Genomic DNA, 144,179 nt, shown 5'->3' with positions numbered 1-144,179 from the left:
CACTTGCATTGTCACCTCCCCCCTTGGCACTCGAACATATATCATTGACTTACTGTGTCCACTGAGTATCATCCCTCTCCCACTACAAGAACATAAACCCCATGAAAGCAGGGATTTCTGTTTACATAATTCACAATTGTTGTTGTTAATTGCCATGGAGTCGATTCTGACTCATGGCGACCCCATGTGTGCAGAGCAGAACTACTCAATAGGGTTTTCAAGGCTGTGAACTTTCAGAAGCAGATTGCCAGGCCTTTCTTCCTAGCCACCAACTTTTCAGCTAGTAGTCAAACATTTAGCCATTTGTGAAAAACCAGACTTAATGGTCTGACTGAGACTGAAGGGACCTCGGAAAGCATGGTCCCCGGACTCTCTGTCAGCCCAGAACTAAAACAATTTTCGAGCCCAACTCTTCAGACAAAGATTGGACTGGACTGTGGGACATAAAATGATACTCGTGAAGAGTGTGCCTCTTAGCTCAAGTAGATACACGAGACTAAACCGGCAGCTTCTGTCCACAGGTGAGATGAGAAGTCAGAGAGGGTTAGGAGCTGGTTGAATGGACATGGGAAGGCAGGAGTGGAAAGCAGTGTGCTGTCACAGTACAGGGAAAGCAATTAGGGTGACACAACAATGTATATATAAATTTTTGTACAAGAACTTGAAATGTAAACTTTCACTTAAACTACAACAATAAACAAACAAAAACATTTAGCCATTTGTGCCACCCAGCTGACTTAATCATAATTGTTGTTGTTGTTCTTAGGTGTCGTCAAGTTGATTCCCATTCATAGTGACCCTGATCCTACAGGACAGAGCAGAACTGCCCCATAAGGTTTCCTAGGCTGTAATCTTTTAAGGAAGCAGAGACTGCCAGGTCTTTTCTCCCACGAAGCCGCTGGTGGTATTCACAACTAGTAATTATCAAGAACAGTCCCCAGCACATAATAGATGCTCAAAAGACATCTGTTGAATGAATGAAAGGAATCTCATTCACATGAGCAAGAAAGCTGCATAAGTTAATGGGATTTCCTAGGCATAAGAACAAGCGGTATGCCCTTCTGGCACCAGCACACCTCACTAGGTCTCATCAGGGACAGGAGCCATGTGTCAGGTAGTTACAGCAAGAAGCAGAAGCTACTAACACAAAGAGGGTGGCCATTGATGGAGACTGTGTGATGCACCCTGAGCAGTCACATCCTCCCACTGGGCAGTACCTTCCCTCTTCCACCACAGCCTCTCTACTAATTTTCAGCTACAGCCATTACCTCCCAAAGAGAAAACAAGAAAAAAACCTAATGATAGAGACACTGCAATGCCATAGGACAAGGGACTTGAAGAAAGAGAAGAATATTTTTCATCTTCCTGCAATGGTTTAAGTGTTTTTACCTTGAAACAGATGTAAATCATTTCTTACCGTCTCTCCAAGGCCTCTTGCTGCTTATGAGCTGAGAAATTTCTCAACTGAATTCTCTCTACTCACCAGAGCTCCATGCAAATACCACTTCAACAGCAAAGTGTTTCCTGGGCCTACTGATTCTTCCTTCACACGCCCATGATTGGTTTGCCTCTCCTTTATGGAGCTTTCCCTTAATCTCTCAGTCACAGGTTTCTCCCAAATTAGAATATTCCTTTCAGGAGCTTTGATTCCCCGATAGAGTCTAGCACAGGGGTGGCACATAAAACTAAAAAAGTGTTGCAATTGTGTCCCTCAAAAATGTGTGTTGTAAATCTTAACCCCTATACCTGTAGATAAGGAGCCCTGGTGCGACAACAGTAAACGCTCAGCTGCTAACCGAAAGGCTGGCAGTTCAAACCCACCCAGTGGCTCTGTGGGTGAAACCAGGCGATCTACTCCCATAAAGATTACAGCCAAGGAAACCCTACAGGGCAGTTCTACTCTGTCACATGGGGTCACCAGGAGTCCTAATTCAAGATGACATGCAACAACAGTGACAACATACCAGTAGATGTGATCTCATTTGGGAATGGGGTTCTTTGTTAGGTTAATGAGGCCATATCAGTGTCGGGTGTGTCTTAAGCCGATCACTTTAGAAATTTAAAAGAGCAGATTAGGCACAGAAGCAGACAGGCACGGAGGAAGACCAGAACTATCTACAGATGATGGAGGCCGACCAGTCTACAAGCCCAGGACCTCCAAGGACGGCCAGTTAGTGAAGCTGAGACAAGGACCTTCCCCCAGAGCTGACAGAGAGAGAGCCTTCCCCTAGAGCCGGTACCCTGTATTTGAACTTCTAGCCTCCTAAACCACGAGAAAATACATCTCTGTTCGGTAAAGCTGCGGACTTGCGGTATTTCTGTTTATAGCAGCTCTAGGAAACTAAGGCAAGTAAGTATCTTACTATGGGACAACTGGATCTCCACATGCAAAGAAATGAAGTTGACCCTTCCTCACACCATACACAAAAATTAACTCAAAATGTATCACAGACCTACACGTAGAGCTAAAACCATAAAACTTTGAGAAGAGAACACCGGAGTAAATTGCCATGACCTAGGGTTGGGCAAAGTCTTCTTAGCTATGAGAGACCAAGAGCACAAGCAACAACTACAACAAAAACAGAAAAACTGGGCTTCATCACAATTAAAAACTTCTGTGCTTCAAAGGACTCCATCAAGAAAGTGAAGAGTCAACCCACAGACTGCAAGAAAATATCTGCAAATGTTGTATCTGATAAGGGACTTGAATCTAGAAGAAATAAAGATAAAGATAATAAAGTTGCACTCTGACACGTGGGGCCACCATGATGAGTCAGAGTCGACTTGACAGCAGCTGGTTTACTGTGTTTATTTATTTATTTTTGGTACACCAGATGCTCATTTTTAGATCAGACAGCACTGTTGCCCAGAGTGAACTGTTCCAATGTGCTGGGCTCTCCATCCAGCGCCATGGCACTCTGTTCCAATCAGAACCATGCAACTGCCGAGTTACAATGATAATCACAAACAGATCTCACAAACAGATCGAGCAGTGTCCCTGAGGGCCTTAGTGAGCCCGTGACCCACACCCACTGCCCCCTCCCACAGGCACACACAAACAGAACCTTCTCAAACTGCTCCTTTCCAAAGGAGATGCAAGAAACCACAAAGGGGAAAAAAAAAATCACTGGTTTGCTTAAGACGTCACCAGACTGAAGCCAAGTGCTAAATGGACTCCCTTCTCAGCCGACTTCCTCTAAATCAAACCCCAGGGAGAAAAACAGCAAGGAGGTGATGGAAGTCCCACTTCTCCAGAATCTGCAGAGCCGCTTCTGAAAGGCCCTATTCAGGTTCCGCTTATTCCTCAAAAAAATCTCTTGCGTCTCTCTGTTTTGAAATGTCTATATTTGGGGAGGCCCAATGACTCTTTCCAGAATTGAAAAGGAATACTATTTTAGCAAATTTAGGAAATCTTGGAATCACTTACAAAGTAGGAGTTCAAAGTTCCAAATACAATAGTCATCTCTATTTAAATTCAATCCTTTTTTTTTTTCAACTGGCCTCCTGAAGAGTTGGAAGAGTTGGTTCAGTCTGAGTGTGACTCAAGTTTTCTAGGATCTGACATGAAAGTTAAAATCTTCCAAAACATCTGACAGGGCTAAGTCTGTCTCAGTCATAATAAAGACTAAAGGGAGAGTATACATTAGCAGCCAAAATGGTTCCTCGCAATAAAATTTCAGGAAGTTACCCTACAGTACAAGCCAAGTGAGATTCAATTAGATCCATTTAAGCAAACATTTATTTATCTGTGGCAGGAATCACAACAACTAAGACAAGGCCCCTGCCTTGCAGCCGCCTGAGGGCTAGACAAACAGGAGTGCAATTAATCAACTAGAAAAAGTAATGCCCGGGAAGCCCGCAGGAGCAAATTAGGAACAGTGAAAAATGTCACAGGAAGGAAAATATTTAGTCAGTTTTTCCCCACAGCTGAATGTGCAGGAATTTAGTCTCTATATAGCCACATTCTCCAAGATGGTTTATAACAACAACACATTGCCTTGGAGTCGATTCCGACTCATAGCGACCCTGTAGGACAGAGAAGAACTGCCCCACAGGGTTTCCGAGACTGTAATCTTTACAGAAGCAGATCAGCAGGTCTTTCTTCCCCCCTAGAGCCACTCTGTGAATTCAAATCGCCAACCTTTCGCTTAGCAGCTAAGCACTTAAACACTGAACCACCAGGGCTCCTTTTCTCTTAACCCATGTTGTTGTTGTTGTTGTTGTTGTTAGGTGCTGTCGAGTTGATTTAGACTCATGGTGAGCCCATGTGACAGAGCAGAACTGCCCAACAGGGTTTCCTAGGCTGTAGGAGAAAAAGACCTGGAGTTAGAAAACCAAAAGAGAAAAATACCCTCAGCATTTCTCAAGCTGAAAGAACTAAAGAAAAAATTTAAGCCTCAAGTTGCAATACTGAAGAATTCTATGGGCAAAAAATTGAATGACGGAGGAAGCATCAAAAGAAGATGGAAAGAATACACAGAGTTACTGTACCAAAAAGAATTGGTCAACATTCAACCATTTCAGGAGGTAGCATATGATTAAGAACTGATGGTACTGAAGGAAGAAGTCCAAGCTGCACTGAAGGCATTGGCAAAACACAAGGCTCCAGGAATGGACAGAATACCAACTGAGATGTTTCAACAAACTGATACAACGCCTGAAGTGCTCACTCATCCATGCCAAGAAATTTGGAAGACAGCTGCCTGGCCAACTGACTAGAAAAGATCCATATCTGTGCCCATTCCAAACAAATGTAAATTAACAGAATGCAGAAATTATCAAACAATATGGATTAATTAATTACACACAAGTAAAATTATGTTGAAGGTAATTCAAAAACAGTTGGAGCAGTACATTGACAGGGAACTGTAAAAATTCAAATCAGATTCAGAAGAGGATGTGGAACAAGGGATATCAGTGCTGATGTCACGTGGATCTTGACGGAAAGCAGAGAATACCAGAAAGATGTTTACTTGTGTTTTATTGACTATGCAAAGGCATTCAACTGTGTGGATCATACCAAATTATGGATTACTTTGCAAAGAATGAGAATTCCAGAACACTTAATTGTGCTCATGAGGAACCTGTACATAGATCAAAAGGCAGTCATTCGAACAGAACAAAGGGATACTTTGAGGTTTAAAGCCAGGAAAGGTGTGTGTCAGGGTTGTACCCTTTCACCATACTTATTCAATCTATATGTGGAGCAAATAATCTGAGATGATGGAGTAGATGAAAAAGAATGCAGCATCAGGACTGGACAAAGACTCATTAACAACCTGCGATATGCAGATGACATAACCTTTCTTGCTGAAAGCAAAGAGAACTTGAAGCGCTTACTGGTGAAGATCAAAGACCACAGCCTTCAGTATGGATTACACCTCAACATAAAGAAAACAAAAATCCTCACAATGGGACCAAAAAGCAACATCATGATAAACGGAGAAAAGACTGAAGTTGTCAAGGATCTCGTTTTACTTGGATCCACAATCAACACCCATGGCGCAGGACCAGGCAGTGTTTCATTCTGTTGTACACAGGGTCACTATGAGTCAGAATTGACTTGGTGGCACCTAACAACAACAATCTTTACAAAACCTGCAGAGCAGCTGGGTGGGTTTGAACTGCCGACCTTTCAGTTAGCAGCTGAGCACTTAACCACTGTGCCACCAGGTCTCCTTTAACTAGAAAGTGATTCTGTTATATTGTGACCCCTGACACAGATAAATATTTGCTGTCTGAATATCTGAGAGCCCTAGTGGCACAGTGGTTAAGAGCTACAGCTGCTAACCAAAAAGGTCGGCAGTTCAAATCCACCAGTCGCTCTTGGAAACCCTAAGGCGCAGTTCTACTCTGTCATATAGGGTCACTAAGAGTCAGAATTGACTCGACAGCAGTGGGTTTGGTTTGGTTTGGTCGGAAAATCTTAATTACTGGAGGGGAACTCAGTCCAGGATTCACAGAATTTTGGAAGCAAATTGTTTTGTAAGAGCTGGCAACCCAAGGAGATATGAAATTCAAACACAGACAATTCGATCCTCCAGCCAGGCCCCCAAATTGAACTAAATATTTTCAGTAGACGTGTTGTAGAGCTAAACCCAAACTCAGACACTGCAAGTCATCATTTCACCACAAAAACGCCCTTGGCATATACAACATACATTCTGAATCTGCACGCTCTTCAATGATGTGCTAATGAATGATTTTTAAATAAACTCCCTTTCTGAAACGAGAAGGAAGCTCTCTTGCAACGGTCTTAGGCAGTATTTATAACAGTCACATGCAGTGATCTCACTCCAAGAAAGACCATCTAAAGAGGAACATTTCTGTGTCTAGGAGTGGCTGGTTAAGATGATCATAAGCAAATCCTAAAGTGAGGTCAGGGGACAGCAATGCTTCAGTGGTAGAATTATTGCCTTCCGTGCAGGAGGCCCAAGTTCAATCCCAGGCCAATGCACCTCATGCGCAGCCACCACCCATCTGTCAGTGGAGGCTTGTGTGTTGCTGTGATGCTTAACAGGTTTCAGCAGAGCTTCCAGACTGAGATGGATTAGAAAGATGGATTAGGCAATTGACTTCTGAAAATCAGCCAATGAAAGCCTTATGGATCACATCAGTCCGATCCAGTTGTGCATGGGGATGCCATGCATTGAGAGCCAACTTGACAACAGCTAATAACAACAACAACAAAAGGAAGGTTCATAAGATACTGAATACAGAATGCGAGCCTAAGTCAACTGGAGCCAGAGGGTAACCTCCAGCCCTTAGTAACTGGAACCAGAAGACTGGGTTAGAATCCCAGCTCCACCACTTACAGGCTGTCTGGCCTTGGGCTATTCCCAAACCTCTGTGCGCTTCAGTTCCCTCCCCCGTAAGGTAGAGAGCACAGAGGACTGCTGTGAAGATTAAATTATTTTATACGTAAGGCACTGAACAGAGTGTCTGGCATACAGTAAGTGTTCTGGAAGGGTTCGTTTTCAGTACAAACAACCTACTACTACTCCTCTGCAGAGAACAAGTAAATATATCTCACCAAGGAGGGTTGTTGTTGTACTGTTGTTAGGTGCCATCGAGTCGATTTCGACTCATGGCAACACCATGTGACAGCAGAAGTGCCCCACGGGATTTTCTCGGCAGTCATCTCTACAGGAGCAGATCACCAGGTCTTTCTCCCACGGAGATGCTGGATGGGGAATGAACTGCCAACGTTTTGGTTAGCAGCTGACAACTTAACCATTGAGCCACAGGGTTCCTTCCTCCCAACTTAGGATGAAACACGCACACTTGGATATGACATAATTAAACTCTAAACTTCTGCAGAAACGTCCATGCAAGACTCCCTCCTGCACTATCTCCCCAGGAAGGAAGATTAGCAGTTCATGTGTCCTCCAAGGATAAAGAACTGCACAGAGAGACCTCACTTGGGCTCAAAAGAGCTGAAAATGCAACTTTAAATCTCCCTTTGGTACAAAACACCAACAGTAAGTGGCCAGTTCTTGGAAGACTGAACCACCCCCGCCTAGACCAGAATCCTGCATGGGTTGTGTTCTCGTTATCGAGTGCTGCTGTAACAGAAATACAAGTGGGTGGATTTAACAAACAGAAATTTATTTTCTCACAGTTTAGGAGGCTAGAAGTCCAAATTCAGGGTGCCGGCTCTAGGGGAAGGCTCTCTCTCTGCCGGCTCTGGGGCAAGGCCCTTGGTTCCTTGGTGATCTTCACATGGTGTGGCATCTGTCTTCCATGTCTACTTGCTCTCTTCCTTGCTTAACCTGCTCCTTTTATATCTCAAAAGAGATTGACTCAAGACACATCCTACACTAATACTGCCTCATTAACGTAACAAAGGCAACCCATTCCCAAATAGGGTTATAAGCACAGGTATACAAACCAAAACCTGTTGCCATCAAGTCGATTCCGACTCATAGTGACCCTACAGGACAGAGCAGAACTGCCCTATAGGGTTTCCAAGGAGCGGCTGGTGGATTCGAACTGCCAACCTTTCTGTTAGGAGTCGAGTTCTTAACCACTGCGCCACCAGGGCTCCATAGGTATAGGGGTTAGGATGTATGACACATATATTTTGGGGACACAATTCAATCCATAACAAGTTGGAAGGTGAAACCCTGGTTCTGAGTGTCACCCGACTCTCCTGCACATCCAACTGCCTTCACCAGATGAGATGCTTTTAACAGGAGGTTAGCCTCCTGGACACCCCTCCTCCCACAACACAGACGCCAGGGTCCCCCTTCCTGCTGTGGCTTCCCATAAGCCAAGGACCTAGCTGGACTCCACACAGCTCTCAGCCAGAGCCAAGGAAGCTCAGAGACATGCAAAACAGCTGAAGCTGGAGGGGAGGCTCTTGCTGATTAACTATAGGATTCTCCACTCAGAGCAGATGCTCACACAATAAAGCATACATTTCACTATAAAAGACCTCTCTTAGGTCACTGGGTGGTGTAAATGGTTTGCACTCTACTATGAACCTGAAGGTTGGCAGTTCGAAACACCCAGAGGTACCGCAAAAGAAAGGCCTGGTGATCTGCTTCCATTAAGATCGTTGTTGTTGGGTGCCACTGAGTCGATTCCACCTCATTGTGACCCTATGTGACAGAGCAGAACAGCCCCGTAGGGTTTTCTAGGCTGTAATCTTTACAGAAGCAGATCACCACACCTTTCTCCCATGGAGCCACCAGGTGGATTCGAACTGCCAACCTTTCAGTTAGCAGCCAAGTACTTAACCATTACACCACCAGGGCTCCTATCTGTTAAGATTACAGCCAAGAAAATTCCATGGAGCAGTTTTACTCTGTAACACATGGGGTCGCCATGATTTGGAATCAACTTGATGGCAAGCAGCAACATTTTTTATTGTGAAATATATAACTCGCATATAGAAAGCCTAGAAATCCCCAATTTTCTATGTGCAATTTAATAAAGTGATATATGATACACATGTGTAACCACCATCCAGGTCAAGAATTAAGACTGCCAACAACCCAGAAATCCCCTCTTTATACTGCATCCCTTGTAAGTCAGAACCCCCTTTCTCCTACCAAAGGAAGACCACTTGTCTAATTTTTATGGTATTTTCCTTGCTTTTCATTTATAGTTTTATCACCTGTGTGAGCATCCCTAAACAATACAGTCCATTTCTGCATGTTTTGGAAGTTTATATAAATTGGAGTCACACAGTATATATTTTCTCTGTCTGATTTTGTTCAACATCCTTGTTATGGACTGAATTGCGTCCCCCAAACATATGTATCGAAATCCTGGCCCCAATATCTGTAAATATGATCCTGTTTGGAAACGGGGTTTCTTTGTTGCGTTAATTAGGTCATACCTGAGTAGGGTGGGTTCTAAATCTAATCACTTCTGAGTTATAAAAAAAACGAAAACAGACACAGAAACACACACATGGGGGGAAGACAGACACCACGTAAGGACTGCCTGCACGCCAAGGAACCAAGGTACGCCCAGAGCTACTGACAGGGAAGGACAGCATGGAAGAGACTCTGATTTGGACTTTTAGCCTCCAGAACGGTGAGGGAATAAATTTATGTTCTGTAAAGCCACTCACTTATGGTATTTCTGTTACAGCAGCACTGGGTAACTAAGACAATCCTCATGGTGGAGTAAAGAAACTCAGTTCTTGAGTTTGTAAAAGGAAGTTACTGAACAGGACATCTTTAAGGTCATCAACGGATGTCTCTCTAGCTCTAAAGGCCTAATAATTCAGTTTACAAAACTCTGATTCAACACACAAAACGGATAACAGTGGTTGCTACAGAGTGGGGACTAGTTTGGTGGGAAGAGACGTTATCTTTTGTACCAAGCACAAGCACTACGGCGATTTTTAATAGTGATTCAATCTAAATAATTATTTTCTGTAAAGCGTGTAGCAAGAGTACCTCTAACTCAAAATGTATAACACTAGCACTCTAGAAGCACAAATATTGCATTTCTTGAAGTGTTATGATCCAGGCATTAAAAAGAAAAATTTCAAAACTATTTAGCAGTGTAGAAGAATGTTAAGTGAAAGAACAGATCATAAAAATGCAAATGCACTATGAAGATAACTATGTAAAGAAGCCTACGTACAGGAAAAACGAAATACACTAAAATGTAGTTGTGTTAAAGTGATGGAATTATGGATGATTTCTCTGTTTATAAAATTTTGTGCTTGTGGTTTTATTATTTGTATAATAAATAAATTTTTCTCAAAGCACCAATTCATATACAACAATAAAAATTTAGCTGGTTCTGATTACAATTCATCATGAGACCTCTAGCAGACAATATTTTAACAGCACAAATCAGGTTATGGGAGATTCGTGGAAAATAACATAATTGTACCTCTTCAGAGATATTACCCAAGCTCAACTTCTCCTGTCCAAATTGAGTCCCCCTAGAATTAATCAAATTCCATGTAATTTCACTTTAAATGTGCTTAGCACACAAACTTCAATAGATCCCCACCAAAACACTTACTACCTACTACATACAACACAAACAACAAAATGTGGGGTCCCTGGGTGGCGCAAACAGTTAAGGGATCAACTACTAGCCGAAAGGTTGGCAGTTCAAACCCACCCAGGAACACCCTGGAAGACAGGCCTGGCAATCTACTTCTGAAAGGTCACAGCCTTGAAAACTCTACGGAGCAGTTCTACTCTGCATACATGGGGTTGCCGTAAGTCGAAATTGACTCGACAGCAACCAGCAACAACAACAACATATACTCTCCTATAACCCAGTCAACAGAAAACAGCGCAAAGTTTGGCATCAGATTCTCCTGGACCTCGACTTAGTGGAACACGCATAACTCAGGCCCTCCTGATCCACCAAAAGAGGACCTACATATTTTAACACCGACATTTGCCCTAAAACACTTTTCCCAAAGACTGTCTATCCCTGAGGTCTAGTTACAATTTTTTAAAAAAATAATTCTCTAATAAAAACAAGGAGCCCTCGTGGCGTAACCGTTAAGCGCTTGGCTGCTAACCGAAAGGTTGGCAGTTCGAACCTACCAGCGGCTCCGTGGGAGAAAGACCTGGTCATCTGCTAACGTACAGATTACAGCCTAGGGAACCCCATGGGGCAGTTCTACTCTGTCACGTGAGGTTGCTAAGAGTTGAGAATCGACAAAACAACACCTAACAACAACAACAACATAATAAAAACGTGCACAGCATGAAAATACTGCAGCTCTCCAGAGGGTAAACTTCCTTCTCTGTAATTTGGTCAACAGTAGTGCTCTCCGCCCACCCTTGGAACAAAATGCTCCTACCTGCATGCCCTGGGGCTGTCAGTGACTTGTTTGTCTCCTCCAATAGGCACAGCAGGTAATGGAAGCTGAGCTCATTTAACCTGCAAGAAAATCACCACTCCAACCTCTCCCCACTACCCGCAGCTAACATGTTGGGCAAAACAGTTTTCTTAGGAAACAAAAAATAAGACCAAAACAGGATTCCCCTACACAGAACACATCACTTTCATGCTAACCACAAATTCTGGCAAAATCTGTTCTATGTAAGAGTAATTGGGTTAGTTCCTCTTTCTTCAGATGGACACATTTTACCTTGCAAATTGTGTGAGTCTGTCTGTGAGAGAGACAGAGAAAGTTTAAAGACCAATAACTCAAACTTAAAATTTACTCACATAGCCACGATTGTTACAAACTATAATATGATACTATCTTTAAAAAATAAACTTATGATAAAAATGTAATTATACCAAAACATTGGAGCTCCTTCTACATAGCAGGTATTATTCTAGATACTGGAGTATAAAGAAAAAATAATCATTTCTGCCCATAGAGAGTTTATAATCCAAATGTGTGTAATGAAGAGGACAGGGATAGGCAGTGAGGTTTTCTTCCCCCCTTAATGCTAGCAGCATTTTGAGGTATTATTTAATCACAGTAAAATGCGTACATCTTAAATGACAGCCCAGTGAATTCTAATAAATGTACACACAGAGAAGAAAGGGAACAGTATGGGCAAGGAACCAGGAGAAAAGGGTGGTGGTTACAGCAGAGGGCACATGACAAAAGCCCAGACAAGAAGAGAAAGTGGGTGATGAGTAGGGGCCTCAGACCTGACCCTACAGAGAGCAAGGAGCCACCCTGAGGTTCTGAGCATACAGATGGCTCAGAGATTCCTAGCTGAATGGAATGAATGGAATGTCATGAGCCACTCTGACAGAAACACAGCTCGATTCTCTCTTGTTTAAAAGACTAAGTTTAGGTCCATAGGACTGTATGAAGCAGAGGAATGATAAGACCAAACCAAACCTGTTGCCACTGAACTCATTCCGACCCACAGGCTCGACTACTAACCTAAAGGCTGGAGGTCTGAACCCATTCAGCAGTGCCTCGGAAGCAAGCTCTGGTGATCTGCTTCCATAAAGATTGTTGTTGTTAGCTGCCATCAGTTCTGACTCATGGTGACCCCACATGTATCAGAGTAGAACTGTGCTCCTAAGGGTTTTCAAGGCTATGATCTTTCAGAAGCAGATCACCGGGCCTTTCCTCCAAGGCACCTCTGGGCGGTTTGAACCACCAATCTTTCAGCTAGTAGTTGAGCGCCTAACGGTTTACACCACCCAGGGACTCCTTCCGTAAAGATTATAGCCAGGAAAACCCTACGGGGCACAGTTCTACTCTGTAACACACAGGGTCACCGTAAGAGGTATGATAAACCAAAAAAAGCAAGCCTATTGCCACTGAGCAGATCCTGAGTCATAGTGACCCTATAGGAGAGTAGAACTGACTCATAGGGTTTCCTAGGCCATAATCTTTATACAAGCAGATTGCCAATCTCACTCCCACAGAGCGGCTGGTAGTGACCCTACAGGACAGGGGAGAGCTACCCCACAGGGCTTTCAAGGTGTAAATCTTTACAGAAGCAGACTGCCACATCTTTCTCCCACGGAACCACTGGTGGGATTGAACTGCTGACCCTTCAGTTTGCAGTCGAGCACTTTAACCACTGCACCACCAGGGCTCCTCGAGAGATACAATACACGGTGGTAATTTGGATATATTTTCATCCGTGTATTATGTAATTCCAAAGAATCAATTACACTACATACCCTTCAGATTAAACCCCTCTGCCGTCGAGTTGATTCCAACTCATAGCGATACTATAGGACAGAGTAGAACTGTCCCATACGGTTTCCAAGAAGCAACTGGTAGATTCGAACTGCTGAGCTTCTGGTTAGCAGCAGATCTCTTAACCACTGCACCACCGCACTGCCACTGAGTTGATTCCAACTCGTGGCGACCCAACAGGACAGAGCAGAACTGCACCACAGAGTTTTCAAGAAGTGGCTGGTAGATTCCAACCACCCACCTTTTGGTTAGCAGCCAACACTTAACTACTTCACCACCAGGGCTCAGGTTAGACCATCATTTTTTATTCTTTTTTTCTTTTTTTTTTTCTGTTCTTAATCTACATCACAATCACTGAGCTCTATAACCTCCAAACTGGCACTGACATAAACTCTTCTGCAGTCAGGGAACAAACTGTTCCCATCGACCAAGTAGCTAGATGGTTATAATTTCAACCTGCAATCCACAAAGGGTCAGTATCCAAAATACAGAAAGAACTTCCACATGTCAATTTTTTTAAAAAAGACGACTCCATAAGAACATGGGCAGAAGATATGAACAGTCAACTCCATACAAGAGGCCACGCAGAGACAATAACGCAAGAAACTAAATCTTACTGATAATCAAGGAAATGCACGTTAAAACAAACATGAAATACTTTAATTTCTGCAAGTCTGGAGTTAAACAATTGAATTTCGGTTGATAAGGTTATGGGGAAAGGATCATTTCAACACACTGCTGTTGAAAGTAAGGAGGAGCCCTAGTGATGCAGTGTTGGCGGTTCAAACCCACCAGCCACTTCGAGGGAGAAAGATGTGGCAGTCGGCTTCCACAGAGATTCACCAAAACCCATTGCAGTCGAGTCAATTCCGAGTCATAGTGACCCTATATGACAGAGTAGAACTGCCCCATAGGGTTTCCTAGGCTGTCATCTTTATGGGCCTTGCCCTGGCGGTGCAGTGGCTAAGTGCCTCGCTGCTAACCGAAAGGTTAGTGGTTCAAACCCACCAGCTGCTCCACTGGAGAAAGATGTGACAGTCTGCCTCTATAAAGATTTACAGCCTTGGAAACCCTATGGGGCAGTTCTACTCTGTCCTATAGGTTCGCTGAGTCAGAATCAACTCAAAGGCAACCAGTATGTTTTTCAAAAAAAACTGCTTTTCAGTCAATTCCAACCCATGGCGACCCCATGTGTTTCAGAGTAGAACTGCACTCCATAAGATTTTCAACGGCTGTGATCTTTCAGAGGCAGATCACCAGGTCTTTCTTCCAAGGTGCTTCTGGGTGGGTTCGAATCTCAACTTTTTAGTTACTAGCTGAGTGTTTAACATTTTGCACCACCCAGGGACTCCATATTTATGCTCACTCTTAGCAAGAGGTCTAGATGCACGCCAAGGCCATCCTCCTTTCTCTGGGTAACAGGGGCAATGCCTCCACTTTGGCAAATCACTTACCTCTGGGTTGTGATTTCTCAATGTAAAAAAGGTCTGTTAACAATGCATCTGTGAACCATCTCATAACATGGATAAAACTGGAGGACATTATGCTGAGTGAAATAAGTCAATCACAAAAGGACAAATATTGTATGAGATCTCTACTGTAAAAACCCATGAAAAAGTTCACACACAAAATGTAACAATCTTTGTTGGTTACCAGGGATGGGAGGGGTGGGGGGGGGAATATTAAATAGACAATAGATAAGTGGTATCTTGGGTGAAGGGTGAGACAGTACACAATACAGGAGAAACTAGCACAACTTGTACAAGGAAAGGTCATGGAAGCCCCACAGACACATCCAAACTCCCTGAGGGACTGAATTGCTGGGCGGAGGGCTCTGGGGACCACGGTCTCGAGAACATCTAGCTCAATTGGCATGACACAGCTTATAAAGACAATGCTCTACATTCTAGCTTGGTGAGTAGTGTCTGGGGTCTTAAAAGCCTGTGAGCGGCCATCTAAGATACTCCACTGGTCTTATCCCTTCGGGAGCAAGGGAGAATGAAGAGAACAGGATACAAGGAAAAGATTAGTCCAAAGAACTAATTGTCCACAGCTACCAAGGCCTCCACCGGACTGAGTCCAGTACAGCTACATGGTGCCCGGCTACCACCACTGACTGCTCTGACCAGGATCACAACAGAGGGTTCTGGACAGAGCTGGAGAAGAATGTAGAGCATAATTCTAACTCACAAACAAAAAGACCAGATTTACTGGCCTAAAGGAGACTGGAGAAACCCCGAGAGTATGGCCCCCAGACACCCTTTTAGCTCAGTGGTGAAGTTACCTCTGAGGTTCACCGTTCAGCCTGGGAGTGGACAGCCCCGTAAAACCAAATGAGACTAACGAGGTACAGGAGTCCAGTGACAAGGGCCAGAAAGCAGAAGGGGACAAGGAAGCTGGTGATAGGGAACCCAAGGTTGAGTAAGGATATGGTTGATGTGTTGTGAGATTGTTAACCATTGTCATAGAGCAACATTTGTAGTAACTGTTAAATGAGAAACTATTTTGTTCTGTAAGCCTTCATCTTAAGTGAGAATAACAGCACAATTGGAAGAGCGTAGTCAATGTCACTGAACTGTGCATGTAGAAATTTTTGAAATGGTGTATCTTTGGCTATGTGTATTTTCACCAAAAAAAAAAAAGAGGTTGAGAAGTTAGACGGTTGATATGTTGTGGGGTTGTTAACCAATGTCGTAAAATAACATGTGTACTTCTGTTTCATGAGAAACTATTTGTTCTGTAAGCCTTCGCCTGAAGATAAAAAAAAAAAAAACACAAAAAAATGAGCTTCTTTGATACTTTTTATATATATTGTATCTATTGCATATATAATAGAGTGATTATATATTATTAGGTTACAAATATTGTTGTTACAGCTTATGAATATATATCATCATAATTTAAAGTCTTTTAATTTGTTTTTAACTAATGATATATCTGGCAATGTGCATTGTGTGATTCCATTTTTGCAAATAAACACATGTAGTAAGACTGTATGTGAATTAAAATTGTATGGAAGAATAAACAAGAATCTACTAACAATAAAAAAAAAAAAAGGTCTGTTATACCACTTCAATTCTCTGGCAGGATGGTCACAAGGTTTTAAATGGCATTAAATGACAGGCTAAACCCAAGAGCGTATGAACCATGCTTTGAGACTCACCGCCTACAGAAGACTGTAAATTGTACAGTGCTCAACTGTCAAGTGCCACGTGTCAGTAGGTATCATTAGCACTACTAATAAAATCACCATGGCCCCTGTGGAAATTCCAGGTGAAAAAAGGGAGAGTAGTGTCACACAGAGGCAGCACAATGAGGAGGACAGGGCTTGCACTATCGATAAATCACACCCATAAAGGCAGCCATTGGGCTAGTCTTACATGAGACGTTTGAGTGCAGTTCCTATGCCTACAAAGGGGAAACCCTTGAACCATCACCACTGCCAGCAACTCTGAATTCCTTCACAGCCTGGGCAGAAGCAGCAATCGCAGCCTCCCATTCTCAAGATGTCTGGCCAGGGGAAGGAGTCCAGTCTGGGGCCCTGGCAGAGGATGTGGCCAACTGACCCACCAAAACCCAAAAACCAAACCCACTGCCATCGAGTTAACTCCAACTCATAGCAACCCTACAGGACAGAGTAGAACTGGCCCATAGGATTTCCAAGGCTGTAATCTTTACCGAAGCCAGCTGCCACGTCTTTCTCCCTCCGAGTGGCTGGTGGGTTCAAACCACCGATCTTCTGGTTAGCAGCTGAGCACTTCACCACTACACCACCGGGGCTCTCAACTAACCCACACTAGCCTCAGATTTGTGATCTATGAACACAACATTCTAATCAACAGCAAGAGTCATCATATAGCTTCACTTCACATAGATAAAAGTGCAAAGAAAAAACAACTAAAGACCACTTCCGGGAAGCAAGTGCTGTCTGGACACAGGTACACCCAGGGTCTATCAATTAAGCCAATCAAGTGCAAAGCCCTGACTCCACCCCAGCAGTTTCATTCCCACCACCCCCCTTTCTCTCTAATGAATTAACTGTCCACTTACCTTCCTCAATGACAATTTGCCAGACCCTCCCAGGCCAAGAGTCCCCAGCGTGTGCCCCTCCCCATGAAAAATAATTAACTCACACCAAAAGTCACCTGTATCTATTCCCCTAGTAATGAGAACAACAGACTGAGACTTTAGAATTAGGATCGTTCTAGAAAAACCAATGCTAGTGCATTATTTTTTATATACATTTATACATCAACCCAGATTCATTCAAGAAACAATGCAAGCTATGCATCAATATTTTCCGTTAACAGATGAGAAAACAGAGATGCTGAGGGGTCAAATTACTGGTTCAAGGCCAAAGTCTCAAGAAGGGACCAAAGATTTGAAAACGGGAGATAGTCGAGGTAAGCTGCAAAGCGCGAGGAGAACGGAAAGCAGCCCCTAAGAAGGTCCCCTGGGATAGAGGCCGCCTCTGAAGTTGGGGCGGGCTCCCCAGGAAGTCTTGGGGGGAGAGTGAGGAGAGAGCTGCCTGTCCTTGAGGACATCCTGAGCTGGGCGCTGGAAAAGTCCCGGCGAGACGCCTGAGCAGAGACAGAATCAGAAGTACTGAACCTGAGCAGGTGATTCAAGTTAGAAATCTGTCCCTGGCGGCGGACCCGGGACACGAACCCACGCTCCCCGCGAATCACCGAAAGAACGCCAGCGCTGGGAGGGCATGGCCTCCCGCGGGAAAGCGGCCAGGCGGGGGTTGTGCGGGTCGTGCGAGGGTCTAACGGGCTGGGCGGGTGTTGTGCGAGACGCCCTCCGCCCCGGAGCCCAAGCCCCGGCCCTGGAGAGTTCCCCGCGGAAGACGCCGCCCGCCTGCTCGCCTCGCGAGCTGTACCTGCAGCCAGGGGACCCGCCTCCTCCTCGCCAGCCTCTAACTCAGCTGCAGCCGCGACTGCCGCGGGAGTCAGCGGGTCCATCGCGCGGCCAGTCATGTGAGCCCAAGAGCCCACGTGACTTCCTCCGCGCGCCTGGCTAGCCCGCCGCGAGGACTAGCCCCCGCCAGCCCTGGCCACGCCCGCCAGCCCAGGCCCGACCGCGAGGCCACGCCCCATCCTCAAGGCCTCGCTCCCGCAGCCCCAGTCAGCCCTATCGCGAGGCCACGCCTCACCAGCCCCAGCCCCACAGCAAGGCCACGCCCGGCCTCGAGGCCACGCCCCCGCCAGCCAGATCCAGTGGCCGCGCCCGGCCCCGCCGCGAGGCCACGCCCCTGCCAGCCCCGGCCACGCCCCAGCCACGCGGCCGCGCGGGAAGTGGGAAACCGAGAGCTCCCACTGACCTACCTACCAGCTCTTCCCCTTCCCCACTCTCACTCAGTTCCCATTCATTCATTCATGCCCTCGCTCACGCCCTCATTCGCTTACTCACTTCCTCATTTAGCTTCCCACTCCTCATTCACGCATTCGCTCACTTACCTCTCACCCACTCACGCCGTCCCGCGACCACAGACGCATTCACCCCTCACTCACTCACCCACGAATTCAATCATTCGTTCATTCACTTACCCACCCATTCATTCATTAGTTCACTCAACCACCCATTCATCTACCATTCACTCATTCACCCACCCACTCACTCCCTCACTTTCCCACCCACCCATTCATTCACTCCTTTACCACTCGTTCATTCATTCACTTACCACCCACTCATTCGTTCATTCAGTCACCCATCCACTCATCTATTCATTTGCTCCTGCACCCATTCATTCATTCACTCTCTTAACCACCCAGCCACCCATTCATTCGTTCACTCATCTACCCACTCATTTACGCATTCCCTCGCTTACCACCCACCCACTTGCTCCGTCCTGCGTTCACTGACTCATTCACCACCCATGCACTCATTTATGCGCTACTCACTCCAGTCTATGGGTGCCGCCTATTGGTCAGGCAAGCCTGCGCTGGGTGCTGAGGATAGATGTGTTAGGTTCCTCCCCTAACCTGGAGGAGGGCCAGGTGGCCGAAGTGGAATCTTTATCCTGATTAGTTGGAAATGGGGAAGCAAGTCTGTGGGAGCGCCCCAGAAGAGGGTCACTTGGGCCAGCTGGAGACAGAGGTAGGGACCCCTAGACTGGGTCACGCCTGAGCTGGATGCTTGGATGAGAAGAAGGAGGGAGGGCGTTCCAGCAGGCTCGAAGGCTCCGAGACATCAAACAGCTGGCACGCAAGGTGGCAAGGTGGTGGGGCCGGAGTTGAAGGGAACTAGGGGGTGGCAGGAGAGGAAGCTGGAGAGACTGGTAGGGCACCATCAGGGAGGCCCTGCTTCTAGATTAAGGATCTGGACATCCTAACACTCACGCCTACCGATGCCCTGGGAGACAACCACAGTGACCAAGAACACTGCCCCCCCCCATCTCCCCACGTAGTCAGCTCCTTTTGCTACGGCTGCTGGAACCTGTCTCCGTTACAGACCACCATACTTGGAACACTGTTCTCCCAGCACAGCAGGAGCAACTCTTGAATGCTCCCCCTTCCACAGGTGGAGCTAAAACAGCTTCCCCCAGTCACCAAAGGACACAGAAGGATCCTGTGACAAACCTCCCCCCACCCCATGCAGCTTCCTTCCGCCACCCTGGGCTTCCTTTCAGCTGCTGTTGCCATCAAATGACGAACTCAGCACTTTCCCTGGACACACACACACACACACAAAAAAAAAAAACACATACACACATTCTGTTAACTTCCTGTTATTATTTGGTACATATTTTTGTCCCCCCACTGGGTTATAGAGTCTTTATTAAAATTTTAAAAGCTCACAGCACTTTGAAAAATATAAAGAATTCTAAAGTGCAAAATTAGACATTATTCAAGAATAATATCTTACATTTATTATTTTTTTTAACAACCCTGACATGGCCACACAGCCTCTTGCCAAGTGGTTCTCTATGTTGGCTGAACTTTCTAATCACCTGGGGAGCTTTAAAATACACTGTATGCCAGCCCAGAAGAACTAGGTGGTGCCCGGCTACCACCACCAACCACTCTGACAGGGATCACAATAGAGGGTCCCGTGCAGAGCAGAAGAAAAATGTAGAACAAAATTCAAATTCACAAAAAAAGATCAGACTTACTGGTCTGACAGAGCCTGGAGAAACCCCTGAGACTATGGCCCCTGTACATCCTGCTAACTCAGAACTGAAGCCACTCCCAAAATCCATCTTTCAGTCAATGATTAGACAGGCCCATAAAACAAACAATAACACACGTGGGGAACATGCTTCTTAGTTCAATCAAGTATGTGAGATCAAATGGGCAACATCTGACGAGAAGGCAGGGCCAGAAAAACAACGAGACGAATGGAAACGGAAATGGGGTGGAAAAGGGGGAAATGCTGACACATTGTGGGGATTGCAACCAATGTCAGGAAACAATCTGTATATAAATTATTGAATGGGAAACTAATTTGCTCTGTAAACTTTCACTTAAAGCACAATAAAATGTTCAATAAATAAATAAAATACACTGTATGCCTGGAGCCCACCCCACCCTCTAGATTCTGATTTAACGGGCCTGCTGGAGGACTCATTCTTGAGATTTTTTTAAAAGCTACCCAAGTGATTCTAATGCGCAGCCCAGGTTGAAAACCACTGCTCTAGTTGAAAAGTTTAATTTCTGTAAACATTTCCTGAGCATTTACCAAAAAAAACCCAAACCACTGCTGTTGTGTCAATTCTGACTCATAGCGGCCAACTGTTCGTGGCTGATGGGGGCAGCGGGTGAAGGAGGCAAGGCAATACTGAGATGACCAGACAAGGTCCCTGCTGTTGAAAAGCTCCGGATGGAGTTGAACGGAGGAGCAGAACGCAGGAGGATTCTCACCCCACACAGAGTGAAGCAAGTGTTGGGGGTGAGAGCATGGGTGTCGTGGGAGGAAAGATGAAGGAGTAATTGGTTCTGACTAATTCTCAATGCCTCCAGGAGGAGGATTCAGCCTTTACTAGTTGTGGGTTCCATTATAAGATATCTCTAATGGTTAGAAAGGTCATCAGAAATGTGAACTGAAATATGTCGCTGCCTATAATTTCTTTAAGAAGCCCTGTTGGCACAATGGTTAAGTGCTTGGCTGCTAACTGAAAGGTAGGCTCCGCAGAAGAAAAAACCTAGTGATCTGCTCCCATAAAGCTTACAGCCTAGGAAACCCTATGCGGCAATTCTACTCTGTCCTGTAGAGTCCCTATAAGTTGGAATCAACTCGAGAGCACACAACAATAGCGACATAATTTCCTTAGATCCTCACCAAAGAAGCCTAAAATAATAAACTAAACCAGTTGTCATCAAGTCAATTCAGACTCATGGTGACCCATGTGTGTCATAGTAGAACTGTGCACCATAGGGTTTTCCATGGCTAATTTTTCAGAAGTAAATCACAAGGTCTTTCATCCGGGGCACCTCTGGGTGGATACAAACCACCAACCTTTCAGTTAGCAGCCAAATGCTTAACCATTCGCATCACCCAGGGACTCTAATACAGCCTAATCCCTATACTATTCCTGTTTCATTCAAGGAACAGTAAATCGAAAATAGAATTTCTAATTTTTAAAACATTTGACTAGTGGCAAGAATCCAATAATATTATGAGTATTACTCTTTTTTTTTTTTTTTTTTAAGTCATTTATTGCTTTCAATTTAGCAAAATAAGAACTAAATAGGCAAATGCAGAATACTCAAGTCAGGACTTAACATCACAGGTGGACATGCAGAAAAGGGCTGTTATCAATTCTACTAAAATGAAAGGATTTCCGAATCCTGCTAAGGACCTTTCAAAAAGAGTTACTTAAATGCTTTGAGGAGCATATCCTAGAAATACTAATAATAGGTAATGTACTAATCAGGATTAGGGCCCTCGTGGCACAATGGTTAAGTGCTCAGCTACTAACCAAAAGGTCAGTGGTCTGAACCCATCCAGCAGCTCTGTAGGAGAAAAGACCCAACAATTTGCTCCCGTAAAGATTACAGCCTAGGAAACCCTATAGGGCAGTTCTACTCTGTCCTGTAGGGTTTCTATGAGTCAAGATCAACTCGATAGCACACAACAACAACAACAACAACAACGTTAGTCAGGATAGGCTATATCATGTTGCTGTAACAGTCTCAAATCTCAGAAGCTTGAAATCACAAAGGTTTATTTCTCACCCAGATTGCATGTCCCTGATGGAAAATCAAAGGGGTTCTGCTCATTGTAGTCACTCAAGGGCCCAGGATAATGAAGAAGCCATCATCTTGAATTTCTGCCATTGTGACAAAGGGAACACAAGCTAGAGGGTCGTGAATGGTGTTCTAACCACCTCCTATTCACCCCGTTGGCGAAGGGATTCCCCCACACTAAATAGTACCAGATGGCCAAACACAGGACACCTGACACTGGACAGATGAGATCGACAGCAGTTTATTAGTCACATGTTCTCACAGTCGGGGAGGGACACTGCACATCAGGCAAGGCTATACAGGGGTTACACTTGGGAGGCAGGCTTTGTAGTAACAAGAGGGGTGGATTGCCCCTGCTTCCCGTGGGAAGATGTGATTGGCTTGTTTCAATAATCCTATGGACGGGCAGGGAACTAAAGCTCATTAGATTGAGGACTGGATAGGGTGCAGCTGGTCCGGCTGATGGGGGAACCAGCCAGGTGGGGTGCCTTTCCCACTGGGTGGGGCCATATCTGGTGAGAGCAGGGGAGCTCACAGTTAGGCCTTTGGTGCTCTGTGAGGCTCAAAGACGTCTAGGTATAAGCTTGAAATTTTACGTTTTATAATATACACAGGCAATGAAATGCTCTGGCCAGAAGGGACACACAACACACCTGCTCAGAACTTGTTGGCCAGAACTTGTGACATGGCCCTACCCAGGCACAAGGGGACAGGAAGTACAATCCTACCTTGTCCCTGGAAGACAGAAAGCCGGGAATATTTGGTGAATAGTGCCACATACTAACCACACTAACATTTACTGAATGCTTGCTGGGTACTAGTGCTCTTCTAAGAGCTCTCCACATAGAAACTCATCTAGTCCTCACCATAAATCTATGAAGTAGTAGCATGGTTTATCTCCATTGTGCAGACAAAGGGAACTAAGAAAAGTTAAACTCACTAGGATGGCACAGGTAGTCAACAGTTGGGATTCAAATCCAGACTGTCTGGTAGCAGAGACCATGTTCATAACCCCTGAGCTACACAAAACCAGGAATTTCTTCTTGACTCTTCGTCAGGAGATTCTGGTCTACCCATAACCTCTTGTTTCAGGAAGACTGGTACAAAAGCTGCATATAGCTCTGTAAATCATATTGAGTGGGGTCTCTAAAATCTGAGAAAATCATACTAATTTCATTAATAATATTAATAGCCCCATTTTTCAAACACGTGATATGTGCCAGGCACTGTGCTATTACTGTGCTGAACTAGTATCATTTCATATCCTCCGTGACACTAGGAACCATCTTTCCCTTTCAGAAACTATGCAGACCCAGTGGCATCACTGCAGGGGGAGAGATGCAGGGGTTGTGGACCGCACTGGGTGACACGGTCAGAGGGGGTGACATCAAAAGGACTGTTTATAAAATTTTTGTGCTACGTTTCAGCAGGAATTTATAATTTTTTTATAAAAATATCCCTGTAATTAGTTATAAGAACAAAAACATTTTTTGTAAACCCAGCTTACATGTACCAATATACTGACAAGGCTAAAACTGTATGCTAATTTATTTTATGAACTTTCTAACGCACTCCAGTTAGAGCTGTCATTATTCACCAATTACAATGACACTTTGAATCACGTGGTTTTGTCTGCACACACTATAAGCACACGATGTTGTTTTCCTTGCTGCCAGTGTTTTTACAGTTGCTGATATTGTCAAATTTTCTGGTGTTTTAACTACAATATTGTGACAATTAATATTTGTGAGTTTATATCAATAACTTTGTTGAGAATGAAGTAGTGATTAAAGGAAAACTCACTCCAAATCCACCGCTGTCGAGTAGATTCCGACTCATAGTGACCCCGTAGGGCTTCCAAGGCTATAAACATGTACAGAAGCAGACTGTCACATCTTCCTCCCGAGGAGCAGCCAGTGGTTTTACAGCACAGAACTTTCCGTTAGCAGTCGATTGTTTTAACCACTGCGCCACGAGGGATCCTTGATTAAAGGAAAGGAAGGAGAAAAATCAAAAAGGCTTCCACGGAGCAAAGGAAAATGAAGAAAACCAAAGACTGAAGGGAGAGATTAGTCTGAAGAACTAATGGCCCTCATGAACCACAGCAGGTCCATGGGGGGGTTGACACCATTAGTTACTGACTGGGTGACACCAGCCCTAGTGATGTCACTGTTCAAGCCAAAGGAAAGTGGAATGATGTTTTTTCAGTTCTGAAAGAAATAATCTACCTAGAAGTCTATGTCAAGTGCAAATTTTAAAGAAAACAGCTGCTGTTGAGTCAACTCTGACTCAGGATGACCCCATGTATATCGGAGCAGAGCTGCGCTCCATAGGGTTCTCAATGGCTGATTTTTTGGAAGTAGATCACTAGGCCTTTCTTCCAAGGCACTTTTGGGTAGACACAAACCTCCAACCTTTCTGTTAGCAGCCAAGTGTGTTAACCATTTGTACCACCCAGGGACTCAAATATTCTTCAAAAATGAAGTTCAGTCAAACAAAAGCTGAAATCATTTGTCATTGGGAACCTTCACCAAAAGCAATGTTAAAAGAGGTTAGTCATATAAAAGGGAAATAATAACAGGAACCTGGATCTACACAACGGAGTAAAGAGTGCCAGAAATGGTAAATATGTGGGTAAACATAAAAGATATTTTCTTATTTTAAAAAATTTCTATAAAATATAATTGGCTGTTTAATACAAAAATGGTAGCTAGTACTGTGGGTTTGTAATATATGTAGAAAGTAAAATACATGTCAAAAACAGCGCAAGATGAGAAGCAGGAAGCATATTGTAAGATTGCTGAAGTGATATAATATTATCCTCTAGGTAGACTATGATAAATTAAAATGCATATTCCTCATAAAAAGAGACTCGAAACTTCTTAACAAAATATAAGCAAATTCAATCCAACAATATGTAAAATGGATAAAACATTGTGACTAAGTGGAAGGCAGTTTTGGCTTGACATTTCAAAATAAATCAAAGTAATTCACCATATTAATAGAATAAAGGAGAAAATCCATATGATCATCTAACAAGATGCAGAAAAAGCATTTGACAAACCTCAGCATCCGTTCATAATAAAACTCTTGGCAATCTACCAACTTCCTGGCACATCTTAAGGGGCATGGTAAAAAAAAACTAGAGCTAGCCATCTGGACTGGGATGTTAAATACTGAACGCTTTCAATATTTGAATGGAAATATTGGACAGGCAAGGCAAGAATGCACACTCTAATAACTCATATTAGACAATGTACTAGAGGTTTAACCAGTACATAGTAAAGCAAAAAAATAGTAATAATAAAATAAAAAGGCATACAGATAGGAAAATCTATTCATAAACGATATGATAATGTACATAGAAAATTCTAAGGAATCTACAGAACAGCTACAGCTACTAGAACTGATGACTAAATTTAGCAAGATTGTAAGATGCAACAGCAAATATAAAAATCTATTCTATTTCTACACACCAGCAAGGAACAATTGAAAATAACTTTTAAAAAATACCAGTTATAATAGCAAAAAAAGAATGAAAACAGGAAGCATTTAGAGATAATTTTAACAAGAGATGGGCAAAACTTTTACAAAGAAAATTACAAAACATTGCTGAAAGAATTAAAGAAGACCTAAGTAAAAGGACAAGCATACCATGTCATATTGACATATTGTTAGGATGTTAATTCTCTCCAAATTGATCCACAGACACAATATGATTCCGACCATAATCTCAACATGCTTTTTTCAAAGACATTTATCATCTGATTATACAGTTGATATGGAAAAGCAAAGCACCTAGGATAACCAAAACAATCTTGAAAAAGATCAAAGTTGCAGCACTTTCACTACATGATTTAAGACTTACTATAAAGCTAGAGTAAGCAAAATAATGTGGTATTACCATAAGGAAAAACAAATAGAGCAATAGAATAGGATAGAGAGCGCAGAAATAAACCCATACTCTATGCTCAGTTCTGGAGCCCTGGTGGCACACTGGTTAAGAGCTTGGCTGCTAACCAAAAAGGTCAGCAGTTCAAATTCACCAGCTGTTCCTTGAAAACCCTATGGGGCAGTTCTACTCTATCCTATAGGGTCACTATGAGTCAGAATCGACTCAATGCCAACAGGTATATGCTCAGTTGATTTTCAACAAAGATGCCAAGGAAATTCATTGAGGGAAAGGATAATCTTTTCAGCAAATGATGTTTGAACTTGTGGTACAATGAATTAATATGGCCTTTCTAGCCATAGTCCCTGTGATTCCCACATAATGCTTGGGTGGGACTGTGCAAATAAGGTGCTTGTGGGCCACCTAGGGGATTGGACAGCTTGCTGCTAATGCAAATAAGGTGTATGGAATCTGTGATGATTAAGGTTATATGTCAACTTGGCTGAGCCATGATTTTCAGTGGTTTGGTAGTTATGCAGTACTGTAATTTGGCAGTGGTATAATGATGTAGTCATCCTCCATTTTGTTATCTGATGTAATTATCCTCCATTTTGTGATGTGTTGTAAATCCTAGCTTCTATGCCTGTGGTTATGGTCCCATTTAGGAGTGAATTGTCTGTTATGTTAATGAGGTAGGATTAGGGTGGGATGTATCTTGAGCCACTGCCTTACTAGAGGGTGTGACTCAAGTCACCACCCTTACCCCAGCTGCCACCCTTATTCAAGTCACATACTTACTTGAGTCACACCTTTTATCTTACAAGAGAGAAAAGGAAAGAGAAGCAAGCAGAGAGGAAAGGGACCTCACCACCACCAAGAAGAGATGGGAGTAGAGTACATCTTTTGGACCCAGGATCCCTGAGCTGAGAACCTCCTAGACCCAGGAGACAGAGAAAGAGAAAGCCGTAACACCAGCTATGGTGAGAGACAGCAAGAAGCAGCAGCAGAGAAACAGTGGCAGCAGAGGCAGCAGAACCAGGAGACCAGCAGGAGACAGTGTCATGGGCTTCCTGGACCACAGAGCGAAAAAGCTGAGTGCCTTCGCGCAGGAGGCTTGCTGGTGGTGTGGGGTGCCTGCAGGCACTTGGCAGAGCTAGGTGCCCAACCCAAGGAGCAAGAGACAGCTGACAGTCTTCGGGTAGAAGGCTTGCTAGCAGAGTGGGGTGACCTTGGGCGCTTATTGGTGGAACTAAAAGAGCTTTGCAACACTTGCCAGAGCAAGGCAGAGGCCAAGCCAAGGCACCAAGAGGCCAGAGAGAGGCCTGCCTGTGGGCATGGCTGAGAAGAGGCTGTCCTGACCAAAGAACTATATCTTTGTTTGTTCCGGATCCTGAATTGTAACCTGTTACTTCCCTAATTAACCTCAGAATTGTGAGTACTGTCTGAGTTCTGTGTGGTCATTGCAATGAATTACTGAGTCCAGCAGAGAAGAGAGTGCCATGGGAGCGACAGTTGGTGTCAGAATCGATAAAAAGGTTAGAGGATGGAGGTAGGTCTGACCTCCACTGAACAGCAATTAGCCTCGGGCTGTTCAGGCTGATAATGATTCTCCTCCCCTCTTGTGAAGTTAGACCAGGAGGTCAGATGCCTCTGCCATGCCATTTTTACAGAACTGAATGCCCGTTAGAAGAAAAAAAAACAACCCTCAACTCTTACCTCACACCATACACAAAAATTAACTCAAAATCAATTATAGATCTAAACATAAAAAGCTAAAATCATAAAGATTTTAGGAGAAAACCTTTGCCACCCTGCGATAGGCAGAGCTATCCTAAAGAAGACATAAAAAGCAATAGTCATAAAAAAGTTTTTGATAAATTGGACTTCATAGAAATTTGAAAACTTCTGCATTCCCAAAGACCCCATTAAGGAAATGAAAACACAGGCCACAGACTAGGAGAAAATATGCGGCACACATATATCTGACAAATGGTTCATATCCAGAAAATACAAAGAACTCTCAAACTCAAGATTAAGAAGACAAACAACCTAATAAAAATGGTCAAAACGCTTGAACAGAAACTTCAGAAAGAGATACACAAATCACCAACAAGCACATAAAAAAATATATTCAATACCACTAGCCATTAGGGAAATAACACATTTAAACTTCAGTGAGATACCAGTGTATAATGACCACAATTGTTAAAATTAAAAAGGCAAATGTAGGAAGGATGTGAAGCAAACAGAACAACTTTCATACATTGCTCATAGTGAGGGAAAATGATACAATCACCTTGGAAAATATTTGACAGTGCCTAATAAAGGTAAAGGGGCCCTGGTGGTACAGTGGTTAAAGCACTTGGCTGCTAACTGAAAGGTCAGCAGTTTGAACCCACCAGCTGCTCTGCGGGAGAAAGATGTGGCGATCTGCTCTCGTAAAGATTATGAGTTAGAATCAACTCCAGGGGAATCTTTTTTTTAAATAAAGGCAACATACACCTACCCTATGAACCAGTAATTCCACTTCTACGTATTTGATACCCAAGAGAAATGAAAGTATATTTGCAGAAAAACACTTGTAAAAGTAGGTGCATAGCAACTTCATTCACAATAACCATAGACTGGAAACAATTCAGATGTCGGTAAGAGCAAAATGGAGAAGCAAATGTCATATATTCATAGGATGTGATATTACTCAGCAACAAAAAAGATCGAACTATTGATACAACAGCAAGGATGAATCTCAAAAACATCATGATGAGCAAAAGAAGCCAGTCATAAAATAAGTATACGCTTCCATTTATATAAAATTCTAGAAGAGGCATAATTACATGAAGTTCCAGAAAAAGAAAAATTAATTTAGGGTGAAAGACATCAGAATGGTGGTTGCCTACAGGAAAGGGCATGACAAAATTTTGTGGGGTGACAGAAATGTCCATTTTCTGATGTAAATCATACTTCAATGAAAAATCAGTAGTAAAATGATAGTCAAAAATCTCCTATATATCCGGGAATTTAAAACAATTCGTAATGAACTGACAAATTATCTGGAACTGACAACAAACGTGTTATCAGAACTCAAGGGAAGTAGACAAAGCAATACTTAGAGGGAAATGTATACTCTTGAATGCTCAGGTTAGAAAACACACAAGAGTGAAAATTAATGAGCCAAGGGGTTACCTCTAGATGTTAGAAAAAGAACAACAGAGCAAACTTCTTTATGACTCAAAACAAGCAAAAACCTCGCTTAGCCGATTGGGAATACAAGAGAACTTCCTTAACCTAAAGGAGCCTTGGTGGTGCAGTGGTTAAGCACTCAGCTGCTAACCAAAAGGCTAGTGGTTTGAACTCACTAGCTGCTCCAAGGGAGAAAGATGTGGCAGTCTGCCTCAGTAAAGATCATAGCCTAGGAAACCCTGTGGGGCAGTTCTACTCTGTCCTATAGGGTCAGAATTGACTTGACAGCAACGGGTTTGGTATTTTGGTTCCTTAACCTAATAAAGGATATCTTGTAAAAACAAACAAACATTGTATTTAATGCTTAAATTTTAAAATTATTTCCTTTAAAGTCGGGAACAAGAAAAGGATGCCTGCTATGCTACCATTACCAGTTGCCGTAGAGTCAGCTCTGACTCATGGTGTGTACAGCAGAACGAATCATTGCCTGTCCTCTACCATCTTCATATCTGATATGCCTGCTATGACTAATATTATTCAACTCTGTATTGAAAGATCTAGCCAATGCAAGAAGACAAGTATAAAAAAGTAGAAGCCTAAAGGGTGAGAAGAAATGATACAACTATTGCTCAGCTCCAATGATATGACTGACCCTGCAAAATACAGACTAACTGTTAAATAAGAAAATTCAGCAGGATTTCTAGATTCAAGAGCAACATACAAAAATCAAAGTGTTTAAGGGGGGAAGGCAGGGTTCAATCAATCACGTTAATACTAGCCAATGGTTGATCTTCTGTATTTCTTCCTCCCCTTCTCTCTCTTTTTCTTTTCTTTTTTAATTTTATTGTGCTAGGTGAAATTTACAGCTCAAGTTAGTTTCTTTATTCAAAAATTCATACTCATAGTGTTTTGTGACATTGGTTACATCCCCGCAATGTGACAACACTCCCCTTTTCCACCACGGGGTCCCCATGCCCATTCGTCCAGTTTTCCTATTCCTTCCTGCCTTCTCATCTTTGCTTTTGGGCAGGTGTTGCCCATTTGGTCTCGTAGACTTAATTGAATAAGAAGCGCGTTCCCCATGTGTGTTATTGTTTGTTTCATAGGCCTGTGTAATTTTTGTCTGAAAAGTCGGCTTTGGGAATGGCTTCAGTTCTGAGTTAACAAGGTGTTCTCTTTTTCCGTTTATAAGCCTCATTGTACCTAGCTTCTTCAAGCCATTTGCTTTTTCTGGAATCAAAACGGCTTCCCTATATGCATGTAGAAAACTGCTCAGAATAAACTTTATGTTCAAAAAAAAAAAACAATCAGTAGTGTTCATGTAAACCAGCAGTATCATTTAATAAAAATCTCATTCACAGTAACAGTGAACTATCAAATACCTAGGAATCAATCCAAAATAAGATATATGTCCTTATGGAGAAAATTATAAAACTTCATTGAAAGACATAAAATAAGACCTAAGAAAAATGAAGACCTAGAACTTGTTTATAGATGAAAAGATGCAATATATTTAAAATGTCACTTGTCCCCCAAATTAATGTATACGATTAATGCAATTTCAACCAAAAATCTCAATGTGATTTTCCATGGAATTTGGTAAGCTAATTCTAAATTCATATGGAAAAGTACAGAACCAAGAATAGCCAAAGCAATTTTGAAAAAGAAAGATAAGAGGAACTTTTCTCTACCAGATATAAGGAATTATTAAGCTATAATATTTAAAATAAGTAAGAACGAATAGATTTTCTAAAAAAAGAAGCAGCACAGAATAGACAGTCCAGAAACAGACCATATTTTGAGCACTTGGTATATAACACGAATGACATTTCCAGTTAGTTGGGAAACACTATTCAATCAGTGGTACTTGTCTTATTTATCTAGTGCTACTATAACAGAAATACCACAAGTAGGTGGCTTTAATAAACAGAAATTTATTTTCTCACAGTTTAGGAGGCTAGAAATCTGAATTCAGGATGCCAGCTACAGGGGAAGTTTTTCTCTCTCTGTGGCTCTGGAGGACAGGCCTTGCCTCTTTTGAGCTTCTGCTCCTGGGTGATCTTCATGTGGCTTGGTATCTCTCTTCTGCTCTCTTATTTAATCTCTTTTATACTTCAAAGGAGAGTGCCTCAAGATACATCTTACACTAATCCTGCCTCATTAACGTAACAAAAAAAATCCATTCCCAAATGGGATTAAAACCACAAGCATAGAGGTTAGGATATACAACACATATTTTTCTGGGGACATAACTCAATCCATAACATTCCACCCTTTGGTCCCCCAAAATCCATGTCCTTGCCACATGTAAAACACATTCACCCCATCCCATCATCCGGAAGGTCTTCAATCCACTCCAAGTCCAAAATCGCATCTTCTGAATTATCTAAATCAAATATTGGAGAGACTTTAGGTGGATTCCATCCTGCGGCAAAATTCCTTTTCATCTGTGAACCGGTGATATCTAGACTACAAATTTCCAAAGTACAGTGGTAGAACAAGCATGAGGTAGACATTCCCACTACAAATGGGAAAAATTGGAGGGAAAGAAGGGATAACAGGCACCGAGCAAGTCCAAAACCCAGCAGAACAATTTACATTAGCTCTCAAGTCTTGAAAATAGTCCTCTGTTCTTTGGGACCATGTGGACAAGGGCCCAGTCCTCCGTATTCTGGGTGTTTGCCATGCTCTCTGGATTCTGGATGGAGGCCCCTGGGCCCTGGGCTTCAGCTCCACCTTCCAGACCCACTGAGATGGCAACACTGCTCCTTCGGCATTGGGAGGCCCCATTCTCCTAGTCCATCTGAGTGGCAACCCCATCCCCTGGGCCTAGGCAGGCCTCAATCTTTTGCCCCTTGGGCATGGCAGCCCTGCCCCCTCCACTCTGGGCAGTGGTTCCATCCTCCTCTCCTTCATAAATGGCAGCCCCACACTCTGGAACTGAGTTGGTGAAGATCTGTCTCTTTGAAACCTAGGCTGTGGCCCCATCCTTTGAAACTGAGGCAGCCCTGCTTCCCATGCTCCTTCCAACGGTTCTGCTGATCTCTGAATTGCTCCCGGCATGGTCCTTTTCTTTTCTTGGAGGACAGCAGATATACCTCCTTTGGTTTGTTTCCTGCCTGTAGAATCCCAAGAGGCAGACACCTTTCTTTCCGTTTGTCCTATCCCTTTCCCCTTCAGTCTAAGCTGATGGGTTTTCTGCTGTGGTAGTTGGTTAGATTCATCAGTCACAGGCTGTCCTAGTCATCTAGTGCTGCTATAACAGAAATACCACAAGTGTATGGCTTTAACAAAGAGAAATTTATCCTCTCACAGTCCAGTAGGCTATGAGTCCAAATTCAGGGCATTAGCTCCAGGAGATGGCTTTCTCTGTGTCGGCTCTGGAAGAAGGTCCTTGTGATGCATCAGTCTTCTCTTGGTCTGGGAGCATCTCAGCACAGGAACCTCAGGTCTGAAGGATGAGCTCTGCTCCCAGCACTGCTTTCTGGATGGTGTGAGGTTCTCATGTTTCTCTGCTCGCTTCTCTCTTTTATATCTCAAAAGAGATTGGCTTAAGATACTATTCAATCTTGTATAGCTCATCAGTATAAATGCAGCTAATCCTTCTTATTAGATCATAGTGATTGAATTTACAACACATAAGGAAACCACATCAGATTGCAAAATGGTACACAATTATACAATACTGGGAATCACGACACAGTCAAGTTGACAGATATTTTTGGAGGACACAATTCAATCCATGACACAGGCTTAGTATCTTTAACAAAAGACTGTGTAGACATGTCCTTAGCAAAAATTCTAGGACACATGTCCTTAGTTTGTGCAACAGAATTTTCTAAATCTTTAAGTTTTGTTTTCATTTTGCACAGTTCATTTTTAAGTCCATCTTTTTCTTCTTGCATTTTACTATAAGCAGCAAAGAAAAACCACACGGCCCCTTTGAGATCTTGCTTCAAAATCTCCTCAGCCAAATATCAAAGTTCATCACTTACAATTCTACTTTCCACTAAACATTTGAACATAATTCAGAAAAGTTCTTTGCCATTGCATAAAAATCATCACCTTTCCTCCATTGTCCAATCACATGTTCATCATTTTCTTTTAAAGCCTTACCAGAAGCACATTTATTGTCCACATTTCTAGCAACATTCTGTTGCTGGCGCCATGTATATTTTCTAAGACAATAGAGACTTTCTCTCTGGTTCTCCTCACTTCCTTCTGAGCCCTCACCAGAACTGCCTTTGATGTCCAATAAGTCCACCAACAGTCTCTTTAAGGCAATCTGGACTTCTACTATTAGGCACCTTAAAACTGTTCCAGCCTTTACCTGTTACCCAATTCCAAAACCACCTCTACATCTTAGGTATCCGTTACAGCAGCACCCCACTCTCGGTACCAAACTTCTGTCCTAGTTATCATTAAACAACTAATACACAAATTGTTTTGTGACATTGGTTGCTGTCATGGATTGAGTTGTGTCCCCACAAAATACCTGTCAGCTTGGCTGGGTTATGATTCCCAGTGTTGTATGATTGTGTAATCTGATGTGATTTCCTTATGTGTCATAAACTCTATCACTACGATGAGATTATATGTGATCTACTATGTGTTGTAAATTCTGTCACCGTGATGAGGTTATACTGATGATGTTGACAAGATTAGATAGCATCTTAATGCAATCTCTTGTGAGATATAAAAGAGAGAAGCAAGCAGAGACACGTAGGAACCTCATACCACCAAGAAAGCAGTACCGGGAGCAGAGAGCGTCCTTTGGACCCGAGGTTCCTGTGCAGAGAAGCTCCCAGACCAAGGAAAGACTGATGCATTACAAGGACCTTTCTCCAGAGCTGACAGAGAGAGAAAGCCTTCTCCTGGAGCTGATGCCTTGAATTTGGACTTGTAGCCTACTGGACTGTGAGAGAGTAAACTTCTCTTGTTAAAAAGCCATCCACTTGTGGTCCTTCTGTTAGAGCAGCACTAGATGACTAAGACAGGCTGCTATAACAGAAATACCACAAGTGGGTGGCTTTAACAAACAGAAATTTATTTTCTCACAGTTTAGGAGGCTAGAACTCCGAATTCAGGGTGCCGACTCGAGGGGAAGTCTTTCACTCTGTCAGCTCTAGAGAAAGTCCTTCTCTCTTTTGAGCTTCTGCTCCTGGGTGATCTTCATGTGGCTTGACATCTCTCTTCCCCCATCTCTCCTCTGCTCCCTTGTTTAATCTCTTTTATGTCTCAAAAGAGATTGACTCAAGACACACCCTACAATAATCCTGCCTGGTTAACATAACAAAGACAACCCATTCCGAAATGGGATTAAAACCACAGGCACAGAGGTTAGCATTTACAACACATCATTTTGGGGGACAAAATTCAATCCATGGCAGTACTCATACAATTGGTTATCCTGATGAAAAATAAAAATTAGAACCATATTGTACACCAAAAGTAAAAAATTCAGTTGGATTAAATATCTAATTATATAAAAAGCTAAACTATAAAGTTTTTAGAGGAAAATTTTTTTTGACAACAGAGTGTGCGATGGTTTCTTTTTCTCTTCTTTCTTGCCTTCTTTTGGATTGATTAATTTTTATTCTGGAGTCCCTGGGTGGTACACACAGTTAATGCACTTTGCTGCGAACCAAAAGGTTGGAGGTTTGAGTCCATCCAGAGGCATCTCAAAAGAAAGGTCTGGCAATCTTACTCCAAAAAATCAACCACTGAAACCTCCATGGAGCACAGTTCTACTGTGACACACACAGGGTCACCATGAGTTGGAATCAGTTCAACAGCAACTGATACTACTGGTTATTTTTATTCTATTTCCCCCCTCTATATCTATTCTTTTAGTGGCTACTCTAAAAACACTCTTTCTAGTCTTTTATAGGTTGCCCTAGGAATTACTACATGCATACTTTATTTATCAAAGTCTAAAATTAATCAATAGCTTTGCCGTTCTAGACTAGGGTTTGGTATAGGTATAGTGGACATTTGTCATTGTTTTCTGGCCATTCAGCATCTGCCTCTTTCTATGTTTAAGGAATTGTCCTTCTTACAGGGAAGAGTCTCTTCCCACTATGTTGTTGTTGTTCGCTGTTGTAGAGTCGAACCCCAACTCATGGTGATCCCATGAACAACAGAACAAAGTGCTGCCTGGTCCTGCGCCATCCTTGTGATCGGTTGTGGGTCAGACTGTTGTGCTCCACGGAGTTTTCACTGGCTGATTTTCAGAAGTAGATCACCAAGCCTTTCTTCCTAGTCCATCTTAGTCTGGAAGCTCCACTGAAACCTGTTCAACATTGCAGCAACGCCAAAGCCTCCACTGTCGGATGGTTGGTGGCTGCATATGACGTGTATTGGCTGGAAATTGAACGTGGGTCGCCTGCATGGAAGATGAGAATTCTACCACTGAATCACCACTGTCCCTCTTCCCACTATGTTGTTGCTGTTAGTCGCTGTTGAGTTGATTCCTATTCATGGTGACCCTACATGTGTCAGAGTAGAACTGTTTCATGGGGTTTTCAAGGCTGTGATCTTTTGGAAGTAGATCACCAGGCCTGTCTTCTGAGGTGCCTCTGGGTGGGTTTGAACCACCAACTTTTCTGCAAATAGTCGAGCACTTAAACGTTTGTATCATCCAAGGACTCCTCTTCCCACTATTTCCCAGATGCATCCAACCCCAGCTTTAAGTTGGAAGCTGGTGTTGGAAGGCAGAGTGGCCGCCATTACAGTGCTAATTCTCAGCACCTGGGCAGCCACATCCCAGGTCCAAGGGATGTAGAGTCTGCGGGCTTACATCAGCATCTAGGGCGTGCTGTCGGCGGGGTCAGGGCTGTGAGCTGTGAGATCTGGTACTCAGCCGTGGAAAAGAGTTGTCTTCACCGCCCAGCTCTGTGGCATGATTTGCACATTTCCAGCTGCACAGCTCAGAGCCTGGTTTTCAGCCCTCCTGAAGATTATAGGTGCTTCCAATAATTGCATTTTCTGCTTAAATCAGAAATCTACTTACACCAGGGAAATGCAAATGCAAACAACAACAAGATATCCTTTCATGCACAGGAGAGGAGGAGCAACAGGAACCTCCTCACACGGCAGGAAGAAGGGTGTGCAAATGAGTACAGACACTCTGAAGAACAATTTGTTAATGTCTAATGAACTAGAAGATGCAGATATCTATGACCCAGAAATTCCACTTCTAGCCATACACTCTGAAGGACAGTGCACAGAGACAAATACCAGACTCTTCACTGTACTGCTATTTATAATACCAAAAATGTAAAACAACCTACTTTTCTATCAATATGGAATTTATAATAAACTGTGCTATATTCTTCCAATGTATGAACTAGAAAGCATGCCCCAAGATGAAATGATCTTAAAAACATCATTTCAGGTGAAAAAGGAAGCTGCCCAAGGATATGTATAGTATACTATTTATGTACATCTAAAGACATAACAAAGAGCCCTGGTGGCACAACAGTTAAATGCTTGGCCGCTAACCAAAATGTTAGCGGTTCGAACCCACTCAGTGGCTCTATGGGAGAAAGATCTGCTAGCATAAAGATTACAGCCTAGGAAACTCTATGGGGGCAGTTCTGTTCTGTCATATGGGGTTGCTGAAAGTTAAAAATCAACCTGATGGCACCCAGCAACAGCAGCAAAGACATACACACAAATGAGTACAACTGGGGAAACTTGAATAAGATTGGTGGATTGTGTCAGTGTCAGTATGCTGGTTAGGATATACTATAGTTTTGCATCATTGGGGGAAACTGGGCAAAGCATATTATTTCTTACAACTGCCTGTGAATCTATAATTATAGCAATAAAAATTTCAATAAAGAACATAGCAAACTATATACATTATTTATAGGTAAATGGTGGTTTCCTCTGAGGAGAGAGGGAGTGTGAGGGTGAAGGTGCTGTGTCAAACTTGGCTGGGCCATGATTCTCAGTGGTTTGGCAGTTATGCAATGATGTAATCAACTCCATGATGAGACCTGGTATGAGCAGCCCATCAGCTGATAGGGAGCTTCCTTGGGGGTGTGGACTGCCTCCAGTATATAAATGGATGCTCCAGCAAGGCTGTCACTCTGGATCCTGCATCTGACCTGTCATCATCTGACCTCTGTTCTTGGGACATGAGCTAGCAGTTTACCTGCTGATCTTGGGATTATATATGTATGTATGGATATATATATACACGCTTCACTGGTTTTGCTTCTCTGGAGAACTCAGCCTAAGACAGGGAGAAAATGGAATTTAGAAGAGAGATGAAGGGGACTTCACATCATCTTTTTTTCTTCTTCTTAGAAAGAAAGTCTGCAGCAAATACGATAACATGTTGACATTTTAATATCTGGCTGTAGGTGAATTGGTGTTGTTGCTGTTGTCATTAGGTGCTGTTGAGTCAGCTCCAACTCATGGCAACCCCATGTGCAATGCAACAAAATATTGCCTGATCCTGTGCCATCTTCATTATTGTGGGTATGTTTGAGGCCATCGTTTTGGCTCTTGTGTCTCTACTCTATACTTTTCTTATGCTGAAAGATCCTAGAAACAGTAAATGAGATCATGCTTATATTTACAGCAGTGCCTGTCTCACAGTAGGTGCTCAATAAATCTTAGCAATCTTGATAATTACTGATACTACTGGCCAACCCAGTAAGCTTTGCCAGTGTTTGGCATAATTCCATAGAAATATATTTGTCTTCAACTCATCCCCAAATTCTTCCCTTCTGTAGAAGGGATATGTCATTCCAAACTCCACTTTCCAATTCTTATCCCCTCTCTTCACAAAGGACCACTGAAGACACGAGTCTCTGAAACAGAGAGGCAGGAGAGCACATTGTTGTTTTTGCTGGGTGCCCTTTAATTGATTCTGACTCATAGTGACCCCATGTGACAGAGTAGAACTGCTCCATAGGATTTTCTTGGCTGTAATCTTTACAAGAGTAGATCATGGAGCCGATGGGTTTGAACCACCAGCCTTTTGGTTAGCAGCCAAGCGCTTAACTGTTGGGCCACCAGGGCGCTTAACAAGTACATGATTAACAGCATGGTCTCTCAAGCACAGTTGCTTGGGTCTCAATGGCTCCCCCCGCCCAGGAGAATAATAGCCATCCAAACCAAAAAACCCACTGCCACAAAGTTGTTTCCAACTCATAGCGACCCTAAAGGACAGAGTAGAACTGTCCCATAGGGTTTCTAAGGCTGTAAATCTTTATGGAACCAGACTGCCACATCTTTCTCCTGAGGAGCGGCTGGTGGGTTTGAGCCACTGACCTTTTGGTTAGTAGTCAAGCACTTAACCACTGCACCACCAGGGCACCTTCACGCTTATAACAGTGCCTGGTAACTAAGCTCTGGTTACCACAGGGACACAGCTAGGACCAAGGCAGAAATGGTCCCTGCCTGTGGGGATTCTACAATCTAGTTTCAGAGTATCATTAACCTACTTTACAGCTGTTATAGACGAAGAACATCACAAAGTTTATCAAAGCAAAAAGAAAGTTTTATTTGGCATATATTCACAAATGGCAAAAGTGGGAAACGGACAACCATGCTGCCAGAGTCACGTCTGCCTGAGTCCAAAGAATATTACAGAACAGGCAAGAACAGGAAAACGGACAAGCATGCTGCCATAGCCATGTCTGCTCGAGTCCAAAGAATATTAGAGAATAGGCAAGAATGGGAAAACGGACAAGCATGCTGCCACAACCATGTCTGCCCCGAGTCCAAAGACCATTACATACTCATCGGTATATATTAACATTACAAATGGGCAAAACCATTGAAAGCGTAGCCTATTCAGATTGGCTAGAAACTGTGATCCTACATTTTGAATTGTCTTTCTTAACAATTACTGGTACAGGTTTCAGTAATGACAGTCAGGAGGGTCTTCATTGGTCCAACAAATTTCTATTCACTAAATGCTAATACAAAAAGATAAGAGTAGAAAGTCTTTTGTGTTCTGTTTGATTGGCTTTATGTGAAAGGTTCCCTAAAAGATATTTTCCAAGATTATCTTAGCTATTGTCTTTATACCTCAGGACACAGTTGATGGGTCCTTGCGAGTCCTTGTGAGCAGTTGTGAGCCCAGCTCCAGCTGGGTCACATTCTCTATGCTCAAGGAGAGGGAATAATAACTCCAATATTATTTCCTAAATCACAGCTAAGGAAACTGAGGCTCAGAGAAGATGAATAACTTGCCCAAGTTCCCTTGGATGTTTAAGGGGTAAAACTGGGATTTGAATAAGAATGGTCTGATGCTCCCACTGCATTCGAAGAAGGTAAACATCAGAGGAGAAAAAAGGCAAGTTCGTCTTTGGCTTAAAGCAAAAAGTGGGAAAGAAAACTAAGAGGAAGGTAGTTGTGTTAAAAGAGAAGGGAAAAGTTTGGATGACTTGGGGCCTTATTTGACCCTTTGAGTCCATCTCTCCTCTTCACTCCTTTGCCCGTTGCTGCAGGCTTGGAGACAGCCCTTTCACGTAAAATATCCTGGAGAAATTACTGGGAAAATCATCCAAGAGAAAATTTGCTTCCTGAGCTTCCTACGTATTAGGAATTTAAAAAGAAAAGAAAAAACACAAGCAACCTTACTTCACAAACTGAAAAAGTTGGGCCAAGAGCGCCATCTGTAGGTGAGTTCTTTCTTCTTTGCACGGTACTCTAACTCCCTCCAACATTCCCACCCAGATGATTCAAAGGAAAAGGGATCACACCAGACATCACGTAATTTAGCCTGCATACTTTGGAGTCCCTAGGTGGTGCAAACGATTAACACTCTTGGCTGCTAACCGAAAGGTTGGAGATTCAAGTCCACCTAGAGGTGCCTTGGAAGAAAGGCCTGGTAATATACTTTTGAAAGATCAGCCACTGAAAGCCGCTTGGAGCACAGTTCAACTCTGACACACATGGGGGGTCGCCATGAGTCCAAGTCAACTCGACAACAGTTCGTTTAGCCTGCACTCTTCACCCATGAAAAGACCAAGGCCCTGGGAAGTTCAGAATCAGAAATCATGGCTTCTCGTAATTTTTAAAATTTCAGATTTTAAAAGTAGTTGCAAAGGTAGTGCAGAGAGTTCTAGTAAACTCTTCACCCAGCTGCCTCTAATGTTAACATTTTAAATTACTATCATACATTTACCAGAACTACGAAATTAACATTGGTACATTACTATTAACTAAACTCCAGACTTTATTTGGATTTCATCTGTTTTTCCACTAATGCCCTGTTTCTGTTCCAGGATCTAATCCAGGATACCACATTGTATTTAGTCAATGATTTTTTAAAATTACAACTATGAATACTACATGTTGTTGTTGTCGTTGTGTGATATGGAAAAACATCGATGACACAATGTTAAGCAAAAAAAGAAAATTGTATCTACACAAAACTTTTTCATTGAAACTTCTTGTTAGGTGCCAGCAAGTCAATTCTAAATCCAACTCATAGTGACCCCATGTGACAGAGTAGAACTGCCCCATAGGGTTTCCTAGGCTGTAATCTTTACAGAAGCACACTGCCAGCTCTTTCTCCCATGGGGCAACTGTGTGGGTTCAAACCACGAAGTTTTCGGTTAGCAACTGAGCAATTAACAGTTGCGCGACCAGGGTTCCTTATTTCTAAAACTACACTGTGCCAAACTGTATAGAATATCTCACAACAATACTACCTCCACTGTACGGGTGAAAAAATAGATGAAGAAGCAGAAGCTAGTGCTGCCCCACCCAGACCCTCTAGATCCCTGGCTCATCCGTGGCCCAGCTAATGTAGCTGCCAATAGCTCTCAGGTATACCTGTCTCTGGAAAACTGTCCCCAGTCCATATCTAGACCCCCTACTCCACCCCCTAGCAGCCCTCAGCCTATAGCTGACTGAACCAGTTGTCACTGAGTTGACTCCAACTCATGGCGACCCCTTGTGTGTCAGAGGAGAACTGTGCTCTATAGGGTTTTCAGTGGCTGAATTTTTGAAAGTAGATTCCAAGGCCTTTCTTCCAAAGCACCTCTGGATGGACTCCAACCTCCAACCTTCTGGTTAGCAGCGAGTGCATTCACCATTTACACTATCCAAGGACTACAGTTACATAGCTAGTGAGAAAACCAAGCTTTGGCTTCAGAACGTCCAACTCCAAAGGCTGTACTCTTCATTCCTGTACCATACTGCTTCCCATGTGGCAAAAACTCCTAAGGAGCAGTTAGGGAGAGGGACACAAGAACCAGGTGCCCCTAACACTGTGCACTCACCCCAGGTCTGCCAAGATTTCTGAACGCAGAAGGGCTTTCAGTGCCAGCGAGTGGACTAGGGCCTTGCTTTGCTCAGAGGTAAGGCAACCTTAGTAGGAGCCCTGGTGGCTCAGTGGTTAACAGCTGGGCTGCTAACTGAAAGGTCTAGTGGTTCTAACCCACCAGCAGCTCCGTGGGAGAAAAGACCTGGTTATCTCCTCCTGTAAAGATTACAGCCTACAAGACCCTATGAGGCAATTCTATTCTGTCCTATAGGGTTGCAATGGGTAAGGCAACCTCAGAATGACAGACAGTCATTTTCAAACTACATTTGGCCACAGATTCATGTCTTCAAACACAATCTTAGTGAGAAGCTTGCTATAGAAAGTAGATATAGAAGGAGCTGCTCCAGATGACGTGGGCATGGCAGACCTGAGGGCTCATCCATCAGAATTTTTTTTTTTTTTTACATTATGCCGGCAACAATGACTGGGGAAACATAATGAAAAAATTCCATTCACAATAGCAACAAAAAGACAAATATCTAGAAATAAACTTAATAAGAAAAATATACCATACCTATATGAAGATGACTACAAAGCTTTCAAGTAGAACATAAAACAAGAGAGGAATGAGGCCATGTTCTTGGAAAAGAAGACTGTCTATTAATTAGTAAATATAATGAGGTTTTAATGTAATGGTCTTGGTAGGAGGTAAGAAACTTGACAGCTATTGTGAAAGAATACATAGGTAAGCACGGAAGAATAATAACAGACTAGCAATTGACTCGATGGCACACAAGAGCACTGACCTATGTTCAAATGTAATCCACACCTTAATAATGAGGAGAATGGTACTGAAGCAAGAATAGACAGATGATCAACAGAATGTAATAGAAATAAGCCTGAAACAGTCAAAGTATAAATAAGAAAACATCAAATATAGCGTAACTTCACATTTTCTGGTGAAAACTTAAAGTCACATTTAACTTTGATTACTTTTTTTTAAATTGAACTTTAGATAAAGGTTTACAGAACAAACTAGCTTCTCATTAAACAGTTAGTACATACAGTGTTTTATGGCATTGGTTAACAACTCCATGACATATCAGTACTCTCCCTTCTCGACCTTGGGTTCCCTAATACCAACTTTCCTATCCCCTCCTGCCTTCTAGTCCTTGTCCTTGGGCTGGTGTGCCCCTTTAGTCTCATTTTGTACTATAGGTCTGTCTAATCTTTGGCTAAAACACGAACCTCTGGAGTGACTTCGTTACTGGGCTAAAAGGGTGTCCAGGGGACCATACTCGTGGGGTTTCTCCAGTCTCTGTCTGGCCAGTAAGTCTGGTCTTTTTTTTGAGTTAGAATTTTGTTCTACATTTTTCTTCTGCTCTACCCAGGACCCTCTTTTGTGATCCCTGTCAGCAGTCAGTGGTGGTAGCCAAGCACCATCCTGTTGTACTGGACTCAGTCTGGTGGAGGCCATAATAGTTGTGGTCTATTAGTCCTTTGGACTAATCTTTCCCTTGTGTCTTTAGTTTTCTTCATTTTCCCTGAAGGGGTGAGACCAGCGGAGTATCTTAGATGGCTGCTCACAGGCTTTTAAGACCCCAGATGCTACTCACCAGAGTAGAATGTAGAACATTTTCTTTATAAACTATATTATGTCAATTGAGCTAAATATTCCCCAAGACCATGGTCCCCACAGCCCTCAGCCCAGCAATTCAGTCCCTAAGGGAGTTTGTATTTGTCCATGGAGCTTCCATGACATTTCCTTGTAAGAGTTCTCCTGGCTTTCCCAGCATTGTCATCGACCAGAATTTTCTAGAAAGTTCTGAGGCCTCATGACAGAAGTCAGATAATACGTAGTTACTTAAATGGTATGAGAAAGCTTTGCTCTTGATTGTATTTCATTTTCCATATTTTAACTTGCTTTTGCTAATTTTAAACAGAATCCAAGCTTGCTGTAAAAAAATTCAAACACGGTAGAAAAATAGAATTCCTCCTTAGTTCATCTACAAGGCTCCACATCTTCTGACCCCTGCCCATCTCTGATGTCAGTTCTACTGCTCTCCCCTCGTTGCCCTCCAACTGTGAGACCTGTTTTCTTTCTTCACACTTGCCAAATTTCTCCTCTCACTGCCTCAGGGCCTTTGCGCTTTCCATTCCTCCTCTAGAAAGCCCATTGAAGACTTTGGGGAAAGACTCTGGGGTCTGTCTTTCAGGGCCATGACGGGAAGGAGGTGTGTCTCTCACAAGCCCCACAACTGTGTCTGAGTTCAGGCTGAGATGGATACGTATATCCAAAAACAGTTTACCAGAGCTAATACTGTTGTTACCCTTGTTAGCTGCCTTTGATTTCAACTCATGCCAATCCCGTGTTAGAGTAGAACTGCTCATAGGGTCTTCTTGGCTGTAATCTTTATGGTAGTAGATTACCAAGCCTTTCTTCCATGGTATCACAGGGTGGTTTCTAACCACCAACCTTTAGGTTAACAGTAGAGTGGAAACATTTGGTGTCACCTCGGGACCTCAGAGCTAATAATGGCTAATATTTATTGAGCACTTACTGTGTGCCGGGTGACATACTTTAAATGTGTGTTGTTGTTGTTAGGTGCCGTTGAGTCCATTTTTGACTCATGGTGACCCTATGTAACAGAGCAGAACTGCCCCATAGGGCTTCCTAGGCTGCAACCTTTACAGGAGATCACCAGATGTTTCTTCCATGGTGCTACTGGGTGGGTTTGAACCACCAACCTTTCGGTTAGCAGCCAAACACTTAACTGTATCACAACCGGGGCTCCTTCCTTAAATGTATAACCAGCATGAATTAGATGTTAAAAGTCTCTTTTCTTTATTTTTCTAAATCGCAATAAATCTGATAAGGCTCCATTCATTTGGCTGAGAAGAAATTCAATTTCACATATTTTTCTGGGGAAGGGTGTCATGTGGAGACTTATGTGATCCAGAAAGTTTAGCGAAGGTCCTTTAGGTCACTGAGGTTGGGCCAAGATGCTGATAAACCCACCCAGGCTGCTCCAGGTTGTGGAGGTGAGGTGTGGAGCAAGGGTCTCTCCTCACATCATACGTCAGTCCCCTCCAGCCCAACTTGGTTCCAGAGACACTGCTGAGGCTCCAGGGCAGCAACTACTAGAGATCCTGCCACCCTGGGATCCCCAAGGGCCATCCTGGGTTTCCACCACCCCGGCTACTGCTCCGCAGGCTCAGTAATGGGCACCTCCCAGCTTTGAGCCTCATTTGAAAACCATATGCCATTTCATCCTTCAGAACTTGGTCAGCCATTTCACCATAAGCTTGCAGGAAAATAAAGGCAAAACTTACCCATGTTATCTTATTGAAATATTCTACAACCCTATCAGGTAAGTACTATTATTATTCCCATTTTTGAGACAAGGAAACTGGGGCTTAGAGATATTAAGTAACTTACCCAAGGTTATCGAGCCAGAATGTCCTTAAAAGCAAGGATGGTGAGACTTGTTATCAGGAGGGACCAATCCCTGGAGAAAGACACCATGCTTGGTAAACTGGAGGATCATCGAAAAAGAGGAAGACCCTCAAGGAGATGGACAGACAGTGTCTGCAACAATGGGCTCAAATATACCTACTATTGTGAGGATGGCGCAGGATGGAGCAATGTTTCCTTCTGTTGTACATAGAGTGCTTACCAAATGGTTGGCAGTTTGAACCCACCAGCTCCTCTGAGAGAGAAAGATGTGGCAGTCTGCTTCCATAAAGACTACAGCCTTGAAAACCCTATGAGGCATTTCCACCCTTTCCTACAGGGTGGCTATGAGTCGGGATCAACTTGACAGCAGTGGGTGGGTACATAGGGTCGCTATGAGTCAGAGCTGACTCCAAGGCACCTAACAACATCTGGCTAGTAAAGGATGGAGTTTAGACCCTCGCCCACGTCTCAGAGACTCAGGAGGCCTCACTCTCACCGCTTATCAGGCTTCCCAAAGGTGCTATGAGGCAGACGGTTTGTTATTTTAATACTTACATATTTATGCTCATGCGAATCAAAATACAACTAGCCCATCAAACTCATGATCTCATGCGTACTATAAATTTGACCTTAAAATAAATTTAAGTTTTAAAAGAAGGATTTTGATGGAAATTTAAACACTACTTCTGGAAGCACAGCAACAGGCCATGCTAATTCTCCGCTGAGTAAGAGCCAGGGAGACAAGGAGCTTGTTCTCATGCTGTCTGCTGCCAGGACTTACTTAAATTCTCTTGGAATTTGACAGCAGTTCGGATCCTGACGGACTCTGTAAGTTAGCTGCAGCATCCTATCTTGGCAATGGGTCAAATCAAAGAACTAGGCTTGATTAGAGGGCAGCAGTGGTTCAGTGGCAGAATTCTCACCTTCCATGAGGGAGATCCTGGTTCGATTCCCAGCCAGTGCACCTTAGCGCAGCTACCACCCCATCTGTCAGTGGAGCCTTGCGTGTTGCTGTGGTGCTGAACAGGTTTCAGCAGAGCTGCAAGACTAAGATGGACTAGGAAGAAAGGCCTGGGGATCTACTTCCAAATATCAGCCCCAGGTGTTCCTTGGCTTGCAGCTGCAGTGTGACATGGTGTCCTTCCTCTGTCTCCCTGTCTCTGGGCCTCTTCTCTTTTATCGGACACCTGTCATGTAGGATTAGGACCCATCCAACCTACTCCAGTATGATCAAACTGATAACATCTTCCCTAAACCCATTGTCTTGAAGTCGATTCTGACTCATAGCAACCCTATAGGACACAGTAGAACTATCCTATAGGGTTTCCAAGGCTGTAATCTTTACAGAAGCAGACTGCCATGTCTTTCTTCCACAGAGCAGCTCGTGGGCTAGAACTGCCAACCTTTTGGTTAGCAGCCAACCTCTTAACCACCTGTACCATCAGAGTTCCAGTTTATCCAAAATATGTAAACCAAGATTCACTGTTCCTAGACTGCAGTTTTTCCTCTCCTCCTCTCAAATAAATATTGCTTTTACCTTTACTGACAATAGCCTATTGACTGTCTCCCTCAAACGAGTGCATTTAATTTGTATGTAAAGAACACCAACATGTCTCTGAGTTATTGACAAGCCACACTGTGGTTAAAAAGAATGCAGCAGTTCTATATGTACTGATGTGGAATGAGCTTGATATATTAAGTGGAAAAAGCATTTAGCAATATGCATTTAAGGTTCCTCCATATCTTTTCATGGTTTGATGGCTCACTTCTTTTTATTGCTGAATAATAAACAACCACAGTTTGTTTATCCATTCGCCTACTGAACGACATATTGATTGCTTCCAGTTTTTTGGCAGCTATGAATAAACCTGGGTTAAACATCCATGTGCGGGTTTTTGCGTTGACATAAGTTTTCAGCTCAGTTGGGTAAATATCTAGGAACATGAATGCTGGATGGTATAGTATGACTACATCTAGCTTTCTAAGAAACTGCCAAGTTGTCTTCCAAAGTAGCTGTACCATTTTGCATTCAAAGTAGCAATGAATGAGAGTTCCTGCATCCTTAAATTTGTTATTGTCAGTTTTTTCAATTTTAGCCATTCTAATAGCTGTGTAAGGAGTTGTGGCTTAGCTGCTAACTGAAAGGTCAGCAGTTCAAATCGGACCAGCCACACCGCAGGAGAAAAGACCTGGCAATCTGCTCCCGTAAAGATTACAGCCTAGGAAATCTAATGGGGCAGTCCTACTCTGTCATACGGGGCCTCTATGAGTCAGAATGGACTTCACAGCACACAACAACAACAGATGTGTAGTGGTATCTCATTGTTGCTTTAACTTGAATGTCTCTGATCACATAAGATGTTGGGCATCTTTTCATATACTTATTTGCCGCCTGTATATCTTTTTTGTTGAGGTGTCTGTTCAGATCTTTTGCCTATTTTTGAACTGGGTTGTTTGTTTTCTTATTGTTGAGCTTTAAGAGTACTTTGTGTATTTTGGATACAAGTCCTTTATCAGTTATGTGTTTTGCAAATATTTTCTCCCAGTCTGTGGCTTATCTTTTCATCCTTAACATTGTCTTTTGCAAAGTAGACGTTCTTAATTTTAATAAAGTTCAAATTATCATTTTCTTTTTCATGAATCCTGCTTTTGCTATTATATCTAAAAACTCATCACCAAACCCAAGGTCATCTAGATTTTGTCCTATGTTATCTTCTAGAAGTTTTACAGTTTTTTTTACATTTATGTCTATGATCCATTTTGAGTCAATTTTTGTGAAAAGTGTAAGGTCTGTGGTTAGATTCATTTTTTTGCATATGGATGTCCAATTGCTCCAACACCATTCATTGGAATCCTTTCACCATCGAATTGCCTTTGCTTCTTGGTCAAAGATCAATTTACTGTATTTGTGTGGGCCTATATTTGGGCTATTCTGTTCCACGGATCTATTTGTTCCTTCACTCATACCATGCTATCCGGATTACTATATCTTTATAACAAGCCTTGAAGTCAAGTACTGTCAGTATTTCTACTTTTTTCTCCTCTTCTTCAGTATTGTGTTGGCTATTCTGGGTCTTTTGCCTTTCCACATACATTTTAGGAAATCACTTTGTTGACATCCAAAAACGAATTTGCTTTCGATTGGAAGTGCATTAATTTAAATACCATGTCTTATCTTTATTTTCAGTTAGCTCAAAATACTTTCTCTTGAGACTTCTTCTTTGACCCATGTGTTATTTAGAAATGTGCTGTTTAATCTCCAAATATTTTAGAATTTTCTAGTTATCTTTCTGTTATTGATCTCTAGTTTAATTCCACTGTGGCTTGAGAACATACTTTGATTTCTACACTTTTAAATTTATTAAGGAGTATTTTATGGCCTAGCATGAGGCCTATCTTGGTGAATGTTCCATCTGAGATTGAGAAGAATGTGTATTTTGCTGTTGTTGGATGTCAGTTAGGTCCAGCTGATTTACGGTATTGTTCAATCCAACTACATCCTTACTGATTTTCTGCTTGCTGGATCTGTTCATTACTGATAGAAGTGTGTTGAGGTCTCTAACCATACTAGTGGATTTGTCTGCTTCTCCTTGCAGTTCTGTGGGTTTTCACTTCACGTATTTTGTCACTCTGTTTTAGGTGCATACACGTTAATGATTGTCTTTTTGGAGAAATGACTCCATTATTATTATGTAATGCCTCTCTTTACACATGATAACTTTTCTTGCTCTGAAGTCTACTTTGTCTGAAATTAACATAGCTACTCCAGCTTTTTTTTTTGATTAGTGTTAGCATGGTATACCTTTCTCCCTCCATCCCTTTACTTTTAATCTGTTGTTGTGGGCTGATGAGTCAATTACAACTCACAGAGACCCTATGTGACAGAGTAGGACTGCCCCATATGGTTTTCTAGGCTGTATTCTTTACAGAAGACCCCCAGGCCTTTTCTTCTATGGAGCCCTTGGTTGGTTTGAATCGCCAAGCTTTCGGTTAGCGGCCCAGCGCTTAACCATTGCACGTGTCTTTATATTTAAAGTGGTTTCTTGTAGATGACATACAGTTGGGTCTTATTATCCATTCTGACAGTCTCTGTCTTTTAATTTGTGTATTCAGACCATTCACATTTAAAAGGATTATTGATATAGTTGGATTAATATCTACTCTGCGTTTGTAGCTGTTTTGTATTTGTCATACTTTTTTTTTTTTTAATCTTTTTCTATCCCTAGCTATTCATCAAAAGTACCATTTAAGTGCTCCTACCAGTTTTTGTTTCCAGTAGTTTCTGCTTCAGATAAGCTGATCTTGGCTGCGATTCTCTGTATTCCTGTCTCTCCAGATTTTGTGATAGTAGTTTGCCCTAGGAAGGAGCCCTGGTGGCACAGTGGTTAAGAGCTGAGCTGCTAACCAAAAGGTTGTAGGTTTGAGCCTAGCAGCCACTCTGCAGGAGGAAGATGTGGCAGCCTGCTTCTGTAAAGATTACAGCCTTGGAAATCCTATGAGGCAGTTCTGCTGTGTCTTATAGAGTTGCTATGAGTTGGAATTGACTCGACGGCAATGAATTTGGGTTTTGATTTGCCCTATGACTCCAATTTCCTGAAGGATTTAAGAAAAGTCGTTGATTTTCTGTTTGTCCCGCTTTTTTCTTGTTGTGACAACTTCCAGGCTGTTTATATGTCAGAGTTGAAACCAGAATTTATTATTTGATGCTATGGTAAGTTTATTTTTAAATTTTCACTTCTCAATTGTTTTTTGGCTAGTATGTAGAAATAGATTGATTTTTGTATATTGACCTTGAATATATACACGATTAGTTTCTTAACGTTGCTGTTACAGAAATACAAGTTAGTGGTTTAACAAATAGAAACTTATTTTCTCACAGTTCAGGAAGCTGTAAGTCCGAATTTAGGCAGCTGGCTCTAGGGGAAGGTTTTCTCTGTCCACTCTGGGGGAAAATCCTTGTCTCTTTCAGCTTCTCTTTCTTGGTGATCTCTACATGGTATTGATCTTTCCCCCTTTGTGCTTCTTCCCCTTGGTGCCTGATCTGCTCCTTTTATATCTCAAAAGTGATTGACTTAAGACACACTCTGCACTGGTATGGCCTCATTAACGTAACAAAGAAAACCCTGCTGCCAAATGGGATTACATCCAAGGGTATACCCATTGTCATCAAGTCAATTCTGCGAGACCCTGTAGGACAGAGAAGAACTGCCCTATGGGGTTTCCAAGGCTGTAATCTTTTTTTTTTTTTTTAATTGTACTTTAGGTGAAGGTTTACAGAACAAATAGTTTCTCATTAAACAGTTAGTACACATTGTTAACAACCTCACGACATGTCAACATTCTCCCTTCTCGACCTTTTTTTTTGGTGAAAATATACATAGCCAAAGATACACCATTTCAAAAATTTCTACTTGCACAATTCAGTGACATCAATTATGTTCTTCCAGTTGTGCCGCTATTCTCACTTTAGATAAAGGTTTACAGAATAGTTTCTCGTTAAACAGTACACGCTGTCCTATGACAATGGTTAACAACCCCACTACATGTCAACACTGTCCTTACTCAACCTTGGGTTCCCTATCACCAGCTTTCCTGTCGCCTTCTGCAAGGTTGTAATCTTTACAGAAGCAAACTGCCACATCTTTCTCCCATGTACTGGCTGATGGGATCAAACCGCCAACATTTCGGTTAGCAGCTGGGAGCTTTAACCATTCTGCCACCAGGGCTCCTTATCCAAGAGCATAGGGGTTAGGATTTATGTCACATTTTTGGGGGCACAATTCAATCCATAACATGGGCCATAAAACAAATAAAAAAGGATTGAAATCATAAAAAGTATGTTCTCTGGCTGCAACAGAATTAATCTCAAAACCAATTTCGGAAACATATCTGGAAAACTCCCAAACATTTGGAAAGTAAACAACATACTTCTAAATAATCCATTGGCCCAGGAAGAAATCATAATGGAAATTAGAAAACATTCTGAACCTAAAACACTGCATATCATAATTTTAGGGATGCTAGTGCTTAGAGGGAAATTTACAGCCTTAAATTCAGGTAGTGTCATCCTGAACCATCCATTACTGTTTCCTGTCAGCCTAACACATAATAGATTCAGCAGTCTTTCAGGACCATTGCCTAGATTCTTTATTTTATAAGCACTACACAATCCTGCTTTTCTAATTTTATTGATCCTTCGGTACTAATTAGCTAGAATTCTTTTATAAAACAAAAACTTCCGCTCACCAACTATTTGGTTATCCTGAAACATAAAGGCAAGAGAAGAAAAGCAAGATAAATTTTTTTTGCTTGCGTTTTCATTTATTTTCAGAATGAGATGTTCCAATATTCAACTGTGATGAACAAGATTTTTCCCTAGTATTATGAACTCACAGATTTCAACATATGTCCATCAATTGCAGTAAAAAAAATACTTTTTAAGGCACAAATTGTCTCAGTGGGGGTCTTTTGAAGCTGACTTGACTCCTTCCCCCGTAACAGTTTATTATAGAAATTTTCAACCACACAGTTTTACAGTCAACACTCACAAACACACCACCTAGATCCTATAATTAACCTTTTTCTTTGAAACACACCACCAATCTCACTCACTTTCATCCACCACTTTCAGTTTAGTGGGCATCCTTCCAGGTTTTTTTCTATATATTTTACATATTCATCTATATTATCCATATGATACTTATAATGTAACTTTGTGCATTTTCCTTAATTGGTATTCTGCTGTCCATATCAATATGCAACTTGATCTTTAAGAAAATTAATGTCTTTGGAGCTAATCATGTTATCATATATAAATCTGTTGTATTAGTTATCAATTGTATAACAAATTGCCCCAAATTTTAGGGTTTAAAACAATAAACCTTATCTTGTGGTTTCTGCAAGTGAGGAATTTGGGAGTAGCGTACGTGGATATTTCTACCCCAGGATCTCCTGTGACACTGTAGTCACCTAAAGGCTTAACCAGGACTGCAGGATCTGTTTCCAAGGTGGCTCTTTCACACACCTGGCAATTTGGTGTTGACTGTCGGTAGGCTGCCTCAGTTCCTCCACATGTGGGCTTCTCCACAGACTGCCTGAGTGTCCTCAGAACATGGTGGCTAGCTTGCTTCAGAGCCAGTGATCCAAGACAGCCAGTCAGATGGAAGCTTTTTTTGTGACATAGACTTGGAAGTCACTTAGCATCACTTCTGCCACATTCTATTCATTAGAAGCTGTTGACCATATCCATCCACATTATAAGCAGAATTAGGCTCTACTTTTTTTTTTTTTTAATATTTTATTGTACTTCAGGTGAAGGCTTACAGAACAGATAGTTTCTCATGTAACAGTAACACACATGCTGTTTTATGACATTGGTTAACAACCCCACAACATTTTAACCCTCTAAATTCTCAACTTTTTTTTTTTGGTGAAAATACCCATAGCCAAAGATACGCCATTTCAAAAATTTTTTTTACATACACATTTAAGTGACATTGACTACGCTCTTCTAATTGTGCTGTTATTCTCACTTAAGATGAAGGCTTACAGGACAAAATAGTCTCCCATTTAACAGTTACTACAAATGTTGGCTCTACTTTTTGGAGGAGTGTTAAAAACTTTTATGAACTTATCACAGATGTGGAGTCCCTGGATGGTGCAAGCAGTTAACATGCTCAGCTGCTAACCAGAAGGCTGGAGGGCCCTCAGAAGAAAAACTTGGTGATTTCGCAAAATCAGTCATTGAAAATCCTTTCGGAGCACAGTTCTACTCTGACACACATTGGGTCGCCATGGGTTGGAGTGGACTCAACAACAATTTTTATTTTTTTTAATCACAGACATATTTTTACACTTTTGTGATGCTTTCAATTAATGAATGTTGCCCCATTACACTGTACTTCTAACACAGCATGCTTTACCCACCACCTGCATCCCCAACACAGAGCACCCGTCATGTAGTAGGTGCTTACATAATTTAAACAGCAATGGCGGTGCTTTTCACTTTTCAGGGTGGTGGAGCTGCTGATGGTCTTGGTGCTCTGTCTAGAATGCTAAACCTATCGTCGTCATGTCGATTCCAACTCATAGTGACCCTACAGGACAGAGTAGAACTGCCCCGTAGGGTTTCCAAGGCTGTAATCTTTTTAAAAAATTTTTTCCCATACAAAAATTTATACAGTTATGTGACCCTAATTGCTCTCCCTATACTGTGACAGCACACTCCTCCTTTCCACCTGATTCCCCATGTCCATTCAACCAGCTCCTAACCCTCTCTGCCTTCTCATCTCACCCCCAGACAGAGGCTGCCCGTTTAGTCTCTTGAATCTACTTGAGCTAAGAGGCACACTCTTCACGAGTATCACTTTATGTCCCATAGTCCAGTCCAATCCCTGTCTGAAGAGTTGGCCTCGGAAACTGTTTTAGTTCTGGGCTAACAGAGAATCCAGGGGCCATGCTTTCCAGGGTTCCTCCAGTCTCAGTCAGACCATTAAGTCTGGTCTTCTTACTAGAATTTGAGTTCTGAACCCCACCTTTCTCCTGCTCCATCCGGGACTCTCTGTTGTTCCCTGTCAGGGTGGTCATTGGTGGTAGCCAGGCACCATCTAGTTCTTCTGGTCTCAGGCTGATGAAGCCTCTGGTTTATATGGCCCTTTCTGTCTCGTGGGCTACTACTTTCCTTGTGTCTTTGGTGTTCTTCTTTCTCCTTTACTCCAGGTGGTTGAGACCAATTGATGCATCTTAGATGGCTGCTTGCAAGCTTTTAAGACCCCAGATGCAAGGCTGTAATCTTTATGAAAGCAGACTGCCACATCTTTCTCCCGCACAGCTGCTGATGGGTTCAAACCACCAACCTTTTAGTTAGCAGCCAAGCGCTTAACCACTGTGTTACCAAACCTCCTTTCTAGAACGCTCCCATCGCCGTCGAGTCAATCCCGACTCATAGCAAGGCTTACAGACAGAGTAGAACTGCCCCCGTAGGGTTTTCAAGGAGTGGCTGGTGGATTCAAACTGCCAACCTTTTGGTTAGTAGCCTTCGCACTTAACCACTACACCACCAGGGCTCCTCTAGAACACCACCCATACTGTACCTGTTGCTGTCGAGTCGATTCCAACTCATAGCAACCCTGTAGGACAGAGTAGAACTGCCCATTGGGTTTCCAAGGAGCAGCTGGTGGATGCCAACTGCCGACCTTTTGGTTAGCAGCCTAGCTCTTAACCACTATATCTCTAAAACACTAAGAGATGGTAAAGACTTTTTGTTGCATCAGGAGAATGTTCATAACTTTCCCTGCAAAAAAGAATATGACAAGTCCACTCACTGGAAAGGAGTCACAAGTTGCTACTCTGCTATAAGCAGTCCCTAGGTGGTGCAAACTGTCAACATGCTCTGCTTCTAACTGAAAGGTTTGAGGTTCAAGTCCACCCAGAGGTGCCTCGCAAGAAAGGCCTGGCGATCTGCTTCCAAAATACCAGCCACTGAAAACCCTATGGAGCCCAGTTCTACTCTGACACGCATGGGCTTGCCGGGAGTCAGAATCATCTCAATGAAAACTGATTTTTTTTTTTCCTAATTCTGCAACAGAAGCACATCATATAAGTCCTTCCTGTCTAAGGAACACCTAGCTGCCAAACTATAAATACAAACAACATGCTTCTTGTTCACTGATGTTTCATCTTTCAGCACTTTTAGAAGAAAAGGGTTGGCAATGATTTAAGAAAACTGTGGCTGAAACTAGAAATTGAGAAGATTCTTTTGGGCTTTTGTGAAACTTATTCACCTTCTGCAGGAGTACAGTTCGAAAAGGTTCCACGAGCCACGCACTCCTCACTTCACAGGTGAGATAACTGAGGCACAGTCTCAGTGACTCGCCCAAGGTTAAGGAGTTGACAGGCGGAGGATTCGAACTTAGTATTACACAGCTGCAGAACTCCTGTATGATGAAAACATCCCACAATCAGCGGTCGACCTCGACTCTGTAGAAAAACAAAATACTTAAGACAGCCCCTTGCCGCAAACTTGAGCACACCTTCTTCTCTTCCAGCTCCACGTTGTTCTTCAGACGGTCCACGGCTTCCTCGCTCTTCACGAATCTCTGGCCCTGCCCCTAAACCACGTGGTCCTCTCCGGCGTCGGAGGGCGATGGTCTCCTGCGGACCGAACCATCGTGAAAGTCAGAATGGGTAAAAGGCAGGGTTACGGCCGCTACAGTGCTTTTGGCGTAAGCGCTTAACGCAACTCTTAAATTTTTGTATTTGGCCAGAAATCTTCTTTGTGGTAGTTTTGGCTGCATCTAGCTAACACCGTATTTTATTTCATTTTGGAATCGTCGGCTCTTTGGCCCGGTCAGCAGACGAGTCTAAAAACCGATATGTGAAGGGGAGTTTTGTAACGTAAGCTATATGGTTTGCCCAGTTAAAAGCTAGGATATCACAACCTACATTGTTTGTTGATTTTATGGTTTTCTCTAGTATTGATTTTTGAGTCAAGTTATATTTACATACAATTCCGCCCACTATGCTTTTCCGAGACCTCCTTTCGGCCCCACAAGTAGTTCCGTCCTTCACCGAAACACCCGATGGGAGAAGGAAGGGAGTGGCTGCCATATTGGGTGAAACCAATCCGCTACCACAAATGGGGGTACTTATAACTCCCAATGAGTTTACCTAATGACGAAGGGAACTTAGTGGATTGGAATTGAACACTTACACGTCGTGGGAATGTTAATAATATCGCTGATAACACACTTCCGATCCTGAGTTCTTCCCAGCGCTTCAGATGGGGTCAGGGCGTGGACGCACCCCCGCCGTAGGCGCGGTGGTGCCGACCTGCCCAGATCGCTCGCACATGGCTCGGGAGTAGGCGCCGGTGAATCCGCGGTGCGGCCTGGGAGATTCGGAAGCGCGGCGGCGACTGACTCTGAGGTGAGGGAGGCTGCGCCAGGGCTCATGCAGGACGCGGAGAACGTGGCGGCCCCCGGAGCGGCCGAGGAACGGGCTGAGCCGGGGCCGCAGCAGCCCGCCGTCGAGCCGCAGCCCGAGGAGGAGCCGCCGCGGCCCGCGGGGCTAGGTGCTCCGGAGGCGGCGGACTCGGAGACCGAGACCAAGAAGGAGGCGGCGGCGGCGCCCGAGCTTGAAGCGAAGGCAGAACCGGTGGTCTCAGAGAAGGAGAGCGAGGCGGCGGGCGCGGCCACCGGCGCCTCGGCGGTTTCATCCAAGTCTCCCTCGCCGCCGCCCAAGGAGGAGCCCGAGCCCCCGGTGCGGGAGGAGCCCCGAGCCGAGGCCGCCGAGAGTCGGCCGCAGGCGTCGTCGAAAGAGGCCGGCGAGTACAAGGGGGACTCGGCGGAGGCCGAGCCACGCGCCGTGGAGAATGGTGACGCGGAAGATCCCTCCTTCAGCGACCCCGAGGACTTCGTGGACGACGTGAGCGAGGAAGGTGCGTCCCCGGCCCCTTGTTCTTCCCTGACCTGTGGCCAGTCTAGAGAGAGGAGGTCTTTCAACTGAGAAGGTTCAGTGAGGGGTTCTGGGCTCTGGTGTTACAGTAGGTTAACTTCAGATGACAAGTTTCGGTGCCACGTGACGTGTCTGTGCCCAAGTTCCAGGTTTGTAGAAATGCGAGGGAGGTGGCACCATCTCCCATCTGTTGTTACCAGTGTGTACTTGAATTTTTCTAGGAGAGCTTGGCATTTCTTTCTTTGGGGGAAATTAAATGGATAGGCTGATACGGAGGTCTCTGACGAAGGGAACCTGTCATTTGCGTTAAAGCCAAAAATTTGGGAAGCGGTGGTGGTGATTGTCAGACAGCATGTACACACGAGGCTGTGTCAGCTCACACTGATGTGTAACCATTGAGGGTAGAGCCAAGCAGCACTCTCCTCGGTCGGTCTATTGAAGTGACTTCTCATGGTCCAAGAGCAAGACCTCAGAGGTGCGGGTCCAGGTGTCTCAGGGTTGACACAGGTTCTGACTTGTAAGGGTGGCTGTGGACATTTCCCTGCAGGAATTGGAAGTCAGATCGTGGCAGAACTGGATTGGTGTGTCTCTGCCCCATGGGTTTTCTGGCTCGGGAGATTTCCTTCGCAGGACAGTGCAAGGCAGACCCTGCCAAATTCCTGTTTTGGTTACCTTTTTTCCTAAGTCTGTGAGGCAGGCCACCATCCTTGTGTTGGCAAGTTATTTTTCAGATTCGAACCAAACCAGCAGCTCCACAGGAGAAAGGCCTGGCGATCTGCTCTGTAAATATTACAGCCTAGAAAACCCTAAGGGGTAGTTCTTCTCTGTCACATGGAGTTGCTGTGAGTTGCAGTGGACTGACGGCACCCAACAGCAAGCAGCTATAGCTTGCTTTGCTATGGTTTCCTCCCTTGGTGAGGTTTACAGGCATTATTTCTGCAGTTTGAGAGTTGTTGATAACTGATTACATTTGTTTTTGTTTCTTTTTGGTTTGCTTTTGGCCGTTTTAACTCTCCAAGCTGGGAGCTCACCAATGGATCCTTCTATGTACTGACTACTTTATGGTAAAATGTGAGAAAGTAAAACACCACTGTTGAAGTAGCCACTGATACACCGAGAAATTAAGATGTTAACACGTTAAGGTACATAGGTTTTTTTGTAATATCATGTTTGTGATCACATAGATTGAGTCAGAATTATATAGATTCCTAACAAGTGAAACGAAGAAGAAAAGTTAGGGAACTGGCATAAAGTTGTCAACTCTTAATTTAAGCATTTTTTTTAAAGAGCTACTGTCACCATTATTTTGTTATGTTTTACTTTACAGCATAAAATACATTCTAACCTAAAAAGCAGGAAACATGACAAACTGGTGAAGGCATGGGAGTTGCTTATCAGAGGACATGTGTTCTGAGTTGGAATAGGTTGCTGAGAATTCACTGTGGGCTGTGTTGCTGGGACGTCCTTCAGACTCCTTTGTTCAGACCAGTGTTCTTTTTACCATACCAGTTTTTCTGATTTAAAATCTAGTTAGTACCATTTTAGTTCCAGTTGTCATGGAGTCAACACCGACTCATGGTGCCCCCATGTGTGTCAGTGTAGAACTGTGTTCCATGGCATTTCCAGTGGCTGATTTTTGGGGAAGTAGATCACCAGGCCTTTCTTCCGAGGTGCCCCTGGGTGGACTCGAACTGCCAACGTTTCAGTTAGCAGTTGAGAACACAATGTTTAAAGCACCACCTTATTCTGCAGTTGAAACTTTTTTAAAAGCGTTAGTTGAGCCCAGCTAATTCACAGAAGATTTCTAATGTGGCACTTGTTTCCGGAATTGGAATGTTGGAATCATAGGATGCTAATGTGAACAGGCCAGCCAGGCTAGTTGCCTCTCTGGGAGGTACTTGGGGATCTAGTGTGAACCTGATGTGCACAGAGCTTGCCAGGCTGATACAGTGAGGCACCTGGTCTTCAGGAACTAAAGCCAAGTGAGCTGTCAGGTTCTTTATGTCCACTTGGTTGTGGTCAGTAGTCAAGTCCATCCGGTGTTTTATGAGAAGAACTGCTCTTCAGGGTGTCAGAGAAGGGTGTAAAATGTCAGAATAAGACAGTGTGTTGGTCCTTTTGACAGTGGACCAAGTGTTGTGAAGAACTGTGTGGAGGAGAGGATCGTGTGCCCCGCAGACTAGCTGGTTGCACTTGTCTTGCCATTAAACGTTTTTTGATACAGGTGAGCACTCTTCCGCAGTTGCATCTTAGTCCGTAGTCTTCCTTCCAGTTTAATTTCTCAACTGCTTTTGGTGTTCTCTAAATGTCTTCTTTTTTAGCTCACTAAATATTATCTTCCTTTATATTTGCTGGAGCCCCGGTGGCACAGTGGTTAAGAGCTCAGGCTGCTCACCAAAAGGTGGGCAGTTTGAATTCACCAGCAGCTCCTTGGAAACCCTGTGGAGAAGTTGTACTGTGTCCTATAGGGTCGCTGTGAGTCGGAATCGACTCGACAGCAACAGGTTGGGTTTGGTTTGGTTTTATATATGCTATTCAGTTTTGAGAATTGCTTCTTTCTGTTTTTTCCTGGAGCCAGATTGGGAATCCGTGAAGTGAGAGTAACCAGATGCTTCTGCTGGTAATGATCGAGGAAATGTGTTTCTTTGTGTAGTTACTTCATTTATTTCCTTACTATATATGGGCAGGTTCTTATAAACTAGACATTTGAAGATTGTGGAAAGGAGTCCACAGTTTGTCGAAAAGCTGAACTTTTTATTATGAGCCTTGTAAATTCCAATTAGGCTCAACAGGCCATTTAATTAGATGGTGAATGGCTTTAACAGTAACCCAAGGATTGACTACGATTTCTGTAGTGAGGCAGTCTAGCACTGCTGTGGTTCTTATCTCCCTGAGTCCCTTTTTTTTTCTTTTTGATTGGTCTCAATTTTAGCTTTGAAATGTAGGTGGCAGGTTTTTTTTTTAACGTAGCATTTTCCGTATTCACAAAGGTGTCAGGATTAATTATGAATTGTTCATAACAAGTTTGCTTCCTGAAACTAAAGTTTTCCCCCCCCCTTTTTAAAAGACCTTTTTAATTTTTAATTTTGGAAAATTTCAAACACATGCAAAAGCAGAGAGTGTTCATCTTAAGTAACTTTTGAGAATGAAATACAACAAAGAATATTCTCTGATATCTATCATATTCAGCTTGTTGAAATTCTTAAGATTGTGATAAAAAGTTAAAGTAATAATTGGGTTCCAGAACAAATAGGTGTATGAGTAACAAGCCGTTATTCTTCAGCTGCTGTTTAAATATTACCTTACACTCTCATTTGCTGATGCAGTTCCGTCTAATGAGTTTACTTTGATGGCCACCTTAGAGGATGTCTTTCTGCTCTAGCTCCTAGCCTACTAACCCAGTGACTTGTAATTTTACAGCTCTAAGGAGCCCTGGTGGCACAGAGGTTAAGTGCTCGGCTGCTAACCAAAAGGTCCACGGTTCGAACCCACCAGCCGATCCACAGGAGGACAATGCGGCAATCTAGGTTCCATAAAGATTACAGCCTTGGAAGCCCTGTGGGGCAGTTCTGCTCTGCCCTGTAGGGTCACTGTGAATCGAAATCGACTCGACAGCAGTGGGGTTTTTGGTTTTATAGGCAAGCTTACTAATTGTACAGAATTTATATTAAAAAGATGGTATTTGCTTTATTTCATTTGATACTCAATTTAACCTCCTGTGTCTGTCTCCACCAGCCCACCGGGTGTTACTGTTGGTGCTGGAGCTCTACTGGTTGAAAGGGCTGAAGTCCCGAGACTAGCCTCACATGAACATTTCTGTGGGCACTACCCAGATAACAGGGCAAGGCAGGCACCACCTGGCAAAAGCAGCAGAGTCTCTTCCCTGGCCTGTTGGAGTTTTTCCTCTCATATGTTTCTTTTCCCGTTTTAACACCTATCTTTCCTTCCCTTTTTCTTATTCCAATTGACCATCTTATGGAAATGAAATAGTTTTAAGAAGTTTGGATACTTCTCAAATTAAGTTTTGGGTTCTGTGATCTTAATTTTAAAATCAGGTGACATGAACATAACATATTTTGAGTGTAGTAATGGAAATACTAATTAACACATTGGCTGCTGTGTCCCAAGCACTGTTCTAACAGATCTACTATCCGTAAACGTGTGCGTTAAATTTCAGGCACCACCATTTGTAAGATGCACCATTATTTTATGTGCCCCTAGGAAAGAAAAAAATACTCATGATTAAACTATGGCAAGCCTGCTCTCAGGAGCTTATAGATTTCTCTAGTCTCCTAGTTAAAATACCTGTTGTTGCCCTAATGTTGTTTAGAGCAGCAGTTGTTTTAATTAATTGACTATGCCCTGACATTGTCTTCAAACAAGGCAGTTTTTAATGTGAGTGTCTTACAGGTACTATTTGATAAAAAATTCTGGATAACTAGTTGTTTGTGGAAGAAAGTACCTGATGATGGGCTGTTTACACTGGAGGTAGATCACCATAGGCAGTATTCTCACCCTCTTTTTTTTTTTCTTCCCCCTTATTCCATCTAGTTCAACTGCCTAGAAAAATATGAACATGATCTGGGGGGAAGGGTGGCAGAATGGAGTACGTCTTTGACACCTTTCTTTTGCCTTGAATTATTTGCTATCTCAATTCACTAAAGAGAGATTTCTTTTTTCTCCTGGGTAATTTCTAGTAATTTGTATTCACTAAAATAAAAGTCCTATGAATGTATTTAGCGGCTAAATATTTAATTATTTACTAAAATCTTGCAAAAAGTCAGTTTTGGACTCTTAAAATGTTGACATATGTGATTTGTGCCTAAAGGTTGCTAGAAGACTTGAAACTTAGTGACCTTTAAGAGATCTAGTAGAAGATAGTCTTAAGATTTTCCTCTTTGTTTGCATTTTGCATTATTAAAAGTCTGTTTTTTATTGTTGTTCTTTCCAAATTTTCCACTATTGCCAGGAATCAGTTGACATGTCATGATGGTGTTTATAATTTGCCGTGAGAGGGAGAATGTGAAAAGTTCATAGCTTCTGAATTCTTTTATGTTTAAAGTCCTGAAGCAAACTTTTATTCACAGAGAAAACATTTAGATCGGTTATTCATTTTTTGCTTCTTGGAATTTCGTTTAATGTGCTAAGTTAATGTATTTTTGTCTTCGTTAAGAAAATCATTTGACAATCCCTTCATTGTGCAGAGTTACTGGGAGATATTCTCAAAGATCGGCCACAGGAGGCAGATGGAATCGATTCGGTGATTGTAGTGGACAATGTTCCTCAGGTGGGACCTGACCGTCTTGAGAAACTAAAAAACGTCGTCCACAAGATCTTTTCCAAGTTTGGGAAAATCACAAATGACTTTTACCCAGAAGAGGATGGAAAGACAAAGGGGTGAGTAGTGCTCCCCAACCAATTAAGGGCCACCTGTGCTTCACTTGGGTATCTGATACATAGTGAGATTCTTGCATGTGTATCTGGGACACATCATGAGATTACCACATGTGTATCTCACATGAGATTACTACTTGTGTATCTGACATATGAGACCATCACACATGTATCTGACACACCATCAGATTACCACACATGTATATCTGACATGTCATGAGACTGCACGTGTGTATCTGTCACATCATGAAATTATCACGTAGGTTGGCAGAAGCTCACTGCACATGTCTTAGTATGGCAGTTCTGCCTTGTTCATTTCTTCCAGCCACACTTAGCTGGAAACTTTAAGGAGCAGTGATTTGGTCCCAGGGTCCTGAGATAGAAGGAGAAGAAAATTGCAGTGTGGTTCTTGAATTACCATGTTGCAAGCTGTCTGCTAAATTGTTGAGAAATCAGAGCGTCATATTTAAATTTTCTGCCATCAGAGCAGTTATTGACACAAGATACATCCTAGGTAGGGGCACCCTTTGTGATACATGTATATGTCTGTAAAACCATTACCATAGTCAGGATAACGAAAATTTTGATTAATTTTCTATAATTTACGACTGTGCAGTTGGGGACTTGACCTTCCGGTTAGGGTTTTTATTCTTGTTTCCAAAACCAAAACAAAACCTGTTGCTGTTGAGTCGATTCCGACTCATAATGACCCTATAGGACAGAGTAGAACTGCCCCATCGGGTTTCTAAAGAGCACCTGGTGGATTCGAACTGCCGACCTTTTGGTTGGCAGCCATAGCTCTTAACTGCTTCACCACCAGGGTTTCCTAATCTTGTTTAGGGAACTGTTTTTCTAGGAATTTGTACTCAGTTTGCCTTGGAAAACGTTGCAGTAGGGTGAGTCAGAGGTTCTTTACAGTGTTTAAAACTGATGTGAGGGTTCTTTTTTGGAAAAGCTTTGTGTGTAGAGCATGACCTGCTTAATTTCATAGTCTGCATGTTTGCAAACTTCTCTTTTTCTCATTTCAGGTACATTTTCCTGGAGTATGCGTCTCCTGCCCATGCCTTGGATGCTGTGAAGAATGCTGATGGCTACAAGCTTGATAAGCAGCACACTTTCAGGGTCAACCTCTTCACTGATTTTGACAAGTGAGTTCAGACTTCAGCCCTGAGAATCCGGACACCCCTATGTTCATGATGGCTTATTGTATCTCAGTGGGGTGCTGTGGGCCTTTGGTAGTTCATTTCTTTGTGGCTTGAGTCACTACAAGGCTGATGCGCAACCCTGGGCCCCCACACTCCTGGCCAATAGCACCCCTTCTACCCATCATACCAATCAAAAACACGTGCTTTCCATCACTTCCAGGAGGAGGAAGAGGGATTGTCACACTGCCTGTGGTTGAGAACCACTCCTGAAGTAGTTATTGTTCTAACTGTTACTGTGTGTTAGTAAACATTTTCTGTTCTTTTCCAGGTATATGACAATCAGTGATGAATGGGATATTCCAGAGAAACAACCTTTCAAAGACCTGGTATGTTGTATAAAATTTGTAAGTGGTTAGAAGAAACACTTGCTATCTTAGCCTGAGTTAAGCATTCCTTGGAAGTCGAAGATGCTGACTGAATCTGCCATATCTCTAAGAGCAAGCAGTAGCTGTGAATAAGTTTTTCTTTTGTCAAAATTAACAAAATCTTATGTTCCTTACCTTTGGTTCTCTTTCTAGGGAAACCTGCGCTATTGGCTTGAAGAGGCAGAATGCAGAGATCAGTATAGTGTGATTTTTGAGAGTGGAGATCGTACTTCCATATTCTGGAATGACGTAAAGGATCCTGTCTCGATTGAAGAAAGAGCAGTATGTATTTGCTGCCATACGGGCACTCCTGTATTTTCCTAACAAAGTGGAGCTTCTTTTCTATCAGAAACTCAAAGAAGAGCAAAAAAAAAAACCAAGCCCGCTGCCATCGAGTTGATTCAGACTCACAGCAACCCTATAGGACAGAGTAAAACTGCTCCATAGGGTTTCCAAGGAGCGGCTGGTGGATTCAAACTGCTGACCTTTTGGTCAGCAGCCAAACTCTTAACCACTATACCACCAGGGTTTGAAGTTATGTCTCTGAGAACAACTTTTATCCCTCTTTCAGCTTTAAATAAGTCATGAGAAGCAAACAGGCTTGTGTTTTTCAGTTAAGAGTATGAGGGGTAATAACTGGTGATGGCTGCACATGATTGATGTAATTGGTTTTACTGAATTGTACAAGTGAAAAATGTTGAATTAGCAAATACTGTGTTTTTTATTTTCTTACAACAATAAAACTTTAAAAGCTGACATTGCACAGTAAAAATATTGAATGGTAAAATTTTTGGTGAAAAGAGTATGAGGGATAAGCTCGTTGTAGAAAAAGGAATCTGTGTATGGCTTTTTGTTGTGTTCATGCTGGTGCTCACTTTCCACAGAGATGGACGGAGACATATGTGCGCTGGTCTCCTAAGGGCACCTACCTAGCAACCTTTCATCAAAGAGGCATTGCGCTCTGGGGCGGAGAGAAATTCAAACAGATCCAGAGATTCAGCCACCAGGGGGTTCAACTTATTGATTTCTCACCTTGTGAAAGGTAAGCTGTTAGAAAACTGCAGATTATTCCTTCTTTTCACCTCATGCTGACATCTACAGATAATTTTTTAAAACTTTGTATTTTGCAATAATTTTCAATTTAATAGATAAACTACAAGAAGAGTACACACTTACACCCTTGACTGAGATGCTCTAGTTGTTAACATGGTGTTGCTGTTGTTTTATCTCTCCTTCAAATATGTGTACATAATTTTTGTCCTCACTACTTGGATATTTCCCAAGAAAGGAAATCCTCTAAACATAACCACAACGCCATTATTAATGTCAGGAAATTTAACATTGATGTAATATTTTTAAGTAGCATACTAGCATACTCCAGTTTTGTTGGTTGATCTGATAATGTCCTTTGTAGCGTTTGTCTCCCTCTTCAGTTCAGGATCTAGTCTAAGATGGTGTGTTTTGCAGGTAATTGTTCCTATGAATGATTTTTTCTCACCTTTGAGGCAGTCATACATGAGGTTTGTGGGAGAAGATTGAGCATGAAGAAAGCTAGAAGGACACATTGATCTTTGCAACATTCTCTTGCCAGTTTTGCCCATCCACCCTTTACCATTTGGACTGCCCTTTCTACCCATTCTTGAGGCCCCTGTTCAGGGCCTGTCTCTGAAGCCTCCCTGTGTTTTTAGTGCACTCCCTTGTCAACTTTTGCCAAGTCTTTTTGTTGTTGTTGTCTATAATAGTTTAGGATTTTATTTCATAGTCTTGTCCTTTTGTTATGGGCTCATCAAGAGCTCTGTGTCATGGTGCTCCTGATACTTAGTGAGTTCTGTGCCTGTTTTGAGCTTTTTAGAATCAAAATTTTCAAACAGAAAACTAACAAGATTACGGTAATGAACATCCGCATACTAATTACCTACATTAATGATTTCTTAGTTTGCCATAGTCGTTTCAAAATCTATTTACTGAATATTTTGAATTACAGATGTCCATACAAAAGTAGGCATCTACACAAAATAAGGATGTTTCCTTACATAATCACAATTATATTATCACCCCTACAGATAATTAACAGTAATTTCTTAGTACCATTTAATATCTCAGGAGATATCCAGAATTCCCATTTGTCCTCTGAATAGTTTTTACAGCTGGTCTGTTCAGACCTGGATTCAGACAAGGTGTGCATGTTGCATCTGGTTGTTCTCTTAAGCCTCTTCTCTCAGACCCTGCATCCTTCCTTATCTGTCTTACCTCCCCGGTTTGTCTTATTACTTCCTTGAGATGTTATTTAACTTGTTCCTTTAATCCTTGTATTTCCTGTAAATCATCAATTAGATCTATCTCATGGATCTTTCTTAATTTTGATGAAGGAATTTTTAATGCAGTATATTTTTAGGATACCCCTTAATTCCCAATTGCTTTGCATATGTTTGGTACAAAGTAATGGCTAATTCTCATTCCAACATTAGTCTATTAAAATTGGATCCATATAGAGACTCTTAGCCTGATCCCTGAGCCAGTATACAGGTTTATGAAGCTTTATGGAGTTCTTCATCCCTGTGAAGCTTTTCCCGGCTCCTTCAGGCAATTAGTTGTTGCACTTTTGTTCTCATAGCACATTATGTGTGTCACTACACTTAACACATTAGGGTGTCATTGATATGCTCACACGTCTGTCTCCCCTCTGAAGAACAGACTGGACCACCTTTTACTCATTATTGCATCCTGGGGCTTTGCCAAGTGTCAACACTTGAAATGTTTGAATGAATGGACACTTTGGTCATGTAGATTGCTACGTGGAAAATCTGTGTTTTGCTTCAGTGCTTAATCAAGAAACAGTGCTATATAGTTTAACAATAGTCTTATATTAAGTGTACTTTCCAGATACAGGCAGTCCCCAGATTACTGATGAGTTCCGTTCCTAAGTCTGTCTTTAAGTCGAATTTGTACGATTGGAACAGTTAGGTACGGTTCTAGGTATAGTAAATATCTAATGTCAGTTAGTTAACCGTCTTGGTATATAGTATATAGTGTACTTTTCTATGCATAGAAAACATTAAACACTTCTGTATACACTAAAACATTTTTAACATAATAATACAGTAATATAATTATCGATGCATATCACAAAGTAGCACCTTTTTGTTATTATGAACCATTGTATGTACCTCAGATTTTTTATGTAATAGGCTTATGGGGGGTTGGTTCATAACTACTAGTTGTAAGTAAGTTGGACATCTGTAACCCGGGGACTGCCTGTATGTAGAAGAGGTCTCGGTTGTTGTTAGGTGCCGTCAAGTCGGTTCTGACTCATAGCGACCCTACGTACAACAGAACAAAACGCAGCCCAGTCTTGCGCCATCCTCAGAATTGTTGCTGTGCTTGAGCCTGTTGCTGCAGCTGCTGTATCATTCTATCTCACTGAGGGTCTTTCTCTTTTCTGCTGGTACTCTACGTTACCAAGCGTGATGTCCTTCTCCAGGGTCTGGTCCCTCCTGATAACATATCCAGAGTATGTGAGACAAAGCCATCCTTGCTTCTGATGAGCATTCTGGCTGTACTTCTTCCAAAACAGATTTGTTCTTCTGGCAGTTCACGGTATAGTCAGTTTTCTTCACCAACACCATAATTCAAATGCCTCATTTCTTCTTTGGTCTTCCTTATTCATTGTCCAGCTTTCACATGTATATGAGGCGATTTAAGATACATGGCTTAGGTCAGCTGCACTTTAGTCCTCAGAGTGACACCTTGGCTCTTCAAGACTTTTAAGAGGTCTTTTGCAATAGATTTGCTGAATGCAGTATGTTGTTTGATTTCTTGACTGCTACTTCCTTGGGTGTTAATTGTGGATCCAAGTAATATGAAGTCCTTGACAACTTCAAACATGGGGAGAGGTGATTCGTACCATAATCTTTAATCTAGCTAATCAGGACATCAAAAGAGCCTTAATTAGAAAAGATTTATTGAAGGCACTGTTGGAAAATAGCTTGGGGTTGCTTCTGTTTTCTTTTCATCATGTTTGTTTCTGCCTTTCTACCCTCCCCTTGTTATTAGGTGCAATCTGGTTTGGGACTTTTTCACTTTGAATGAACAAAGTGAACAGGTGCTATAGCTGTAGAGCAGCCAGCAGTTGGGTAAATAATTCCTGGGTGAAGCCCCAGGCACAAGAGTTGTCCTCTTATGCATACTTAGTTTTGAACCATATGTGGCCAGCTGTTCTGTTTACCTCATTCATCTTAATTAAACACTAGTGAAGATAATGTCTGGGAATTCCACACTGTCCTTCCTCTAGAGGACGCCAGCAGACTTGTGTTCAGAGTCTGTTTAGTTATTTCTTGTCCTGATTTTAGTGGACAGACATCTTAGGGTGATTCTTGCAGTATTCTGTGCTGTGAGAGGTTGTCCAGCTCTGCATTTCCAGTGCGACCTTGTGATGGGACTGTGCTGATAGGAGACGATTGCCAGGGCGGTGTGCTGAATTCCATGAGCCTGGTGCTTGTCTGGCAGTGTTGGCTCTACCTCCAGTCACCGTAACCATTGTCGAAGTTGCTGAAGCTCCGTCCCTCGACTGTAAAATGGAGCATGTGCTTGCCATGTCCACAGTGACTGATCCTTGGAGAGATGGGGGTAGGAGCACAGAGCGTTATACAGAGTGCGTCCCCTTCTCCCTCAGATACCTGGTGACGTTCAGCCCCCTGATGGACACTCAGGAAGACCCGCAGGCCATCATCATCTGGGACATCCTGACCGGGCATAAGAAGAGGGGTTTTCACTGTGAAAGCTCAGCCCACTGGCCTATTTTTAAGTAAGCAGACCAGCAATACCTGTAGATGATCTTTCTGCGGTCTTTGCTTTTGTCATTGGAACAGCCTGGCGCTTCCCTTTTTTCTTTTCAGGTGGAGCCATGATGGCAAATTCTTTGCCAGAATGACACTCGACACCCTCAGCATCTATGAAACTCCTGTAAGTGATTTTAATTATCTGAGAAAGGAACTGCCCTGTCAGTTGCCTGTAGTTTTGTAGAATTTTCCCTTAGTCTGCAGTACAGTAAAAAGAGAGAGGAGCTTTGATAACTACATACTAAGGGCATATTTCTTGTGCCTTTTTTGTTTCTCATGTCCAGGATTCTGCTCTTTAATCATGCTAGCCCCTGCATTGGCCTGCCGCAGGGCACTAAGGGCAGGAGTTGATGAAATGGGTGTCAGAAGTGTGGACTTTGCTGCCTTGCTTCATTGTCCATCTGTCACCCTCTGTCCTATCCTGCTCTCTGGGCAAACCCACGCCAGAATCCCAGTGTCCTTTTTTAAAAAAATTGTATGAGTTATTGAGACATTGGCATGATTTGACTCAACTGTAATCCTTGTTCTTTTGGACAGTCTATGGGTCTGTTGGACAAGAAGAGTTTGAAAATCTCTGGCATAAAGTAAGTGGAAGTTCTTGTGGAGCCTGTTGGAAACAGGCTTGCATTCTGTGGTTCTAAGCATGGGCGCAGGACCTGGGTTGCTGGTTAGTGAGCCCCTTCACCTCCCAGGGCTCTCACTTGTGACCACTTCCTTTCCCAAGTCCATGAGCAAGTCTTTGAGGCAGAAGCGTCTTTGGTCGGCTTCATTTCAGGTTCCCATCTTTGAACTATAGACTCTGGGGGGTTGTGCCTTCTAAGGAAGAGAGGAAGAGACTCCATTACTGAGTGGGCTGCAGGCTACCTTGGGGATCTGTGAGATAGGTTAGATAGCTCATGGCACTGTCAGAAGAGTGGGCATGTTTTTATTTATCTTAAAACTAGTCCATCTCTTTGCAGGGACGTACCGGCAATCCAGTGGCATTCACGTTTCTTAGTCCTTTTATTTTTACATAATAAGGAAAAAGTATGACTTACAATGAAAAAGAAAACCCGGAGATTGGTTTTCAATACATGCAAAACAGAGAATCTAGCCTGTGCAGAAATATTTTCACATGTATGAATTCCTGAATTGCTCATTACTATAGCAGTCCTGTAGAGGAATTTACGTACTAAAGGGGAATCCTCTAATTTTTCCTTCATCCTCTTACAGTTTTTTATTTGGAGCTTTTCCCCTTTGGCACCTTAAGTAATCTGCAAAAATTGTCCAGTTGGATCCATCAGCCTAAAATTTATTTTGTCTTGTAGCGGCAGTATGTGACTTCAAGAGTGTGGGGTTACGGGGCCTGGGTTTGAATTCTTAACTAATTTGCTGGGTAACAGTGGATGGGATAATTGACACCTCTCTCTGTTCCCTCACCAGCAAGATGAATGTCAGAGAACCTCAGAGGTGTCAGGAGGATTACATAAACTTCTGCACATCAGGTGTTAGGCTAGCTCTGACACTTAGTAAGTGCTAAGCTAAGCACTAGCTGGTATTGTTTTTGTCATTATTGGCCAGTGTACCAGCTTATGCGTTTATACCATAAATTAGTTCTTTTGTTCTCTTCTGCTTTTTGTTTTTACAATCAGGCAGTCTTTGCATAACATTTTATTTTCTTTGTTCTGCAGAGACTTTTCTTGGTCTCCTGGTGGTAATATCATAGCCTTTTGGGTGCCTGAAGACAAAGATATTCCAGCCAGGGTAACCCTGATGCAGCTTCCTACCAGACAAGAGATCAGAGTTAGGAATCTGTTCAATGTCGTGGATTGCAAGCTACATTGGCAAAAAAATGGAGATTACTTGTGTGTTAAAGTAGACAGGACTCCAAAGGGTACCCAGGTGAGTGGAGGCCGGTGGGAACGGGTTGAACTAGCTACCGTTTTGTTTCGAGGATGTTAATAGGTTGTTTTGTTCTAATTTGTTATTTTCACATCCATCTGACACCAAAGTAGTTAGCTGGCGTGTCATAGCTAGGGCTGTTGTCACATTCTAACTGAGACGAGTAACTTGTTTTTTAAGAAAACTATTGGACAAGGTAGTACATTCACAGTGTGGAGTTCTCAAGGGAGTATGGTGACATTTTCTCTGGACACGCTGCTTATCCAGGCACCCAGCTGCCTTCCCAGTTGACAGTTAAAGTGAATGTATTATTTTCTTTTTAAACACGAAGAGTAGCATACTCTACATTTCTGTACCCTGCTTTTTTTGTTTTGTTTGCATCATTTAATATTCACCGTATCAAAAAAAATTGCCTGATTTTCCTTCTAATGGGAGTGTCTCCCTTCATTTTTTTCAACCTTTCAAAATGTACAGTTCAGTGGCTTTCAGTAGCTTCCCACAGTTGTGTAGCCATCACCACTGTCTAATTCCAGAACATTTTTATCATCACTAAAAGAAACTGTACCCGTTAGCAGTCACTCCCCATTTCTCACAGCTCCCTAGCTCCTGGCAGCCACTAATCTACTCTTCGCCTCTATGTGTTTGCCTGTTCTAGAGATTATGTATAAGATCGTACAGCATTTGTCGCATTGTGTCTGGTTTCTTTCACATAAACGTATCAGAAGTCTATTCCTTTTTATGGCTGGACAGTATTATATTGTGTGGATATGCCACATTTTGTGTATCCAGTTGAGGGACACTAGGATTTCCCCTTTTTAGGTATTATGAATATTATTGTACCCTGCTTTTTTGACACAAGAGTATATGTTGAAGATCATTTCATATATATAAAGAATTTCCTGTTCTTTTTTTCCTGGCTGCAGGACATTACACTACATTGAAATTTGTCTAATCAGTTCCCATTGGTGGACATTTAGATACTTCAGAACTTTTGCAAATAAGCTTAAATGAGTGTCCTTGTTCCTGTTTGTGTTTACGAGTATAACCTTAGGGCAATTTCTTTGGAGTAGAATTTGTGTCAAACAGTATATAGATAGCCAAATTGCTCTCCATGGAGGTTATACCAATTTATACCTCCATTAGCAGATTTGAGAGTGCTTGTTTCATCATGAGGGGTGTAATTTTAATCACTTCAAATATTCATATGCCTTGACTGTATACCAGGTGCATAAACTTAATCTTTCATTAAATTCTCAAGTTGTCCTTTGATTAAGTCTTTTTCTCATGCTTTCAATTCGTAGAATGTCACCCCATCTTACTTTTTTTTTTATAGGGTGTCGTCACAAATTTTGAAATTTTCCGAATGAGGGAAAAACAGGTACCTGTTGATGTGGTAGAAATGAAAGGCAAGTTTCATTTTGGTCATTTTATGGTTGGACCTGCCTTCTCTGTTCTTTCACATGTGGCTTTTAAACAGTGTGGATTTGTTGGCGTGAACAAAATGGTCAAGATTCTGAACCCTTAACTCCACTATGATCTTTTCATAAGTTTAGGTTTTTCTTCTGTTCTTTTCAGCTTCCATCTCTAACTTTTCTCTTGCTGAGTGAAGATGCCCCATACCTTTTTCTGTATAGTTAGGAGCAAGCACTCCAGTGGTCTTTCACACTCAGAGCAGAGAATGTACTAAGAATAGATTTTTATACACATTTCAGCCACAGGCAGCCAAAGCACTTTTCATCTTACATACAAGTAAAGGTTCTTAGCTTAATGGAGGGTTTTCCCCCTCTAAGGACGTACATCTGTTTTCGGTTGTTCCTTGTAAGAGTTTTTTGCTGTTTGCAGCGTATATTGTTTCTTTTTAATGGAAGAAAAACTATTTTACAAAGCTAATGTCATTTTATGTGCTTTAGGCCAGTGGTTTTGACTCAGCAATAACAGTTTTGTGCTGTGTCTTTGCCTCTAAGTTAGAAATTTAGCCTTTGTTTTTTGTTTGTTTCTTTAGCCAAGGAGAGAAAGGGAAGAGGAAGGTACAGAGATGAGAAACTGTGTATAAAACCTGACCACGCTGTCAGGGTAGAAAGACATCTTCAGGCCTCTATAAGGTCATCGAGTTTTGCTGGAAGCCTGACATTTAGCGTAACAAAGGTCATGTACCTAAGTGACACACAAGATGGGGCTCAGGGCTCTGTAGTCCTACTGTGTGGGTGACTGACGGGAGATGGGAAGGATTCTGGGTCTGTGGAGGATAGAATTTCAGGTGAATCATCACGCAAGCTGCTTTCACGCCATGTGGCAACGTGTGCCTTTTCCTGCCATTGCTTGCTGTGTGGTCCTTTTTAATGAATTTGAAGAATTTTGGGTGTATTTCTCTGGATGCGTGGTGAGAATTTTAACTGAGATCAGGAATGCTGTTTTCTTCAATGACTCAAGTTGGCACTAACCTCTTTTTTTTATGTGGTTGTTGATTATAGAGCCCATCATAGCCTTTGCTTGGGAGCCAAATGGAAGTAAGTTTGCTGTGCTCCATGGGGAGGCACCCCGGATATCAGTGTCTTTCTACCATGTAAAAAGTAATGGGAAGATCGAGCTCATCAGTAAGTAGACCTGCCCTGTCCTGGGTGCGGGTGGGCCTCCTTTCTTCTAACACCCTGGCAGGGTAATACGTCTTAGTCTCTGCTCCACATGGGATGTCTGACTTGCCTGGGGACAGCTGTTGAAGCCTGTATTCACATGGAAGTAAGGTCCTGTGGGTGTGAGCATACAGATGCAGGATGATGGCAGGGATGACATGGGGCACGCTGCAGCCATAGGGAACTCTGTCTACTCTGTGGGCTCTGCCAGGGCCTTTCGATGAGTGTGCTTCCAGGCTTCTGCACTCTTGTTTGCAGTATGGTCTTGTCTCTTCTTTTGGCTGTAGCTGCTGTCCCTAGGTGTAGGGGTCACCTCTCGGATATAGTCAGCCCCATCTTCTCTGCCTCCAGGCACACTGCAGAGCTGTTGCATACAGGTGTGTCCTGCCCGCGGGCACCCTGGTTCCAGTAGGGAATAGGAGCGGAAGCCCCAGCTGCACTCTGCTGCCCCTGGGTGGGTGCCTGTTCTACCCCCAACTCGTGTTGTAAGGCCGCCGGAGGCCCTGACCCTGCCTGTGCCTTTCCCATGACAGTACTGGCAGTGCTGGGCTGTATGATGTGTCTGCTTGCTTTTGTCCCAGGGCCCAGCCACGCTCTTTCAGGGCATCCTGCTTCTTACTCTCTCATCCTGTGTCCGTCTCGTCAGCCCAGTGCTGAGCAGGTGGAGGCTCTCGGTACATATTGGGGCACTGAACTAATGATCAGTGCTCTATATACACATTTTCCTTACTTGCATGGTCACTGCCAGGCAGTCAGGACCCCACACATCCTTGTCTTAGAGGCCAGGATGCTCAGCTGAGGCTCAGTGGGCTTCCAGAGAGAGATTGGTGGCATTTCTCTGTTTGCATTTGTTGTGCTGTGAAGATAATCATCACAGCTCCTCCTCCTTTCCCTCAGGGGTTTTGTGCCCTAACCCTTCCCTGGGTCTAGTGCGGGCTGAGACAGAAGACAGCCCAGATGGTTAACTTGTGTCTCACATGGCAAACAGATGTGCTGGGGCTTTAATCCTTGCTCGCCCTCCCCCCGCTCCCTGGCCCCTTCAGGAAGTGAGGAGTCAGGGTGTTTGGAAAGATGGTAAATGTATTAGATTTTCTACGTGCACGCACTAAAAAGACGTGTGAGTTACTGGAAGAATGGGTCTTAATCTTTGTTGGGCCACATATCTGAGACTGATGAAGCTATGGATCGTTTCTCTCCGGTTTAGCTAGAGTCCCTATAGTAATGAATATTGTAAGTAGAATTCTTGGTCCACTTACCTTGTGAAATAAATTGTTGTAAACAGTATCAAGATTTCAAAATATCCCTTGTCTTCCCCTTCACTTTATTTTAAAGTGTAGGTCATAACTTAAGATGTATATAAATTGTGGGATTTCTATCATTTCCTGCATAGACGGCACATGGTTCTGGTATGTATAGGGTTGTGGCTGACAGTCCATGGTCATGCAGACCTACCCCTTGGGGGCAGCATGCACTGCTGCCAAGATGTGGGACCATTCACATAAGACTTCTGTGGGTACTTTTTTTCTTTTCAGAAATGTTTGATAAACAGCAGGCAAATACTATCTTCTGGAGTCCCCAAGGACAGTTTGTTGTGTTGGCTGGTCTGAGGAGGTGGGTTTCTGCTATTTGACATTTGATCTGTTTGTTGTAAGTAGCTTTGTCTGCCTGCTGCTGCTGCTTCACAAGCAGCAGCTGACCCTGCTTCTCATCCTCTGCATTCTGCATGTGACCTGGTGTTCTCTCTCCCTGTGTCAACAAGATTATCCCAGTGTCAGTAGATGGGATGTGATCACACTGTAGAATGTCCCTCAAACTCCCAAGACTGAGACCAAGCCCAGGTGATTAAAATGATTGCTTGCAAATGCTTTCATTGTATGATCTAGAAGACATGTCTACATGTTGTAGTTCCTTTGTGGTTTAACAAGTGTCCTTCCTGGCAATCCACCACCCTGGTGTAAAATCCCATGACTTCTACCAGGAGAAAGATTTAATCAGACAGCTGTGAGACTGTCTTTACCTGTGTAGTTGGTGCAGCAATGAGGATGTAAGAATTTATTGTTTCCCTTGCTTCCCTGCTTAGTTACCATTCCAACAGAATGTGAAGAAACTTCTAATATTCTGCCTCTGAGTTAAAGGAATATCTTTCAGTTGCTTATTTCTCCTGCTTTATTGTAGACGCTTACTGTATCTTTGAGATAATATTTCCTGTAAAAACGATAACGGAATGTATAGTACTTATCATGTGCACATTACATATCTTAATTCAGTGAATCTCCACAGTGCCCCTAGGAGATTGTCACTACTACTATTTCTGTGTTAAAAAAGCAGCTGAGGTGAGGGGAGGGGTCATGCCTAAGGCCACATGGCCAGTCAGTGGGGGCTGGTTCCCCAGTCCATCTCTTAACCACCCCGCTAGACTGCTCTTCAAGAGATGGAAACACCAAGCGAAACCATGCATGTGAAATAAGGATGTTTACCTCCACAGTATGAACGGTGCCTTAGCATTTGTCGATACGTCTGACTGCACAGTGATGAACATAGCAGAGCACTACATGGCATCTGACGTCGAATGGGACCCTACGGGGCGCTATGTCATAACGTCTGTGTCCTGGTGGAGCCACAAGGTAGGAGACAGGTGCCCTCAGTCAGCAGTGGGAGGCAGGCAGGGGTGAGGCAGGGTGGCTCCTGTACCTGGCCTGGGGTGGCAGTTCCCTGTCCCCTCAGGCAAGGGGCACCAGTGTAGCACCTCTCTTCTCGTCCTCTGTTTTTTTTGTTTTTCTTCTCTTTTTTTACCCTTTCCAAGTGTTGACTACTGTATTTTAAACGGCAGCATGCCCCCATCCCATACCTCAGTCCTTCCGTCTCCATGTCAGGTGCCCACCACTTGAAAGTACTGGTCTGTAATAAGTAAGTTAAGATGCTTCCTTCATCGAGAAGGTCTTGCTAGGGAAAAAAAGTGTCAGCTGAACCACACGTGTAGTGATATAGTTAATTCTAGCACCAGGTCCTTGTCACAGACCAGTAGTAATCAAGCCCATGCTCTGGCTAGCCTGTTCTAGCATGCTGTATAACTTATTTGTTATGTTTTTTGTCTATAGACTGTCTTCCCCTCCTGAAATGTAAGCTCAGTGGAGGCACAAATCTTTGTTTTGTTTACTCGTATATCTCAGATATCTCTCTAGAACCAGGGCTTCGAACCATTTTGTTCTGGTTTGAACCCCCTGCTGAGCATTTGCATTTTCACCCCAGATGTACTGAGTAAGAGTCCACATTTTAAGAAGATCCTCAAAGTGATTCTTATATATGATAAATTTTGAGAACCACTGCTCTACTAGTGATTCTCAGAATTGATGCCTAACCAGCAGCATTAGCATTGCCTGGGAACTTGTTAGAAATGCAAATTCTCAGCAGGAGTTTGAACTGGCAGTGCCTAGATTGACAGATTATTGGCACTAAAACATCTGCTGAATGAAATACTTGATTTTGTTTGTTCTCCTGACAGTAAAGATTCCAGGTTCTCTGTCTTCCTGGAACTCACTGGAGTGTAATAGCTCCATTTTATCACTGCTTTCCTAGGTGGACAATGCTTACTGGCTGTGGACTTTCCAGGGACGACTTCTGCAGAAGAATAGCAAAGACCGCTTCTGCCAGTTGTTGTGGCGACCTCGGCCTCCCACGCTCCTCAGCCAGGATCAGATCAAGGTCAGGCTAGGGGCGTGCAGGTGGTAGTGGCACTGAAAAGAAGAAGCAAGCTGTGTTATTGTTAGGGTGATAACGAGTGAGGACTTTAGGAGAGGGACTTACAGGGGACCCTTTGAAGAGATGCCAGAGCAGTAATAACTAAATGGGAAAGAAACAGTTATAGGATAGTAAACGTACATTTCTAGGCTGTATCAATACCATCCCAGGAAGTTTTGCTGCTAAATATCCTGCTGGAATGAGCAGAAACATAGCTGTGGGATTTACATAATTGTTGATATAAGCTGATGGTATTACAAGCTGAGAAAAGCGTGTCAATCCCAGGAAAGAAAGTCTGTCTGGATAAAGTGCAGACTCACAGAAAAGATGCAGTATTGAGTGCTCCAGGAGGCAGAGTTCTCTTAATCACTGAGGTCATCATTTCATGTCAGCAACTTCGAAGGTTGTGTCTGTGGTTCTCGCTTTCAGTGTTTAAATCCCGAGTGTCTTGTCTTTGTTTCAGCAAATTAAAAAGGACCTGAAGAAATACTCCAAGATCTTTGAGCAGAAGGATCGTTTGAGCCAATCCAAAGCCTCAAAGGTAAGCCTTGTTTCCAGGGCCATGGGAGGGCTGAAGGCCTCACAGCCATGCTCTGTGGTAAGAAGGACAGTGGGAGGGAGGCCGTGTGTCTGCTCGGGGGAAGCAGGGGACCTTGTTATACAGCAGACATGGAGCCACATGGTTCTTCTGTGTGCTGGAGGTAGACCAGCAACTAAAGAGTTCTGTGCCCTGGAGGGGACTCGGAGCCTGGCGTACTGCAGCCTGACGGGATGGCAGGTGCTTCAGAACCAGAAACGGGCAGTGTTAAAGGAGGAAAAAAGGAAAACAAACCTATTATCCTGCCATCCTAAGGTTCTTTTTTTATTAAATAAAATTGTTCTTACATTATCAGATTAGGTGGGGGTCACTTGGCAAGTTATTTTCACTTTCATTAGGCAAAAACTCGATGATGGTAAGTTCAGTATTAGTTTTGTGATGTTTCCCCTAACTTTGTAGGAATTGGTGGAGAGAAGGCGAACCATGATGGAAGATTTCCGGAAATACCGGAAGATGGCCCAAGAACTCTACATGGAGCAGAAAAATGAACGTTTGGAGTTGCGAGGAGGTAACTTCAGTGGTGGAGCCCCTGGGTGGCATACACAGTTAAGCACTGGAGTACTAGTCGAAAGGTTGGTGGTTTGAACCCACCCAGGGGCACTTCGGAAGAGAGGCATGGTGATCTGCTTCCAAAAGGTCACAGCCCTGAACACCCTGTGGAGCACAGTTCTACTCTGCACACAAGGGGTCGCCATGAGTCAGAATAGACTCCAACTTTAGGAGCAGAAAATAGATTTTTTTATAGCATACATAAGTTTGGATATTTTTCTCTTTTTATATCTGTATTGAAATTTCCCAAGTTTTTTGGTAAACATCAAGTGTTGTCTAGAGGTTCTTGAATCATCAAAGAATTGAGAAGTTTCCCATCACCTACTGGTTCAAGTTCATATTCCTTAGCACAGGATCTGGCTGTTTCCTTTTCAGACTCTTGGCTGCTTCCATAGAATATGTTTGTCTGTGTATGTGTTCTAGAAGATTGAAATTAACCTCACACAGCCATCAACACAGAGAGCCCTGGTGGCACAATGGTTAAGCGCTTGGCTGCTAGCTGAAAGGTTGATGGTTCATACCCACTCGGCAGCTCCACGGGAGAAAGACCCAGTGATCTGCTCCCATAAAGATTGTAGCCTAGGAAACCCTGCGGGGCAGTTCTGCTTTGTCACATGGAGTCGCTGTGAGTCAGAATCGACTTGATGGCACACAACAATAACACCAACACAGTTGTCACTAAGCATCTCCTGCCCTGTCTCAACCTCTGTCTTTCTCTGTAGGCGTGGACACCGATGAATTAGATAGCAATGTTGACGACTGGGAGGAGGAGACCATTGAGTTTTTTGTCACTGAAGAAATTATTCCCCTTGGAAACCAGGAGTGATCTGAAAGCACTGTGGTAAGACCATTCTTATACTGGTCAAGAACGGTTCTTACCCTGTTGGTCAGTTTTTCTTTCCTTTTCTGCCATTCCCATCCACTGGAAAGAATGTCGTATAAGGTAATAATAAAAATCCAGATTTATGTGCTCAGGGGAATGTAGAGTGTAGATTCAGGAGAGTTGGCAGAGCTCCTTGTGCAAAAGCTGCTGGGCTCGGGCTCCATGTTGCGGAGATGGCTGTCGCTCCACGCAGCATTTGGTTAGGAGTGAGACACGGCCAGGGTAGACGCCAGGTGGGTGGTATGAAGTCCTGGGGAGGGGGGCAGTGTTCTCCAAAAAGGAAGGAGGCCTCACCAGCCCTGGCTACAGTGTTGGTCAGTCACTGGTCTGTTTTGAGAGCCACCTGCATCTGGTCAGGTGTGGCCAAGAACTCAGAAACTTGGGATTCAGGGTCTTCAGTACTGGAGAAAGGATCTAGAGACCCTGCACCTGGAAAAGCTAACAGGTGTGTGGGGATGGTAGTTTTGTGCCACTGGGTAACGTGGGGGCTGTTTGGGCACTGCCTGGTTACAGAGAGGCTCACAGTGGCTTCAGGGGGTTGTGATCCCTGCAGGCTGCCGGTCGTCACAGGACGGGGCGTTGTGACGGCTCTTGCTTCAGGCTGAAGTGAGTCCTCAGATGGTACAGTCTGTGGTTGCCGTGTCTGCGCCTCACGGGATGGAGCTCTGCTGCTTGTCCTCACTGTCGAGTTACAGAACTCAGAGTAAACAGCTGTTCTTTGTTGCAGTGTCACCTCATCTCATGCTGGAATCAAGTTCATCCTCTTGCAGAGAGCCTACACAGCTCCTGAATTTTACCTGTGCTTTCTCTCGCTGTCTGGACTGAGAACGCACCTGGGATTCTTCCATCTGGACACACTTCTGTGCCTTCAACCCCTGGTGTCCACAGTGGGGGAGGTTTCAAGGCACCGCTTTAAAATTTTTCTTGTTTAGGCTTTTTTTTTTTAAATTCATTACCACCAGTATCTGCTACCTAGACTCTTACGCAGTGCTGCGGCAGGTAGCTTTTCACTGCCGCTGCTGGTGGCACTCTGAGGCTTGTCACCAACACGAACGATGTCTTTGTTCACGAACTCTCTCACTGTTGTCCCCGGTGCACGGGCTGGTGCCTGGGGTGTCCTGAGAAAAACCATGAGGAGCGCCACGCACCGACCGTGTCCTAGAGTGCTCAGGAGGCACTACAGCGCGTTGTACCCCCCGCCCTTCAGATTGTGCGGGTTGTCACAGCAGGCTGAATGCAGAATAAAGCAAACCTGTGTGAAAACGCTCTCTCTCTCCTGGCCTTGAATCCATGCCTCTGACTCCCCCCGCTCAGTAGTAGTGGTCCGTGCAGCCCCTCACACACTCACACTTGGCTTGGGATCTCACCAACCGGCTCCGCTAGGCACTTGGGCTGATTAGTCCAAGAAACGATCCACTATTTCTTACTGTATATTCTATGAAAAATGCTCATCATTTCCTCTGATGAGAAGTCTTATGCTTTTCTTTAGAGTTACACAAGTTTGAAAATTTTAATTGGGAGTTGCATTTTAGCCACTGTTGTGTGGTTCCTTTTAAATATTCTTTTTCTCCACTGAAAAGGGAGTGAACAAATCCTCATAATGCAGTCTGGTTTTTATTGGCAATGTCTCATTACCCGTCCGTGCCTTGTGACACTGTGGCCTCTTCCGCCTCTTTTTCTCTCCTGTAATCTGAAGTTTAGTTTATAAAGCAGTGAAGCACTTACTGGGCAAACTCGGACTTCACAGCCCAACAGCATCAGCAGACCTGAGCAGTTCTTTGAGATTGGAGAATGTGCTGTGCTCTGTAGGGCAGAAAACAGGCAAGATGCCTGCCCAGGATGCTGAGTCGCCTAGTGGGGGAGAATCACGAGTCTGTGGGTTCCATGTGGATCTGAGTCCCCCGGGTGTGTGGAAGGAACTTGGTGCTTTTTCTTTCTCGTGAGCCTTAAATCTCGCCGTCATCTGTGATTCCTATAAAAAGCTTTCATTGTTACAGGCCTGCTGAGGAGTCCCTCCTCTGGCTCCTCCAGTGCACATTTTCTTTGGCACCCTGGTTTCCTCGTGCTCTTTATCTTTAAGCTTCGGTGTGCCAACCCAGTCCTGTTGTTTCATGGTGGCATGTAGTTCTATCCTTTTAAACAGATTTTTAACAGAGCCTTCGAAAAGCTGGCATCTCATTGTTTTAAACTTGCTAGCTGTAATTGTTTTACATGATTTGTAAATAAAAGACTTTCTGAAACATTTGTGCTCGCTTTACTGAACCCTCTCCTGCTGCAGAAGTGGATTTCACGGGGCCTGCCTCTTGTAGGGAGAGTGTCCGCCATCTCCCGAGTGGGGACACAGAGTGCAATGGTGGTGCTCTTCAGTCTTGGGGTGATGGGCTAGGCGCCAGGCCCCCGCCCGTGGTGCAGGCTGCTCCTTGTGTGTCTCTAGGAGTCAAGAGTATTTGTCCTTTTAAGTTACAATTCGTAGACCTGGGTTCTCCAAGCAAGTCCCTTGAAGGTGAGGGGCCTAAGCCTTGGAATCAGTTAAAGGAAAGGGGTGTAGATGTTGGAGGTGTGCTTTTCCTACCCTCCACGCCTCATTCACTTGGCGAGGATTTCCTGGAACTCACATTGACCTGGACACCAAAGGAGGATAGATGAATGTAATCACAGCCCCTGCCCTCACAGAACTAAACCACCATGTCATGTGCCGTCAAGCTGATTCTAACTCATGGCAACCTCGTGTGTGCAGAGTAGAACTGTTCTGTAGGGTTTTCATGGCTGTGACTTTTCAGAAGCAGATCACAAGGCCTGTCTTCTGGGGTGCTTCTGGGTGGGTTTGGACTGGTAACCTTTTGGCTGGTAGTCGAGCGCTCAACCATTTGTGCCACCCAGGAACTCCCAAACTAACATAAGGTAGGTTTAAAAATACAAAACCCTATCATAGGTGGTTTGACAGCTGTTGGTGCCCCTGAGAGAGTCACTTAATCCAAGGCTCAGCCTCATCTTCTCAGCTGTGTGGTCGGAGCCATTTTAAGTTAGGTTTTTCAGATGTGAACTGCCTGGGTCCAGTGTGTGGTTTGTGTCAGTGCAGGAGCAGTTTACACGCTTGCACGTGAAGGTGCTCTGTGGCTCATGGTTTGGGAGGTGTGGTCTGCTTTGGTTTTATACAGCGCAGTACTATGCTTTCCCTTGAGACTAGTGGAAAAGCTAAGTGCAGCATTTGAATGGCAAATACCCCTGGTTGTTAATCCAAGTGAAGCCCTGGTGCTGAGCAAACTGGCAGCATGAAGGAAAGGGGCTCAAGTCCACTCTAATGTGTTGGAAATATGAAGGTCACTTCAAGCTGTCTTTATTCTGACTTGACTTCATTAAGCCTAGCTGCCCTTTGGAGATTGCTGTCCCTGCTCAGGGCAGTGGGCAAGTGCCACGCTTGGGCCTTCTCTTCCGTGGTTACCCCTTGGCCCTCTCCTGGGCTCAGTGGGAGAGGAGAGTAGACGTGCCCCTCCCACTCAGGCAGGCTCACCTGAGATCAGGTGAGCGCCATGGAAACCTCGCGGGTTGCTGAGGGACTGGATGAGCTAGTCGACCAAAGGCTGGAATGGTGCCCAGCGCTCAGTCCCTCGTGTGCAAGCACCACCAGAGGGGCTGCCTGGTAGGTTGGCAGTGCTCACTGTAGGCTGAGAGTAGAAGAGCAAGGCTGCGGGTGCTTTACACACTGTAGCGTGCAGGCTAATCCGGCTCCCAGAGCTGGCTGATGTCACCTGGGTGGGGTGTGACACAGCCACTCTCCTGTTGCCCAGCTCCGCCTGGAGAGCAGGGCGCATCCACACCAAGCCAGCCACATGCCCTCCCCAGCCCAGGGCAGCCCAGCCATGCGGGAGATTGCCACTGCCGAGCCCAAGGACCAGCAGTTCGTGGTGAGTACCCTGCACCAGTGGGTGGCCTCCTCCCTGCTCCTCACTCCCCTAATCCCACGTAGTCCAGCCTTTGCTCCTAACCCAGGGGACCCCATGCTCCCCACTTCCCCTCATTAGGACCTTGCCAACCACCTGCTTCTCACCCTACTCCTCACCTTACCACCTTACCCGTGGAACTCCACTGCCCCTGCCCCTGGCCAAATCCCTGGGTGGTGCAGGCAGTTAGCACACTCACAGCTGCTAACCAAAAGGTTTGAGTCCACCCAGAGGACCCTTGGAAGAAAGGCTTGGTGATTTACTTTCGAAAAACCAGCCATTGAAAACCCTATGGAGCCCAGTTCTACTCTGACACACATGGGGTCACTGTGAGTAGGAATCGACTCCACAGCATACTAGTTGGTCTTTTTTTTTTTTTTTTTTTCGCCCCTGCCCAATTTGGCCCAGGCCTTTTCTGTGGCTGAGGAATTTGGGGGGAGGCAGGGTAGTCAGGCCCATCCATTGGTGAACTCAGAACCTCAGTCCATTTTACAGCTGGGGGAGCTGAGGCCAAGGACTTGCCCCACCTTTCCTAGTCGTGACTGGCCCTAGGAGAATCAGCTCCTGTTTCTACGGAGAATGCAGGAGAGGGTAGTGGCTACACCAACCTGCTCGAGGCCCACAACTCCTGAGTAGTTAAGGTGGACTCAAAGCCTGGGACCGATCTGACCCCAAGGCCACTGGCCAGAGCGTCCCCTTAGAATTGGGGAGGCAGAGAAGGCATGAAGAGCTGAGCTCCTGAAGTCCACACCTAGGACATGAGTGGATGCCCACTGCCTTCAGGAGGGCTGGGGCTCCGCTCAGGCCCTTCTGCTGTTGGCTCCCATGGCTGTAAGAGGGCAGCTGTGTGGCCTCAGGCAAGTTACTACTCTTCTCTGTTCGTCAGTCCCCCTATCTGTCCAACGAGGGTAATTGTAATCCTGGAGTTATCCTCAGAGCCTTACGGTGAGCCCAGCTCAGTGCCCTTCACTACTTCACCAAGAGTGAGAAGCTGTCAGGAGGAGGATGAGGGACAGTTTGGCTGGGGACTGCTCCTTGGTGGAGTCCCTTGGAACACAACAGCTGTGGTGTCCCACCCATAGGTAGCCCTTCGAATCCGCCCTCTCAATGATGCAGAGCTGGAGGAAGGAGCCACCATTATTGCTCACAAAGTAGGAGATCAGGTGAGGCTGCTGGAGGCACGGGGGGTTGGGGGCGCATCCCATCCCAGTGTCTCTGAGGCTGCCGGATTGTTCCCAGGCCTAACATTACTTTCTGTATAACAGAGACATGCCCTGCTGCATGTGTTACCCGTATTACTCCATCCGTTCATTCATTTATTCAGGCATTCAATAAATATTAGTGCTTTTAGGTGACGGGCACTGATCCAGATTCTCAGTTCAAGCAGTGAATGTGACAGACCAGGCCAGCCCCCATCAAGCTCACTCTCTATGGGGTGGGGGGACAATGAACAGATAGAGGGAGTTAAGTACCATGGGGGAAAAGCAGGCAGAGAAAGGGGTGTCCGGGAAGGCCTCTGATAAGACAAAGGAAATGGGGGAAGTCAGGCGGGATCTAGACTGAAGGAAGAGCTGGTGCACAGCCCTGAAGCAGGAGAGGGTTTGGAGGAGGGTGAGCAGTGTGCGTAGCCTGCTCTAGAAAGCTGCAGTTTTGGAAAGGGCCCAGGTGGCCCTGCTGCCCAGCAGGTAGGGAGCCCAGCATGCCACACATTGCCGAGGATTTCCACATCTTGGAAACAGGTTCAGAAGCTGAGCTGTCAGTAGTTTAGAGAGTTTTGTCTCTAATGTACTCATGAGCTAAAATAAATGCCAAGTTTCGAGTAGAACAAAATGCCAAGTGAATTGGGTCTTCCATTGGTTATTAGAAAGGTAGCTTTCGTGAGAAAAGAGACGTGGCTCTGAGGAATAAGTGCACTTACAGGCAAGGAATCCAGGAGGCATCGATTCCATTCTTCCATTTGTGCAACTGTTCTCACCTTCCTTTTCTGAATTTTTCCTCTCCCAGTAACATAAACTCACTGTCCCCTAAGCTTCCTATCTAACTTTTTGAATTGCTGTTGTCAGTTTGATCCCAGATAGCTAGATCTTAAAAGAGCTTAATGCTCAAGGCCAGGCATTCTTTACTAGTTATGCTAAACCATTGTTTGGTTTTAAGAACACATCAGGGGATATTTTTGGTTTAAGGTTTAAAGATTGTCTCAGGGCAATAGTTTCAAGGGTTCATCCAGCCACCTTGGCTCTGGGAAGTCTCATGGCAAAGGAGGCAGTTGTTCATGGAGACAATTGGACACGCATTCCATTTCCCATTCCTATTCCCAACTCTCCCTCTTCCTCTGAGTTTAGCTAGTCTTAATGTGGAAACGCAACTCATGCTGTGCCCACCCGGGGCGGCTGAGGATGAGAGCAGAGACCTCGCAAATGAAAACTGCAGCACACAATCGTGTGCATGCTCTTTGGGGGCATGGCGATGAAACCCGAAGAATCTGCTAAAGGAGTTGGAGGAGGAGAAAGCGGGGGGAGGGGCAGGGACTGCTGTTTCATAGCAAGCTTTGCAGAAGTCTTGGCTGTTTATACTGTGTGCATGTGTTTTTGGCTGCTGTCTAGTTGGCCCCTGACTCGTGGTGACCCTGTGCACAACGGAACCGGACTGTTGTGATCCGTAGGGTTTTCACTGGCTGATGTTTTTGGAAGTAGATCGCCTTTCTTCCTAGCCTATCTTAGTCTGGAAGCCCCGCTGAAACCTGTTCAGCATCGTAGCAACACACAAGCCTCCACTGCCAGACGGGTGGTGGCTGTACATAAGGTGCATTGGCCAGGAATCGAACCTGGGTCTCCCTTGTGGAAGGTGAGAATTCTAACACTGAATCACTATTCAGCTCTATGTGCATGTGTTACTGATAAAAAAATAACTGGAGTTACAAGAAGAAGGGAGTACCCTTTTAAAATGACTTATAAGGCAAATAATATTTTTGCTGGAATCGATGGTAACTCAAAATAGTATGAGTAATCTCCAGAGCCTTGGGCACTTTGTCCATTGTGGGCTGACTGACCTCCCTGGGAGTTTCCTGGTTTACCTGGTGCCTTTTTGCAGTATCTGTTAACAGGAGGCTTTAGCTGCCCTCACACAGTGGATCAGAATGACCCTCTTTTGTCTTGTCTCCTGCTGTTTGCCTGGCCACACAGCTAGGAGGTAACCTCTCACACCCGAAAACAGTCATCACGTGTAGGTGACCATTGGGTCCCCGTCATAGGCAGCTCTGTGGACATCTCTCCTGGGGTCCAGTCATTTGGGACCTACTTGGAGTTTGGTCTTCAGGCATCCAGCAGCTCAAGAAGTATCTAGAATAGCAACAGTCTGGTGGCAGAGGCTGCCCAGTTGTTCCTTAAGTTCAGGCTGCCTTTCTCTTCAGAGTGAGCATTTCCCCCATGTTCCCTGGCTTTGGGGACTTTGTGACTTCCAGGAAAAAGGCCACTCCTGGATTTCATTGGGGAAGGGCTTGGGTTGGAGGGAATTGAACCACAAAACAAGGGCAGAAAACTGGATATCTAAGAACAGAACATTGTTCTAGCAACCTGGAACTTCAGAAATCCCAGCACTGGGCACTTTTTTTTTTTTGAATTGTACTTTTTTTAAAATTGTGCTTCAGGTGAAAGTTTACAGTTCAAGTCAGTTTCTTATACAAAAATTTATATACACATTAGTATGTGACCGTAGCTGCTCTCCCTTTAATGTGACAGCACACTCCTCCTTTCCACCCCGGATTTCCCGTGTCCATTCAACCATCTCTGCCCCTGTTTACCTTCTCATCTCGCCTCTGGACAGGAGCTACCCATTTAGTCTCATGTATCTACCTGAGCTAAGAAGCACTCTCTTCATGAGTATCATTTTATGTCCCATAGTCCAGTCTAATCTTTGTCTGAAGAGTTGGCTCTGGGAATGGTTTTTCTGGGCTAATGGAGAGTCCTGGGGCCATGCTTTCTGGGGTCCCTCCAGTCTTAGTCAGACCATTAAGTCTGGTGTTTTTACTAGAATTTGAGTTCTGCACCCCACTTTTCTACTGCTCCGTAAGGGACTCTGTTGTGTTCCCTGTCAGGGCAGTCATTGGTGGTAGCCGGGCACCATCTAGTTCTTCTGGTCTCAGGCTGATGGAATCTCTGGTTTATGTGGCCCTTTCTGTCTCATGGGCTAATATTTTCCTTGTGTCTTTGGTGTTCTTCGTTCTCCTTTGGTCCAGGTGGGTTGGGACCAATTGATGCATCTTAGATGGCCACTTGCTGGCTTTTAAGACCCCAGACGCCACTCACCAAAGTGGGATGTAGAACATTTTCTTAATAAACTTTGTTATGCACTGGGCACTTTTGAAGTCTTGAGGGGTACTGGGAGCGGGAAGTGTGCCTAGCAGAGGAGTGCTTCAAAACCAAGTGGGGACTTGGGGTGCAGGTGCCCTTCCAACCCTCTCTAACCACCATTCCTTCCCTTCCCCTGGTCGTGTCTGCATCCGCATGTGGTCTCCCCTTCTGGGCATGTGGGCAGGGGCTGACTCAGAACCATTCTAGAGCCCCCCTAGGGCCTGGCTCCCAAGGTTGCCTTGCTGTGCTCCGAACAACAGGCACAGTTCCCGTTTTCTTTTCACTTGTTATTTTGATGTCAGTTTAGACTCATTGAAAAGTTGCAAGAATAGTACAGGAAGCTCCCATATCCCCTCCACCCACATTCCCCAATGGTTGACATTCCCCTCATTTGCTTTATCCTTCTTGCTCCCTGTATACATGTGCTACTCTTTCTGAACCAGGTGAGAGTCAGTTGTGGCCACGATGCCCACTACACCTCAACATCTTCCTGTGTCTTTCTTAAAAACAACAACATCCTCCCTCATATGACCTCAGTACAGTGATCAAAATCAGGGACGCATTAAACAGTATACTCTTTTAAAGAACTATATGGGATCAAATTGACAACACAACTCAGAAGGATAGATGAGAAGCTTAGGGAGGCAGTGAGTTTGTATTAATGGGTGAAATAGTTTGGAAAAGGTTGTTGAGAAAGGTGGTACAACTTGAAGATTGCAATCAAAGTCACCGAATCGTACTTGTGGAAATTGTTGAAACGGTGTATGTTTTATTACGTATATTTTCACCACAAAAAAATTAAAAATCAGGAAGTTGATATAAAATTATTTAATCTACAGATTTACTCAGCTTTTGCTGATTTTTCTTAAATTCTTTTTAAATAGTGTTCTTTATAAGAAAAGAAAAAAAATTTTTTTTCTGGTCAAAGATCCAATCAGCTGACATTTTGTGGACACTGAACACTGAGCTCTGTATCTCGTTACTCCCTCCCAGCTGCCTTAGTGTGTGGGTTCTACAAGCACCCCCATTTTACACTTGAGAACACTGAGGCTCAGAGAGTTGGGGAGATTGTCCAAGGCCTCTGGACTGGTGAGCAGGAAAGCTGGGATTTGAAACCAGGCTGAGGGGCTCTGAAGCCTGATTTGTAACTGCCAGGCTTACTCTCCCAGTGCTAGGCTGGGAGCCCACTGGCCAAAGACCTGTCCGATTCATTCCTGCAGCCCAGTTGCCCCTCGAGCACACATCCACATGGACTATGTGGGAGGGGGGTTGCCCTAAACCATCCCATCCTTTGATCCTCTCCATCTTGGGAAGGAGAGGATAAGCATGAAGGAAAGAAGTGTTTTCTTACATCATGGAAAAAGTGCTGGCCAGAAGCCAGGTTTGGCCCGGGGGCCTGGTCCCAACTCTGCCCCTTACTCCCCCAGGCCCCTGGGCAGCCTCATCTCCCGGGACCCAGTTTCCAAAGCTGTGAGCCATGGAAGGGGTCTGCAGGGGTGGCCGGCTGGCAGGGCTCTTGACTCTCTCAGTGGTGCTGCCCCTAAAACCCCGTGATCCCCTGGTGCCCCAGCAGGCCTGGAGGGGCACGGTGAGCCCCAACTCCCCCACCACCCTCACCAGAGTAAACAGTCAGGGCCTGGCTGGTCTCTAATTGCCCTGCCCCTCCCTTCCCACTGCCCCTGGGAAGGGTGCCTTTGAACTCCCCTTTCCCCAGAGACCCTAATACACTTTCCTTCATAATTACGTTTTTACAGGAGCTAAGAGACACCCCGGAGGCTACCGAGGTGCTTGGAGAAAGCAGGCTAGAGGGTAGGGTGGGTCCTTTATTTTTATTGTGGTAAAAGTGTATAAAAACATTTGCCAGTTCAGCATCTTTTACATGTACAATTCAGTGACACTGATTACATTCATCATGTTATTCAACCATCATCACTATCTGTTTCCCAATTATCCTGCCTCCATGAACAGAATCTCACTGACCCTAAGCAATCACTTCCCCTCTCTCCTCCCTCCCCCAGTCCCTGGTAACCAATAATCTGCTTTGGTCCCTATGCATTTACTTACTCTAGATATTTCATGTAGGTGGAATCATATAGTATTTGCTCTTTTGTGTCTGGCTTATTTCACTTGGCATCGTGTTTTTAAGGCTTACCCATGTTGTGGCATGTACCAGAACTTCATTTCTCTTCATGGCAGAGTAATATTCCATTGCTGGATGGACCACATTGTGTTTATCCATCATCTGTTGATGGACACTTGGGTTGTTTCTACCTTCTGCCTATTGTGAATAGTGCTGCTATGAACACTGGTGTACACGTATCTGTCTGAGTCCCTGTTTGGGGGATATACAATAAAACCTGCAAAAGTTGGAACTTGTGTCAGAGAAAGATAACAAATAGTTTCTACTAATAGAGAGCCATACAAAAGTAGTAAGACTCACCCTGTCAAAGGTGGAGAACTTGTGAGACCTGGAACAACAAGGCAGTCCCATCAAGTTATGGCTCTCACAGGTTTCACTGTACCTAGGTGTGGGATTGCAGGGTCATATGGTAATTCTGTGTTTAACTCTTTGAGCATGGGTGGGTCCTTTTGTTCTCTACGTGTACATGGACACCCTTCCCCTCCCCCTCCCCTTTCTTTTTCTGGCTCGACCCCCTGCGCAAGGGGCAAGGTCGGGCCACATGAGGAGAGCGTATGGCATGCATGGTTAGCTTAGTACTTTACAGCTTACAAAGCCCCTTCCCATCCCATTCTGCTAGCTTGTTGTCTTAGGCATCTAGGGCTGCTATAACAGAAATACCACAAGTGGATGGCTTTAACAAAGATAAGTTTATCTCCTCACAGTAAAGTAGGCTAAAAGTCCAAATTCAGGGCATTAGCTCCAGGGGAAGGCTTTCTCTCTCTTTCGGCCTTCTTATCAGTGTTCCCCCGATCGAGGAGCTTCTCCGGGCAGGGACCCCAGGTCCAAAGGATGCGCTCTGCTCCTGGCACTGCTTTCTTGGTGGTATGAGGTCCCCCTGTCTCTCTGCTCTCTTCTCCCTTATATCTCAAGAGATTGACTCAGGACACAATCCAATCTTGTAGACTGAGTCCTGCCTTACTAACACAACTGCCAGCCATCCCCCCTCATTAACATCATAGAGACAGGATTTACAACATACAGGAAAATCACACAATACCAGGAATCATAGCCCAGCCAAATAAATACACACATTTTTTGGGGGACATAATTCAGTCCATGACAGTTGTCAAAGACCTTGTAACTGGAAGGTGTGAGGCAGGGCTGCTGATGCTGCTGTGTGGTTGCTAGGAGGGGTTGTTCAGAAGTCCACAGAACCCAAGTGTGCCTGGTTATTAACAGGGATGCTGGTGGTGGTTATTGGGAGCAAGTGTGTGCGGTGTCCGGTTGCAATGTGGAACAAGGCCTGGGCGTTTTCAGTCGTACCCTTGGAAAAGAGAGAGTGGGTACAGAGCCCACCAAGATCCCTCCCGGCTTGAGCATAGAGGCTTCCAGTCTCCAGGGGTTGCTGAAGGAGATGCCAGGCAGAGTGGGTCCTTGGAGGGGTGCTGACCTGGACAGGGGTCTCCCATGCTGACCCCTCTTACTCTTTACTCCAAGATGGTGGTGCTCATGGACCCCAGTGAGGACCCCGAGGACATGCTGCGCACCCACCGGTCCCGGGAGAAGACTTTCATATTTGACACAGTTTTTGACCAGCACGCATCCCAGGTGCCTTCCCCACCCCTCCCTGACCCCACTGTCCCCCTGTTGGGCCAGGCCAGCCATGGGTGTATTTACAGAACCCTGGAGCCTCCTTCGGGGAGACCTGGTGGCTGGGTGGTCTTATCCAAGTCTCACAAATGTGTTGTGGGGCAGAAGACCCAGGCCTGAGCCTTGGGTCATCCAAGTGGATAGCAGCAGTAGGCACCTTCCATGGATGTGGTGGCCACCAGGAGCTGGGCCGGCTGGGGCTTTACACATGCTCTCCTTTGTTCATGCATTCATTCAACAAAGTGGCACCATGACCACCATGTGGGAGGAACATAGTCCCTACCTGAAGGGGCTTATTCTCGAGCAAGGGAAACAGACAGTGGGCAAGCAGAGAAACAATCTCGGAAGTGCACATTGTTATAGGTGCTGTTGCAGGGAATCTCAAGGCACAGGCGGTGAGGGAAGGCCTTCACGGGGATGGGGCATTAAACTGAGGCCTGACGCAGGAATAAGCCAGCGTGAGAGGGAGTGGAGGGGCTCCTGGTGGAGGTGTTATCACCCCCATTTGACAGATGAAGAGCCTGAGGCTTGGGGAGGTCATGCAGTGAGGGCCAGGGCTGCATTTGGACCCAGTGTTGTTCCCACTGTTTCTAGTCCCTCATGTCATCATACCTTTGACTAAGGGCAACGCTGTCTAACCTGTCATCTGGGAGACGAGGCCTTGCTGCTCCACTTCACAGTGGTGTCGGGTGGAATGGGGTTTGAAGCTACATCTCCTGAAGCGGGAAGTCCAGGACAATGACATGTGGGGATGTTTAGCTTCAGGGCAAAGCCCAGTGAAGGACGCAGGGCTCCATGCTCATGCCAGCCCCTGCACTCAGATGATGTTCTGTCCCACTGTGAAGAGCCAGGGACTCCCCTTGCACAGTCCACCAAACCTTCAACCCCCAGAAACCACAGGCCCCCAGTTGTGTGCAGTTCTCTTCTAGTTACCTGTTTCTGCAAAACAAATCGCCACAAAGCATAGTGGATTAGAACAACAATGTATTCTTATCGCTCATGTTGCTTAATGACGATCAGTTGGGCAGCCTCTCCGGCAATTGCAGTCAAATGTCAGCTGAAGGCTGCACTGGTCCACCTACTTGGCTCTCAGTTTATTCTGTCTTTATTTTGGAGTTCTACTGGTGCTGGACCCACCTCTCCAGGTAGCTTGGCTTCCTTGCAACATGGCCTCAGGGAAGTCGGACTTGGCTCAGAGCTCCAAGAGAGCGAAGTGGACTCTTCAGGCTTGTCCCAGACCTGACCTGGCTTTGCTTCTGCTGTGCTTTACTGGTCAAGCAAGTCACTCAGACTGGCCCAGGTTGAAGGGGAGGGGACTTAGACTCAGCATCCCGGTGGGAAGAGTAGCAAAGAATCTGTGGCCATCTTTCAGCTACCCACCTTTTTCTTCACTGCTCCCCTAGTCCTCTCACGTCTGTCCAGTGGACTCTGGCAGCTGAATTCACCTGAATGGCATTTCAGGAAGGAGGCTGCATGTGCTGAATGGACCTGCTTAGAACACTGTGGCCCCTGTCAGTACTAGGAAATTCCCCCTGGATTCAGGGCTGAGCCATAATCACAAACCAGAATAGGTTTGCTCAGCCGTAGCAGTTCCGAAGACCTCTTTTTTCCCCAGCCTCCAATGTAGCCACATTTTCATGGCATTAAAAACAGAAGATCATTAGCATTTATTGAGCAGCTACTGCATGCCAGGGACTCTGCTCAAGCACTTGGCATGCACTGTCTTACCATCTTCACAGTAACCCTATAAAATATGTGATCATATGGTCCCTATTTTACAGGTGAGGAAACTGAGGCTTCAGGAGGGTAGTAACTTGCCTGAGGTCACACGGCTTTAGAGTTGCAAAACCAGGATTCAGTCCCACACTGTGCAAGTCCAAAGCTAGAGGAAGCAGGGCAGCATTGTGCTGAGAGCACTGGCTTCAGAGTCTGTCCAACTGGGCCTCCAATGCTGTCTCTACACCCTCTGAGCTATGTAACTAGCCAGGGATACTGGGAAAGTTAAAAGAGGTAACCACTAGGGCCCATAGATGCAGTGGAAGTGGGGACTCTCATTCCCCAGCCCTGGATGTGTTGGTCAAGCCTTTTTTGCTTTGAATGCTTCTGTGAACAAGGAGCTCACTGTCACACGCATACTCATTGCTATATATTGCTGCTTTATAGCAAATTCTGCTGGCCTGAAATTTTCACCTCCTAGTCCTAGTTTTGTCCCCTACAAAGGACACAGATTTCCAAACCCTGTTGTTACCTCCCAGTCCTCTACATTCTTCTTGATCCCTCTCAATTCTTGAAGAAGCCCTGGAAAGAACTCACATCTGTGTAGTACCTAATATGTCTCAGGCCTTGTGGCAGGAGCTGTCACATACATTCTTGCTCAGTCCTCCCTCACAACCACCCTGTGTGGTTGGCACTGCCCTTCCCATTCCACAAATGCATGCAGTGAGGCTTGGCACCGCTGAGGCAACCTGCCCAAGGTCACACAGCTACAAGACTGGGCATCTCCACGTGGCGTGGGCTTCCTCACAGCATGCCAGCCCAAGACTAGCCAATGTCTAAGCTATTTCTAGACATCCCTCTCTTACCTGTGTCCCCTGTACCTGTCCAGGGGGAAAAGGACATTTGCAGACACCATACCCTTGTCCTCTCCCACCATCCATCGCTTGACTCAGGTTGGGCTGTACACCTGACTGTCTGTCCCTCTGTCTATCTGCAGGAAGATGTATATTGTGCTACCACCCAGCACTTGGTGGAAGGTGTCATTTCTGGATACAACGCAACAGTGTTTGCCTATGGCCCCTCAGGTACACCAAGGGCAGTGTCCCCAGGAGTAAATGGGCCACCTCCGAGAGTGGGTGGGTGACAGCGGACTCATCCTAAGGCGCACAGCACCTGCTGTTTGCTCACGCCATGCTGGTCTGTGTTGGTCTCATCTCTATTGTCTCCTGTCATCCTTTCAGCAGCCCCGAAGGGAGGTAACACGATTCCTTTTCACAGATGAGAAAAGTGAGCCTGGGAGAGGTAAAGTGACTTCCCCAAGGACATACAGCTGGTGGGCAGGGACCTGGGATCCACCCTAGTCTGTACTTTGCTGCGGTGAGAATCCAGGAATTCTTTCTCTGCAATTACAGTTGGGCTCAGCCAGCTATCCCATCCATGGAAAGTAGCATGTCAGAGTGTCACAGTCAGGCAGGTCCAGCATAACACCATCATTGTACAGATGGGGAAACTGAGGCCCTGAGAAATGAGTGGTCCACAATCATAGCTTGTCTGTTTCATTTATTGATTCATTCAGCTAGCTTTAGTGAGCACCTACTATGAGCCAGGCTCTGACCAAGGAGAAGAGCAGTGTGGTCCTTGCATATGTTTATTCTCTGATAAAAACAACACAAATATTTCTTAAAGGAAATTTGGAGAAAGAACAAAAATCTCTCACAGCTGCCCTACTCTCATATCTGCATTTTTGCATTTTATTTTTCCTTTTTTCTCCCTAAGCCCAGGATTTCATCCATAGAGTAGTCATCAGACTGTGTAAAAGTTTCCTTGTTCCCCAAATGGAAAACAACAGCGTCAGAGCAGCCAGGGGACTGTTTGCACAACAAAGGTGGCAGGTGTGAACAGAGCATCCGTGGCCTGTTTACATAACAAAGGTGGCTGGTGTGAACAGCTGCCACCTGAGTTTACCTGTCTGTTTTTTAATAGACTTTATTTTTAGAGCAGTTTTAGGTTTACAGAGGAATTGCACAAGCTGGACAAAGAGTTCCCATATTCCTCCTCTGTCCCCAGCACATGGTTTCTCTTATTATTAACATTTTGCATTCCTTTGGAGTATTTGTTATAATTGGTGAACCAGTATTGGTAGATTATTATTAACTAAAGTCCGTAGTTTACATGAGGGTTCACTCCTTGTCCTATGAGTTTTGATAAATGCGTAGTGTCATATGTCCATGATAGCGTCCTGCAGAATAGTTTCATTGCCCTATAAATGCTCCCCGGTGCTCCACCTTTGCCTTACTTTAAGAAAAAAATTATGGTAAAATATATATAACATGAAATTTGCCATTTTAGCAAAGTTAGTGACATTAATCATATTCACCATGTTGTGCAACCATCACCAGTATCCATTTCTAAATGTTATTCATCACCCCAAAGAGAAACTCACTGTGCCTTCAGCAGTAACTTCCCATTCCCCTTCTCCCCAGCTTCTGGTAATCTCTAATATACTTTTGTCGCTATGCATCTCTTTGTTCTAGATACATCATGTAAGTGGGATCATACAATATTTGTCCTTTTGTGTTTGGTTTATTTCACTCAGCATCATGTCTTCAAGGTTCTTCCTTGTAGCATGTATCAGAACTTCATTCCTTTTTTATGGCTGTATACGTACATTGCATGGATAGACCGCATTTTGTTTACCCATTCATCTGTTGATGGACACTTGGGTTGTGCCCACCTTTTGGCTATTGTGAATAGTGCTGCAGTGAACATTGGTGTGTAAGTGCCTGTTGAATCCCTGCTTTCAGGTATCTTGGGTATATACCCAGGGTTGGGATTGCTGGGCCATATGATAACTCCATCTTTAATTTTTTGAGGAATACTTGTTTCCTAATGGCAAGTGTTTCTAGCTTGGCGTCTGAGCATACCTCAGGCGTCACCCCGCCCCGGGGCCTCCCTGCTCCTCCCACAGGTGCTGGGAAGACCTACACCATGCTGGGCATGGATGCAGAGCCTGGCATCTACCTGCAGACCCTCACCGACCTCTTCCAGGCCATTGAGGAGACCAGCGACAACGTGGACTACAGCGTGTCCATGTCTTACCTTGAGGTGAGCCTGCCAGCTGCCTCCGTTTGCTTATCTACAAAATGAGCGTGATCGTACCAGACTAAATGAAACTGTGCATGTAAAGTCTCAGCACTATGTGTTAACCCCAGAGGCCAGCTGGCCTTGTGGCAAGCCTCCAGTTTCAGGGGATCTGAGGTTTCTCTGGAGGCTCAAAGCCCCAGTGACATATAAGTCCCTGTACTTATTTTTTGCACCAAGCTGCTCTGTCCTCAGCTCTTCTGTTCCACCCCAGATTTATAACGAAGTGATCCGGGACCTTCTGAACCCGTCCTCAGGGTTTCTGGACCTGAGGGAAGATTCTCGTGGCAGCATCCAGATCGCAGGCATCACGGAGGTCTCCACCTCGAATGCCCAGGAGGTGAGGGTCATGGGGCCATGGAGAGAAACATGGCTCAGCCCCAGCAGCCACAGACACCAGCGTTTGCGACGTCCTTCTTGTTCAGGTCCACAGAGCATAGATTGACACACAACTCCAGAGCTGTTTCTAAGCAGCTGAACTTAATCTTGCAGAAGAGCAGCTATCTGCACCCATATCTGCCCCCCTAGCCTGTGCTCACAGCAGACATCACAAGTAGGTCACACACCTTTCAACCCTTACTCCCTCATATGTGCACCCACATCTATGCCCCCTAGCCTGTGCTGTTGGCAGTCATCACTAATAGATCACGCACCCTTTCCCTTTGTGTCCAGATGCAGTCTCCCTCTGGATCCTTTCCAATAACCTCTGGGCAGTCACAACCAATCAGAGTTGGTTTAAAGTCCAAAATCCCTTTGCCATCCCAGGTCTTAATTGTTGGTGATAGTGGGAGAGTGTCACCATTTCAACCCTCGTTCCCTTAACGAAGGCAAGTTGTAAAAATGCCTCCAGTACTCTATCTTCTCTATCTGCCTCCAGTCTCTATGTAGTACACACTCAGCACCGTCCTCAGGGTGGGCTTTGAAAGCAGATCTGGGTGGGCCTTTCACCTGCTCAGGGTGGGCTTTGAAAACAGATCTGGGTGGGCCTTTCACCTGCTCAGAAGGCCTTCAGTGGCTCCTTATTGCCTCTGGAGTTGTTACAGACTCCCCTACTCCAGCCTGGATGCCCGTGTGCCCCAGCCGTGCTGGCCCTGAGTCCATGTGTCCTCAGCACCATCTCTCATGGGTTCTGGGGGGGCAGAGGGCACAGCCTTCTGTATTCCTTCATAACAAAGGCTGTATCCATCTTCCCTTCATGCATACTCAGTAGTCCAGCACAAGCTAGCACATAGTAGGTGCTTAGCAGAGGCCCATTGGCTTGATTTCCACAGCTGCCTCATGGCAAATGAGTCTCAGCCCGCCCACCAAGTTTAGGAAATTGTTAGGACGGCCCAGGGCTGTGTATGGCAGAGGCTCCAGGGCTGCTCCAGGCACTGCGGGTTGGATCGAGAGATCCATCAGTGATGTCTGCTATGGCAGAGGAGGGCGAGGGGCAGTCCAAGTGTCAGGAAGCTGCTTCCTGCTTGATGATGACTCAGTGAGTGATTAATTACTGAGTGCTACAATCCAGAAAGGGACTCAGTTCTGCCATGAGCAGCCCAGCTGTGGGGGCCGCTGAAGAGTGGACCCCACCCTGCATCCCCTGCCTGCTGTTCTGGGGGGCACGTGCGGCCACCCAGTGCTCTAACCACCCGCCTCTGCCTCTGTCCTCAGATCATGCAGCTGCTCACCAAAGGCAACCGGCAGCGCACCCAGGAGCCCACGGCCACCAACCAGACCTCATCACGCTCCCATGCCGTGCTGCAGGTCACTGTGCGCCAGTGGAGCCATGGCACAGAGCTGGTGGAGGCTGTGCGCATTGGGCGGCTCTTCATGGTGGACCTGGCTGGCTCGGAGCGGGCGTCCCAGGTGCCCATTTCTCTGACATGCCCCACTCCTCTTTCTTTACTAGACTGTTTTCTAGAGCAGGTTCTGGGTGGTGCCAACAGTTTACACTCAACTACTAACATAAAGGTGGGTGGTTCAAACCCACCCAGCAGCACCATGGAAGAAAGGCCTGGTGATCTCCTTTTGTAAAGATCACAGCCAAGAAAACCCTATGGAGCAGTTCTAACTTGTTGTAACACCTGTGGTTGACAGCAACTGGTTTTTTGTTTTGCTTTATTTTTTAGAGCAGTTTTAGGTTTACAGAAAAATTGAGCTGAAAGCACAGAGAATTCCCATATACTCCCCTCCTCCTCTTATTATTAACATCTTACATTTGTGTGGTACATTCGTTGTAGTTGATGAGCTGATGTTAACACATTATTATTAACTAAAGTCCATAGTTTACATTAGGGTTCACAATTTGTGTTGTACAGTCCTGTGGGTTTTGACAAATGCGTAATGTCATGTGTCCACCATTACAATATCCTACAGAATAGCTTTACTGCCCTAAAAATGCTCTGTGCTTCTCCTGTTCATCCCTTCTCTTGTACCCCAGGCCCTTGGCAACCACTGACCTTTTCGCTGTCTGCATAGTTTTGCCTTTTCCAGGGTGTCACAGAGTTGGAATGATATAGGGTGTAGCTTTTTCAGGATGGCTCCTGGCGGGTTTGTTTGCCTCTGTCTCCCATGTTGGGTGCGTCCCATGATGTCTCTAGCCCTTGGCTGTTTGCTAAAGATTCAGTGTGGGGGACCAAACGCTGATGAAGCTACCCTTTATGACAGTGCCTCACTTTGTTCCCCCTGCCCCTCTAGGCCATGAGCAGGACCATGGATGTCCTTGCTTAGCACATGTCTTCAGCACCCAGGACAGTGCCTGGCTCAGCAGAGGCACTGGCTGTGTGTTGAGTGAATGAATTATCAACAGGCATTGACTGAGGAAGCTCCCCACTTAACCAGGGTTTATGGGGGGCTTCCTGTGCGGTAGAGCCCATTCTAGGCACTTGTTATTATTGTTGTGTGTTGTTGAGTTGATTCCAACTCATAGCAACCCTGTGTGACAGAGTGGAACCGCCCCATAGGGTTTTCTTGGCTATAATCTTTACAGGAACAGATTGCCAGGTCTTCTCTCCTGCAGAGCCACTGGGTAGGTTCAAACCTCCTACCTTTCGATTAGCAGCTGAGTGCTTAACCATGGCACCACCAGGCTCTTTATTCTGGGCACTGGAGATACAAAAATTAATGAGCCCCAGGCCCGCCCTTGTAACTCCCAGCCTCCAGGGGCAGACAGGTGTGAGAGCATATACTCACAGCCCAGAGAGGTATGTACTTAGAGATTTGGGCTCACACAGATGCTGTGGGAACCCAGAGGGGCTTGGGTCTTAATAAAAATCAAAGCTCACATGTACTGCTTGCTTATGTGGGCCTGGCTCTGAGCATTACCCCTTGCACTCCTCATTATAACTCTGGAAAGTGGAGATTGTCACCCCTTTGGCAGATAAGGAGACTGAGGCTTAGACTGGTAGACTTGTCACTTCTCAAATCGATGCCCTTTAAAAGAAAACGTTAGTGCTTTTTTTCTGATCTCAAAAGTAAAAAAAATATAGATAATTTAGTAATAGAAAGAAAATATGTAGAAGACTTGGAAAATACAGATAAGCAAGAAGAAGAAAATACAAGTCCTAGCAATGACTGGTGGCACAACGGTTAAGCACTCGGCTGGTAACCGTAAGGTCGATGGTTCGAACCCACCCAGCAGCTCTGAGAAATAAAGACCTGGAAATCTGCTCCTGTAAAGATTACAGCTTAGGAAACCCTATGAGGTAGTTATACTCTGTCACAATGGGTCTGTCTTAGTTGGAATTGACTCAATAACACCCAGCAAAAACAACGAGCATCTTTTCAACATCAGTAAATATCTCCACATCACCCCTTTTCTGGCTGCTTAGTACTCTGCTACAGAATACTATGCGGTGTATTCATAATTTCTCCATGGTTGGACACCCATGTTGCTTCCAAAATTTCATTAGTTTCTTAGTTATCTAGTGCTGCTATAACAGAAATACCACAAATGGGTGGCTTAACAAACTGAAATTTATTTTCTCATGGTTTAGGAGGCTAGAAGTCCAAATTCAGGATGCCAGCTCTAGGGGAAGCCTTTCTCTCTCTCTTGGCTCTGGGGCAAGGTCCTTGTCTGTTTTGAACTTCTGCTTCTGGGCGATCTTCATGTGGCTTGGTATCTGTCTTCCCACATCACTGCTTCTTTCTCTTGCTTGTTTAATCTCTTTTATATCTCCAAAGAGACTGACTCAAGACAGGCTATACACTAATCTTGCTTTGTTAACATAACTAAGACAGCCCATTCCCAAATGGTATTATAACCACAGGCATAGAGGTTAGAATTTACAACACATATTTCTGGAGGACACAATTCAATCCATAACAATTAGGATGATCAGCACATCCAAAGCCCATGCCTCTAAGGACCATTTCGCCTGTCTGTGCCTCAGTCTCTCTCCTGTGAAATAGGACTGAGGGGGATGGTGTGTCGGGAAGCATCAGGTGGACGGTCCCCACTTACGCTGGCCTCTCCCTGCTCAGACCCAGAATCGAGGCAAAAGGATGAAGGAGGGTGCACACATCAACCGCTCCCTACTGGCGCTGGGCAACTGCATCAACGCGCTCAGCGAGAAGGGTGGCAGCCGGGCACAGTATGTGAATTTCCGAGACAGCAAGCTCACGCGCCTGCTGAAGGTACGTCTGCAGGCCCAAGGAGGGTAGAAGGGGGTAGCCACAACAGCTCCCTCTGCATCCAAGAGGGAGGCCAGACCGGGGTCTAAGGGCCCTTCTGAGAACTCCTGAAGGCAGGAGAACACCATAGAAGCCATCTCTAGTCACTGCCTGGCGCCCCTTGCCCCATCCCTCTGCCTCTGGTTCAGTCTGTGCTTGCACACCCTCATTGACAGCTCACTATCTCCTCGAGGGTTCCTGTCCTATCACAGACCGCACGGAAATGAACGCTGTCCCCTCCACTCCACAACAAGGTGGGGTATAGATAAACAACATAGACAAACCCATAAGTAAATGACTTAAGTTCAACCTCTCAGCCTAACCCTGCTGTCATCAGAATGGAGGCTCTGTGGAATGGGACCACTTCATTCCAAGGGTTGCTTTCCAGGGATTGGCTCCTTAGTCCCTTGCATCCGCTGCCCTTTTCAGTGTTTGGTTGGGCTGGTCTGGATGGGCCAGATCACCAGTAGCGGGGGCTGGTTCTACTGGACAGATTGGGGTATACGGCTCCCATCACCCTGATGAGGTGCCTCCACTGAGCAGGATGCCTTGGGAGGGAACAGCCGGACGGTGATGATCGCTCACATCAGCCCCGCCAGCACACACTTCGAGGAATCACGAACCACACTGATCTATGCTTACAGAGCAAAGAACATCAAGACAAGGGTAAGCCCCTCATGGCGGTCGTATTGGGGGGCCTGCAGCTGGAGGCCTGGCTGTGTACCCGACTCTGCCACTTCCTAGCTGGGCAACCTCGGGCAAGTTTCTTAACCCCTCTGTGCCCCAGTCTCGTCATTTTTTAAATAGGGAGGGTGAGAAGAACAGCAAACCCTTACACACACGGCGCTTTCTGCTGCCAAAATCTGTATATGTGTCCCGCCACTGCTGTAACAAAGGGCCACAAACCGGGAGGCTTAAACCAACAATGTATTCTCTCACAGTTCTAGAGCCAGAAGTCTGAAATTAAGGTGTCAGTAGGACCTGCTCCCTCTAAAGGCTCCAGGGGAAGAGACTTCCTTGTCTTTTCCAGCCTGTGGTAGCCTCACATGGCCTTTCCCTCTTTTTTTCTCCTCTTCTAAGGACATCTGTCATTGAATTGAGGGCCCACCCTAATCCAGGATCATCTCACCTCAAGATCCTTATCTTAATCATATCTGCAAGGACCCTTTTTGCAAATAAGGTCACCTTCACAGGTTCTGGGGTTTGGGACATGGACATAGCTTACTATGTGTCAGGCATTGTTGTAAACTCTATGTGATTTAAAAAACCAGTTGCCATCAAGTCATTTCTGACTCATGGTGACCCGATGTGCGTCAGAGTAGAACTGTGCTCCATAGGGTTTTCAATGGCTGATTTTTTGGAAGTGAATCACCAGGTCTTTCTTCCAAGGTGCCTCTGGGTGGACTCGAACCACCAACCTTTTGGTTAGCAGCCAAGCGCATTAACCGTTTGCACCACCCAGGGACTGCTCTATGTGATTTAACCAGGGCTTGGAACTGGTTTGTTCTGGTTTGACCCCCTGCTGAGAATTTGCATTTCCAACCCAGATAAACTGAATCAGAATCTACACTTTAACAAGATCCCCATAAGAATCACCTGGGGATCTTGTTAAAATGTAGATTCTGATTCAGTTTATCTGGGATGGAAATGCAAATTCGTAGTAGGAGGCTGAACCGGACCAAACCAGTCTGAAGCCCTGGTCTTCTTGTCGGTTCTCCCCTTTCATAAGACACCACTTAAAAGGGATTAGGACTAGGATCCACCCTACTGCAGTATGACTTAACTGATAACGAAAGTGAAGCCCTGTTTATAAACAAGGTCATATTCACAGGTAGGGAGGTTAGGACTTCAGCATATCTTTTTGGGGGACAAAATTCCATCCATAACATGGGGGGCTTCTGCTCTTCACCAAGCTTTGAGTTTAGCAGTGGAGAAGGTGGGGGAGGCAGACATCACACAGGAGGTCACACAGATAAACAATGTCAAATTGCAGTAAGTGCCCTAAGTGAAAATCATAGGGCATTATGAGAAAGAATAACAGAGATGACTGACTTTAGAGGGGCCTTCAGCTAAGGGGGCCAGGCAAGGCCTTTCTGAGGAGGTGGCATTGAGCTGAGCCTCCTTGAGGAGGGGAGCGCGTGATGTGCCGACTTGGAGAGCGATTGAGCAGCATCTGGTAGAAGTTAAGGGGCCTGTGCCCAAGGACCTGGCAATCTCACCTCCTCCCTGACAAATCTACCCCAGAGGAGCACACCCCTGTGCTCAAGCAGGCAGTGTGCCTAGAAAGCCCTGAAATGCCCAAGGGGGTTGTTGTTGGGTGCCATCGAGTTGATTCTGACTCACAAGTGACCCCATGTAACAGAACTGCCTTATAGGGTTTTCTAGGCTATAATCTTTACAGAAGAAAATCACTAGGCTTTTCTCCTACAGAGCTGCTGGTGGGTTTGAACTACCAACCTTTTGGTTCGCAGCTGAGTGCTTAACCATTGCACCACCAGTGCTCCTTTCACAGGGGGTGGGATAAGCAAATTGTACTGCATTTTCCTATGGAACATCTCACAGCTGTTAAAGAAAATGAGATAGACCCATTTGTGCAGCAGATGGCCTCCAAGCCACATTGTGGGATGAGAAAAGCAAGGTGAGGAATGATAGCTGTAGTTTGCTACTATTTACATAAAAACCCAAAGCCAAACTGACAAAACCCCGGTAGATCTCTCTAGCTACATACATACAGTCGATTCTTGTTAGTCTGCGGTTTTTATGTTCTATAAAGGGCAGTGGTGGTTCAGTGGTAGATTCTCACTTCCCATTCAGAAGACCCAGGTTCGATTGCTGGCCATTGCACCTCATGTACAGCCACCACCCTTCTGTCTGTGGAGGCTTGTGTGTTGCTGAGATGCTGAACAGGTTTCAGCAGAGCTTCCAGACTAAGATGGTCTAGGAAGAAAAGCCTGGCAATTGACTTCCAAAAAATGAACCAGTAAAAACTCTATGGATCACAACGGTCCAATCCCATTGTACATGGGGTCTCCATGAGTCAGGGGCTGACTCAACAGCAGCTAACAACAACAGCAACACATTCTATAAAGTAACCGTGAACACTGAATTAGTGAATACTGAACCATTGCTCCAGGGGGAATATAGGATTAGGCTCCCGAAAGCGTCTGGTCACAACATTTTTGTCAACCGATCTATATATGACCTTGTTTTAGGTGTGTTTCTATTTAAAAACACCTTATTTAATATAGTTGATTCGTTAACATTAAAGCCAACAGCAGTATAACTCATGCCTAAAGGAGGCTCATCTATCACACATACATCATGGCTGCCTCGCGCTTAGAAACTCTAGCCAGCACTGTAGTACTACGCGTGGGTCACTTTAAACAGTGAAATTACCAACAAAAAGCATAAAAATGTAAAAGCCATAGCACTAAATAGACTGAGAAAAGGACACTTGTTTTCAGTACGAGAGCTGAAACAAGAAGGCAGAATATTGCCTTGTTCAGTCTCAGCTGGGAACATGCACATCAGACAACTAATTTTTGACCGCTCTGTACATGTCTGTGAATGCTCACAAAAGCTCTCTACAGGTATTGATTTGGGGGTTAAAAATAAATTCGCAAAAACAGAAATGTGAATAATGAGGAGTGACTGCATGTATGAAATTGCACAGAGAAAGATTCGGAAGGATATAAATGATAGCAGTGTTTACCTGTGTGTGGGTGGAACTGGGATAGGGGAGGAGATCCGATGATTAAGAGGTCTGTTAACTCTTGGTGAGTTATCAAAACATGTTTGCATACTATTTGTGTGAATGTGTCACTTTTAAAAAACACTTCTTTCTTGGGCAGTTCTGATTAGATCTGACCTTGGCCCCATGACCTGCCCCGTAGGTCAAGCGCAACCTACTAAATGTCTCCTACCACATCACCCAGTACACGGATGTCATCTCTGACCTGCGCAGGGAGATCGAGCACCTCAAGTCAAAAACTGAGAAGCAGGAGAAAGAGAAGAGGAGCAAGCCCAACACCCGGGATGCCCAAGGTACTGCCTCACCACACCTGTGCCTCCCCTATCCCAGCCACCTGCCACCCTCACCCAAGACCCTGTGCGGGCAGCCCTGTCCCTAGATCCATTGTCTCTCCTTGCCCAAGGGCCTTTTGCATGACCTGCTCTGCACATCTGCACCAGACAATTACCAGTTACTGTGTCGGGGTTTAGTTTCAACTCTGCCACTGTCTCCCTCTGTGACCCTGGGCAGCCCCTGACCCCCTGGCCTTTAGTGTCCTCACCAGAAAAATGCAGGGATTGAGCTGCTTCCTCTCCTTTCCTCTACTTGCTTCCTTTGTTCTTCTTCTTTTTTTTTTTCTTACCTGCCCTTTTTTGGTTTTTCTTCCCCCCAAATCAGTTTCACTTAGGCCCCCTTTTGGGGTCTTTAGAGTGCACCATAGTTTCACCACAAAATTATAAAATCAATCAGTAAGTTAAAAAGGTATCTTTAAAAATACCTGGAAGAAAGCCAAGTGAAATGTATATGTTATATATATTACATTATTAATTATATATTATTTTATAACACATATACTTACATATATATCATATCACATTATTATTATGTATTTTAAAATATATTAAAAGCAAAACCAGTTGCTGTTGAGTTGATTCCAACTCATGATGACCCCCTGTGTGTCAGAGTAGAACTGTGCTCCATCATCCACCCATCTACCCATCCAGGCATCTATTCATCCATGCATCCATCCATGCATCCATCCATGCATCCATCCATCCATGCATTCATCCATCCATTCACCCATCCGTCTACCCATCCAGGCATCCATGCATCCATTCATGCATCCATCCATCCATCCATTCACCCATCCACTCATCCATTTATCCATCTATCCTTTCATCCATCCACTCACCCATTCATCCATGCTTCCATACATCCATCAGTACTTTCATCCCCAAACACCCATTCCTCCATCCATCCACCCATCCACACGCTTCCATCATCCATCCATCCATCCATCTTTCCATCTCCCATCCATACATCCATCCACCTATCCATCACTCATGTTTATTGAGGTCCTCCATGGGCCAGACCCTGCTTTGGTGGGTGAACACAGAGTTCAGTGCTGGTTTGGATGGCACTTCTCCTAGTGCAGCTGGCTCTCTTCCCATCCACAGTCACGATCCCCACACATGACACCGAGGAGGAGAGCCGCCAGCAGATGAACAAGATTCGGGCCCAGCTTATCGGGGCCTTCAAAGAGCAAATGGAGATGAGGCGCAGTCTGGTGGAACTTGAGAACACCAACATTGAGCTGCACATTGACACCTCCCGCCACCTGCTGACCATTGCGGAGTGAGTGTGCCTGCTCACCGGGTACCACCAGGGCCCCAGAGCTGTCCATCCTGATGAGGAGGGGAGTCCAGCAAGGACCACAGAGGCCACTGGTGGGAGCTGCTTTTACTGCTCCTGTCCAGCTAGCCTCTACTGCTTGTAGGTCCCCAAGTGGCTTTAGCCAGGGCACCCTCTCTGCCCGGGTGGGATTTCTGGCCTGATCCCTTCCCAGCTCTCCTGCCCCTGGAGCTAAGCTGGGCTGAAGAGGAAGAATGCTTGGAGCAGGTCAGCTAGGTTCAACTCATTTTACAGAAGAGGAGATTGAGGCTCAGAGGTGATGCCAGCTTGCCTAGGGTCATGCATCTATTAGGCCATTCCACGCTTACTCCCTGTCTTTGTTATCTAGTGTTGGTATAACAGAAATGGCACAAGTGGGTGGCTTTAATGGAAAGAAATTTATTTTCTCATAGTTCAGGAAGCTAGAAGTCTGAATTCAGCACCAGCTTTAGGAGAAGGCTCTCTGTTCACTCTGGGGAAAAATCCTTGTCTCAGCTTCATTAAGCATTCTTCTCGACTTTTTTGGTTCTTTGGTGATCTCCACATGACATCTGTTTTCCCCCTATTTGTGCTTGCTTGCTTCTGTGCCTTATCTGCTCCTTTTGTATCTCAAAGGTGATTTAAGACACACCCTACACTGATGTGGCCTCATTAACATAACAAAACCCTATTCTCAAATGAGATCACATCCACAGGTATAGGGGTTAGGATTCCAACACATATTTTGGGGGACACATTTCAATCTTTGACACTTCCTATTCACACCTACAGTGTGTGCTTCCTTGTAGAGGGGCCATGTCATTTCTCATCCAAACAGGGACACATTGGAGATGGAAGGGGGAGCTGTTAACAATCATACCAGGATGATCGGTGTCACCTAGTACTATTTGGGCCAAGCTGGAACACAGGTTTACTCCACTTACGAGTAACTTAAAACTTAGTGCAAGGATTGAAGCCCCATTCTCCTTATCCCTCTCTCCCACTTCTCCCCACGTTTCTCCTCCTCTTCCTCCTTCCTCTCTCTCCTTTTTTTTAATTACACAAACAGTATACCTACGTCTGAGGAATTCTAAATAAAACGGAACACTGTCACGATCTCATTCATTTTCAGCTGCACGCTCTCTTTGTCCTTGTTTCCTTTTAGTCCTGGGTCATGTGCGACTTCCATGGCATGGTCCTCACTGGAGTTTACATACCATGTAGCCCCTAACAGGTGTGTTTGGAGCTTTGATCACAAGCTGCGGGTTATCACAGTCTGTCCTCATAGAGCTCCTGGTACTCATACTGCTGGGATCACAGGCTTACAGCTTGGGAAACCGAGGCTCCAAGGGGGTCAGTTTATGTAGGTGGAGGGCCAAGGTCACCCAGGCGGCGAGGGGCAGTGCTGGGCCTTGAGGCTGGGAGCGCTGGCTGCAGACGCCTGCCCTTAATCACGCCGTGATCCTGCCACAGATGTTTGCTGTTTAAGCATTTCATTCCAGTTTGTGTTCATACCTTTTCTTTGGTGTTCAAGAGATCTAACTGTAGACCCAGCTCTGCTCCCTTCCATGCCCATGCCTGAGAGTGGGCCAGCTGGGCCTGAGGTACAGCATGTCCAGCCTTGGATGCACTGGCGCTCTGACCCTTCTGTTGTGGCCATAGCTGGGAGCGAGAGAAGACCCACCACGTGCACAGGGAGCGGCCCAAGCCTGATGGTGACAATGAGCTGCTGGAGGCCGATGCAGAGGGTGACGAAGGCGAGTCTGTGGAGCCACACGAGGTGGCCCTAGCCAGAGAGGAGATCAATATGCTTCTAGCTGAGCAGCGGAAAACAGCCGCCCTCAAGGTGAGGGCAACGGAACGTGCACCTGTTGAAGGTAACCTTGGTGATGATAAGATGCCATGTCACTTGTTGGTCCCTGACCCTTTGTGACCCTGACCTCTTCCACTCCTGCAACAGTCCCACAGATCACGACCATTTTATAGACGAGAAAACTGAGGCACAGAGCAATCAGGTGAGTTGTCCCACATCCCCAGAGCAGGACCCAGCCTAGGCCTGGTGTCAGAGTCATGACTGGACCTGGGGCTGCGGAGGCAGTGCGCAGGGCAGAGAAGCCAGTGGCCATGGAGATGGGCGTGAGTGGCACTGTGGTGTCTACTGGGACCCCATGCTTGCCTCACCTACTATGATGGACAGCTGGCCACTGCCCTCTAGAATAGCCAGGCCTCAGCTTCCAACAGTGCCTTGGCAGTTACCCAAGGGACACAGCCAGAAGGAAGCCCGCGCTCAAGTCTCCGGTATGGGGAATGTTTATTTTTGCCTTCTAAGAAGAGCTGGCTATTTACATAGTAGCTATTTCGCTAATCGCTAGTTACTTAATAGTTTCACCTCAGAAGAATGACAGGACTGGCCCTTGATGGAGAAGGAGATGGAATAAAATTCAAGCAGAGCTGGGTGCTATTTCAGCCCATTAGCTAAGTGTCTGCAGTTGTATTTTCAGGCAAGTGGAGAATGTGTCTGATGACGTCATGTTGTTAAAAGCAGGTGGCATTAATTCCACCTAAAAGCTCCGTAGCCAAACAAGAGCCTCTTGGATATGACTTCATCTGCCCTCAGCAATTTGGAGATGACGAGTTTTCGCCTCAAAAGCCCTCTAACCTTTAAAAGTGAGAAAATGTGTTTTGCACAGACCAATAACGTGCATATGCGTGACAGCATGACCTTCAAGAGTCAGATTTTGATATTGCTATGCAGTGTAGCATGTAGATGACAAATCCATCAGTTAATTAATTAGTTAATTAAAACAAGCACATGTTTTAAATGTTAAGCTCAAGGCCAGGCCCCAGGGACATAAAGATGACAAGGCATTCTTCAACTTCAGCTCTAATAGGGAAAGACAAACACATCCAACTACAATTCCACCATGGTGGCACAGGAAAGATGATTCGTGGGAGCTAGAGGAGGGAGCTCTTATCCAGTCTGGGAGTCAGGGAGGACTTCAGGGAGAAGGCCACATTGGAAGCAGCATCTTGGAGGAGCGTAGGGTCTTATTAGGGCAGCTGAGCCCAACTCCTCCCAAGTTGCACCCTGTCAATTCCAGATGAAGAAGAGGGTGAAGCTGTCCTCAGCTGCGCTGAAAATTGTTATCCACCCCGTTCCTGGGGAGCCCCTGGATGTTGCAGGCGGTTAACACACTCTGCTGCTAATCGAAAGGTTGGAGGTTCGAGTTCACCCAGAGATGCCTCAAAAAAAACTTCCAGGAAAATCACAGCCTTGAAAACCCTGTGGAGTATAGTTCTAGTCTGCATGCGTGGTTATCGACATAAGTCAGAATAGACTCTGATGACAACTGGTTGGTTACTGGACCACATTTTGTTTGCCCATTCATCTGTTGATGAACACTTGGGCTATTTCCATATTTTGGCTATTATGAATAATGCTGCAGTGAACATTGGTGTACAGGTATATGTTTGAGTCCCTGCTTTCAAGTCTTTTGGGTACATATACAGGAGCAGAATTGCTGGGTCATATGGTAATTCTATGTTTAACTTTTTGAGGAACCACCAAACTGTTTTCCACAGCCGCTATACTACCTTACAATCCCACCAGAATTGGATGAGGGTTCCAATTTCTCCATGTCTTCACCAACACTTGTTATTTTCTGCTTTTTGATAACAGCCACCTCAGTGTGGGTAAAGTGGCATCTCACTGTGGTTTTGACTTGCAAGCCCCTGGTGACTAATGCTGAGCATCTTTTCATGTGCTTGTCGCCCATTCGCACATCTCCTTGGGAGAAACGTCTGCTCTAACTCTTGGTCTTTTTGCCAGGCGGGGCTGGAGCAACGCCTGGCAAACGCCAAGAAGAAGGCCTCACAGATGGAGAAGCTGCTGCCCATGCAGGTCATCAACGAGGACCAGCGGGAGGTGCTGCGGCTGCTGTGCCATGCCCATGAGCTGGAGGTGGAGAACACGGAGCTGCAGGCCAGCAACCTGTACCGGCAGAACCTGCTGTGCCAGAAAGACTTCATCATCCAACGCTACCACCAGCACCGGCTGCTCTGTGAGCAGATCATCCAGGACCAGCGGCAGCTCATCCAGGGTGAGTCACCCCTTGTCTTCCGGGCACTGGGGTCTTTTTCTTAAGATATATTTTTTTAATCTGGTAAAATATTGTTGTTGCGTGCCATTGAGTCAATTCCAATGCATAATGACCCCATGTGACAGAATAGTACTGCCCCGTAGGGTTTTTTAGGCTGCAGTCTTTACAGGAACAGATCGCCAGGTCTTTCTCCTGTGCAGCCACTGGGTGTGTTTGAACTGCCAAACTTTTTGGTTAACAGCTGAGAGCTTAACCACTGCGCTGCCAGGGCTCCTTATAGATGCTTAGACATAATTCTATATAAATAACTACATACAGCCATCAAAACCAGGAAATTAACACTATATATTGTTGTTGGATGCCGTTGAGTCGATTCTGACTCATAGTGACCCCATGTGACAAAGTAGAACTGCCCCATAGGGTTTCCTAGGCTGTGATATTTATGGGAGCAAATTGCCAGGTCCTTTCTCCTGTAGAGGTGCTGGGGGAGGGGGGTTCAAACCACCAACCTTTTGGTTAGCAGCCCAGCACTTAATCGTTTTGCCACCAGGACTCCTTTGGTAAAATATACGTAACATAAAATTTGCCATTTTAACCATTTTTGAGCATACAATTCAGTGGCACTAATTACATTCATGATGTTTTGCAACCATCACCACTATCCATTTCAAAAACTTTATCATTCCCTCAACAAAAACTCTGCACTTGCTGAGCAGTTACTCCCCGCACCCCACCCGCAGCCCATGGTGACCACTAATCTACTTTCTGTGTATGCATTTGTCTATTCTACATGATTCATATAAGTGGGATCAGACAATATTTGTCCTGGCTTCTTTTATTCAATGTGTGTCTAACTTCTCAGCATCATGTTTTCAAGGTTTAGCCATGTTGTAGCACGGATCAGGACTCCATTTCTCTTTATGGCTGAGTGATATCCCATTGTTTGGATGGACTGTATTGTGTTCATCCATTCACCTGTTGATGGACACTTGGGCTGTGTCCACCTTTTGGCTGTGGTGAAAAGTGCTGCAGTGAGCATTGGTGTACAGATTTCTATTTGAGTCCCTGCTTCATTTCTTTTGGGTAAACCTAGGAGTATTCCTTTAACTTTGAACTTTAATTCTATTTATGATTGAAAAGGAATATGTGAACATCATAGAAAATTTGTACATTAGAGAAAAACATGAGAAGAAAATATACAGAAACCCTACTATTTGGAAAAACCTGTTTTTTCAGGCTAGTATATTTGCTTTCAAGCTTCCAAAAAAGTTTACTGTCTTTTTTATTTTCTTTCTTTCTAGATTTTATTTTGTTGTTGTTGAACATACACAGCAAAACATACACCAGTTCAACAGTTTCTGTATGTACAATTTAGTAACATTGATTACATTGATTGTGCAGCCATTCTCACCCTCCTTTTCTGAGTTGTTCCTCCTTCATTAACATAAACTCACTGCCCCCTAAGGTTTCTATCTAATCTTTTGAGTTGCTGTTGTTAATTTGATCCCATATAGATAGTTCTTAAAAGCACAGTGCTCAAGGCAGACCTTTTTTTTTTACTAGTTAAGCTGAACTATTGCTCAGTTTTAAGATGATTTCAGGGGATATTTTTGGTTTAAGGTTTAAAGATTATCTCAGAGCAATAGTTTCAGGGGTTCATCCACCCTCCACGGCCCTAGAGAGTCTAGAGTCCATGAGAATTTGAAATTTTATTCTGCAGTTTCCCCCTTTTAATCAGGATTCTTCTATGGAATATTTGATCAAAATGTTCAGTAATGGTAGCCGGGCACCATCCAGTTCTCATGGCAAAGGAGGCAGTTGTTCATGGGGGCAATTAGCCACACATTCCATTTCCTCCTCCTATTCCTGACTCTCCTTCTTCCTCTGTTGTTCCAGGCTAATAGAGACCAATCCTTGTGCCTTGGATGGCTGCTTGCAAGCTTTCAAGCCCCCAGGCACTATGCATCGAACTAGGAGGTAGAACAGAAGCACTAAACATGTTATTAGGCCAATTAACTGGGATGTCCCATGAAACCATGACTCTAAATCTCCAAACTAAGGAACCAAATCCCATGAGGTGTTTAGTTATACATAAGCAGCCCTAGCAGCTACCGTTTCTTTTTTTTTCTTGTTGTTAGAAATATGCCTATCACACAACTTTTGTGAATTCAACTTTATATAGATATACAACTTATTGATAGCAATTACAGTAATCAGCTATGCAGCTCTACTCTTAATCAATGCAATATTTCCATCACCATTAACCCACCTTTTCTCCCCTCCCTCCTACCCCTGGTACCACTAATAAACTTTGGTCTCTATTCATTTGCCTTTTCTTGTCTTTTTATATACATGAGTTCATACAATACTTGTCCTTTTGTGACTGGTTTATTTCATTCATCATAATGTCTTCCAGCTCCATCCATACCGTAAGCATGTATCAAGACTTCATTTCTCCTATGGCTGAATAGTATTTATTCCACTGGATGTATGTACCACATTTTGCTTATCCAGTCATCTGTTGATGGGCATTTAGGTTGTTTCTACCTTTTGGCTACTGTGAATAGTGCTACAATGAATATTGGTGTACAAGTCTCTTTTTGAGTCTCTGCTTTCAAGTCTTTTGGGTATATACCTAGGAGTGGAATTGCTGGGTCATATGGTAGTTCTATTTTTAGTTTTCTGAGGAACTGCCACACTGTTTTCCACAAGGGCTGTGCCATTTTGCATTCCTACCAGCAATGGATAAGTATTCCAATATCCCTACATCCTCCCCAACATTTGTTATTTTCTGTTTTTGTTTTTTTTTTAATCTTAGCCATCCTACAACCAACCAACCAACCCATTGCCATCGAGTCAATTCTGACTTATAGAGACTCTGCGGGACAGAGTAGATCTGCCCCACAGGGTTTCCAAGGCTATAAATCTTTACAGAAGCAAACTGCCACATCTTTCTCCCCCAGAGTGGCTGGTAGGTTTGAACCGCTGACCTTTTGGTTGACAGCCAAGTGCTTAACCACTGCTCCACCAGGGCTCCTTAGCCATCCTACTGGGAGTGAAATGATGTCTCATTGTGGTCTTGGTTTGTATCTCTGTGATGGCTGATGATCCTGAGCATCTTTTCTCTCATGTGTTTGGTGGCAGTTTGAATGTCCTCTTTGGTGAAATATCTATTCAAGCCCTTTGCCCATTTTATGATTGGCTTATTTGTCTTTTTGTTGTTAAGTTGTTGAAGTTTTGTATATATTTTGGTTGTTAGATTCTTGTCACGTATGTGGTTTCTGAAGATATTCTTCAAGTTGTTAGCTTGTCTTTTTACTTTTTTTGGTAAAGCCTTTAGATGAACAAAAGTTTTTAATTTTTATGAGGTCCCATTTATTTTGTCTTTTGTTGTTTGTGCTTTTGTTATTATATTAGATAATCCATTGTTGACAGCTAGGCCTGACAGCATTGCCCCTGCTTGTTCTTCTAAGCATTTTACGGTTTTAGTTTGTACATTTAGATACTTAATCCATTTTGAATTTGTTTTTGTGTATGGTGGGAGGCATTGATTCTGTTTCATTTTTCTGCATGTGGAAATCCAATTTTCCCAGCACCATTTATTGAAGAGACTCTTCTTTCCCTATCGAATAGACTTATCACCCTTGTCAAAAATCAATTGACCATAGATGTGTGGGGTTTTTTTTGTGGACTCTTAATTCTATTCCATTGGTCTGTGTGTCTATTGTTATACCAGAATCAGGCTGTTTTGATTACTGTGGCTATATAAACCCAAACCAAACCTGTTGCTGTCGAGTCCATTCTGACTCATAGTGACCCTATAGGACAGAGTAGAACTAACTGCCCCATGGAGTTTCCAAGGAGTGGCTAGTGGATTCGAAGTGCCGACCTTTTGGTTAGCAGTCATAGCTTTTAACCACTTGCCAGCAGGGTTCCATATAGTATGTTTTAAAATCAGGAAATGTGAGTCCTCCTACTTTGTTCTTCTCTTTCAATGTTGTTTTAACTATTCCGGGCCTCTTGCCATTCCATATAAAGTTGAGGATTTTTTTATTTCTATGAAGAAGGCTGTTGGAATTTTGATTGAGAGTGTATTGAATCTATAGATTGCTTTGGGTAGTATTCACATCTTAACAATATTAAGTCTTCTAATCCATGAATGTGGATCATCTTTCCATTTATTTAAGTCTTCTTTAACTTCTTTCAGCAGTGTTTTGTAGTTTTCTTTGTGCTTACATTTATTCCTAGGTGTTGTATTCTCTTAGATGCTGCTGTAAATGAAATTGTTTCCCATTTTCTTTTCGGATTTCTCATTGCTGGTGTATAGAAACCAGACTGTTTTTTTTTGTTTGTTGACCTTGTACCCTGCAACTTTGCTAAATTCCTCTATTAGCTCTAGAAGTTTTCTTGTGGACTCTTTTGGGATCTTCTACTGTCTTTTTAACAAGCGTCCAGTGACAGATGTTTTGCCTGATTTTGCTTTTGTGGGGGTAGTGCATCCCACTCGGCCCCTTCTAACCCCCGCTTTTCCCACTCCCAAAGATGGCAGACTCCCAGTTCCAGACCCCCTGGACAAGCAGTACCGCATGTACTCGCAGGAGCTGGATGAGGGCACGCTCAACCACCTGCTGCTTCTTCACTCGCTGATGGCCAGCGCCCTTCGCGTGAGTCCTACTGCCAGCTCCAGCTCTCACCCGCCTGGCCTCAGTGCCACTCAGTCCTTCTCTGGGCCGCAGCCTGCAGTGGGTACAGTGTGTGCTGGGCTGTGGGGACTGGTAAGAGGGAACTTGGAAACATACCATGTCTCAGTGTCCTGTGGCTGCTGTAACAGAAATACCACAGTTCTGGAGGTTCTAAGTCCAAATCAGCACATCGGCTCTAGAGGAGGGTCCTTCCTTGTCAGTAGCCCCATTGTTCCTACGTGTTCCTTGGCTTGTAGATGGTTCCTCACATGGCATCTTACCCCTGTGTGTGTCTCTTGTCTATTCTGGTCTTCTTATAACTCAGAGATGGGATTAGGTTTAGAACCCACCATACTGCATATGTCCTCATAAATATAACAAAAGGAAATCTCTATTTCCAAACAGGGTCACCATTATAGGAACATGGGTTAGGATTGCAACACATAATTTTGGGGGACACAGTTTAGTCCATAACAGTAGGTGTCGTCTTATGTATGTGCTCATGCAGCTTTAGCATAAATGTCTACAGGTGGAAATTCTGGGTCAAGGGCTATGTGTCTTTAGAATTCTCATCGGCGTTGCCAAATGTCTCTCCACAGGGGCGGTACCACTTTATACACCTGTTATTGTTGTTGGGTGCTGTCAAGTGGATTCTGACTAATAGTGATCCCATGTGACAGAGTAGAACAGCCCTATAGGGTTTCCTAGGCTGTGATCTTTATGGGAGCACATCTCCCACAGAGCCACTGGTGGGTTCAAACTGCCCACCTTTTGGTTAGCATCTGAGCGCTTAACCATTTTGCGCCACAAGGGCTCCTCTTCATACACCTATTGATCGCAGTATGCGCATGTCCCTGGTACCTTCTCTACCCATTATTTTCAGATTTTGTCAATCCAGTAGGTGTGCTGAGAACTTCTTGGTGCCCAGATGCCCAAATCTCTTCATGATTGCCTTCTAATTAAATCAAATTCAAACATATGTCTTCACTGTAAACAATGCACTGTTTTGGCCTTGCATGCAAACTATGTGTCTCAGGCTTCCAAACCCAGCTTACCCTGATTCCCCTCCCCTAACATAACCCATCTGGTGGGCTCACACCAACTCGCTTCCTGCAGGACTCCATGTACTACTTTAGAAACCCTGAATTCTCACTATGGAAAACCACCAGTGCTCCCCACATCTACGACCCTGTCCTGGGACCCTGTGGCCCATGAAATTCTGGTGCCCACCTTTCTCTATCTCCTCCAGGCCTCCATCCCCTGCTGGCCAGCACTCTTCCTGAAACACTGAACTCTCTTCTGTGCTTTCCTTTATCAGCTGTGTCACTATCCCGTTGCTGTGGAATCAATTCTGACTCATACCAACCCTACAGGACAGAGTAGAACTGCCCCATAGGGTTTCCAAGACTGTAATCTTTATGGAAGTAGACTGCCATATCTTTCTCCCATGGAGCGGCTGGTGGGTTTGAACCACTGACCTTTTTTAGCAGCCAAGCACTTAACCAATGTGCCACCAGGGCTCCTTAGGGCACTATAGTAACCACTATATCCACAGAGGTCCCTGGGTGGCGCAAAGGATTAAGTGCTTGGCTACTAACCTAAAGGTTGGAGGTTTGAGCTCACGCAGTGGTACCACAGAACAAAAGACCTGGCAATGTGCTTCCATAAAGTTTACAGCTAAGAAAACCCTACAGAGCAGTTCTGCCTTGTCACATTTGGTGTCATCATGAGTCTGAATCAACCTGATGGCAACTAACAACAGCAACATACCCACGTGTTCCCTCTGCACTTACCATTCCTGTGAAAGCCGCACTCAGCTTCAGCTGCCAGGACCCCAGTTGGTCCTCCTGGGGCAGGACAGAAATGCTGAGGAGTTAACCCTCCCTGGCAGCCCTCAGCCCATGATTGACAGAGATGGGTGGGTCAGCCCTCACTCACCTCCTCACTGGTATGAGATGGCTGTGAGATACTGAGGTGTGTGCCCCACAGTGTCTCTCAGGATTCCCCAATGGGTTTAAGCCCCAGTTGCCCACAGTGGTAACCTGTTCACTAACGTACTCTTTGTTGGCTTCCTACCCTTCCCTGTCTCACATCCGCACTCTCCTGCAATGTTTCCTAGGACCAACCCCCAAATAAACTCTTCATTCTTAGATGCCGATGCTTCTGAGGAACCTATCCCTCACCTCCATTTCCCAAGTCTCCATTTCTTCCCTGTAAGATTGGGATGGAACCTCTGGTTGGTGAAAATGATGAATGCGCTCAGCCGCTAACCGAAAGGTTGGGGTTTTGAGTCCACCCAGAGGTGACTCAGAAGAAAGGCCTGGCGATCTACTTCCTAAAAATCAGCCATTGAAAACCCTGTGGAGTACAGTCCTACTCTGATACACATGAGGTCACGATGAGTAGAATAGACTTGAAGGCAACAGGTTTTTCTTTTTAAGATTGGGCTGGAAGTATTTCCTACCTCATAAGGATGTTGTGAGGATCAAACGTCTGAAATATTGTCAGTGCTCAAAAAAAGGTCCGCAGCTCTGTGTACTTGATCTCCAGCTAAGCTGGTTCATTATCAGGCCAGCTGGGCAGCTTCCTGTGAGATGCAGTTTGAGGGGCAGGAGAACCTGACCAACATTGTGAAGGGGTGGGGAACACTGTAATCACCAGAGCCCCTCTCAGGGATAACTGGGGGAGTGGAAATTGCACCTGGATTAGCCCCTGGAGTTAGCAGCAAGGCCCTAAGGGACAAGCTTCAGTGGAACCTCAGTCTGAGGAGGTCCTAGGCTTGCAGAGTGGGATGTGCCAGTTTGGGGCCGAGGGGAATTGCTTGGGCCGGTGGGGGCTGGCACCATCACCTCCATCTTCTGGCCCTCTAAAGAGTGCAGCTTTTGAAAAAAATTTTTATTGCGCTTTAGGTGAAAGTTTACAGCACAAATTAGTTTCTTATTAAAAAATTTATGCATACATTATTTTGTGACATTGGTTGCAATCCCTGCAATGTGTCAGCACTCTCCTGCTTTCCACCCTGGTTTCCTTGTGTCCATTTGTCCACTTTTCCTGTCCTTTTCTACCTTCTCGTTTTTGCTTTTGGGCAGGTGTTGTCCATTTGTTCTCATATGCTTGATTGAACTAAGAAGCACATTCCTCACGTGTGTTATCATTTGTTTTATAAGCCTGTCTAATCTTTGGCTGAAAGGTAGACTTTGGGAGTGGGTTCAGTTCCTAGTTAGTTATGTCCGGTGGCCACAGTCTTGGGGGTTCCTCCAGTCTCTGTCAGACCAGTAAGTCTGGTCTTTTTTTGTAAATTTGAATTTTGTACTATGTTTTTCTCTCGCTGTGTCTGAGACCCTCTATTGTGATCCCTGTTAGAGCGGTTAGTGGTGGTAGCCAGGCACCATCTAGTTCTTCTGGGCTCAGGCTGGCGGAGGTTGTGGTCCATTAGTCCTTTGGAATAATATTTTCCTTGTATCTTTCATTTTTTTCATTCTCTTCTGCTACTGACAGGATGGCTGCTTACAAGCTTTTGAGACCCCAGATTCTACTTACCAAAGTAGGATGTAGAAAATTTTCTTTATGAGCTGTGTTATGCCAGTTGACCTAGATGTCCCCCGAGACCATGGTCCCCAGCCTTCAACTCAGTAATTAAGTCCCTCAAGGTGTTTAGATGTGTCTAGGAAGCTTCTATGACTTTGCCTTGATCAAGTTGTGCTGACTTCCCCTATATTATGTTCTGTCTTTCCGTTAACCAAAGTTAACACTTGATTACTATCTAGTGATTTTCCCTCTCTACCCTCCCCTCACTTGTAACCATCAAAGATTGTTTTTTTTCTGTATATAAGCCTTTTCTTGAGTTTTTATACTAGCGGTCTCATACAATATTTGTCCTTTTGTGACTGACTTACTTCACTCAGCATAGAGCCGTCCGGATTCATCCATGTTGTGAGAAGTTTTGAGGATTCATCATTGTTCTTTATTGTTGTGTAATGTTCCATTGTGTGTATGTACCATAATTTGTTTATCCACTCATCTGTTGATAGGCATTTAGGTGGTTTCCATCTTTTTGCTATTGTGAATAATGCAGTGAACAAATATATCTATTCATGTCACAGCTCTTATTTCTTTAGGGTATATACCTAGGAGTAGGATTGCTGGATTGATGGTATTTCTACTTCTAGCTTTTTAAGGAGGCACCATATTGTTTTCCATAGTGGTTGTACCGTTTTACATTCCCACCAGCTGTGCGTAAGAGTTCTGATCTCTCCGCAACTTCTCCAACGTTTGTTATTTTCTGTTTTTTTTTTTTTCTTTATTAGTGCCAGTAATGTCAGGGTGAGGTGGTCTCTCATTGTGGTTTTGATTTGCATCTCTAACAGCTAATGATCGCAAGCATTTCCTCGTGTGTCTGGTAGCCACCTGAATGTCTTCTTTGGTGAAGTGCTATTCATATCCTTTGCCCATTTTTTAATTGAATTATTTGTATTTTTGTTGTAGAGGTGTTGGATTTTCATGTAGATTTTAGAGATTAGACCTTTGTCGGATATGTCATAGCCAAATTTTTTTTCCCAATCTGTAGGTTCTCTTTTTACTCTTTTGGTGAAGTCTTTTGATGAGTATAAGTATTTAATTTTTAGGAGCTCCCATTTATCTAGCTTATCTTCTGGTGTTTGTCTATTGTTAGTTATGGTTTGTATTGTATATATTCCATGTATTAGGGCCCCTAGTTCTGTCCCTATTCTTTCTTCCATGTTCTTTATTGTTTTAGGTTTTATATTTAGGTCTTTGATCCATTTTGAGTTAGTTTTTGTGTATGGTGTGAGGTATGGGTCCTGTTTCATTTTTTTGCAGTTGGACATCCAGTTTTGCCAGCACCATTTGTTAAAGAGACTGTCTTTTCCCATTTAATGGACTTTGGTCCTTTGTCAAAGATTGGCTGTCCATAGGTGGATGGATTTACGTCTGGGTTCTCAGTTCCGTTCTGTTGGTCAATATGTCTATTATTGTACCACTGCCAGGATGTTTTAACTGCTGTGGCTATATAGTAGGTTCTGAGATTAGGTAGTGTGAGACCTCCTACTTCATTCTTTTTCTTCAATAATGCTTTGCTTGCCCGGGGCCTCTTTCCTTTCCATATAAAATTGGGGATTAGTTTTTCCATCTTGATTTTAAAGAATACTGTTGGTATTTGGATTGGGATTGCATTATATGTGTAGATCACTTTGGGTAGAATTGACATTTTCACAATGCTGAGTCTTCCTATCCATGAACATGGTATGTTTTTCTATTTACATAGGTCTCTTTTGGTTTCTTGTAATAGTGTTTTGTAGTTTTATTGTAATAGGTCTTTTAAGTCCCTGATTATATTTATTCCTAAGTATTTTATCTTTTTAGGGGCTATTATAAATGATATTGTTTTCCTGATTTCCTTTTCAAAGTTCTAAGAGCACAACTTTTTCAACGAGCATTTAAAGATTATTGGTTTGAAGGAATTCCTGAGGGTCCCATTGATCTGGTCTTGCTGTGACCACCTGCAGGCTTTTGAAGGCTCTCTGACCAGGGCCTCCTGTGCAAACAGATGTCTCCTGGTGCAAGGGTCAAGATTGCTCTTTAATGGTCCTTTGGGATTACAGTTTGCAACAGAGCCTTTCTGTCTCTGAGATTGGGGGGAAACAGCCAGACGCATGTTAATGAGCTCACATGCTGGTCTCCCTGCTGCAGTGATTTCCTTTCAGGGGGGCAGGTGGTGGCAGGGAGGACAGGGGCCTTCCCATGCCTCCTTGGGGATGCCCTGCTTGATGACACAGCCTGTCTGTGTCCTTGCCTGCCTTACACGTCTCTTCTATCTGCTCCCAGGATGGCTCTGTGCTGAATGTATCTCCCCTGCCAGAGGATTCCAGCCGAGACCAGCCCAGTGACAGAAAGGACCTCCCATGGGGCGCCCAGTTTGAGCCGCCACCGATGCTGCTAGAGACAGACAAGTAACAACCTCTCCTCTGCTCCTTACCTCAGGTGTCTCCAGGTCTCCTTTGTTTTCCTGCAGTCATCTGGAACTGGGATAGGGAACTGGAGGCCAGCAGATGCAAGTTCCAGGCCACAGCCAACATGTGACCTTGGGCACATCTCAAAGCCTCCTCCATTTCCTCATCTGTGAAATAGGTCTAAAAACCTCTTCCTTGCAGGGTTGTTTTAAGAATCATCAATATGTCCCTGTTGTTAGTTGCCGTCAAGTCAGCTCTGATTCATGGCGACCCCATGTGCAACAGAATGAATTGTTGCCTGGTCCTGCATCTTCCTCACAATTGTTGGCATGCTTGAGTCCATTGTTGTGGCCACTGTGTATTTTGAGTGCCTTCCATCCTAGGGTGCTCATCTCCCAGCACTGTATTGGCTAATGTTCTGTTGTGATCCATAGGCTTTTCACTGACTATTGTTCAGAAGTAGATCACCAGGCCTGTCTTCCTAGTCTGTCTCAGTCTGGGAGCCCCACCGAGACCTGCCCACCATGGGTGACCCTGCTGGTATTTGAAATACTGCTGGCATAACTTCCAGCATTGTAGCAACGTGCAAGCCACCACAGTACAACAAACTGACAGACGGGTGGTGGAGATACGTCCTAGGAGATGTTCAATATGTAGAGCAATTAGGTGGTTGGGAAGTTTTTATTTTTTTTTAATTGTATTTTAGATGAAGGTTTCCAGAGCAAATTAGTTTCTCATTAAACAATTAATACACATACTGTTTTGTGACATTGGTTGCCAACCCTACTACATGTCAACACTCTCCCTTCTCTACCTTGAGTTCCCTATTACCAGCTTTCCTGTCCCCTCCTGCCTTCTTGCCCTTTCCCCTGGGCTGGTGTGTCCATTTAGTCTTCTTTTGTTTTATGGGCCTGTCTAATCTTTGGCTGAAGGGTAAACCTCAAGAGTGACTTCATTACTGAGCTATAAGGGTGTCTGGGGGCCGTGCTCTTGGGGTTTCTTCAGTCTCTGTCAGACCAGTAAGTTTGATCTTCTTTTTTTTTGTGTGAGTTAGAATTTTGTTCTACATTTTTCTCCAGCTCTGTCCGGGACCCTCTATTGTGATCCCTGTCAGAGCAGTTGGTGGTGATAGCCGGGTACCATCTAGTTGTGCTGGACTCAGTCTGGTGGAGACTGTGGTAGTTGTGGTCCATTAGTCCTTTGGACTAGTCTTTCCCTTGTGTCTTTGGTTTTCTTCATTCTCCCTTGCTCCAGACAGGGTGAGACCAATAGAGTATCTTAGATGGCTGCTTGCAAGCTTTTAAGACCCCAGACGCTACTCAACAGTTGGGAAGTTTGATGCCAGAAATACCATTTTCATTTCACATGTACTTTAAAAAAATTTTTTTAGTTCAATATTAGCCACTTACTCCACCTTTAATGCTTCCCCCCGCCCTTTTTCTTTTCTTTTTACTTTTTATTTTGGTATTTTTGAGCATACCAAGAATTAGACTAGTAAATTGAACACACCCATAGAGTCATCACCTAGATTTGATCATTAACATTTTGCCAATTTGTGTCAGAGATTTCTTGCTTACGTATTTAAAGTAAAGTAAAACACAAACATCTTATTTCACCCCTAAGCACTTTAGTGTGCAATTCTAAAACGTGATATTTTCCTCCATAACCACGATTATCATTATTATCATTCCCAACAAAATTCATAATATTTCTTCAGTATCATCTAATATCCTATCAATAGCCAGATTTATTTAGCTTTACTCAAAATGCCTTTTGCGGCTGGTATGTTCAGGGTCCAGGGAAGACCTCGCAGTGCATTTGTCTGTAATGCCCAGGTCTAATCTGTAACCCTTAGGGTTACTGATCACACCAGATTCCAGACAGAGGGAGGGGCCAGTCCAGTAATGCGTGCGTGCATGTGCGCATCTGCGTGTGTGTGCACACGCACGTGTGCCTGCTTGTGTTTGTGTAAAAGAGAAGTGCCCTATCTCCCCTTGATCAAGCGTACCTCAGCATCCATACTGGCCGCCATGCTGTGCTGCCCGTGCTCTGCCATTGGCATCTCAGGGAACCTCCCAGTTGACACAGGTCTTCAACACCTACAGTCACATGGCCTGTTAACCATGAGACAGGTCATTTTCACTCAGTTTGTAGATGAGAAAGCAGAGAGGCGATGAGCCCAAGACCGCTTGGCAGGGCCACGGTGGAGCCTGGGTTTGATGTCTGATGCTTTGTTCTTATGTTGTTACTGATGACCTGACTTGATGGAAGGCTGTAGAAACACTGTGTCATTTTCACGGTAGAATTGTGGAACCCTGGAAAGCTGAGCTAAAGGGTTATCAGAGGTCCCTTCTTCCTCCAATGGCCGAAGTCTTCCAAACAAGGCAACCCCTGAGTGGCTTCCTCCAATTCTCATCTGTGCGTCTTGAATGTGCCAAGTGGTTCCTGCCCCAGGGCTTCTGCATGTGCTGGTCCCCTACACCCACACCCACATCCCCCTACCCCAGCTGGGAGTGCTTTTCCCCCAGCCTTTGCGTGGGTCTCAGTGGGAATGTCTGTTCTGAGTACCCTGTCTTAGGGAGCCTCCTTCATGCTCATCACTACCCCCTTTTCTTCTCTTTTCTTTTTTTTTATTGCTTTGTTGTAGTAAATATATATGTAACAAAACATTTGCCATTTCAACAGTCTTCACATGTACAGTCCAGTGACATTATGTTTTTTATGTTGTTCAACCCTCACCCTTTTACGTTCCTAAATTTTCCCATCACCCTTAACAGAAGCTTAGTGTCCCCTAAGCATTGAGTCCTCCCCTCTCACCCGCCCTTGGTAACCAGTAATAAACGTTTGTCGCTATGCATTTGCCTCTTCTGGATGTTTCATGTAAATGGGGTCATACAGTATTTGTCCTTTTGTGTCTGACTTATTTCACTCAGCATCATGTCTTCAAGGTACATCCATGTCGTAGCATGGATCAGGGCTTAATTTCCAGTTACGGCTGAATTATAGTCCATTGTGTGGCTGGACCACACTGTGCTTATCCATTCATCCACTGAGGAACACTTGGGTTGTTTCCACCTTTTAGCGATTGTGACTAGTGCTGCATGCCATCCCCTTTCTTCACTGCAGGCATCATGGATTGCAGTTGTTGTCTGTATGTTTGGTTGCTTACGTGATGTCTGCCTCACCATCTCACCATGTTCCACAATGAGGGCAGGAGCGTGTCTGCTATAAGCCAGTGCACACCCAGCTCCAGGCCTGGGTCTGCACATGGCAAGTGATCCACATGTATTTGTTGAATGAATGATAGAATGAGTGGATGTGCCCAGACTGGTCTCCAACCACAGAAGAGTGTCAGAGGCCACTCACCCTAACCTAGCTAGGTGGACCCACAGCCCATGTGACTTGGGGTTGTGGCCAGAGCTTTAGGTCCTGGTTTGCCCCCTACTGCAACTATGGGCTTAGGGGCCCTGGCACCTGCCTTCACCCACTGATACCTCTGCGTTCCACTTACAGTGATGGTTACAAATCATCGAAAGCCACACCCTCTAAGAAGCTGGGGAAGCAGGACTCTCTTCTCCCCCTGTCGTCCCTCCGCGACCTGGTGACCCCTCCAGTTCATGAGGTGGGCATGTGTGCCCCTAACCTGGGACCTGGACTTGGGGTGGCCTTCCCTTCCCTAACAGGGTCATCAGTCAGGGTCTCCATCAGAGCTGCAATGGATGAGGAGAGAGTGGGAGAGAAGCTTCTGGAAGAAGGGCCCTCCTTAAGCAGCCATAGTGACCACTAACTGAGCCCAACACGGAGTTAGTGTTTCAGACCCTCCTCCCAACCCTGCTATAGGGCAGGGGCAATCCTTACCCTGCAGCAACAGGTTCAGAAAATGTCACGAGAAACGTGAAGGAATTCACTCAGTGGCTCACACAGCTAGTGCATGGTGGCTTTGCTGAGCTGCTCATCTGTAATTTGGAGATGATCATATCTGCCTCACTGTCCCTGGTGATGTAAATGGTTAACGCACTTGACTGCTAACAGAAAGGATAGAGGTTCGAGTCCACTCAGAGGCTCCTTAGAAGAAAGGACTGGTGATCTACTTCTGAAAAATCAGCCATCGAAAACCCTATGTAGTACAGTTCTACTCTGACACAAATAGGGGCACACCATGAGTCTAAGTCAACTCGGCAGCAATGGATTTGGGTTTTTTTGGTTTGGGTTTGGGAGAGCCTTCAGTCAGTGCTCTCAGGAATTGGTGTATCTGTCAGTGCCCCAGACCCTGCGCCCCATGGGCAGGAGGACTCAGGCCTGCGTTTTACCTGGTCTCCCAGAGCATTCCCCTGAGATTAAATGCCCGTCACCAGGAGTGGGAACCTACCTCCTCACACCCCTGTCCTTGGCTCTCCCCTCATCAGCCCTTTCTCCCATGTGAATGCTTGACTTGAGTCACTGTCTCAGGGTTGTTCCTTGCAGACCCCAACCCCCAGGGTGGTAACAACCAGTGCTTGCATGACCATCCCGTTGATCTCCTGCAGAAGCCGAGCTCCCTGAGCTTGAAGGACCTGGTCTCCAAGCTGTGCTCGCCAGCCAACCTGGACCTGAACACTCCACAGGCAGTGACAGAGGCTGGGGGCCTGGCCCTAAGTACCCAGGCCCTGAAGGAGATGGCCGTGAGCACCAAGAGCATCGCCCTCATTGCAACCACCCGGCGCTCCAAGGTGCAGGACCATGAGGGCAGCTGCAACCACTCCCCCCACCACCTCCCAGTGGAGGGAGCCCTGCACTCCAGGGATCAGAAGCCCAGCGTCACCCCAAACTCTAGCCCAGCAGGAGACAGGTGGCAGCCCCATGCCAGCCCATGCAGAGACCACTCCATGGAGAGGAAGGCCCAGAAGAAGCGGTTGCCCTCCCTCACCTGGGGCATGCAACTGGTGTGTGGCCATCCCTGGGCCTAGTTGGAGCAGATGGCTGGAAGCTGTGTGGGATATCGGGAGGGAGAGGGTGGTAGGCAGGGGCAGTCAGGGATCAGCACATATTTATGAGGGATGCGCAGTCCCTGGGTGGTGCAAATGGTTCACGTGCTCAGCTGCTAATCGAAAGGCTGGAGGTTTGAATCTACCCAGAGGTGCCTCGGAAGAAAGACCTGGCAATCTACTTCCAAAAAATCATCCATTGAAAACCCTATGAAGCACAGTTCTACTCTGACACACGTGAGGTCACCGTGAGTCAAAATCAGCTTGACAGCAACTGGGTTTATGGGGGCCACAGCAGAGCCCTAGACATAAAAGAGATATAAGCAGAAAACCAGTGCCCCCACATAGACCTGTACCCTAATTAGGACCATTTTTCAGGCTCCTTTCCCATCTTAAGCCACCAACCAGTTGCCATTGAGTCAATTCCAATTCATGGTGACCCCATGTGTATCACAGTAGAACTGTGCTCCATAGGGTTTTTAATGGCAGATTTTTCTGGAAGAAGATTGCCAGCCCTTTCTTCTGAGGAGCCTCTGAGTGGACTCCAACCTCCAAAATTTCAAACTTTGGGTTAGCAGCCGAGCGTGTTCACCATTCACACTGCTGAGGGACAGTCTTAAGCCACGTGCGTACATATTTCATGTCATTATAATCCCAGTGGAAATAGTTTTGTGAACTTTTTTTTCTTAACATTATTTCATAAGTTATGTTCATATGCCTCCATAATGTCTGTATTTTAATTTAAAAAGGGTGCAGTACTTGGCTCTAAAATACCAGTTAAATAATCTTGTATGAGAAGTGAGTTATTAGGTGCAAAGCACTAGGATTATGTTTTTTTCCTTCTCACCATCCCCAGGCTGGGCATACACAGTCCCTCAGTCAGTATCTGGGGAGCAGGGACCACTAGACACAATCCCATTTAGGTGTCACTTGGTGATTTCCTGATCCCTTTTAAATGGCCATTTTGGTTGTGTTTAGTTTTTGATTACTACATAATGACCTATGAGCATCCCTATGTGAAGAGTATTTTTACTTTCGAATTACTTGTTTGGGGGATCCATGTGATCATTAAAGGTTCTAAATATGTGGAAATGGGGATCCCTGGGAAGGTCTCAATGAACTAGGATTGAGCAAAAATCAGAGAGCATGCAGCAGAATGCCAAGTTGTTCAGGATGGTGTGAAATTGTTTGCATAAGGGGAAGGGGGCGGTACCACAGGTGCTCAGGTGGAGTGGTCTTCACTCCCTGGAGCACCTTTTCCACCGTACCTTTGGTTCAGTAAACCAGAGAGAGAGTAAGAGGGTAGGCTCCTCCTTGGACAAGCTGGCTAATGGTCAGTGGTCTGACAGGTCTTTGTTCTGCCTCAGCCACCTGGCTCCTTGTGCCCCGGCTGACACACAGTGGGTGTTTACTGAGTCAAGACTGAAGTTAGTCTGCTGGCTTGTTCAGTTGAGGAGAAGGTAGGACAGTAGCAGGGGTCAGAGGGCAAGTGTAGATGAGACCTCCCAACATAGGGGGTAGTGAAAGGGAAAAGGTGGGAAGAGAGACAGCCAGGAGAGCATTCATTCATTCATTGAGAGTTGGAGGAGAAGGTTAGAGTGATTCCATCTGTTTTGCCACTGTAGGTTCCCACCAGCCAACAACAGTACCTGGCACACAGTAGGCATTTAATCAATACATGACTTCAGCTCAAGATGACCTTGACACAGCTTCCGTTTGCTACCTGCACCTCACGCCCTGCCCTGCTGTGTGATTTTTCTCTGCAGGCAACGGAGAAACTTCAGCCCTCCTCCATGGAGCATTTGGTGGAGAGTCAGCCACCCCCTGCACTGCCCCCTCAGCTGTCCAAGTCCAGAAAGAGCTTTTTCCCAGCTGTCCCTGCAGCGTCCAAGATAAAACCCAGCCTCAGTCTCCACGCAGGTACAGATTTGAGAAAAGGAAATAGCACGTTGGTTTTTTCTTTCTTTCTTTCCTTTTTTAAAAATAATATTTTATTGTGTTTAAGGTGAAAGTTTACACGGCAAATTAGGTTCTCATTTAATAATTTCTACACAAATTATTATTGTGATATTGGTTACATTTTTCACAATGTGTCATCATTCTCATTCATTCCGTTCTGGTTGTACCCATCCCAGTACTCTAGTTTCCCTGTTCCCTTACCTTCTTATCTTTGCTTTAGAGTAATTGTTGACCATTTGGTCTCATATATATGGTTTTTTAAAGGAGCACATTACTTATGGATGATATTCTTTACTTTATGAGCCAGTTATTATTTAACTAAAAGGTGACCTCGGGGGTTTTTTGTTTGTTTGTTTGTTTGTTTTTTTCTGTATCTTAAGACTGTTACTCCTTCTGATTATGAATCTTTGTAATGCATGGTAGTTTGGGCTGTTATCAGTTGTCTGCCCCTGGGTGTGAGTGAGTTTCAGGTTTTCTTAGGACAGTGAATGAGCCAAGGCCACAGGCTTCATGAAAAGCGGTATTTGCAGGGGTGCTGTGTTTTGCTTCTGGCCTGCCTGACATCCCAATAAAAAAAGCAAAAAAAAAAAAAACTAGTTGTCTTCAAGTCAGTTTTGGCTCCTGGCGACCCCGTGTGCAGAGTAGAACTGCACTCCATGGGGTTTTCAGGGCCGTGACCTTTCAGAAGCAGATTGCCAGGCCTCTCTTGCGAGGTGCCTCTGGGTGGGTTCGAACCACCAACCTTTCAGTTAGCAGCAGAGCACTTAACCGTTGCACCACCAGGGCTCCTTAGTGCATCTTTAAGGTTCTTGATAAATACTTCAAGGGCAGTAGAAGCAGTATACACACCCACGCTCTGCTTTGGTGGTTGGCAGGCATCTTGGCACAAACTAACTTCATAGACATGGTGTTAAAGACTTTTCTAAAATTTTTGATCTTGACTCCAAAATTCAGATTTATCTGTCTTTTCCCAGCGTGGCTACTGTAATTACCTGGATCAAAGTAGGCCCAATAAGCACTTAAAGTGTTCTTTACCTTTATGGGCTTTCCTGCTTGTCAAAAGTTTTTATTATTATTATTTTTTTCCTGATGACATGCTCATAAAAAGAAAAAAGATAGGCACAGACAGTGCAGAGTGGCCAGGGGTGGGAGCTTTGAAGTGCAGTGGGAGCTTTGAAGCTTTGAAGAGCGACTGGGTTCCACTCCATACCTCTCTCCTTAGCTGATAGGCAGGTTATATGACTGGCCAGGTGCCAGCTCCCTCACTTGGAAGAGATGTTAATGTTAGCACCTACCTGGGGTGAGAGTGGGAAGATTGTGAGATGCCCATGAAGTAATGTGCGTGGTGGGTTGGCATGCTGTGGCCCCAGCAAGCTTGAAATAGATGCATTTATTATTATTGCTTAATTAAAATGTTAACCACCACTCATCTGTCAGTGTGCTGTACTGTGGTGGCTTGCATGTTGGTAGGATGCTGGATGCTATGCCACTGGAATTTCAAATACCAGCAGGGTCACTCAGCAGGTGATTTCAGTGGAGCTTCCAGACTCAGAATAGGAAGAAAGGCCTGGTGATCTACTTTCAAAAATTAGCCAATGGAAACCCTATGGATCACAATCAAATACTGTCCAATATAATGCTGGAAGATGAGCCTCCTAGGTTGGAAGGCACTCAGAATATATAGTGGCTGCAATAACGTAATTGAGCACACCACCGATTTTGAGGATGACACAGGACCGGGCAGTGTTTTGTTCTGTTGTGCATGGGGTCGCCAAGAGTTGGAGCTGACTCAATGCAACTAACAACAACAGAAGATTAAAGTCTCCTGTGATTCCCCCTTCCCAACCCCAGCCCCTGAAGGCAAGTTATGTTTATATCTCCTTTAGAAACAAACCTGGTGGAATGTGTCTGTGTATATGATTAACCTGAAGTTTTCTCTCCCCAACACTTTACTATTAAAATTTTAAGCACATACAGAAGTAGAGAGAACAGTATAATAACCTTCAATGGATTCATCTCCCAGCTCCAACAACAATCAATGCTCTGCTAAACCTGTTTCCTCTATTCCTATGCCTTTTTGTCCATTTGTGTGTTATTTGCTTTCCTGGAGATGTTTAAAGAAACTCTTTGAGTGCTTGTTATTTTACCCATAAATATTTCAAGAGTGATCTCTAATGGATCACACGGTTTTACATGTAATACTCACAAAAATTAAGAGTAATTCCTTAATATCGTCTCATGCCCAGTCAATGTTCCAAATAAATAAGCCTATTTCAAATAAAAATTGGTGGATTCTAACCAGCCCTCTCAGTTGGCAAGGAAGGGGACCCCTTCTTCATTGGCACCAGGCTATGCTCCTACTGCAGGGAGGTGCTGAGCTGTCCTTTGGGGGTTCTCCAAGCAGAGGCTGTGCCCCTTCTCTCAACAATGTTTACAGAGAATGCCAGCAGTGGGTAAAAATCCATTGCCATCAAGTCAACTTTGACTCATGGCAACCCCACATGTTACAGAGTAGAACTGAGCTCCATAGGGTTTTCCTGGCTGTAATCTTTATGGAAGTAGATCACCAGGCCTTTCTTCTGTGGTGCCACGATGTGGGTTCCAATGACCAACCTTTCGGTTAGTGGCTGAGTGCTTAATTGTTTGCACCACCCAGGGTCCTCCCTGTGGTGGGTAGAGGTTCTTAACTCTACAACTGTGGGTTTCTGTGGTCTAAAATTCAAAGTAGATTAAAGCCAGATGGTCCTTCAAGATCTGTAGTCCAACCATTTTAGGATTCAGATGGGTAACCTGGGCCCACATTATAGAAGCAACATATCCAGGGCCACATTGTGAGTCGACAGCGTGGCCAGGATGGATGCCCCAGCCCCTAGGGCAGTGTTCCTCCCACTGTGCCTGGCTTTCTCTGTTTGGAGAAAGAACACCTGTACTTGGCAGGTGTAAAATTAAGGCCTCCAGGTAGTTGGGGTAGACCAGTATCCCCTTTCTCTGGCCTGGCGCCATGTAGGTCTATGCTGAAAACAGACCTTCCCCAGGAGCCAGAGGATCGTGAACTTACAATGTTTGCAGAGGCCTGGGTTCCCTGGGGACAACTTCTTGGGCTGAGAGGCAGATCAGTTCCAATCTGATTGCTCCTTTGTGCCTTAGATTGATGGCCTTGCTGGTCCAGCCTCCATTCCCTGATACATATCACGTTTGGGTGTGCAGTCATAAGTCATCGCCCTGAGTACCCTGAGGGGGTGGGCAGGGAGGCCAACATTCACCCAGGCCAGTGGTTCCAGAAAGGAGTGAAGGAGTTGCCTCACTTATCATTCACAACAACCTTCTCTGTAAAAATGATGCCAACTGTAAAAATGACGTAGCAGCAGCATCTAACCTCTTAGTCTGACTTCACAAGGGGAGTGAATCACCATCAACATCATCCCAAAGCTGATATGAGGTAGAGGTTAGACACACCTCCTCTCTCCTCCCTTTTTACCAATTCTGACGCCAGCTGTCCCTCCCATGGTACTCTCTACTTCTCTGCTAGAGGTTCAATAGTTCATTGCAATGGCCACACAGAACTCACAGACAATACTCACGATTATGGGGTTTATTAGGGGAGTAACAGGTTATGACTTGGGATCAAGCTACAACTTGGGATTAGGATTAGGAAGCATGTAGGCCAAGTCTCCTTTCTCCCTTTTTCAGCTCTCTCAGCTCCCCTCGGCCATGCAGGGCTCCTCTTGGCCCCCTGAGGACAGACCCCTCTCAGCTCCCTGAGGACAGGCTCCTCTCGACCCCCTTGGGACAGGCCTAGGCTCCAGGCCTCAACTTTGCCCTATGTGGGCAAGTTTTATAAAGCTTTTAGCTCTACTGATAAGTGCCTGGAGGCACCCCACTCCACCAGCAAGCCTCCTGCCTGAAGGCTCTCAGCTCTCTCACTCCGTGGGTTGGCATGCCTATGGTGGCCGTCTTGCTCCATTGGCTGAGAAGCCCATCTGGTGCTGGTCTCATGGTTCTGCTGCTGCCACTGTTTCTCTGTCTCACTTCCAGCTGTCTTGCACTGTCTCCACTGTTACAGCTCTCTCTCTCTCTCTCTGTCTCTCTCTCTCTCTCTCTCTCTCTCTCTCTCTCTCCCCTGGGTCTAGGAGGTTCTCAGCACAGGCACCCTGGGTCCAAAGGATGCACTCTGCTCCTGGCTTTTCTTTCTTGGTGGTAGAGAGGTTGCCCCTCTGTTCTGGGATTAGCTTTCTTTTAAGCCTAGCAGGATAGCAGAACTGTCAAATCCCCTTGTTAGGGTTCCATATACCTTATTTTCATGGTCCCACCCCCACAAGAGTTCCATGCACCTTATTTGCATTATTAGCAAGCTGTCCAATCCCCTTGGTGGGCCACAAACACTTTAGTTGCATAGTCCCACCCAATCGTTGTGTGAAAGTTACAAGACCATGCATGACTAAAGGGCCGTATTAAGCAATTCCCTGTACTTGACTCTCCAGTAGATGTCCATTTTACAGAATGAGCAAACAAGGAGCAGAGGGGTGAAAGGAACTGGCCCAGGGTCATATACATACCTGTACATTGGCAGCCCAGGTTGGCCTGCCTCCCAAGTCCACATACATGTCCCCTACACATTAGTTCTCAGTTCCCTCCTAGGGCCCAGTGGGAAATGTTTTCCCTAATACTCAGTCAAGGAGAGTGAAACACATTCAAATGGTCAAATTCCTCTGAACAAAGAACTCTTTCCCCTGATTTCGAGCTACCTAGCATCCAAAGCAGCTTAGAATTTTCATACCAGGTTTCAGGTGGCACCTTACAGACCAAACCTGCTCATCTGCAGAGTCTATTTGGCCAGCACCCCATTGTTAAATAGCATGGAGAATCAGAGCACGTAGAAAATGTGAAAATGCCACTTCTCTTACAAGAAGACTGTCTGGTGACACAAGGCTCCTTCAGACCCAGACTCAACTACCAACCCCTCGGCGACGTCCTCCTTGACTGTACTCTTTCAGATGGCGACCATAGCACTTGCCCACTTCTAAGGTGAAAAGCATCGATCTTTTGCTTTTGTTTATCATCTTTCTCCCCCTTCTGGTATACAGGCTTTATGAGGACAGTGATGTTTGTCAGTCTGGTTCACTATGTGTCCAGTGCTTAAACAGTGCCTAGCACATAGTCCCGTAAAACCAGTTGCCATCAATGTTTTATTACCTATATATTTACCACAAAAAAAGAAAAAGAAACAAAGAAAAGCAATTAAAAAAAAAAAACAAAGTTGCCGTCAAGTTAACTCCGACTCAGGACGACCCCATTTGTGATCAGAGTAGAACTGTGCTCCATAGGGTTTTCAAAGGTTGATCTTTTGGAAGTAGATCACCAGACCTTTCTTCTGAGGCACTTCTGGGTAAACTTGAACCTCCAACTTTTCAGTTAGCAGCCAAGCGCGTTCACCATTTGTACCACCCAAGGACTCCAGTTGTCATCTATGATTGAGCTCCTGTATCTTCTGGGCTCCTCCACTCATTGATTCCTGACTAGACTTGGTGGGTATCCGGCCTAGAGGGCTCTGAAGTTCAAGTCCAACCTTTTTTTTTTTTTTGTTAATTGAGGTAAAATTTATGTAACATAAAATATACCATTTTGAAGTATACAATTTAGTGGCACTTGGCGCATTCACATTCTTGTGCAACTATCATCTCAATCTAGTTCCCATACATTTTCATCACCCTAAAAGGAGACCCCATACCCATCGGCAGTCACTCCCCATTCTATCCCACTTCAGCCTCTGGCAACCAGTAATAAATATTTGTCTGTACGTATTTGCCTGTTCTGAATATTTCATATAAGTGGGATCATACAACATTTTCTCTTTCATGTCTGGCTTATTTCACTCAACATAGTGTTTTCAAAGTTCATCCATGTCATAGCATGTATCAGAACTTCATTACTTTTTATGGCTGAGTAATATTCTATTGTATGATTGGACCACATTTTGTTTATCCATCATCTGTTGATGGACATTTGGGTTGTTTCCTCCTTTTGGCTGTTGTGAGTAATGTTGCTAAGAACATTCGGGCACAAGTTTCTGTGTTGACAATATCTTTTCATTCCTCTTGGGTATATACCAAGGAGTGGAATTGGTGGATCTTATGGTAATTCCATCTTTAACTTTTTTTTTTTTAATTGTGCTTTAGGTGAAAGTTTACAGAGCATATTAGTTTCTCATTAAACAATTAATATGTAAATTGTTTTGTGGCATTGGTTACAAACACATGATATGTCAACACTCTACCCTTCTTGACCTTGGGGTCCCCATTTCCATTTGTCCAGTTTTCCTGTCCCTTCCTGCCTTTGCTTTTGGGCTGGTGTGCCCATTTAGACTCTTATACATGGTTGAACTACATGTGTTATTATTTGTTTTATAGGCCTGTCTAATCTTTAGCTGATGGGTGAACTTCAGGAGTGACTTCAGTACTGAGTTAAAAGGGTGTCCAGGGGCCATACTGTCTGGTCTATTTTTGTGAGTTAGAATTTCGTTCTACATTTTTCTCCAGCTCTGTCCGGGACCCTCTATTGTGATCTCTGTCAGAGCAGTGAGTGGTGGTAGCCGGGCACCGTCTAGTTGTTCTGGACTCAGTCTGGTAGAGGCTGTGGTAGTTGTGGTCCATTAGTCCTTTAGACTAATCTTTCCCTTGTGTGTTTGGTTTTCTTCATTCTCCTTTGCTCCAGACCGGGTGGGACCAGTAAATGTATCGTAGATGGCCACTCACAAGCTTTTAAGACCCCATATGCTACTCACCAAAGTAGGATGTAGAACATTTTCTTTATAAACTATGTTATGCCAATTGAGCTAGATGTCCCACAAGACCATAGTTCCCAACCCTCAGCCCAGTAACTCAGTCCCTCAGAGAGTTTGGATGTGTCTATGAAGCTTCTATGACTTTGCCTTGGTCAGGTTGTGCTGACTTCCACAGTATTGTGTACTGTCTTACCCTTTACCAAAGTTACCACTTATCTATTGTCTAGTTAGTGTTTTTCCCTCCTCACCCCTCCCCTCCCTTGTAACCATCAAAGATTGTTTCATTCTGTGTAAACTTTTCTATGAGTTTTTCTAATAATGGTCTCATACAGTATTTGTCCTTTTGTGATTGACTGATTTCACTCAGCATAATGCCCTCCAGATTCATCATGTTGTGAGATGTTTCGCAGATTCATCATTGTTCTTTATTGTTGCGTAGTATTCCATTGTGTGTATGTACCTAAGTTTGTTTATCTATTCATCTGTCGATGAGCACTTAGGTTGTTTCCATCTTTTTGCTATTGTGAATAATGCTGCAATGAACTGGGTGTGCATGTCTATTCATGTGACGGCTCTTATTTCTCTAGGATATAGTCTTAGGAGTGGTATTACTGGATCATATGGTGTTTCTGGGGCCCTGGTGGTATAATGACTAAAGAGCTTGGCTGCTAACCAAAAGGTCAGCCGTTTGAATCCACCAGCCACTCCTTGGAAAGCCTATGGGGCAGTTCTACTCTGTCCTATAGGAACAATATTATTTTAGCATGGGTGGGCAGGGAGGCCCCTCTTTGGGGAACAGTGGAGCAGATACCCGAGGAAGATTCACTTCTTTCCCCACCCACTGTCCCTTCCTTCCTTTTCTGTTTGATGGTGACAACTGAATTAAACTTTGGTCAGAAACCTAGAAAATCCCCTTTGTTGTCATGTGATGGCCAGTTGGGGGCAAGAAGGAAAACAAGAAAGAAGGAAAGGAAGAACATAGTTGCTGGGAGGGAAAAAGGAACCAAAAGGAGGCAGAATGTTCCAGAAAGGATAGAGCACAGAGTTCACATAAACTGTATTCCCCTCTCAGGGCTATGGGGAGTACAGATGAGAAAACTTATTCAAGAGCCTGGCATGCAGTAGGTACTCGGTATATCGTATCTATGATTCCTTATATGGCTTTATTTCAGGATTCACTAGGTGGTTCCTAAAAGGTAACGATAATATTCTTTTGTCTTCGGTCTCACGTTTTAGATGAGAACACGCTCCATATGCCTGAGGTCAGCTTCACCTTCCCCCGCACCACGTGGCAGAGCAGTGCAGGCCTGAGCAGGGTGCCCGTTCTGCCCCGGGACATCCGAGGTCAGTGCCTGCCTCCTCCCCTCTGCGCACGGGCCTGCAGCATCCACCTGTTGGCTTCCTGGGTGCTTAAGACAACCTTCACGGGGAGAAGTCAGGGGGCAGGGGTGATAGCAGTACATGTGTAACCTCACTGTCCACTGCTCACCAAGCACTCCCTCACCTGTTAGGGAGAAGTCAGGGGAATGGCAGCAATACACGTATACCTCCCCACCCCCCACCCCCAGTCCCTGGTAACCTCTAACCTACTTTCTGTCTCTATGTATTTGCCACTTCTAGATACTTCATATAAGTGAAATCATACAGTATGTGTCCTTTTGTGTCTGGCTTATTTCACTCAACATAATGTTTTCAGTATTGTAGCATGCGTCAGAATTTCATTTCTCTTTATGGCTGCTGATGGACACCTGGGTTGTTTCCACCTTTTGGCTCTTGTGAATATTGCTGCAGTGAACACTGGTGAACAAGTATCTGCTTGAGTCCCTGCTTTCAGTTCTTTTGGTTATATACCTAGGAGTGGAATTGTTGGGTGACTTGGTCATTCTATGTTTAGCTTTTTGAGGAACCACGAGACTGTTTTTCACAGCAGCTGCACCATTTTCCGTTCCCACCAGCAATGCATGAGCCTTTCAATTTCTCCACATCTTTGCCAACACTTGCTATTTTTTGTTTTTCTTATAATAGCCATCCTACTGGGATTGACTGGTGCTGTACCTTTAACCCATGTTATTGTTTCAGAAAAAGGCTAAGAGCTATTCATTATCATTCTATTCTTCTTAAGGGTCCTTAAGTGTCTTAGGGTCTCCAAGATGTTTACTGGCCATGACTTTGGCCTGCAGCCCCCAAGCAGAGCAAGCTGAGTAACAGCAATGCACAATGTATCTGTAAATGGGAGGGATGAGGACTTTCTGTCAAGTGTCCCCCATCTTAATCGTGCCTGGCCAGAGCTATGGGTATGTCCAGCCATGATGGAGACAGTGACTGAGTGAGGGTCCTTGGGGCAGCTAGCAGCCAAGTCAGGTCAGAAGCATGGCCCTGGGCTGGGAGGTGAAGTGGCACTGGACATGGGAAGGGCTGGAAGAGGGAAAAGGAGGCCGGGTGCCAGAGATGTGAGTCCCAACCTGTGTCTCTAGGCAGCTCAGACAAGGGGCAAAGCAGCCCATGCCATTGGGGATCCAGCCAGGGGACCCATGCTGGGACTCTGGCTCCGCTTGACCTTGTCTTGACCACACACTAAAGTCTCCCCACGCCCTCCAGGGTCAACAGACAGCAGAGGCCAGCGACACAGCCTGCTGCCCCCCAGCAATCCCCTCAAGCACCAGGGGGGCAGCGCCAAGAGGCCACGGAGACTGAAATAAAGATGGCAGCTGGCAAGCTGGAGAAGGCCAGAGGCAAGTCCTAAGGGCGCAGACACTGGACTTGAGCATGGGGGCCTGGCAGGGACACCTGGGGCAGCCCACCCACCCCGCGCTGCCTAACAGCCCACTTTCAGAAGAAGGGCCTGTCAGTGGCGTGTCCAGAGCCCTCCCCAAAGGCCCTTTTCTGGTTATTCCTGACTGCGGATGCTCTTCCTGGATCCCTCCACACCATGGTTTCTGCTCGGGGGAGAATGTGCTCCATGGGGTGGGACACCAGCCACAGCCTACCAGTGCAGGCTTGGCTGCAGACACTGTTGGGGGTGTCCGAGCAGCTGCAGGCAGGTGGCCCCCAAACTTTGGCCAGCCTGCAGAGGGACACTGGTCCCTTCCCCATGTACAACAGGCCCCTGGGGACAGCGTGAGGATAGGAGAATGTTCTGCCATTCCTGACCACCCCCACCGTGTTGTAATATCCCTCCCCAACATCCCAAGAACGCAGGGAAAGTGTTGCTGACTGTTGGAAACAAGATAGAATTGTCAGAGTACTCAGAACCAGCCCCGAAAACTGGGAGCCCAAAAGTCAAGGTTCTAATTGCATTAGGATTATAAAAGTTTCAGTCATTTTTTTATCAAGATAGAAAAAAAAAGAAAAACTGTGAGTGCCATCCTGTGGAGAGGTGGGGCATTACCTTGTTGGGCTGTGGGGTTTTGCACTTGGCTGTAGTTTTCAAACCAGTGCCCTCCCCCAGAGTTGCTCTCAGGGGCCCCTTTGTGGGAGGCCATGGGGGCCAGAGCCACCTCCGTTGTGGCAGGGAGCCACCTTCCTGTGTTGGGCAGTTTGTCCCTTGAGGAGTGGCAGCCACCAGGGCTGAGCCCTGGCAGGACCACGGCTGGAAACAGTGACCAGCTCTGTGGTTCTCTGGTGAATCTGCCTGCAAGAGGGCTCGGGAGGGACGGGGGTATGGTCTCTCAGCCTGAGCACACTCGGGTCTTTGGCCTCAAGCACTTGAGGGCAGACCATAGATGTGCAAATGGCACAGCAGACACAGGGCCTGGCCTCATCGTTATTGTCATATCTGCTGCCACAGAAGACCTACTAGTGTCTTCATTGAAACCACCTTGTCCCTACTAGGTAATCTTCTGCTTTTTACTTTTTATTGTGGTAGACTATAGATAATAAAATACTTGCCTTTCAACCATTTTTACATGTACAATTCAGCAATCTTAATTACATTTATCATGTTGTGCAAGTATCACCACTACCTGTTTCCAAATGTTTTCATCACCCTTAGCGGAAACAGTACCCCTTAAGCAATAACTCCCCCTTTCTCCCTCCCACCTTCCCTTGGTAACCAATAATAAACTTTGGTCTCCATACATCTGCCTGTTCTAGATATTTCATATAAGTGGGATCATACACTTGTGACTGACTTATTTCATTCATCATAATATTTTCGAAGTTCATCCATGTTGTAGCATGTATCAGGACTTCATGCCACTTTATGACTGAATAATATTCCATTTTATGGATGGACCACATCGTCTTTATCATCATCTGTTGATGGACACTTGGATTGTTTCCAGCTTTGGGCTATTGTGAATAGTGCTACAGTGACCATTGGTGAACAAGTATCTGTTTGAGTCCTTGCTTTCAGTTCTTTTGGTTATATACCTAGGAGTGGAATTGCTGAGTCATATGGTAATTCTACCTTTAACTTTTTGAGGAACTGCCAAACTATTTTCCACAGTGGTTGTACCATTTTATATTCAATGATGCATGAGGGTTCCACTCTCTCCACATCCTCACTAACACTGTTGTTTTCTGTTTTTCTCATAATACCCATCCTAGTGGGAGTGAGTTGGCACCTCATTGTGGTTTTGATTTGCATTTTCCTCATGACTAATGATATTGAACATCTTTCCATGAGCTTCTTGGCCATTTGTATGTCTTTTTTGGAGAAATGTCTTTTCAAGTTCTTTGGCCATTTTTTTTTTTTTTAAATTGTACTTTAAGTGAAAGTTTACAATTCAAGTTAGTCTCATACAAAAATTTATGTATACATTGTTATGTGACCCTAATTGCTCTCCCTATACTGTGACAGCACATTCTTCCTTTCCACCCGATTTCCTGTGTCCATTCAACCAGCTCCTGACCCTCTCTGCCTTCTCATCTCCCCTCTGGACAGGAGCTGCCCATTTTGTCTCATGTATCTACTTGAGCTAAGAAGCACATTCTTTGTGAGTATCATTTTATGTCCCATAGTCCAGTCTAATCTTTGACTGAAGAGTTGGCCTCAGGAATTGTTTTAGTTCTTGGTTGACAGAGAGTCCGGGGCCATGCTTTCCAGGGTTCCTCCAGTGTCAGTCAGACCATTAAGTCTGGTCTTACCAGAATTTGAGTTCTGCGCCCCACTTTTCTCCTGCTCCAACAGGGACTCTCTGTTGTGTTCCTTGTCAGGGCGGTCAATGGTGGTAGCCAGGCACCATCTAGTTCTTCTGGTCTCAGGCTGACGCAGTTTCTGGTTTATGTGGTCTTTGGCCATTTCTTGATTGAGTTGTTTGTGTTTTCATTGTTGAGTTGCTTTCTGGGTCTTCTTGAGGAGTGTGGCGGAGGTTGTTCTGAGGCTTCACTGCACAGGAGGAAAGAGACGTGTGGTGCAGACTCAAGAAACTGACCTGGAGAGAAACAGACAAGGGAAGGGCAAGGGAAGGAAGTCGTATGGAAAAGCGTGGAGAGAACTAGTGGTGTTTTCCTAGAGAGGGGGCATAAAGTCTGGGTGGCCAAGAGGGCTGCCTTAGTAGGGAGTGAGCTCCCTAACTTGGAGGCATGCAAGCAGGGGCGAGAGTGTTAAGAGTGTTGTTCTATATTGGTGACACAGGCCTCAGGTGGCACGGGGTTTAATGATCTTTCAGTCTCCTTGAGAAGGGATCGTCCTAACTCCACTGAGAGGGAGCTGAAGATACTCCTTCCCCAAACTGCCTTGTCTTTTCTGGAACATTCTTGTGGAGATTAGCCATGTGTAGACACCAGAGGTGTGTGGGGAGGGGGCGCAGGGGCTAGAGGGGGGCATTTGCCCCAGGGCGCAAGTCCAAGGGAGCCAGAGACAAGGCCAGGCGGATCACCACTCCCCTCGATGACAGGGGTGGGCACAAACTTAGAAATTGCCCCTGGGCACTGGTTACCCTCCCTAGACCTCTGGTAGATGCATCAGGATTTGGGTACCGTACAGCTCATCCAGCTGCTTCTTTCCAGAGCTTCCATGACTTTCTGTTCATACTCCCCTCTCCCGGCATTCTAGCCCTTAGCACATGGAATTGCGGGCTGGGTTTCAGTTCCTCAGGCCAGGGTCAGGCCCACCTTACCACAGCACCTCCAGGGCTCCCTGGGGCCTGGCCCAGAGTCCCTCCCTGCTACGGATTGAATTGTGTCTCCCAAAAAGACATGTTGAAGTCCTAACCCCAGCACCCTTGAACATGCCCTTGTTTAGAAATTAAGTCTCTGAAGATGTTATCAGTTAGGTTAACATGAGGTCATACTGGGGTAGGGTGGGTTCTAATCCCATCTGAGTGATACACTATAAAAGAGGAGAGGAGACACAGAGAAACACAAAGACAGCCATGTGAAGACAAAGACAGTGATTTGGATTCATGCGTCTACAAGCCAAGGAATGCCAAGGATCGCTGGCCCTCACCAGACGCTAGCAAGGAAGGATTCTTCCCAAGAGCTTCCAGAAGGAACCAGTGCTACCGAAACCTTGATTTCAGACTTTGAGCCTCCAGAACTATGAGACAAATGAGTTTGCAATGGTTTAGCCACCCAGCTGTGGTACTTTGTATAGCAGCCCCAGGACACTTACGTATCCCCCTCGGGGGCTCCTGCTGCCTCCAGAATAAGATGTGGCCTCTGCCTCTGCAAGCACTCTGATGACCAGGAGAGTGACCTGGAGGAGGTGGAGGGGTTTGTCCGGACTGGGGGCTGGGGGTGGGGGGTGGCGAGAGTAGGGGGCAGGGGAAGACAGGCATTCGGCTTGATGGCCTCCCTGGGGTGACCCCATCCACTTACTGCTTTTCAGTGGCCATGACAATGACCAATGTTTATATCTCAGCCTGGACCCCTCCCCTGAGGCCGTGATGCAAACACCCAACTTCCTCCTGCCGGGATCCATGTCCTGCAGGCGCCTCTAACTCAGCACGCAACACCAAGTTCAAGGCGTATGTGCCCCCCACGCTGCTTCTCCTCCAGGGCGGCCTCCTCTCATGTTGGCACCACCACACACTCAGTTACCCATCCAGGAATTAGTTGTCAACCTTGTCCTCTCTCTTCCTCCCACCCTTCATCAGTCAACCCCCAAGCCCCATCCATTCTGCCTCCCAAATATTTCTCATATCAATTCCTGTCGCTCCATCTCCTCTCCTACCACCACCTGAGCCCAAGACACCGTCATCTCTGTCAAGACTGCTGAAGTACCTCCTCACTGGTCTCCCACAGGGACCCTGTAGGTGCCTGCAGTTTGCATACACCCTCTCTTAATATCATAACACCCGTAAGAGGTGACCAGTTGCTGTGGAGCCAGTTCTGACTCATGGCAAACCCATGTGTATCAGATCAGAACTACACTCCATAGGATTTTCAAGGGCTGATTTTTGGGAGTAGATCACCAGGCCTTTCTTCCAAGGTGCCTTTGGGTAGACTCAAACCTCCAACCTGTCAGTTAGCAGCCGAGCATGATTACCTTACTGCTTTTAATGGTTAGGAATTATATTTTAGGCTTAAATATTTTAGAGTCTTAATATAGTAGATATATTGAAACCGATGTAAAATCTTCCTGTTTTTACATAGGAATGGTGTTGTGATACACTGTGTGCATTTTTTGTTTCCTTGTTGGTTTTTGTTGTGTTTGCTATTTAAAATCTAAACATATGACTTCTTCTTTCATGATGCCTTTCTTTAATCCTTTTATTTATAATAAACGCTTTTTACTTTTTTTGGAAGTAGATCCCTAGGCTTTTCTTCCTTTGAGCCTCTGCGTGGACTCGAACCTCCAACCTTTTGGTTACATGCTGTCTTAGTCGTCTAGTGCTGCTCTAAGAGAAATACCACAAGTGGATGGCTTTAACAAAGAGAAATTTATTTCTTCACAGTCAAGTAGGCTAAAAGCCCAAATTCAGGGCGTCAGCTCCAGGGGAAGGTTTTCTCTCTCTGTCGGCCTTCTCATCAATGTTCCCCCAGACTAGGAGCTTCTCTGCGTAGGGACCTCAGTAGAAAGGACGCGCTCTGCTCCCAGCACTGCTTTCTTGATGGTATGAGGTCCCCCAATTCTCTGCTTGCTTCCCTTTCCTTTTATCTCTTTTAAGGTAAAAGGTGGTACAGACCACACCCTAGGGAAACTCCCTTTACATTGGATCAGGGATGTGACCTGGGAAAGGGTGGTGTTACAATCCCACCCTAATCTTCTTTAACATAAAATTACAATCACAAAATAGAGGCCAACCACACAATTCTGGGAATCATGGCCCAGCCAAATTGATACATACATTTTTTGGGGGACACAATTCAAACCATGACACACGCTTAACCTTTTGCACTACCCAGGGACTCCTCCATAGGAGGTAGGGGTTATCATTTGAAGTGTTATACAAATAAGGAATCCAAAGATCAAAGAGGCCCCAACTCACACAGCTGCTGGGTAACAACCCCAGGATTTGACCAGCTCAGACTCCAGGGCTGGGGTCCTGCCACCCCTGTGTTACCCCACACTGCCCTGAAGGGCGTTTGAACCACAGCACTGTAGTGAGACTAGAGGTGGAGCGAGGTGCAGGAGTTCGTGACTAATCAGGAGGTCTCATCTGTCCATTCTTTGAAACTTCCATCATCTGCAAATAAAGTCTGTTGTCTTGTCAATTCTTATACCTCTTATTTCTTTTTCTTATCCTATCGATGCTCATGATGCCAGGGCTTTATGACCTGGGCCCCAGAGGTGATCCGAATCTCCCAGCTGCCTCCATCAGTGGCTGATATTTGCTGCCTGATAGCTAGCCTAAACCACAGTTAATTCTACCTTTCCTCTGTCGCAACCCTGGTTATGAAACTAGAAGTAGTTGTAGCTGGTGGGAGATGTCGCAATAACTGAAATGAAGCCCTAGAAAGAGAGATAGCAAGCTGTGGTCAGCTGGGGAGGCCACAGTCTGCACAGTCTCCCAGGGCCCCTGAGGGTGGGTCTCCACCAGCCAACTCACTGTCAGGAAGGGCAGCCAGGTGGGCCCACCAGATCAAAGGGGCTGAGGGCCCAGCAAAAGAGAGACAGAGTGCCATTTGTGGAGTCTCTCCAGGGAGAGCCGACCCATCGAGAGATACCTTGTAGCAGGTACCCTCTGAGCACAGGAGGTCACTGGGCTGCAGCCCAGAGAGCACTGATGCTATAGCCTACAATTTAGATTCCAGTTCTGACTCTGTGACTCACAGCTGTGTGTCTTTTGCAAGTTGGTTAACTTCTCTGAAATCCTCTGTTTCCTTATCTGCAAATGAGATAATGGAAGCTTTCCTATTGCTATGATGCTGAACAGGTTTCAGCAGAGCTTCTAGACTAAGACAGACTAGGAAGAAAGACCTGGTGATCTACTTCCAGAAAATCAGTCAGTGAAAACCCTATGGATAGACCAGAAGAACTAGATAGTGCCTGGCTACCAATATCGACCGTTCTAATCAGGGCCACAATAGATGAATCCTGATAGAAGAGGAGAAAAATGTGGAACAGAACCTCAAATTCCTAAAACAAAACAAACAAACAAAAAAAACAACCCAGACTTACTGGACTGGTTGAGACTGGAGGACTCCCCATGACTATTGCCCTGAGATACTCTTTAAACCTTGAACCAAAACTAACCCCTGAGGTCACTTTGTGGCTAAATAACAAATTGTCTCACAAAATAGTATCATCCTTGAGTATTGTGTTCCTTTAAAAAATTACCTATATGAGACCAAACGGTCAACGATTACTTTCAAAGATGAGAATGTAAGGGGGCAGGGAAACTAATGGAAACGGAACAACCAGAACAGAAATACTGAAAAAGATCACGCTTTGTGAAGAATAACCAATGTCACTGAACAATTTTTGTGGAAATTATTGAATGGGAACCTAAACTGCTGTGTAAACCTTCCCAGAAAACACAATAAAATATTATTTAAAAAAAAAAACAAAACAAAAAACCCTATGGATCACAATGGTCCCACCCATTCTGCATGGGGTCACCATGAGTTGACAGCTGACTTGGTGGCAAACATGTGCTTAACCACTACCTGTCAGTCTGTTGTACTGTGGTGGCTTGTGTGTTGCTGTGATGCTGGAAACTGTCACCAGTATTTCAAATACGAGCAGGGTCACCCATGGTGAACAGGTTTCAGCAGGGCTTCCAGACTGAGACAGACTGGGAAGAAAGGCCTGGCGTTCTACTTCTGAAAATTAGCC

General features: G+C 44.9%; 2 protein-coding genes across 2 annotated transcripts; both read left to right on the top strand.

Annotated features, from left to right (window-relative positions):
• Positions 1–55,812: 55,812 nt before the first annotated feature.
• On the top strand, positions 55,813–79,563 carry EIF3B (eukaryotic translation initiation factor 3 subunit B). The gene is made up of 19 exons (XM_004385924.2): positions 55,813–56,509; positions 61,731–61,923; positions 62,949–63,068; positions 63,394–63,451; positions 63,644–63,772; positions 64,375–64,532; positions 68,163–68,294; positions 68,386–68,452; positions 68,866–68,912; positions 69,999–70,209; positions 71,543–71,615; positions 72,681–72,803; positions 74,372–74,450; positions 75,325–75,463; positions 76,416–76,541; positions 77,041–77,118; positions 77,575–77,683; positions 78,447–78,565; positions 79,335–79,563. The coding sequence occupies exons 1-18, from the start codon at positions 56,023–56,025 to the stop codon at positions 78,548–78,550; spliced, it is 2,433 nt and encodes an 810-aa protein (XP_004385981.1). The 5' UTR covers positions 55,813–56,022; the 3' UTR covers positions 78,551–78,565; positions 79,335–79,563.
• A 2,791-nt stretch (positions 79,564–82,354) lies between these two features.
• On the top strand, positions 82,355–136,713 carry LOC101353339 (kinesin-like protein KIF19). The gene is made up of 21 exons (XM_004385963.2): positions 82,355–82,512; positions 83,631–83,711; positions 90,517–90,627; positions 93,383–93,470; positions 95,354–95,490; positions 95,741–95,866; positions 97,180–97,374; positions 99,991–100,143; positions 100,723–100,845; positions 104,073–104,223; positions 105,367–105,544; positions 107,222–107,405; positions 107,597–107,695; positions 109,389–109,659; positions 114,202–114,323; positions 120,186–120,310; positions 123,824–123,932; positions 124,837–125,232; positions 127,041–127,194; positions 135,251–135,358; positions 136,613–136,713. The coding sequence occupies exons 1-21, from the start codon at positions 82,438–82,440 to the stop codon at positions 136,711–136,713; spliced, it is 3,087 nt and encodes a 1,028-aa protein (XP_004386020.2). The 5' UTR covers positions 82,355–82,437.
• Positions 136,714–144,179: the final 7,466 nt, after the last annotated feature.

Source organism: Trichechus manatus, unplaced genomic scaffold (assembly GCF_000243295.1).
Source record: "Trichechus manatus latirostris isolate Lorelei unplaced genomic scaffold, TriManLat1.0 scaffold00151, whole genome shotgun sequence".
In the NCBI taxonomy this organism is placed as follows: Eukaryota; Metazoa; Chordata; class Mammalia; order Sirenia; family Trichechidae; genus Trichechus; species Trichechus manatus.
The sequence above is the reverse complement of the archived record's forward strand: the minus strand, read 5'-3'. Positions and strand labels throughout refer to the sequence as shown.

Bases quoted from the DNA above. Each gene is read 5' to 3' on its own strand.
- EIF3B (XM_004385924.2), top strand. From the start codon at position 56,023: ATGCAGGACGCGGAGAACGTGGCGGCCCCCGGAGCGGCCGAGGAACGG. The intron at 61,924-62,948 runs GTGAGTAGTGCT...TTCTCATTTCAG, and splicing joins GAGGATGGAAAGACAAAGGG to GTACATTTTCCTGGAGTATG. The intron at 63,069-63,393 runs GTGAGTTCAGAC...GTTCTTTTCCAG, and splicing joins CTCTTCACTGATTTTGACAA to GTATATGACAATCAGTGATG.
- LOC101353339 (XM_004385963.2), top strand. From the start codon at position 82,438: ATGCCCTCCCCAGCCCAGGGCAGCCCAGCCATGCGGGAGATTGCCACT. The intron at 95,867-97,179 runs GTGAGGGTCATG...CTCTGTCCTCAG, and splicing joins CCACCTCGAATGCCCAGGAG to ATCATGCAGCTGCTCACCAA. The intron at 104,224-105,366 runs GTACTGCCTCAC...TCCCATCCACAG, and splicing joins CAACACCCGGGATGCCCAAG to TCACGATCCCCACACATGAC.